At 40.6% G+C, this 124561-nt stretch overlaps 1 protein-coding gene across 2 annotated transcripts; it reads right to left on the reverse strand.

The window, feature by feature from the left end:
• Positions 1–8968: 8968 nt before the first annotated feature.
• LOC122539346 (protocadherin-10-like) lies at positions 8969–65453 on the reverse strand. Of its 2 annotated transcripts, none has more exons than XM_043674089.1 (5): positions 60949–65453; positions 60149–60207; positions 59947–60053; positions 38920–39219; positions 8969–9590 (listed from the first exon to the last, which is right to left on the reverse strand). In XM_043674089.1, exons 1-5 carry the CDS (start codon positions 63418–63420, stop codon positions 9571–9573), a joined length of 2958 nt encoding a protein of 985 aa, XP_043530024.1. In that variant the 5' UTR covers positions 63421–65453; the 3' UTR covers positions 8969–9570. The 2 variants fall into 2 exon arrangements, with proteins under 2 accessions (XP_043530024.1, XP_043530025.1); XM_043674090.1 differs by lacking the exon at positions 8969–9590 and adding an exon at positions 48018–48142 and having other exon boundaries at positions 39132–39219.
• Positions 65454–124561: the final 59108 nt, after the last annotated feature.

Genomic DNA, 124561 nt, shown 5'->3' on the forward strand with positions numbered 1-124561 from the left:
AGATAAAAGGTAGGGAGGAGGGACTTGGAGGAGGGGCGTTGGAAATGTGATAGGTGGAAAGAGGTCAAGGTGAGGGTGATAGGTCAGACTGGGGTGGGGGCGGAGAGGTCGGGAAGAAGATCTCAGGTTAGGAAGGCGGTGCTGGATTTGATGGATTTGACTGAGACAGGCTGGGGGGAGGGGAAATGAGGAAACTGGTGAAATCTGAGTTCATCCCTTGTGGTTGGAGGGTTCCTAGGCGGATGATGAGGCGTTCTTCCTCCAACCGTTGTTTCGCTGTGGTCTGACGATGGAGGGGTCCAAAGACCTGCATATCCTTGGTGGAGTGGGAGGGGGAATTGAAATGTTGAGCTACGGGGTGGTTGGGTTGGTTGGTCCAGGTGTCCCAGAGGTGTTCTCTGAAACGCTCCGCAAGTAGGCGACCTGTCTCCCCAATATAGAGGAGGCCACATCGGGTGCATCGGAAACCAATGCATGGTTTCAATGATGATATAAACCGTTGAAAATGTTATGGAATGTTGAAAGGGGTGTACCTGAATTTAAACCAGTGTACAGTAAAATTACTATTCAATAGCTTTTCTGACTCTGTAAACTAATTTTATAACTCTGAAGTATCATTCCTTCCATTCCATAATTTTTTAAAAATCTGCACATTTGAAATAAAGTAATTTATCTTTATCTAAATAATCCTGCAGATTCTATTTCAATTCCACTGGTAAATCCCAATATTTATCAAGCTGTTTTTAAAATGGCTATAAAATGAAAGATTATCAGTGCTTTTAACTTTCTTCATTGCTCTCGATGGGAATTCATCAATCTAATTAGCAGCTCGGAATTCACAGTTGCTTCTCTATTCCTTCCCTATAGCTGTCACTAAAATGAAATCAGTATTTATAATAGAGGAAAATGTTGCCAGAGAACTCAGTAGATTTGTGCATGGAACTGTCTTCGTGGTCAATGGCATGCTGACTGTAAAATTAAGACCATGAATTTACGTTTGGTACTGGAGCTGAAAATAACCGAAATCTGGCTCTTCTCAGAAAATGAGAATGGAAAACAGGGCAATGTCCAGGACAACAAGTTGCCAGCATATTTCCTTGCTGTTGGTAAATAACTCTCAAACTGAATGGTTGTTGGCAAAATCTTCTTTTAGACCAAAGTTTATTTCCAGCAATAGTCAAATTAATGTAACAATGGAGCAAAATGTTGCAGGACAGTTTTCAGAATAATAAGACAACAAATAATGATTAACAACTGAAAGGAATGGCTACAATCAATGATTGTAGGTAGATTTAAGAAGTAAGCTCATAACATTCTGACTAAGATAAATGAAGAATCTGGAGAAAGGTGTAAATCGGATTTCTATTTCTCTGGAGACAAGAAAGCAATCCTCAAGTTCTAACGGGAGAAATCTATGAACATTGATGTATGTCGATTTATGAACATGAAATGGGCCTACATTGATATATGCTTTTAAGAGTTACCTCTTAGTCTCAGTAATTAAAGGAAGTAAAAAGAAGTATGAATAAACTAAACCCTTGTATGTTAGGATTTAACATTTTGAAAATGCAAATTGCTTTGTTGCTTGTGGAATCCTATTTTGTACAGCATGCTGAGAGAAATAAAATGCTTATAAATCAAATTTGTGCATATCAGAAATAAAACTAAACCAGTACTAAACTTGCCAGGAGCAAACTGGGACTTAAATGGTTTCAACAATACATGTGGAGAAGAATTATTGTACAGGGAAAAAGATATTTCACTAGAATACATTCACTGCCTGCTGATTCTACTATAACTTCATGGCAATGCTGGAATTTTGCAACTCCCATTCTCTCCCATCATGTGATCCAAATCACCATGACAAGTGTGACACTCTAAGTTGTAGTAGCAATTCCAAAAAGCAAAACAAAACAAAAGTTGTAAATTTTAAATGCAAAAGATGAAAGACTGCACAATTTTACAATTGAAGTTTAAATAATTTCAAAGGCACTTTAACCTCGAGTACATAGATCACTTGTGTTTGGGCACTTAATTCATGCCAATCTGAAGGAGTAGTGTAAAATTGTAAGCCAGAATTGGGATTAACATTTCATGAGGTCTAATAACTGAATGAACACAATCAAATTAGATGACATGAAGTTGTAAGTCACAGTTATGGAATGTAAAGGACAATTTTAATGTAATAGCAGTGTTTCAATCAATGATCAATTATTATGGAAATTCTAGACTACTTTCAAACTGAGCACTGTTTTGAGAAACTCTGTTGAACTTTCACAGAATACATATAACAAAGTTACATAAAAAAGTGTGCATAACCAAACTGCTTCGACCTATCACAATGGCACTTAACTCAATCATTGTTTACTACCAAGCTGGTATGTCCACATTCTCATTAGTTCTTATAAGATCATAAGAAATAGGAACAGGAGTAAGCCATTTGGCCCCTCGAGCTTGCTCTGTCATTTAATAGGATCATGATTGTTCAAATTCCTTACATCCAAGTTCCTGTCCTTTCCCAATAGTCCTCAATTCCTCTACTATCAAGAAGGTATCTATTTCAGCCTTAACTTTACATGAGGAATCTGACACACAGCTCCCTGTACCAAGAAGTTCCAAAGTCTCACAGTCCTCCAAGAGAAGAAATATCCTCTTCATCTCTGTCTTAAATTAGCACCCCTTTATTCTGAGACTATGCCCTCCATTTCAAGAATCTCCGATGATTGGAAACATCCTCTCCTCTGCCAAGCTCCTTAAGAATCATTCTTTGTTTCAACCATTGATTCCATGAGGTCACCTTTCATTGCACACTGAGAATCAAATGTCCTTCTGAAAGTGACATAATTTAGATAATACCTAATGAATTCCTAGATTTCAATGTTCACAGGAAGGCAGGTGAATAAGAGTGGGGAATTCAATGTAAAAAATGGAACAGCAAGAAAGAATTAAAAATAGAGAAAGAATTTTAAAAAGTAAAAAGGCTCATGAAGAAAAATTAAGAAAACTTTTTTAAAAAATGCTACAGTTATAAAATCTCGTAGAACCATTCAAAATATGAAAAAATGAGATCTTACACTTATAATTGTACATTTTCTGGGAGATATTGATGACAGTTATTTACAATTATCAAATAAAAGCAAAACACTGCAGATGCTGGAAGTCTTAAACACACACAGGGAATGCTAGAGAAACTCAACAGGTCTGGCAGCTTCTGTGAAACAAGGACAAAGAACTGGAGGAGATTCTGAAGAAATCATACCAGATACAAAGCTTTAACTGTTTTTCTCTCTCCACAGATGTTGCCAGACCTGCTGAAGTTCCCCAGGATTCTCTATGTTTGATTAAGAATTGTCATATTATTAAAATGGTGCCCTATTAATTCACCCAAAGGATGTGGGCATCATTGGCTGGCCAGCATTTGTTGCCTCTCTCTAGTTGCCTTTGAGAAGGTACTTGTGAGCTGTCTTCTTGAACCTGTAGTCCATATGTCCTAGGTAGACCCACAAAGCTGTTAGGGAGGGAATTCCAAGTTCTTGCCCTAGCAACAGTGAAGGAACAACAATATATTTCCAAGTTGGAATGTTGAGTGGACTGGAGGGGAACTTGCAGATGGTGGTATTCCCAAGTATCTGCTACCCTTGTCCTTCTGGATAGAAGTGGTTGTGGCTTTGGGAGGTCATAAAATCTTCAATGAATTTCTGCAGTGCATCCTGTAGATAATATACACTGATGCTACTGAGCACCAGTAGTGAAGTGACTGTGGATATGCTGTCAATTAAACTTTGTCCTGGATGGTGTCAAGTTTCAAGCATTGTTGGAGTTGCACTCAAACAGGCAAGTTGAGAGTTTTCCATAACACTCCTGACTTGTGCCTTGCAGATGGTGGACAAGTGAGTTATTCACTGCAATATTCCTAGCCTCTAACTTGCTCTTATAGTTATTGATTTTATATGGTGAGTCCAGTTGAATTTCTCTTCATGGTAACCCCCAGGATGTTGATAATTAGGTATTCAGTGATGGTAACATGTTACAAGAAGCAGGGGCTAGATTGTATTTTATTGGAGGTGCTCATTGCCTGGCATTAGTCTGCCACAAACATTACTTGTCATTTTTTCTGCCAAAGCTTGGATATTATTCAAGTATGTTTGGATTTGAACATGGACATCTTCAGTGTCTGAGAAACTACATTGTGCAAACATTGGTGCGTAATCTCACTTCTGACCTTATGGTGGCGAGAATTCATTCATGAAGCAGCTGCAAAAGAGACACTTAGGACACTTCCCTGAGAACCTCCTGCTGAGACATTTCGGCTCTGTGATGAACTGACCTCCAACAACCATGTTCTTATATACCAGATATAACTCCAATCAGTGGGGTGTTTTCCCCATTCCCATTGAATCCAATTTTGCTAGAGTTCCTTGATGCCACACTCGATCAATTGCAAGGTGTCAAGGACTGTGACTCCCACCTCACTAATGGAATTCAGCTGTATCCTCCATGTTTGAACCAAGGCCTTTAATGAGGTAAGGAACCGAGTAGCCTTGGGGGGGATTGGAACTGGGCATCAGTGAACAGGTTATTGTTGAGTACATGCTCCTAGATAGCACGGTTGAAGACAACTTCCATCACTTTATTAATAAGCTTAATAATCAAGAATAGACTAATGGGATAATAATTTTTGGATTGGATTTGTCCTGATTTTTGTGTACAGAATGTACCTGGCCAGTTTTCCACATCGTTGGGTAAATGCCCATGTTGAAGCTGTACTGAAACAGCTTTGTTTACCATAATAAGAACTAGAGTTAGTTTTCTATATATCTTTAATAAACTTGTTCAAATATGACACACCTCCAGATCAGCTGGGACTTCTTTTTTATTCATTCGTGGGATATAAGTAATCTGGCTAGACCAGTATTTATTGCCCAACCCAAATTGCCCGGAAAGCAGTTTAGAGTCAATCTCATTGCTGTGGGTATGAATTCACATGTGGGCCAGTCCAGTAAGGATGGTAGATGCTCTTCGCTCAGGGACATTAGTGAACCATGTAAATATTTACAACAATCAACAGTGGTTAGATGGTCACCATTCGACTAGCTTTTTATTGAATTCAAATTTCACCATCTGCCACAGTAGGATTCAAACTGATGTTCCCAGATCATGAGTCTGAAGTGGATTACTAGCCGAGTGACATTAGCACAATGCCACCATCTCCCCAAGCCCAGGTCTTGTGGTCCCACTATGCTACAAGACTCCCAATAGATTTAACTTTTCGTTGTGAGTATAATGAGTAATTCATGTATGATTTTAGCAATCTCATGAAAATCACAGGCCGCTTAAGAACAAGATACAAATTTCGCAAAGGTAACAGTGAAGTCGTGAGGGCCTTGTGGTGCAGTGGTAGTGTTTCCATCTCTGAGTCAGAAGACCACAAGTCCCACCTTCCCCAGACATGTGACCTTAACATGCCTGAGCAGATTGATTAAAAACATCAACAACAAAGCAGTACAATTGACCAGTGACTTGCAATTCACAAGAAAATTCTTGCTCCAGGTTATTGGCCTCTTTGCACTTAATTATAGGTTTAGATGCAATTCTCTTTTAAGGAGAATCCAACAGAAATATTACTGGAGCTATGCAGTGGTATGGGTGAGAATGGAAACTCGTAAGATTATTTCCAATCAGTAAAAAAGATTGTAAAACCCTGGTTTGTGCCAGATGCAATCTGTGCTTGAAGTTTTGCACCAGTTTGATCAATTAGCATTCAATTCTCTGTAAAAATCTCTGCAATCTAATTGACATTTTAGGCTTTTTGTTTAATTGCCAAATATTAATCTCTTAAATAGAAGATTTGATTCACTTAAGTTTGATCATCAAATGTCAAAGACTGTAGCTGAAAGAAAAAATTTAGAAGAATCAATAATTATTCTCTTCACCATGAAAGTTTCTAGCAGTAACGTCAGAGTAAAAAACTCAAAACATGTAATGGCTTTAAACTAAAATGATCAAAGGTGAGAGAAAACCTGAAAGAATTTAGGAAGATAAACTTTATTCTTTCAGAATTTCAATGATGGTAATCCCAGCTGGAATTTTCAAAGGGTTGGCAACAGGTATGGCAGAGCTTTGAAGTTCAGTCACAGAGATCCAGTCAGATCCTAATGCCTCTGAAACAGCCTAGACATTTCAATGGGCTGTTGTGTGTGGGCAGAAGTGGGTATTGCAGATGCTGGAGATTAGAATCAAAATTAGAGTGGTGCTGGAAAAGCACAGCAGGTCAGGCAGCATCCAAGAAGCAGGAAAATTAATGCTTTGGGCAAAGGCCCTTCATCAGGAATGTTGTGTGTGGGAGCAGGCAGTGGGGAAGACACTCGCTTCTACTTGATAGCCCCTTACTTTGCTGTCATCAATAGAATGATTTGAGAAGAAGTTTCCAAGTGAGCCCAATTTATTCTATCCACATGAATGCACAGTTGCTGAGTTCACCAAATGGATCATATTACTTATGACACAAACTTTTAAATGTAATCTGTGTGACCATTATGAACACTATACCTACCTGTCTCAACATTGGTCACAAACAATTGTGTTCCACTTCTGGGGAACTTTGTAATCTTCTTTGCAAAGCAGCACAATCCGAACATAGCTGTTATCTGCCTTTGTCGCTAATGCCTGGCAGGCAGCTCCCATCTACTGGAGGTACTTGGTGCCTCTAACTGAATGCTGACATAGTCTTCTGCCCAATTAGTCTACTTGCATTTGAAAATCAATTTGCAAACATGCCTCGGTTCAGTTGCATATCTGGACCCGAAACTTATGTGGGTGTTAAGTTTCTGATTCCACATTAGAAACTGTGCTCCTCAATATTAAAATCCTTAGCAATTGTTCTAAATACTTCAACTTCTTGCAATACTTTATGCAGCACATCTTCATTATGTAATGCTAGTCATATAGCACAAATAATTTGTAACCCAGTCATTCCGGCATCATGCAAACTTAAACATAGTTATCCCAAAATCATCTAGTCTTGAATACAGCAGCATCATCCAGAGTACAACTTCATCTAATCTTTAGCCATTAATCGTACACATTGTACAATCTTCACATAACCATTAAAACATCTTCATGTAGTCACTCCAAAATTATATATTCTTAATAGCTAGATCAATATTATATAATCCTTAACATAGTCCCACCAATAATTACAGAAACATAAGATATGATTACATAGACTGTATGTTGTATTCCTGACAAAGGAATGTAACCCACCCCCCCCATATATTCTTCTTTTTTTATTAGATTACATTACATTACAGTGTGGAAACAGGCCCTTCGGCCCAACAAGTCCACGCCATCCCGCCAAAGCGCAATCCACCTATACCCCTACATTTACCCCTTACCTAACACTACAGGCAATTTAGCATGGCCAATTCACCTTACCTGCACATGTTTGGACTGTGGGAGGAAACCAGAGCACCCGGAGGAAACCCACACAGACACGGGGAGAACGTGCAAAGTCCACACAGTCAGTCACCTGAGGCGCTGTGAGGCAGCAGTGCTAACCACTGTGCCACCGTGCCGCCCACTATCTTCTCTTGCATCCTTTTCAGAATCATTTTTTCTAATGATGTTGTATTCCTTTTGATGCCCTAAAGGTAAGAGAGTAAACACCTACAATCTGAAACTGGTTCGTTCTTTACCAGAAGCTACAAACCAATGACAAATCTTTAGTCCTCACTTTTATGGTAATGATTTCAGTTCTTCGAATACCAGTTTGTTGAAACAATGAACTTCAGCCGATGAAGGAAACAATATATCTCTATGGTTGGCAACACAAAGTTGCAAAGACATTAATAGTCATTTCAACAGCAAACTATACTTAACGCAAAGACTGCAGCATTAGACTAACATTATTACAGAGACATAAAAGGTGTTCACAGAACTTTTAATGAATAGCACTTTAAATCCATGATTGTAAACAATTGCATCATTATTCTGTACTGCTTGTTGAATTAACCCAAATGACTGCTGTGTAGCATTATATTTATTTCATGTTTCAAAGTTTTGCTGACTATTTTAAGCACGTATAAACTACTACAGTGTGGATAGAATAATGTATTACAGTTTTTATTGACAATAAACTGTTTCAACAATGTGAGAAAAATACAACATCCATTTGTTCATAATATCTTATCTTTAAAAAAGTCAAGTTTCCCCAAATTTTCAGCTTAATCTGATGTTTCTTTTAATCTAAAAAAGTTAAATTTGGTAGCTTAAAATAAGGGTCGGTTTAAATAGTTTATCTGACCAAAAACCAAAAGAAAAAGTGATCCTGTATATTATAAAAGAGTGGACTAACAGAAGAATCTCCATTCAAAGATGTGAAATGCTCTTGGGGTTCAAATGGTGTGATTAACCTTGGGAACATAGTTCTATAGTTTGCTGAATACCTAAGAGATCATATCAATATGTTATGGCTCTTAAATATACTCCTACTTCTCACTCATTGTATTTCAGACATACCAGGAAGTTCTAAAAACTTATATCATATTTACAGGAAGTGGGTTTGCTGGGGGTAACTTTATTCCTAAAAGGATTCTTCTCCTTGAGTGAAAGTGAAAAAAGACATCACAAGAGAAAGATCCATAGATTATACGCATGAGATAAAGGAAAGTGATCTTTTCTGCTGTCTACCAATGGAATTGTTGGTTCCTTGTGGAACCTAGAACAATTACTCATGAGAAAGTACCCAAAAAAGTAGTTCAAAATGATTTGTCGTCTAGCAAAGAGAAAAATCTTTTGTGTTTAAATTTACTTTTAACTTTAAGTGTTATCATGGATCAGCTTTCTAAATTTCTCTTTTGGTGTGGCTTTAATCAGTTGTGGAAATGAAGGATGGGATTATTGATAAATAGAATTATTGATATTGAGAGTTGCTAAATTGTCCCCTTACCGAATACCATCACTTCATAAAAAAAGCAGTACACCTTTTTATTTAGAATTTCTGAAAGAGTACAGTAAACACATTTGCAAATAACACTGTGTATAAACTACAGAACGTTGTTGAACTGAGGAGCTCTGATAATTGTGGATCATCACTAAAAAGACCTAGGAGTGTGTGTGAAGGACACAGTCACAGTCTTGAAAACTTGTTGCTATTTGGGAACACTCGTCACAAAAAAAATAGAAAAAACAGTCACATCTAAAACAGTGATATTGCATTTGTAATGCACATCTGATTGGTTTCTGTACAGTTGGCTTCTTTTGGTGCCGATCTGTGGCGGTCAGTAATTAAAGAAAGAGTTAGGAGCTCAGTAAAAGTTTTTGAGTGCTGTAAACAGGCACACACTGGTCATGAAAGTGACCAGACCAGTCACATCCAAAGAGTCTCCAAATCGCATCATTCTCAGACCTGCTGAGAGCATTTGATTCCACTATTAGCACGATTGTCTCCAATAACATAGGAATCGACTACATTATGCACAACTCAATGGCCAGGATGACGGACTGGAAAGCTGTTTCTTTTTCTTTTAAGTCGTTGGCTTGTGCAAAATCATGCTGCAACAACAGAAGGGACTAGCAAATTCTCTTCCGTGCTGTGGAGAGAAACAGACAGATAGCAACAGGTTAGTGATACAGCTGATAAATATCAACATTTCATTTCTGTCACTGCCAAAGTGTATATCACCCTTAATGATTTAATGTCTTACTGTTTCCCCTCAGTCACTGCAGCATTTCTAATCTGTGCTTTCGCCTTCTCAGAGTCTCTTCATTTCAAACTTGCCTAAGCTTCAGCTAAGGTAACATTAGCAGTCAATGCCCTTTCCTGCACAAATGTCCATATAACCATCACTGCTTTTCTTGTCAAGCTGCATGTGCCTGACTGAATCAACTTCAACGTGCTTATCTTCAAATTTCACAACAATCTCCTTCACCCTGTCAACCGTATTTCATCCCGTCATGACCAATGACAGCTGTGGAGTGCCTGTCGCCACAGCACCATTCGAGGCACGTTTTTTGGAATTTCACTGTCTCCACAACATTAAAAGCCTCCAAAGAAAACTGTTTCTAAAGTTTACCACACTCCAAATGTATCCTGATAGCAGCCTAAAGATGTTTACTTTCACATGAGGAGCTCTGTTTAAATTATCATATAAATTATTTGTGTTGTTTTCAAAGAACATAGGATTGAATGAAAAATGAGAAAAGACATATTAACTCTGTTCTTCTCTCTCCATTGATGCTGCCTGACTTACTGAGTTTCTCCAATCTTCTTTGTGTTTATTAATTATTATTATCATTGTTTTCATCATTCCTCTACACTACCTAGCATTTTCTCAATTGAAGAGGACCTGTTCCATGGCCTTTTCTCAGATCTCCCTTGAGCTCAAAAGCAGTGTGAGTTAAGATGTCCTGCAAGTGTCCTTCACTGAAAGAAGGTGTCTCTTAAAAACTCTGGCCTCGATTAGGGAATTCAAATCTTGGCAGAAATGAAATTTTGGAAATTATGCTGTGACATACAAATATATAACAAGTGGCACTGTGTTAGTAGATTGCTTTGTAATCCTTTATCAGTCTACCAATTCCAGTAAAATACAAAGAAAATACATTACAGAGAGACATATCATTAGCTCATAACAATCAGAGCAAAAATAAATTCTGTGATATGCTTGGTGAATCCGAAAAAAGAATTTACTATACAACACAAACACCAGCTTAATTTAAGTGCATTTTAACAAGTCCTTATTTTTCTTTTAGTATCAAGTTACAAGGTACTTTTTACTAATATGGATAATTTCAAAACTAATTTAATTTTCCATGTTGAAATTAGATTGAATTGATCTGAATAGCATTCTTCTATTTCTATCAATTCCATTAGAGCTTGTTCTTTTAAATCAACATAAATATTTTAAGCTTGTTAGGATTTAATTTTGTTCAATATTGGGGCAAGAAAATATTCTTTAAAGTATGTAACTAAGTGTCATATATCATGGTATTCTGATCTCATTACGTTCAGATTTCTTTAGAGTAGCAGGGTTATTATAAACTACAAAAATGCCAGCATATATATTGAAGGGAGAATTTGAAGCATGCTGAATATTTGAATACACTACATTGAATACACTGAGACATAAATGTGAAAATTTACACAAACATTTGCAGTTTGTGCCAGGCTTTCTGACTGAACAGAATTCCAATGCATCAAAATGCTCTTGTTCACTCGCATAAAATGTCAAAATGTCAAACAATTTTCATTCATTCCATTGTATCTAATAATTTCCCATACACTTCTACAATATAGATTTCAAATGAATGAAACCACTTTTCATTTTTCTCACCGATTTTTCTTTTCTAGTCTTTATCATTTTTCCCTGAAGGGCAAGGAGAGTTACAAGTATCACCAAGATGCAGTAAGTAATGTAAAATAGAGCACACTGGATGTTAGGGATTGTTTGTGATTTTAATTGTGTAAGATTGGTGGCGATGTGTTACTAGCCCATTTTATCTTTCTCCCAATTAGTATTTCCAGTGGTATGGAAGTGCCAGTGTTGGACTGGGGTGGACAAGGTCAGGAGTCACACAACATCAGGTTATAGACAACTGGTTTATTTGAAATTATAAACTTTCAGAGCGTTACTCCTTTGTCAGGTGAAGGAACAGGACTCCGAAAGCTTATGATTTCAAATAAACCTATTCAACTATAACCTGGGCGTCATGTGACTTTTGATATTTCCATTGACATCAGTGGGAAGAAAAATTAGGAGATGGAAAATGAACTATCATCTTGCCAACACTGGTGTGACAATGTTGCACAGAACTAAAACTGGCCTAGTTTTCTAAAGGAATGTGCATCATTTTCATTTCATTTTAAGAATGGAAAATTCAAGAGGGTTCTTTACAAGTGTGCACTCTAACCAGCCTGAATGTTTGATATTTCCCAGAGGCAGGTTAAGGAAATTTTTCTTTCTTAAGTCCTCTCTGCAGAACATCCTTCAATGCTATGCCTAAGCGATCACTATGAATGTTTAGAACTCAGTGGTGACTGTCAAAGGTCACTCAACCATGAAGGATTTCCTTTGCTAAGTGGGATCCTTCCCTTAAGGCGATTTGACAGTAGCAATCAGATAATGATTGTAAGTGAGACCACCAATTTATCTTCCTAATCTGGGTTTCTAGAATAGACTGTAGTATTGCTCGGCTGAGATGAGCTACTTCAATATAGAATCAAGATCAAACATTACCTGTTACAGTACTTCTATTAAATATTACCAGACTATTGCCAGTACTAATTTTAACCTGGAGTTCTCAAAATATTTCACAGGTATAGTTACTTTTGTGTAAAGTATAACTTTTGTTAATATTTACTGCTTTGCTCTCAAATGATTTTTTTTAGAGTGACTGATTAATTAGGCTTTCTGTTTGGATTTGCTGATTAATTATATTCATTGGCAATTTAGTGAAACCCTAGTTCAAGTAATATAACTTCTTGACAAAATATATTTCTGTGCTTATTCTGTTCAATTATAAATGCTAGCTGGTAAATGAATTGTTAAATTATTTGGATACAATTTATTGGTTACAATTTAAGGCAACTATTCGCCCTCTCTGAATTATGATGTGAGCAAACCTAATGGGGACCTATTAATTTAGAAAGCAAAATTATAAAAATGGGTGCATTAGAGATTTGGCTTTATTTATGATATAATCAGGACCGTAAGTGCCTGAACCATAAGCTCTTAATTGTAGATGATGAAATTTGGATTCAATGTAAAAATCTGGAATTAAAAGCTCATCTGAGAGAAATCATATAACCATGGTTGACAGATAAAAACATTCTTCACCAATGTCCTTTAGGGCAGAAAATGTGTGATCCTTACTTGGTCTAGCTACATGTGAGGAGAAAGTGAGGACTGCAGATGCCGGAGATCAGCGTCGAAGAGTGTGGTGCTGGAAAAGCACAGTCAGTCAAGCAGCATCCAAGGAACAGGAGAGTCGACATTTCAAGCATAAGCCCTTCATCAGGAACCCTTCAGTTTGGGGGCAGACCATTCAGCCCATCAAGTCCACAGCGAACCCTCGAAGAGCACCCCACTCTGACCCACAAATATCCCTGCATTTCCCCTGGCCAATCCAACTAACCTGCACATCTTTGGATTGTGGGAGAAAGCGGAAACACCCAGAGATAACCCACACAGACACAAGGAGAATGTGCAAACTCCATGCAGACAGTCACTCGAGGATGGCAATCAATCCCAGGTCCCTGGCGCTGTGAAGCAGCAGAGCTAACCACTGAGCCATCATGCTTCCTAAGTTGTGAGATTTATAACTTGGAGTAACTGCATGCTAAATCAGGGAAAGGCAGATTATGGAGTTATATATCAATTCTCTCTAGATAAAGGTCCAAATCACATTTAGCAGTTGCAGGACATACCAGCATGAAAATAACTATTTTATGTACAGAACATTAGGGTATCTAAACAAAAACAATAATTCCAAAGGGATTCTTCCTTAATGGAATGTGTTTTTGAAACCTCTCGGTGTTTGATAAAAAGGTATAATTTCTATCCTGATATGATTATGTGCAAGTGAAGCTATGAAATCTTTCAACATGGTTACTTAATTGCACTGTGTTTTGGTACACAAGTGGAAAAAGATTGCCTGATTTTTTTTAAACACAGAGGAAGCATTTTTCAAATGTGAATGATAGAGCAAACAAAGTTTGAAATCAATCATGCTGAGTGCAATCAATCTATTTTTATTGCAGAGTGCACCGTCTTAATTCAGTTTGGCAGGGTGAGAGAGAAACAGGAAATAAATGCCAGACACTGGAGAAGAGAATGGGAAGAGCACATAATGAAGAAGAGAGCATAGCTGATAAAAATAAACAAGGAAAGAGAAATATTGTAACACTGAGAACAAGATTGGGAACAAAGGATTCTAAATATCATGCAACATCCAGACAAGAATATAACCACCAGTTCAGAAAGGTACATTTCAGTGAATGCATTTAGAATTATAGAAAACACACAACAGAGTACATAATTCACTCCATCTCTCCCAATGCTACATACACAAGGTTTCTCTAATGCTGTTTTGAAGAAAGGGTCACTCTACCCAAAATGTTAACTATACTTTCTTGTCACAGAAACTGCCAGACCTGCTGAGGTCTTCTGGCAATTTTTGATTTTGTTTCTGATTTCCAGCATCTGCAGTTCCTTTCTTTTTGTTTCTCTAATACTACTTTTTCCCATTATTTCTGTATTCCTTTTACAAGTTTCCTTTCATTTTCAACTAATTCTCCTTTTAGGAATGTGTTCAGAGTGACATACATAAATGAATTTAATTTCATTCTTCCAGAATGCTAACACTACACTCTCCTCAACATTTAGTTGGTATCATCCTAACAACCCTCTAGTGTAAGGAAATACTTCCTGACATCTGTCCTAAACCTGTCCTCACAACCTTGAATTAATGTCCTCTTGTCCTGTTATCACAGTTTATCGAAAGATATTGTTTCATGTTTACAGTCTCTACTCCATTAGGTGTCTTAAATAGCTCTACAAGGTAACTCTGGATGTCTCTTTTTCAAAATTACCTTGGTTATTCTAAATATTTCTCACAGCTTTGTTAGACCAGATTTTGAATATTAAATGCTGTTCAGCTCACCATATCACAAAAAAAGGATAATGAGGTACTGAAAAAAGGGCAAAGAGAAGACTTAAATGTTAATATCAAAAATGCATGGGCATACATATCAGGAAAGAATCAATATACTGGGTTTCTACTCTCCTGATAAAAGAATAAGGGGTGACTTAGATTATGATTGAGTGTACATAAAGAGCATGCTGCCTCTTTTGGAGAAAGTGATTACTGGAGGTGACCAATATAAGACAATTATCAGGGAATTCAAAAGCAACTTCATTCTTAAAACATTGAGGACATAGAAGTCACTACCGTAAGGAGTGATTGAAGTACATTATATAGATGCATTTAATAGGAAGCTGGTGAAGCATCTGAGTAAGAAGGAAATAGATTGATGGCTACAATGAAAGATTGAAGTGTGAAAAGATGGGAGGAGGCCTGAGTGGAATAACCACCTGCTTTAACTGGTTGAGCTAAATAGTCTGTTTCAGTGTTATATATCCTATGGGAAGTTATCCATCTAATACCAAAAGATTTGCTTTTTCCTTCTGCACAATATCCTTCGCGTCTCACTGGTTATCTTACATTGCACCAACAAGAACTGTAATATTTCACTGCAGATGCAGCCTTGACAGTGGAATATAGCCCCTACAAGAATCTTCTTGATTTGGTAATACAGTCCTTTATTCTGCTTTCTTTGCTTATTGCTACATCAGTTTGGACTTGGTGAGAAACAAATTAAATATTGCAGCAAGATTGATTTTATTTCTTTGCAGGCAAGCTTTCCTCAACTGGTGAACTGCATAATTCTCCTAATACATAGCATTTGACTCTATAGAACATCATTTGCCACTGATCAGCCAGATGCACACCTGAGATAATTTTAAATGTCAGCACATTGTGTGGGGTGTCCTGCTCGCTGGCAACGCATGCTTGGAAATCAGTCACACATTGCACATAATTTCCCAAAAAATAACAACTGCAAACCTACTGATTTGAAAATTGTAGGCTTTACATAGTGAGCTCATGTTTTTTCAATATATGCTATGAGGGGCAATTCCGACTTGTAGAACTTTTTAAAAATCTTTTAAAGATCTTAACTGTCCACTCTGAGTGCCCGATTTCTTTTCATTTGATGTTATCTTCAAATTTTACTGTCTTGAATAGTCAGTGCTTACATAGATTGTTTCTGTATTACAGAAATGGAAGCAATCCCAACACAGATCCCATGGTATCCACTTCAATACTGATCTCCTACAACTCTGCTTTCTCTGCCTCGACCAGTTACTGATCTGTATCTATATCTTGTTCCAGATAATTGTTTATCCAGTCTCTCATGTAGTATTTCATCACAAAAGCCATTAGGAAACAGAAGTGCAGTTTGTCATATGTATTTCATCATCATTGTTGGATATGTTGGCCTCCTGAAAGTTTCTGGAAGATTGGTTAGGAACACAACTCCCTTGGGAGCCATATTGGCTAGTATTTATTAGGCAATTTTCATACAAGCACACTTACATTTGTTCCTAATTATTGATTTCATTTGTGTTTTTATACTGATTATAGATTGCAGGCTAATGGATGCTCAGTTGCTAAGCATGAATGTTGTCATCTTCTTAAAATGTTGGAATAGAATTGTCTGCTTTCAGTCTGTTAACCTTGCCCTTACATTCCACTTGCTCAGTATTACCTTCAACACGAATCTGAAATATAGTCCATTCATCCAAGAGAGTATATTGTGCTTTCAACTCAATGCAGGTCCCTTAACATTTGTCAATAGTGTTAAATGCACAATATCAGTTCAGACAATTCTTACAGACAGTTCCTGATTTTCATTATCATCATCTAAAGTAAAAATTATTCCCTTTCAGTCTCTTTGGGATTTTTGCTTCAGATCAAGTCCTAAAGCATGACATACAATGTGTGCTTAATATATCCAGAGACAAGATATTTCTTTCTTTCCTATTTGTTTTTGTATGTGTACAACACTGGCAAAGCCAGGATGGGTTGTTCATCCCAAATTGTATGCTTATCATATTATAATCATTCTCATAAACAGTTTCATTAGGTTTGAACTTACTTGTTAATTTTCCTCTGGTTGCTACAGGAATTGAAAGAATGGTTCCAGGTCTCTTTTGCCCTTTCAGTAACTTATAATTCTGCTTCTCATATCATTACGCATGTACTTGGTGCAACCATCAACAATTTTTTGTAATTCTTTCTATTCTTTCCTTAATCGCTCTTTTAATTATGTAGATCATATGCTTTAGTTTGTATTTTTAATTATGTCTCCACTGTATTCAAACATTTTAACATTTTAAATGCAAACCTGAACGAAAAGAGTGGAGATGCAACCAATGTTTACAGATCATGGCTAGAATCCAGCTTATATTCATAATGCAAAGTGTTTTAAGGATTGTTATCAATGTACATCTTAAGATTGCATTGGCCAGAAGATGCAGTTAGTTTGGACTTCAAGCTAATAAACTAGGCCTTCAAAATCTCGTGAACAATGGCTACAAGCCAAAAATAATTCAAGTGGATTTTTTAAAAAGTGATATAATGGTTCTCTAGGTTAGGCTTTTAAACAGGTGAGCTCAGGGCAAATGAGTTTGCTGCATTGAATATTTGTTTTACGTGGAATTACTTTAACATTATGCAACATAAAAAGATTGGTCAGCACAAGTTTGCCTTGCTGCTTTTCTCCTTCCCACTGCCTTGGGAAAACAGCTAACAGAGTCAAAGACCCCTTCCGCCCAAGTTTTACTCTCTTCCATCCTCTTCCATCAGGCAGCAAATACAAACATTTGAAAACACGTACTTGCAGATTTAAGAACAACATTTTCCCTGCTGTTATCAGACTTATGAACGGACTTCTCATATATTAGAGCTATCTTTCTCTATACCCTCTCTGTAGTTGTAACACCATATTCTGCATTCTGTTCTATTACTCTGATGTTGTTATGTAAAGTATGACTTGTCTAGATAGCATGGAAAACAATACTTTTCACCCAGTACATGTAACAATAATAAATCAAATCAAAAAATCCCACCTGTTTGCTCTGTTCCCATATTCCTTTATCCTTTTTACTTCCAAATTCACTAACCTGATCTTGATAGGTCTCTGTTTTAGTCATTAATTTTGGTTATACATTTTACATACTCACAGCACTCTGTGTAAAAGATTTCTCCTACTCTCGGTCCTAACCCCTTATGTTTTATCTTGTGCTGGTGTCACCTCATTCTCATTCCCCCGTCACTGTAAAGAATCTGTTTCCATACACTCTGTCCCAATACAAAGTAGTAGCAGTTAATGATAACTGGAAGAAGGTCTTACTGGAGATTAGAATTTTTTGGACTTCCACGGACATATATCCTTCCATTAATACAATTAATTAATAACAAGGAGAATAGTATGCAGTTTTAACTTTGTGGGAAATTAATGGTAACAACATCCATTTAGATAGCACCTTTAAAGTTGTAAAATGCTCCAAAGAATTGCACAAGAGTTATGAGTTATGGATGAGCATATGAATAGGAAGGGTTTAGAGAGATATGGGCCAAGTGTTGGTAAATGAGACTAGATTAGTTAAATATCTGATCGGCATGGACAAGTTGGACCAAAGGGTCTGTTTACGTGCTGTACATCTCTATGACTCTATGACTAAGAGTTATCACAAGCAGCATCTCACACAGCATTCAAAGGAATTCAACAGATCAGCTCAGAAATAACAGATATGTTTTAATTACAACGATAATGAAGACAGCCGCATCCAAACAATGTGATGTTATTGTTGATCAGTATTAATTCAGTCATAGAGTCATAGAGTCATAGAGATGTACAGCATGGAAACACACCCTTCGGTCCAACCTGTCCATGCCGACCAGATATCCCAACCCAATCTAGTCCCACCTCCCAGCACCTGGCCCATATCCCTCCAAACCCTTCCTATTCATATACTCATCCAAATGCCTCTTAAATGTTGCAATTGTACCAGCCTCCACCACATCCTCTGGCAGCTCATTCCATACACGTACCACCCTCTGCGTGAAAAAGTTGCCCCTTACCTCTCTTTTATATCTTTCCCCTCTCACCCTAAACCGATACCCTCTAGTCCTGGACTCCCCAACCCCAGGGAAAAGACTTTGTCTATTTATCCTATCCACGCCCCTCATAATTTTGTAAACCTCTATAAGGTCACCCCTCAGCCTTCAAGACGTATATGCCAAATTCCATATAAGTCCTTGCTAAGAGTACACTATGTTGAATGAGTTAATAGCTCTGAAAGGGTTAATGTTGGAGATGGCACTAAGCTCCATCTAATCTGATCATAAGGATTTGCATGGGCAAAGGAAGAACGGTTTATGTTCTCAAAGAGGACAGACTTGCTATCCTAGGTCTCCTCACAGTCTGAGTAACCATGTCACAGTTCCAATGCCACCTGGATTTGATTGCTATCATGTAATATATTACAACGTGTTAAAGGCAATAGCCTCTTCTTGTTAAGCATCATTCCTGGTTTCCCATTGCCACAGTGTAACAGTGACTTCTTAGAGCTGAAAATGTGTTGCTGGAAAAGCGTAGCAGGTCAGGCAGCATCCAATCAGCAGAAGAGTCGACGTTTTGGGCATGAGCCCTTCTTCAGGAATTAAGTGATAATACAGCAAAATACTCCAAACAAAACCTGGTCGAGCAGATACGATACACTGTATGTTGTTTTGGATGTATCATCAAGGAAATAATGATACCTTGAAAAGTTCAATAAACAACAAGGCAGATTGTTAAATTTGTTTCGGACAGAGAAAAGAACATTGAGGGAATAATGTAATTCAGTCTAAATTTATACAAAATAAAAATTGTGTAGACGTGAGCAAGTTATATGCAGTAAATTGTGGTCACACCAGAAAACATGTGCTCAATATTAGCAAACTTCAAATGAAATGAGATTTAAGATTAGTTTTCAGCATCAACACCAGACATTTGGAATAAATACCTGGAAAAAACAGTTATGGCTGCATTTAATAACTCTTCAAAAGAGTAAGACAGACATCTGGCTAACAAATTGAATTGGAAATTATCAGCATATGTATAGGCATAGATGATTCACAATGTTGTAGAACATAATGGTCCCTTTGTTATTAATGACCCATTTGAAAAGGAAGAGGACAGAATTGAATAGTACAAATTGTAAGAATGGATTTATATATTAAATTTGATTTGATTTACCATCTAGAGCTAAGAGAAATTACAAGTTTTGGTTGCCATCCCCAGGGGAATACGGACAGTATTTTCAACTCTTGGTCCCAGCCAAAACAGCTTGACCTTTGGTGGGTTGGGAATTCTTTGAGAGCTGCAACAAATTTGGCCATGACTGGTTAGCTGAGCCACATTATTAATATACTGCATCAGGTTACCTCAGCAATTAGCAAGTGTGGGTGGGATAATGCATTGGATTTGCCAAAGAAAGGAATTCTCATGGATGGGATACAGTGGCTGAGCAGAACAGAAGTATTTGACATGATGGAAGCCACTAGAATTGATAGTACATCTGCAAAGTTGTCTGTGACCTCCAATTCCCTCATTCTTACTTGGAGATCCAACTGTTGGAGGTGATCACTTCTAAGGTGGTGAGGAAGTGGCCATCTTTCTAATTAAACCGGAATGCATGGAAGAGGCCAAGGAGGTCAGCAACAGGAGGGTCTGTCATGACGTCAATTCCTGCAAAGTATCCAAGGCCTCAGGAAGGTGGGAAAAATGAGTGGCATAACATTTTCAAATGCCAAACCCGCCCTGAAGATATTGCCAGTATTGTCTTACATAACATTCTGCAATAAAACACACTTGCAGCTGCATTTTTGTGTCCATGCAACTCATAATCATCAAGACAACCAACACTCAATGTTATCCTATTGCCCTCTCACACCCATGCTGCACAGTCACCTTCCACAACTATTCCTCCTCACCACACAAGCCATTTCTACCCTGCATAGCTGCCTTTTTTGTCTCCTTGCTGGAGTAGAACGCACACGATTTTGTTAAGAGATAAAGATCTGAAGAGGCTGTGTGGGTGGAGAATGGTGATGGTTTGATTTTTTCGAGTGATAGCTATCTTGACAGCCACTGACAATGTATAACCACATGGTCACTGGGAACTTGCCTTGTTCTAGAAGTCAGCAGTGACCTGCCATGGCAGCACAAGATTTCTGAAGTCCTGGCATTCTAATATGTCAATAGAACTGATCATTTGCATGTGAACACTTCATTTGTAGTTTTCACTCCTCAGAGCCACAGCTCAGCAACCATCTGCCAGCCCCATTCACCTCTCCATTCTCCCCGCAAACTCTGTGGCTGAGAATGCAACCAGTGTTGCTGCTGGAATTGCTTAGGCTGCTGAAGGTACTGTTTATGTTGTTAGTTATTGAGTATAAGATTTGGAAAGTCATATTGCGGTTGTACAGGACATCGGTTAGGCCCCTTTTTGAATACTGCATTCAATTCTGACCTGCGTGCTATAGGAAAGATGTTGTGAAATTTGAAAGGGTTCAGAAAAGATTTACCATGATGTTGCCAGGGTTGGAGGGTTTGAACAATAGGGAGAGGCTGAATAGGCTGGAGCTATTATCACTGGAGTGTCAGAGGCTGAAGGGTAACCTTATAGAGGTCTTAAAAATCAAGAGGGGCATGGATAGGATAAATACACAATGTCATTTCCCTGCGGTGGGGAGTCCAAAACTAGATGGCATTGGTTTAAGGTGAGAGGGGAAAGATTTAAAAGCGAGCTGGGGGCAACATTTTCACACAGAGAGTGATGCAAGTAAGGAATGAGTTGCTAGAGGAAGTAGTGGAGGATGGTACAATTACAACATTTAAAAGGTGTCCAGATGGGTATATGAATAGGAAAAGCTTAGAGAGATATGGGCCAAATGCTGGCAAATTTGATTAGATTAGGATATCTGGTCGGCATGAATGAGTTGGATCGAAGGGTCTGTTTCTGTGCTGGACAGCTCTATGAATCTATGACTCTGTGTCGGATTTGCATAGCGATAAAGATTGTTCCCAACCATGGTGAAGGCAGCTAAGAAGTACAGCTGAAGATGAGCATAGTCCCAGGCAGATGAGCTGACTTCCAGGAATTTAGCAACAACTTGTCAAGCAGCATGAGTACAATCTGATAAGAAATGCTGTGACAACTATTCACACACCTTCCCATGGCTAGGACTCTTTGTTTTCATTGTTAGAAAACTTCCAAGACCGTAATGACCTCCTCAGGAGACAGACACTTGCTGCAACCAACAGGGTACCCTTTGTTATTCAGTACTTCCCAGGAGCTGAAAAACTACGCCATGTTCTTCGTGACCTGCAACACATCATCAATGAGGATAAGCACCTCATCAAGACCTTCCCCACACCTCCACTGCTTGCCTTTAAATAACCGCCAAACCTCAAACAGATCGTTGTTTGTAGCAAGCTGCCCGGCTCTCGGGACAACTCCATATAACCCTGTCACAGTAGGCGCTGCAAGACATGTCAGAGTGTGGACATAGATATCACCATTACACGTGGGAACACCTCCCACCTTGTACATGGCAGGTACTCATGTGACTCAGATGGGATCATCACCCCCTGCAAGTTCCCCTCCAGGCCACTCCCCATCCTGACTTGGAAATATATCGCCGTTCCTTCAGGGTCACTGGGTCAAAATCCTGGAATTCCCTCCCTAAGGGCATTGTGGGTCAACCCACAGCAGGTGGACTGCAGCGGGTCAAGAAGGCAGCTCACCCCCACCTTCTCAAGGGGCAACTAGGGACGGGCAATAAATACTGGGCTCAACCAGCGACATCCCACAAAGTGAATACATTTTTAAAAAGCAAAGAACAAGAACAAATAACAACGAACATTACAGCACAGGAACAGACCCTTCAGCCCATCAAGCCTGGACTGACACCATGATACCTTTCTACATAAAAGCCCCTTGCCTCTGTGCAGTCCATAAAGATCTATGCCCTGCCTGTTCATGTATCTGTAGAGATCCATCTTCAATGTTGCTGTTATATCTGCTCCACCACTTCCTCTGGCAGCACATTTCAGGCATTACCACCCTCTGTGTAAAAGCCCTGCCTCACATCTCCTTTCAACTTTCCCCCAGTTTCCTGAAACCTGTGTGCCCCCAGTAATTGACATTTCTATGCTGGGACAAAGATTCCGACTCTCCATTCTATCCACGCCTCTCATTATCTGTCAAGTCGCCCCCCCCCTCTGCCTCGGATGTTCTCATGAAAACAAATCAAGTTTGTCCAATTTCTCCTCATAGCGAATACCTTCCAAATGAGGCAACATCCTGGTCGACCATTCCTGTCCCCTCTCCAAAGCCTCCACATTTAGGATTGAGCCCTCCACTACCACCTGATGAAGGAGCGATGCTCCGAAAGCTAGTGTACTTCCAATTAAACCTGTTGGACTATAACCTGGTGTTGTGTGATTTTTAACTTTATACACCCCAGTCCAATACAGGCATCTCCAAATTCAAGACCATCGGTTTTCTTGAAGAAGTAATCCCCACTATTCATTTGGTGTCTTGCTGACCTTCGCAAGTTGCTGACAATTCGAGTAAGTGATGTATTGTTTGTTTAATACCAGAAAGATCACTTAAAACTGCAGCTAATAAATATTTGTAAGTTCTAATACCTTTCCAAAGGAGGTTCCCACTTACCTGGAAATACCCCCAGGTACATTCCAGAAGGAGGTGGAATGAAATCTGATCCAATGTAACAATTGTAGGGGTTTATCATCTTGCATATGCGCAAACTCACCCTACCTGCTCATAAAAATTCCCAAAGAAGTATACTGCTTAAATTTCATTGATCTTCAGAGCGAACAGGATTAAGCATTGAATGCTTATTCCACACTTTTCTTACACATTGTGGAGGTACTTTGATTATGGATGGGATTGTGAAGTGGTGATATTGATTCAATTGTCTGTTATATGTAGTTCCCAATTTTTGTTTCCACTGGAAGTCGGAATTTTCCCTTTCTGTCCACACCAGCACTGATTACAATCCAAAGGAATACAGGGTCACAATGTTTAAGAAGCAGTTTGGAAATGGAATTCATTACTCATTTAACTGTTATTTCACCTCTGATGGCAGACTTTAAAAATTACCTTTCTGTTGATTTACCTTTTCTTTGAAGGAGGTTAACTTCAAATTAGTTGCCAACCTGGGTAATCGTGAGGAAAAAGATCAGTCTGAGACTGGTACAGTTGGGAGAAGGAGCAAGTCAAACAATCAGGGCAGACAGGAACAAAGCAGTGAACAAGGTAGGACTGAAAACTGCATTTATTTCAATGCAAGAGGCTTATCAGAGCAGGAAGATAAGCTCAGGACATGATTAGGAACATGAGGCTGGGATATCATAGCAATTACAGAGATGTGGCTCAGGAATGGACAGGACTGGCAGCTTAATTTTCCAGGTAACAAATGCTGCAGGAATGACAGAAAGGGGGGTAAGACAGGAGGGGGAATGGCATTTTTGGCAAGGAATAACACTACGGCTGTACTTAGGGAGGATATTTCTGGGAAAACATCCAGGGAAGTTATTTGGTTGAAACTGAGAAATACACAAGGGATGATCACCTTATTGGAATTGTACCATTGACCTCCCAACTCAGTGGAAAGTTGAGAAACAAATTTGTAAGGAGACCTCAGTTACCTGTGAAAATAATAAGGTGGTTATGGTAGGGGATTTCAACTTTCCAACCATAGACTGGGATTGCCATACTGTTAAGGGTTTAAATGGAGAGGGGTTTGTTAGGTGTGTATAAGAAAATTTTCTGATTCAATATGTGGATGTACCTACTAGAGAAGGTCCAAAACTTAACCTACTTTTAGATTAGATTACATTACAATGTGGATACAGGCCCTTCGGCCCAACAAGTCCACACCGACCCGCCGAAGCGCAACCCACCCATACCCCTACATTTACCCCTTACCTAACACTACGGGCAATTTAGCATGGCCAATTCACCTTACCTGCACATCTTTGGACTGTGGGAGGAAACCGGAGCACCCAGAGGAAACCCACGCAGACACGGGGAGAACGTGCAAATTCCACACAGTCAGTCGCCTGAGGCGGGAAATGAACCCGCGTCTCTGGCGCTATGAGGCAGCAGTGCTAACCACTGTGCCAGTATGCCGCCCACTACTCTTTGGAAATAAGGCAGGGCGGGTGACTGAGGTGTCAGTGGGGGAGCACTTTGGGCCAGTAACCATAATTTAATTAGATTTAAAATAGTGATGGAAAAGGATAGACTGGATCCACAAGTTAACGTTCTAATTGCAGGAAGGCCAATTTTGACGGTATTAGGCAAGAACTTTCAAATGTTGATTGGGGCGGATGTTCACAGGTAAAGGGATGGCTGGAAAAAGGGAAACCTTCAGAAATTAGATAACAAGAGTTCAAAGACAGTATAATCCTGTTAGGGTGAAACACAAGGCTAGCAGGTGTAGGGGATACTAAATGAAATTGGGGCTTTGGTCAAGAAAAAGAAGGAAGCATACACCAGGTATAGACAGCAGTGATCGAATGAATCCTTATGCGAATATAAAGACAGTAGTAGTATACTTAAGAGGGAAATCAGGAGGGCAAAAAGGGGACATGAGATAGTTTTGGCAAATAAGGTTAATGAGAATCCAATGGGATTTTATAAATACATTAAGGACAAAAGAATAATGAGGGAGACAATAGGGCCCCTCAAAGTTCAGTAAGGTAGCCTATATGTGGAACCACAGGTGATGGGGGAGATACTATACGAGTATGTTGCATCACTGTTTACTGTGGAGAAGGGCATAGAAGATAAAGAATTTGGGGAAATAGATGACAGCATCTTGAAAAATGTCCGCATTACAGAGGAGGAGGTGCTGGACATCTTAAAACACATAAAGATGGATAAATCCCCTTGACCTGATCAGGTGTACTCTAGAACTCTATGTGAAGCTTGGGAAGCGATTACTGGGTCCCTTGCTGAGATATTTACATCATCGATAGTCACAGGTGAGGTGCCGGAAGACCTGAGGTTGGGTAATGTGGTGCTACTATTTAAGCAACGTGGTAAGGAAAAACCAGCGAACTATATCTGGTCAGACTGACATCAGTGATGGGCAGGTTGTTGGAGGAAATTGTGAGGGACATGATTTACATGCATTTGGAAAGGCAAGAACTGATTAGGGATAGTCAGTATGACTTTGTGCGTGGGAAATCATGTCTCACTAACTTGATTGAGCTTTTTGAAGAAGTAACAAAGAAGATTGATGATGGCAGAGTGGTGAACGTGATCTATAGGGACTTGAGTAAGGCGTTCGACAAGGTTCTTCATGCTAGACTGGTTATCCAGGTTCGATCAAATAGAATACAGGGAGAACTAGCCAGATGGTTACAGAACTGTCTCGAAGATAGAAGACAGAGGGTGGTGGCAGAGTGCTGCCTTTCATAAAGGAGGCCTATGAGCAGTGGTTTGCCACAAGGATCAGTGCTGGGTCCACTGTTTTTTTATCATTTGTATAAATGATTTGGATGTGAATATCAGAGTTATAGTTAGTAAGTTTGCAGAGGTGTGGTGGACAGCGAAGAAGGTTACCTCAGAGTACAACTGGATCTTGATCATATGGGCCAATGGACTGAGGAGTGGCAGACGGAGTTTAATTTAGATAAATGTGAAATGGTGCATTTTGGAAAGGCAATCAGGGCAGCACTTATGCACTAAATGGTAAGGTCTGAGGAGTATTGCTGAACATAGAGAACTTGGAGTGCAGGTTCATAGTTCCTTCAAAGTGAAGTCACACCTTGATAAGATAGTGAAGAAGGCATTTGGTATGCTTTGCTTTGCTGGTCAGAGCATTGGGTATCAAAGTTGCAAGGTCATATTGCAGCTGTACAGGAGATTGGTTAGGCAACTTTTGGAATATTGTGTGCAATTCTGGTTTCCCTCCTATCAGAACGATGTTGTGAAATATGAAAGGGCTCAGAAAATATCTACAAGGATGTTGCCAGGTTTGATGGGGTTTGAGCTACAGGGAGAAGCTGAATAGTCTGTCTTCCCTGGGGAGGTTGGAGGCTGAGGGGTAACTTTATAGAAGTCTATAACATCATGAGGGGCATGGATAGGGTAAATAGACAAAATCTTTACCATGGTTTGGGAGAGTCCAGAACTAGAGGGCATTGGTTTTGGGTGAGAGGGGAAAATTTGAAAGGGACCGAAGGGGCAACTTATTTGCGCAGAGGGTGGTCTGTGTATGGAATGAGTTGCCAGATGAAGTGGAGAAGGCTGGTACAATTACAACATTTGAAAGGTACCTGGATGTTTGTATGAATAGGAAGGGATAAGAGGGATGTGGGCCTAGTGCTGGAAAATGGGACTAGATTACTTTAGGTTATCTTATTGTCATGGATGAGTTGGACCAAAGGGTCTGTTTTCTCATTGACTCTATGACTGTAAGTCTCAACTTAGTCCCTAGGAGGATTATACCCAGTGCACAAAGATATCTAAGATTGAACTAGCCCTTGCTCAGAAACGAAAGGCATGGAATTTGAAAGTTTTACATTATTGCACTTTGTTGTGTTTATTGGCATTAAGCAAAACAATCTTGACTTAAGCTATGTTATTTCTGTCACTGGAGTTCTTCATGCTGGCATTTGGTTGCCAAAGTGAACAGTTATATTATTTACCAATATTAAAGCCTTACTCCACTGACCTGAAGGAAAGAAGAAGAGGGGGAAGGGAGAGAGGAAAGTTAGAGGAATCATAATTATTTAGGAACAAAAAGGGATCCTGATGAAAATATATTTACTTTTACCTATAGCCACTTTAAGAATGGAAGCTGTGGTTGGAAAACACTCTTTTATTTCCTTATTTCCACACCTCTAATAAGCATTTGCTGTATTACTAAACAACAAATTTGCAACTGACTGGGCTATGTCCAATTTCTCCAAGCAAAATCATTTCTGGAAACAGACATGAAAACACTCAACAGAACTGAAACACAAGAAAACCAATTTAGACAGGAACCAATAAGTCATATGGTGTGAGAGGTCAGTGCTGACTGGTTTGACTATGATCGACATGGACATGCACAAGCAGTGTTAACTGTCTTAAATAAGTGAGTAAATTCAAACCAGGTAAGGCAACTCTAAATGTTTGGGCTAATGAAATGGACATGGAACACAACCCTCCATGATTCTTTTCTTCATATGTAAAGGTGCAATATCTGGACAATTTTGAATTTCTGCCTAAAAATAAGAGGATATTTATTTTGTGTGAATAAATATGCTTTGAGTAAGTTCAAATGAATCACTCTGCAAGTGTGGCTCATAATCTTGAATTGGTTTCTGGTGTAACTGTTCGTGCAGTCTGGATTAGTGAGAAAATGTTATCCAATAGCAGAATAACAACTAATGTTCAACATTATGGTTGAAATTTTCCACTCCCTTGATCAGTGTAGGCAATGGTGAGAAATGTAAGAAAACACAGTTTAAGCAAAAACATCAGAATCATGACATTGAGAAAAGACTTCCTATCTTTTCCTGTAAGATTTAAAGTGTGAGTTCAGAATCTTCCTAGACAGCATGACTACTCTAATTCATGCAATTGCACTTCATTATTAGCCTAACTCATCTAATTTCTATGCAGCTTCGAATTCTCTATTCGTTCCATGATAAACTAGGCAGCACCAAATCTTGACATTAAAGTCAGAGCAATGATCTGCCATCAGCAACTTGATTCTGTTTACATCACAACATCCCTGCATGCTCCATAGACACTATTCTCACACACACACACCTCATGCAATATATCTTATGGCTCTTAGCTTCAGTTCTAAGTGCTCACTTGGAGACTGCCAGCCTCTGTGGTTTGCATTACCTTTTAATGCATAAGAAGAGGTGGCAACTTGTCACTGAGCACTGAATGGTCAAAGGGGTGGACATTCATTTGGCACCGTGTTATGATAATGTCGCACCAACAGCAGCTAATACAGAAAATGTGCTGCGTGCGCTTCAACCAAATGTCATGTGTAAAAGTCAAAGTGGTCCAGTGCACAGTGAGGTCAAGGGGAACTGGTTATCAAGGGACTCATCCCATTTCAATTCAGAACCTTTCCATAGCCAGTCAGGTATTTGGGCCTGCCAGAGTCTGGGAATTTGTGTCCATGGATTGGTACACAAAGTGTTAACAGGACAAAAACAAGCAGACTAGGGATTCAAGGTAGATTAGTCAGGGTGCTGTGGAGACCTCAACTTTGCAGGTGAGCCAGTTTTCCTGCAACGGGACAAACAGAGGGACTGAGCATGATGACAGTGGATGGAAGAGTAATTAATGTTGGTCAGGAGAGATGATAACGTATTCTAGTTCCCAACAGTTGAGTAGGAACACAGAGATCAAGACGGTCATTTGTTTGGGAGGATGAGTTGGATGTAAGTGTTTTTGTTTTCACAACACATACACTAACTAGAGTTGTCGTCCATGGGCTTCTGTGAGAGGCATGTTCTGTGACAAATTTAAAGTGAATGGTGATCCTGTGAGGATGAGGTAGTAGAGAAAAGATGATAGAAGTTATATTTACAGAGTGCAGGAGATCATTCATCCTCTTCTTTCACTACTGTGTATTGCATTTCACTCAAAACATTGCACTAACCAGGTCCACCATCTCATTACAGACTGGCTCAGTCTAGATTAGATTATTTACAGCGTGGAAACAGGCCCTTCGGCCCAACAAGTCCACACCGACCCGCCACCCACCCAGACCCATTCCCCTGCATTTATCCCTTACCTAACACTACAGGCAATTTAGCATGGCCAATTCATCTAACCTGCGCATTTTTGGACTGTGGGAGGAAACTGGAGCACCCGGAGGAAATCCACACAGACACGGGGAGAATGTGCAAACTCCACACAGTCAGTCGCCTGAGGCGGGAATTGAACACGGGTCTCTGGCGCTGTGAGGCAGCAGTGCTAACTACTGTGCCACCATGCCATCCTTTAGTGGTGTAGCCTCCTTTGCCAGTCACCAGGATATCATAGAATCATTGAATCTCTACAATGTGGAAGCAAGCAATTTGGCCCATCAAGTTCACACCAATCCTCTGAGGGTCAGATCTTCCAGACACCTCCCCCGCCCCATCCCTGTAATCCTGCATTTCACATGTTAATTCACCAAGTCTGCACATCCCTAGACACTATGGGCAATTTAGCATGGCAAATCCACCTACCCATGCTAAAAGAACCCATACAGACACGGGGAGAATACGCAAACTCCCCACAGTCACCCAAGGCTAGAATCAAACCCAGGTCCATGGAGATGTGGGGCAGCAGTGGTAACTAGTGAGCCACAATACTACCCAACTAAGGAGCAGTGCCTTCCTTTCTAATATTGTCCACCAGCACATCCAAATCCAGCAAACTGAGAGATAACTTGCCTTTCTCAGCTATTTTCTTGGGGATAACAGTTTGGGATCACAGTATGAAGGGAAGCTACCGGTTTGCAGCATCTGGGGTACAATGAAGTTGTGTTTAGCTATGGTGCATTATTGGTGCAAAGCATTGGGTACTTCTGCCATGCCTCCCATATGATTTCTGATGAAGGGCTTTTGCCCAAAACATTGATTTTCCTGCTCTTCGGATGCTTCCTGACCTGCTGTGCTTTTCCAGCACCATTCCAATCTTGACTCTGATCACCAGCATCTGCAGTCCTCACTTTCGCCTGTCATATGATTCCACTAAACAGCTGCTAAAGAGGCTGGTTGCATAACTAACAAGGTGAAGAGTGAATGATTGTCTGAGCAAAATTGTCGCTGATTATGTCAGACTGGGTGCTATGTCATCTGAGAAAACTCTGCCAAAAACAAGGACAATTCAGCCATAACTTTATGTTTTATAGGCATGCATAGTCAGCATGCAATGTATTACAGATAGTTAAATGTTCTTTGATGCAGTCTGTCAGTTGTTCAGATGTTTGACCTACATTCCTGGCATCAGAATGGCACTGAAACCACATTATTCATTTGTGCACCTTAAAATTAGAGCTGGTCATTTAGCAGTGAAGTCAGAAAGATGTTTTCACAGCACGTGTGATGCAAAAATGGAATACTTACCATGAAATGGCTGTGGAGGCTAAGATTCATGCATTTTTTTTTATTAGACAAGGCTATCAAAGGACAAAAGGAGCTGAGTGTTTGATCAACCTTGTCTAAGTGATGGGCAGAACAGAGTTAAGAGGCTGATTGGCTGACATCTGTTTCTGTCTTCCTACACTCCTACTGAGAAATGCCTTACAAACTCAAGGAAGGGCCGAAGGCCTAATCACCTTTGGCTCTAAAATTTGCCCAATCTACATCAGATTAATCTGGAAGGTGGAAGTGTCTGAAAGATTTGAGCTGCAGGGAAAGCTAGTTTTCTCATGCTGCTACAGCATAGTAAATGTACAAATGATGTTCTCCATTAACAGTTTGTTGCTGTCAAGTCAAAACATGATAGGGCCTATCACACAAATGAATTTCAGTGCCAGTGTGATGCTAGGCATGTAGATCATATATCCCAAAGATGGCCAGTTTGTATCTGAAGGCATGTCCTACTGGCAGCTTGCAACCAGGCAACATACTAACTATATCTAATCAGGCAGAATTCTAAACATATTATTCAACATTAGGTATGATCCTACTATTGGATGACATTTTTTTCAATTAATCCTGACTGCACTCACAATTTTGCTGTCAGCTAATTTAAGGTTGTCAGTTGAGTTCACATTATTGTGGTACACTTGTGCATATTATAATCTACATATATTGGGATACAGGGACCTGCACTTTGCAGACAGAAAAAACATGTACACACACTGCACCTGTTCCAAGTGATAGCTATTCCATGGTTCATTCCTCAGAGCAATGCCATGACAAATTAGAATCAATCAGCCTGTTTTAAATTTAAACAAAACTGGCAGTTAACTGTTAGTTATCTTCTAGCTGATGCATTCTCCATGACAACACCTCTACCAATCTGATAACCAGAATATTCTTCTCATACAGTATTGAAAATGTTATTCTCTTGTTTCTTGCAAATTGACCTGATGAGTGCAAGGTTAAAAGCTTTGATAAAATCTGTCTTTTTTGGCAATATCGAATGTTGCTTAAAACAATGAGTAAAGTTTGGTTTGAATTGATTGGGAAAGCTATATTTTATTTGCTGTGTTTCTCAAATAAATATGTCTCAGGCTTAAGCACAATGTTAATATATGACAGCAGCCCACATATATATTCCATATATTTTTAAAGGTAAAAACATTGATAAGGATTAGATTAGATTACTTTACAGTGTGGAAACAGGCCCTTCGGCCCAACAAGTCCACACCGACCCGCCGAAGCGCAACCCACCCATACCCCTACATTTACCCCTCTACAATGTGGAAGCAAGCAATTTGGCCCATCAAGTTCACACCAATCCTCTGAGGGTCAGATCTTCCAGACACCTCCCCCGCCCCATCCCTGTAATCCTGCATTTCACATGTTAATTCACCAAGTCTGCACATCCCTAGACACTATGGGCAATTTAGCATGGCAAATCCACCTACCCTGCACCCAAAAGAACCCATACAGACACGGGGAGAATATGCAAACTCCCCACCGTGCCGCCCCAAGGAGTTGGGATAAGTCTTCTGATCTATTGAATTTAATGGCTTCGGTGCAGTTGGTGCTCAAGAACAAAGAACGCATTTTATTTTCATATTGACAGATGTAAAATACTCTATCACTACTTCACCATGGCAATTAATCTATTCAAACACTGGTTTCAAACCTGCACAATCCTGGTGTTTTTACAAGTATCCCATTTGCTTGGAAATTTTAATTCTGCAATCAGCTTAACATCTTCATCTGCTCCATTTTATTCAGACTTAATTACCCACATTGCAGATCCAGATGCCTGTAATCGAAGAACACTTGGCACTTTACAGAGGATATAATTCTTAACACATTCATCGATTTAGTTTTCTCCTCACTGAAGATAACAGACTATTTGTCAGCCACTGTTCAGCTTTTTTTCTCCAATATCTGCCTACAATTGTTCAATCTCCTCTTGTTTACTGGTGGCAAATTAATGACTCTGTGAAGGGTGGTGTCATCTGCAAAATGTTTGTCGCATTTGATATCATTTCCCCAGGTAATTGATCAGAATTAAGAATGGAAAAAGATCCTGTGGTAGTCATGCGCAAATGCTCTATTATCAGTGAGGAAGTTGCACACCCAGTTTAATAGTGACCGAATAAGTCAACTTTCCTTTCCCAAAAGTGAAATTAACAATACAATACTACTGTCTACATTCCTGGATATGTGCATGTCATCAACTATAATATGTAGTCAATATGTCTTCAGCTATTGCTAATATCTAAGTTTTAACATCAACGTTTATTAAATGTATCCATTTTCATTTTACCACCCTTCTGTTCTTTTTGTTCTTCCATATTTGTACATTAGATGTGGTACTGAAAGTGCAATGTTAAATTCAGTTTGAACTCTGTGAAAGATACCTATTCCGAGAAAAGGACTACTTTCCATTTCACTTGAATAGTTTCAATACGCTTCAGGGCAGGGATGGCACAATCAGAAGCAATGCAGGATAGGCTTTACCTGCCTTAATAGTGTCTCTCAACTTTAATCTCAGAGAGATGCCAGCGTTTCTTTTTTTTTAGTTACCCACAACAAACATCCTGTAGGAGGCTTCTATGAAAGTGGCTGCTAAATTGGTTCCTGGTTCGGGGTTGTTTTGTGCGTGGACATAATACCCAAATGAAACAGAAACAAAGAGGCAGAAAACATAAGAAACGTTCATCTTATCACTCTCATTTCAGTTGCAAACCAAATAGAGTCATTGAGTCATAGAGATGTACAGCATGAAAACAGACCCTTCAGTTCAATTCACATAACCTGAATTAATTGAGTCCCATTTGCCAGCATTTAGCCGATATTCCTCTATACCCTTCCTGTTCATATACTCATCCACATGCCTTTTAAATGTTGTAATTGTATCAGTCTCCACCATTTTCTCTCATTCCATACATGCACCACCCTCTATGTGAAAACATTGTCCCTTAGATCCCTTTTTAAATATTCCCCCTCTCCCTTATGCCTATGTCCTCTAATTTTGGATGCCAGGAAGAAAAGACCATTGACTATTGTATTGTGCAATCATCTCTCCAATGTAGGCAAATTTTAATTAATACACATGTTTCAACAATAAGCACTTTCAATGAAACTGGTTCTTTGTTCAATATACATAGAAGATTAATTCTAGACTGTGATGCTCACACCTTAAATCACCCTAAATAAGGTTCACCTAAGCCTAACTCAATATCGTCGATATATGTCGATCTATACTGAATCCTAGTGAAGCAATTACTTGATTTGAAAACTTGCAGTCTTGTTTTCAAGTATGTTCATGGCCTCACCCCTCCTTATCTTTGTAATCTTCTCCTACCCCAAACAAAACAGCACAAGTCTGTGCTGATCATCATGCCCTAACAAAACTGAAGAAACAAACCATCTCCCCTCATTCAGTACGTATCCCTTTATTTCCTCCCTTGTCTTGTAATCATCTAGATGCCTCATAAATGTTGCCAATGTGCCTGTTTCCTCCAACTCTTCTAGCATTGTGTTCCAGGTTCCTGTGTGAAAACCTTCCCTCACACATCTCCCTTAAATATTCCCCCTCTCACCTTGAACCTGCACCCTCTTGTAATTGAAACTTCACCCCTGGGAAAAAAGCCTCTGACTATTCACTCTATCTATGCTTGTCATAATTTTGTAGACCTCTATCAGGTGCCCTCTCAGCTGCCATCTTTCCAGTGAAAACAATCCTGGTCATTTTAAGCTTTCTGCATAGCCAATGCTCTCAAGACCAGGAAACATCCTGGTGAACCTTCTCTGCACTCTCGCCAAAGCTTCCACATCCTTCTGGTAGTGTATTAAACTGCACACAATACTCCATAACAAGGGTTTTATGTAGCTGCAACATGATTTTCCAACTCTTGTACTCTATGCCCTGATCAATGAAGGGAAGCATGTCATATGCCTCCTTAATCACCTTGGCCACCTGTGTTGCCACTTTTAGGGAACTGTGCCCACCCAGTTCTGTCTATATGTTAATGTTCTGAAGGATTCTTCCATTTACAATATAATTCACAACTTAATTTGACTCTCCAAAATGCATCATCTCACATTTGTCTGGATTAAACTCCAACTGCCATTTCTGTGTCCAAGTCGCCAACCTATCTATATCCTGTTGTATCCTTTCACAATCTATGACACTATCAGCAACTCTGCCAATCTTCATGTCATCTGCAAGTTTACTAATCAGACCACCCACATTTTCCTCCAGATCATTTAGATATACTACAAACAACAGAAGAGCTAAGATTGATCCCTGTGGAACACTACTAGTTACCAGTCTCCATTCTGAAAAACACCCTCCACCGCTACACTCTGTCTGCTATGACCTAGCCAATTTTGTTGGCACCTAGCCAGTCCACCCCGAATTCCATGTGATTTTCATCTTTGTACCAATCTGCCATGTGGGACTTTATCAAATGCCTTACTAAAACCTATATAAACTGCATCCACAGCCCTTCCCTCATCAATTATCTTTATCACATCTTCAAAAAATTCAATCAAGTTGGTGAGACATGACTTTCCCTGTACAAAACTATGCTGTCTGTTACTAACTAGTCAATTTTCTTACAAATGTGCATAAATCTTGTTCCTTAGTATCTTCTCCAAGAGTTTCCCTACCACCGACGTCAAGCTCATGGGCCTATAATTCATTGTATTATCCCTGCTTTCTTTCTTAAACAAGGGAACAACATTGACTAATCTCCAGTCCTCTGGGACCTCACCTGTGGCCAAAGAGGATGTAAAGATATCTGCTAATGCCCCAGCTATTTCTTTCCATGCCTCTCACAGCAATCTGGGATAGATCCATCTGACCCTGGGGACTTGTGAGATACCTGTGTTCCTCGAGTTTATCACCATCCCTGGATATTTATTACTTCATCACTGATGGTGACACATTGAACTACCTCGACCCTCAGCTCCGGCACTCCCTCGCCTCACACCTCTACCTTTCTTGCCTAATTTAGGACAGTTCTTAAAATCTAACTTTTTAACTAAGCATTTGGTCATCTGACCTAACATTTCTTTATACAGCTCAATGTCATATTTTATTTGATAACACTGTGTATACTGCCTTAGAATGATTTACTAGATTAAAAATGCCATATAAATACAATTTGTACTTGTAAAAGTTTTTGTATTTTTTCATTTTAGGGCAATCATTTATATTTTTGGACCATGACAATGGTATTTTTTTCTCCCCTATATAACAGATAAATACCAGCCTCTTTAGTATGGAGGCTTAGATAAGGACAAAAACAGTTGCACCTCTGAACCTAGTTACCGTGAGGTGCTGGTGATAAATGGATTTAACAAATGACTAGCAACTGTATTACCAAATTTAAAAAGACCTATACGATTGAAACAAGAATCAGCATTGAGGTACAGTTGGTGTTAGACTCAAAATTATTTTAAAATGGAATTGTTAAATATATATTGTGGAAATGCTTTGCAATATGTACAATTTCAAGACACTTCAACACAACAGTCATTTTAATGCAATTAACTCCGTAGAAGAAAACATTTGCAAAATCAGAGATCTCACAGGTCTAAGAGGAATACCAAATTGAAGGCTCATTAGTGAAGAAGGAGCTGAATGCATAGGGAAGTGCAAACATATATGATGCACCAATGGAGACAGGGCAGAAGTAAACTGGAGATTTTCAAAATTAAAATCACATGTCGCCCTTCAACATTTTTAACACTTCATACACACATTTAAAATGCACATTATATGCTAATTAGGAAGATAGAAGAGCAAATACACTTTTTTTAAAACAGCAAATGGCAAGCATGTAAATTGTCTATAAGCAGTACTATTACTGAGAAAAACTATGGCATGCCCTGTTTTGTTTGCTGACCAAATAATACAAATTGACAATCTAATTCCATCAAAATAGAGCAATACTTTTATTGAAGGTGATGCTTCATTGTCTAAGCTCTACCAATGGAACAAATTCAAATTTGACTTTTTTCTTTACTCGTCATTATACATGCTCATGGGACACAAGACTCTAAAGCAGGAGCAGTTAAGATGAAATTCTCAACTCCTTCCTTTTTCAAAGTACAATTATGAAGGATAATGTGCAACATTAAAAGGCATTAATGGGTTGGGCTCTCCTGCAACAGAAAATATGCAATATAACTGAAGCTAAACTTGGCATAAACATAGATCTGAAAACTAGAAAAACTAACATTTATGTAATGCCATTCATACCCACAGGAAATTTCAAAGTGCTTTACAGTCAACTAAGTACTTTCAAAGAGTTATTGGTGCAATGTATGATTGCCAATTTGTACACAAGGCCCCACAAATACCAATATGACAATGACTTTTTTTGAGCTGTACATTGAGTGCTAAATATTGAACAAGATGCAGGGATGATTTCCTTGTTGGTTTTCAATATAAAGCTACGAAAAGTGTTACCACTGTTTCTGTTTAAAATCGCATCAGAAAGGCAGCACCTCAGACAGTGCAGTATTCCAACAGCACTGGATCTGAGTGCCATTATTACCTTTGCAATTAAGTCTTAGAGTGGAATTGAAGTCATAACATTTTGATTCAGAAGACTATCAACTAAGCACAGCTGACAAGAGCACCAAATCATCTCCATGTGAAAAGTTCATACAACTTTAACTTCACTTCAACTTCACTTGGTAGTTGCAAGCATTATAAAGTGAATTTTCATCTTTTAACGGGAAAACTGTTCCCTATTGGTCCATCGACCTGTCTTGCAGTTCTATCTTTTTCAATTCAGATTATTTCTCCTTCCCATTTTTCCTGCTGGTATTGATTTCTTGATTAGAATGGTTGTGTGGATACCTTGTGATAACTTGCCTAAGTTTTCATTATTCCTGTCTGGCCCCTCAGAGGTGATATGGTGATTTGATCATGGAATGTACCAACTCAGGGTAGTCCAAACTACATAAGCATTTCTCTGCCAGAAATTGTTCGAAAATGATTTGCTGTGAAAGCCCTGATTTATTTCTCTTAAGGGTGCGATACCTCATTGTACCTCATTGACTACTCGACAGAGATCATCTCTATCCGGACAGACCAGAAACTAAATCTGGGACATTAGTTGTTCATACAATTCAGTTACATAGTGCCTTTATAAACAGAGAGATCCCCAAATCCAAATTTCAATTTCTCACATTGACAAAAATCGAAGAGGACCCTCAGCTCTGAGTTAAACTTAACTATTTCAACGTAATTTCGACAACAATCAACAGATTACTCAAGTGTGCACTTACAATGTACTGTCTGAAACTGATTACAGAAGTGTGACACTAGCAGCATAACTTAATACTGCCAATTTCACAGCAGTGGAACAAGTTCTATGTGAGACTGTAAAACAACAATAACAAACAACCTATTCATGGAAAGCTTGTAAAATTTATGATAAATACAAATAACTTGAATATTTCCACTTTAAAGTGGAATTGTTCATTCTTAAAAGCCATTAAATACAGATGAACACAAGCAACATGAAACAGGTGAGAAAATATCTTATGTCCTTGCATTGATCTCTTCCTGACCAGCATAAACAAAGACAAAACATGAAAAAAATTCAGTAACGTCGCAATACAACTCCAAAGCAGTGACTTAGCCTGATTCTAAGACATAGCTATGACAACTTCTCTGGAGAAGAGAGTCACAGTTTATTTAGATTTGACAACACAGAGGACAATTCCAATGTTACATCAAATCTGATTTGAGAAGTGCCCAAAGAACCTTTGTATCTCTTGTGTATGCTTTAAATATATCCAAAGTTGAGTCAAGTGCATGGAAACGTCTATTTCAACTTTCAATACATTTAACAATTTGGCATCAACTCAACTATTGAAATCCAGGTGGATTCAAGTATCTGGTTCAGTTTCATAATTAACCCCATATTACACTTCACTAAAACAAGTCAGCCTGTTGAAAATAATAGAATTTTCACAGCCAGGTTACTCTCCAGATGTATTGTATATAAAATTATTAATCTGACTTCAATTTCACAAAAGGAAATGATTTCATTCAAAGCACAAGAAAAGTTCATAATCAAAAATATTTTGATTTGATAAATACTCACTTAAATATGGCGGCTTGTAAGGCGCACGTGTGTTGGGCAGAAGTGCATCATATTCTTTCTTTTCTAAATTAGATGGATGTGACTTTTCTTTTCCAAATGTAGAGAAGGATTTCTCTCCTGTCTGCTCTGGAGCTTCATAGACCTCGGTGTCAGGCACAGAGTCCATGCCAGGAACATGCAGATTGCTGCGGTAATCAGGTCCTTGACGGCCATCCGTGGGTACAAATGTGGGCATCCAACAACGATCTGAGTGTCCCAGTGCTTTACACTCTTCTGTGCAATTGGAAAAGAGGTCAGCTCCTACAAATGTAAGTCAAAACAAACAGTATTAGGGACATTAACCTTCTACTGAGGACTGCAGGATGCCACTTCAATATTTGGAAAGAAAGTTCTAAGAGGTCGTTGGTTATGTATCAATATTTCACTGGAGTCTCCAATATATTTGCTCCCACCCACGAAACTCCTTCAGTACAAATTTTCACAATTTTACTTTAATTCTGTTCTGTACACTGAGATAAACACCAAACAGCAATTGACCACAGAGTGATTTATCCTCCAGCTTTCACCCCATGAAATAATGAACAAAGATCTTCCAAACACAGCGCTACTCTGAGACAGGAAGTGCCAAGGACACATTAAAATTCAAATGAGCCTTCTCTCTGGACAATAGCACTTACAGATTTACCTACTGTGAATTTAAACATACACTTTTTAAAGGAAATGTTAATGCAGACAAATAGAAAGATCAAGTTTGTGTCCTACTCACTTGTCATGCTGATGAAAGAATGCTTTTGCACTCCTTTTCATATTATATATAAAGAATGACAACTATCATATCCAGAGTGACTATGCTGCAGGCACTACTTACAATACAGACAATGATATAGTTCTAATTACAGATAAGGATTGCACATTAACATAGTTTGATGAAGGGCTTTTTCCCAAAACGTTGACTCTCCTGCTCCACAGATGCTGCCTGATCTGCTTGCTTTTCCAGCACCACACTCTCAGAACTATGTCATGCACCAGTAAAAATGCCTCATTAAGTTATCTATTACAAGATATGGTGTGCAACAGATTCTAAAGTCACTTTGGACACTGATTTACTGCATTGTGTTCTGCATGGTCAGAATGTTAGATATGCTGCTTGCCAGGATAGTTAATGTCAGTTGTAAGAACAATTCCACTTTAAATGATAGGCAGACTATCTTCTATTTAGGTAGCTAAATTCTTTTTTTCAGAAGAGTGCAAAAGTAATCCTGTGATCTTAGGTAAGCTGCATCTTAAAGCTTTGCACCCTCTCTGAAATGAATATATTAATTTTAGCAATTTTCAAGCAGGTTATTACATGATAGGGCTGGGATTTATTCTTTGCTGAGACCAAAACTGACATAGCAGATTGGTTCCTGTTGTGCACCATGCCTAATTTCCAATTCTATTGCAGTATGAAATAGCCAGTCACTCCCCTAATGCCAGATTTGATCCAATGCCGAAGTTAGATTTCATCTTCTGTAGCCTCAACCTTTGCAATGTTTTCTGCGTTACTCAACGATACTCAATAAAGCAGCAGATTAATTCATAATTCAGGGCGACTGAACTTATTGCTAAATTTACACTAATTTTCCTTGAAATGTAATGCTTGTTTGACTGTATAACAATGCCAGCAATAATGAGATTGTGAATTGAACAATTATCTTGCACTGTAAATTCCCACCCAAGATGAAATTTTTTCAGATTGTCCAAATTTGTTTCATGGATACATTATTTCAAATATTCAACTGGCAAAGAGTTGATACTAAGCAGAATTGAACTTTTTTTAATGTTGTGGATATGAAGGGTATTATGTAATTGTGGAACAAAAATAAAAGGATATTTGGAATGCAAAGTGACTGTGTTTAAGTTCCTTTCTTTTAATTCCTCCAGTACACTGAAATTTTTGGTAGTAACCATGCAGGAAATTTTATTCAGATGAACAACTAGGTAATAATGGCATGAAGACGATTGTCACAATTTAAGTTTGCTGCCTGTAGAAAATCAAGGGTTACAGAAGAAATTTGTGACAATAATTTTGAAAAACCCTGCAACGATAGCTCTACATTTTTCAAAAATGCTGAGTTTTCTGCCTGAGATCTTTAACACTATTCATTTTTGTTTCCTCCAGTTGAACACACGGGCATTTTTTTAATCAAACAAAAATTATGCTGAAGCACTCTTTCAATTAATACAAATGAAATTTGATCTCTTTGCATGGGGAATATCCAATCCAAGTAGTCATAATCTATCAGATTGGAATGAAAATTGGGGCAATGATCATTTTTAAGTCGAAATGCCACAATACTCAACCAGATAATAACTGATTACATGACTTGAAGTCAAATTTTGATGATCGTACAAAACCTTCACTTATATTCCATCATAAATTCAGGAAAATATCCCCCGCTGTCTCACAGATGTGTGAAGAAGAAAACATAAATATCAAAATTACTTACAGTTTCTGAGTTCTATAGTGGCTCAGTTGGTAAAAAGATCAAGAAGCTGTGCTTAGAAACTAAAAATATGCCTGCTCCAATTGCCAGATGAGTTCACCTGAACCAGTATAGCAGTACTACAACTGACCTCAGCATCATGCTCTACAAAGCTGAACAAATAACTACATCTTCCATTTCCATTATGATTCAACCACCCAGCTACTTGAAAAATGTGTCTATGTTATGCGTATGTGTTTGCTGAGACTAGGTGAAGTCAGGACTGAGCTTAATTGATTGTCAAATAGGCTACAAATAATGTCTAATTCATAACTGAAAAACAATTACTTGAGTGAGCTACCAGAAGATAGTACAAATTAAACCGGGGATATTTTCAGTATCTAATAAGAAATATCACCATAAGTATGGTCTCCCTTCATTTTTTTTTTGCTTTTCACATGAGGATCATAATTCTTATTGGAATATCATCTCCCAGGTATTGGAAGTTCTCTTGGAACTGACCTAACTAGACAATCCCCTAGATCAATTCCTCCTCACCTTTGCTGACATTGTTGTTCATGACAAAATCTGTCTCAACGGATGCCAGCAGCTCCTCTTTACCTCACAGAAGTGCTCAACCTCCATGAGAAATTAATATTTTATTCAACAATCACCCTCGGTCCGGAAGGAACGCTGTCTCGTTTTCACTGAAACAGTTGTAAATGGTATAAATGATAAATAAATTATTACTCTACTCTATCCATCCTGTCCTCTCCAAATGTTCACATATATATATTTTCATGATATTTCAACTCTTCATCACCCAGGACTACTAACCTAAATTGTATCACCTACACAACTAGTTCAGCTCAAAACAGCTGACTCATGCTGTCAAATGCTATAAACAAGTTAAATTATGAAGATTAATACATTTTACATTGAGGTCTGAAGCTCCAATAGTAAACCAATGTATGGCTTAGTACCATATTGGATGTATGTACACAGCCATCAACTTGTAAAATTCTAGGCAATTAAGTACTTTGAAATATCTCCGCTCTGACCATGGGTGAGAGCAACTAATGCAAAAGAACAATGCATTAAACTTGGATCAGTCTGGATCTATATGAATGAATGATACATCAAATTATGCTCTTACACATAAACTACCAAAAAAGTTCCAACTCCAAGAGTTTTGACTTTAGACAAGAAGTACTCCTATGAGAGACTGTAACCTTCGATGTCCATTTCAATTTTCTTCAAATTTTTCAGCATTTATTTCTTTTAAATAAACCTTTCAGAACACAGCACAGTAAACTTTAAAAGTAACACCAAACTTTATTAATTTAACAGGTTTGACTTGACAGACAGGAAAGATAATAAAGTGCAAGATTACCCTCAAACTTCAGGATGGACCGTTGCTAAACATCCATGAGGTATGTCGAACAATTTTGTTGCAAAGGAGGAATATATTTATGGATGGTTTGAAAAGATACATTCTTATCCCTTTGTATTGAACACAATTTTCCTTGCTTACTTTAAATATGCATTTTCCCCCTCCTACCTTATCATTAGGTTAATCTAGGCCATGTAACATGCCCCAGGCATGAGGGAATATAAGATTCTCCCAAAGCCTACTTGGACAGAAGATATATAATGACAATTAGCAGTGGCTCATTACCTTAAAGCAGCACCTTCTCAGACACCTAAATTTATTTGACAAATTTGTTTTGATTTGACAAATTCTTAATTTCATCATTGCTATTTTCTTTACACAAAGTCCTTGGTTTAAATTAACACTTCAAGTTACATAAGTGTACTATTGCAATTCATAAGTGCAGCAGAAATACTCTTAAAACATCAGGCAGACAGAAGGGGTCTTTACAGAGTATATCCACATGTCAGTACAGAAGTGAACATAATTGCTGAATATTAGGTGAACATCTCTAACAAAGTTTGTATGAAATGTTCTTTCGTTTCGGACTGTGTGAAGAACTAAGTGATTAGTTTGCAAACATATCAACTACATTCAAATAATTGGTAGCTAGTGGACATGGTCTACATTGAGATTACTGTTTTGATTCTTTTCACTGAAATGTCTTCCTTCCAAGATCCAAAGAAAAGTCTTCGACAAAAGTATTCAGCAGGAGAATAGAAAGCAAATCAAGAATAAATGTTTGGAATGCTTTAATGCCATGCCGTCAGGATCAAATGTCATGTTCTTTACTTAAAAGTATGCATGCCAACAATTACCTTTATCCTTAATCTTTAACCATGTAATCCTACAATTACTTCCTTCTGTGGAGGCCTAGCGTCTATAGGGTATTTTGTACTAACTCAACACTTACCATATCCTTTCTATAATGAACACTAAAAACATCTAACCCTAATTAATTTTTCTCTCCGCAATTTACTATTAATACCAGTTAATTTCACTTGTACACAGTAAAGAAAGATTAAGTGTAGTTTCCCAGATGGAGCACGATTAGATGCTAGTGATATAGGACATCATTCAGTACCCAATTCAGTTATTCTCTTACTACACATTCCCATAAATATATAATCTATTATTAATGAAAACTGACTGTGAAAATTAGCCATGTTTTAATCATACACTTTCACTGTCTTCACAGGATAAGAAATGGAATGATAAGAATGATTTCAGACCAGGAGGTTATTCCCATCAGGAAAGGCTGAACAGCTTCAGGATCTTCTCTGTACAAAAAAAAAAGGTCTGATAGACATCTTTGATACTAATTGTTAAGGGGTCAGAAACTTAAGATATTCACAAGTCAATCCAAGGAGGAATTCACGAGAAACTACTTTATTCAGAGGTGATTAGAATCTGAATCACCACAAGTTCAGATGAATAGCACAGAAACATTTTACCCAAAGTTAAATATTGCTTGTATATTACCACAAACTCTCTGATGTACCTGCTATAACTCACTATATCTCAGTGTAGATTGCCTATTACATAGCCTTCCCTGTTGTACCTAATATATAAATTTCCATTCCCCACTGTAATGGCCCCTCCCATGTATGCCTGTTACATCAATGCCTTTTCCATAGTGTAACTGGAATATCTCTCCCCTCCTCTGATGAACCTGCTATATTTCCTTCCTCTGCTAGTGTACCTCATATATCGGGCCTATGTTTCCGAATCTGTCCGGTGTATATATTCCCCCTTGTCCTCCCAGAGTACATTATTCATCATATCCTTCCCTTGTGTACAGAGCATACTGTATCACAGAGGGATTACAGGAAGAGTGTGCAAATGTCATTTGTTCAAAGCTGGGCATGAAAATAAACCCAGCAACTGCAGATCAATCACCTTAACCTCAGTGATGGGAAAGCTTTCAGAACTGATCATGCAGGACAAAATGAAGTTCGTTGAGCAAATGCAAGTGAATTGAGAAAAGACAGCATGGATTTATTAAGAGCAAATAATTGTTAACTAATTTGCTTGAGTTTTTGTTGAGCTATCAGGGAGGACTGATGAGGTTAATCCTATTGAGGTGTCATGAATGGACTAAAAAAAGGCATTTAATAAATTGCCACACAACAGACTTATAAGCAAATGAATAAAAGGGGTGGTGGCAACATGGGTACCAAACTTGGTTGAGTAACAGGAAATGAACAGTAGTGATGAATGTGTGTTATTCAAATTGCAGGGGGGTTTATTGCAGAGTTTCCCATGGATTTGTATGAGACACCTGCTTTTTTTGATAAATATTACTGACCTAGACATTGATGTCAGGGCACAACTTGAAAATGTGGAGATGATACAAAACTTTGAAGTATTGTGAAACATGATAATACTGGCGGAGAATTCCAAAAGACAGAATGGTGGAACGGGTGGATAAGTAGCAGAGACAATATAAAACTAAAGAGTACATTCTTAAGGGGCACATAAACAGAGGGACCTGAGTGTACTTATACATAGATCATTGACAGTACAGGTGTAGAAGTGGTTATTAAAGCCTACAACATTCTCAGCTTTCCCCAATAAGAACACAAAGAATGAAAGAAAGGACATCATGTCAAAGCTATAAAGAATGCTAGTTGGAGTATATCCTTCACTTTTGGTCACCACTTCTCAGAAACACAGGAAGGCATAATGATGGTGCAGAAAAGATCACAGGAATGGCTAAAGAGATTAGAAACTTCAGTTACGTAGGAAGTTTGTAGAGGTTAAGATAGCTCTCCTTGGAGAAAAGGTGGATGAGCAGAGACGTACCAGAGGTATTTCAAATGGTAAGGGTTCTGGGCAGAGTAGAAAGGAGGTAACTGTACCCACTGGGGAAGGATTGACAAACAGAGGCACAAATTCAAGTTATTGGGCAAAAAGAAGCAATGGCGACACAAGAGAAATGTTTTACATGGCTAGATGTAATGCACTGCTTTTAAGTGTAGTGCATACAGGGTCAATTGGGATTTTTAAAAGGGAACTGGGTCATTATTTGAAAAGTAAAATGAGTCAGACTATGAAGCAAAGGCAGGGATGTTACAATAGGTGAATTGGTCCTTCAAAAGTCCAGCTCAGACTTGACTTGCTGATTAGTCTCCTGTGCTGTTAGGGAAGAAAGAAAATAATTTGGTCTATGGGGTTAAATTAAGGAGGATAGGAATATGTTTGTAAGGAGCATAATCACTGACAGAGATCTTCTGGGTTGTAAGTACTTTGTAAAACATCATAAAAAGATTATATATCCAACTTCTATTGTAAATACAAACATAAAAATTTTATGTAGGAAAGGAACTGTGCACTGGTAAGATCATTCATATTTTATAGATTCAAGTGAATGTTTCTCATCTCTTTCAAATTCTTTACATTGGAAGTCTTTAATCAAGCATTTTCATTTATCACAAATTCAATCCAAGAGAATTGCATATGCTAACCTTCCAAATAAATGGACCTTCTTCTCAAGTTACAACTGTCTATATTTAAAAATAGATAGCTTTCACCATTTGATACATTATTGCAGAAATTACATAAATTCACCATCAAAAACTAACTCAATGTAAATGACAGAAAATATGATCCTTACATTCCATGAAGGATCTACACTGTAACGTAATATTTTCACTTTGTCGATGATGATTTTCTTAGCTAAATATGAATGGCAAAGTACGCATTGGTTATCATTTTCATTTTGTGTTAAGTATTGCAGATTTGAGCATTAGGCTATATTCTAGAAATGTATTGAAGAGGGATTTCAGTACATTCATTGTTTGATGATCATAGTTTTACCTCCTAATGGATGTCTGCAATATCCTTTAAAAATATTATATAATACTGTAGTTAACAGCTTCTAATTACAGAGATTGTATGGCACTAATATTTTACTTTAATACTCCAAAGAAATTGTCCAAGTTTGAATGCTACTAAAATAGGAGTTGATTCATTCCTGTGACATGTTTTCAATGTAGTTAACACTGTTCAATATTCATGCTGTAACTAATTGCAATTTCTATTTTACTTTATCAAAGGTTTTTTCCACATTGATAAATCAAGGTTTGTTTTTGTTGTCATTGAAGTTTTCAAATAATAAATCTTGCTGAATCTTGGAACACTTACTCAAAAACGTTTAGCAAAATGGCATATCTCACGAGATGTACAATCTAAATATTATCAGCACTTTAGCGTACTGTTAATGTGCAACAGTGGAACTTTTAGTTCACATCTAACTGTATTGACCTTGATTTCAGAGTTTTCAATTCCCAAGTACCAACTTGGCTTAATTGGATGAAGACTAAACGACCAAAAAAAAAGTCCCTGTTTGCCAACTTGCTAAATTTGCTGCTTGATACAAAACTGAGCCACAGTTTCAACTGGCACAGTTGGCCTCAGGAAGCTGAACTAAAATAAATAGCCAGTTTGCCTGTATCTTCCAAATACTCTAACATTATTGTGAGCTATGTTTGGAACTTAGTTGAGGTTATGATCAAGCTCAACAGCAGTGTTTCTCCCATGCTTCAATAGTTTCTGGTACTTCCAGTTGAAACTCACAAGCACAGATATCATATGACAACTGTGGTCCATACAACACAACAGTATAGGTCAATCAATGGACAATAATGAGATAGTTAAGAGGTAATACCATAAAGATAAAAAAAAGAAGTAAGATGCAATTGTTGGCAACTTAATTCACCACCTCAATATTAATAATGTTTGATGTTGTTATGTTTACAAAGCAAAATCGTAAGGTGACAATGTTCTTTTAAAGCTTCATTTTAGGTGCTGGCAATAGGATTGCCACAACAGAACATATTCTGCAATCTCAGGTTAATAGGTCCTTTTGAAATTTTCTTCCCATTTAAATTTTGACCTTAAGAGGGCTTCACTCTAAAGGGTAAGCAATCTTTCATTTTAATTAGGGTGATTTGTCCTTTAAAAACACCAAGGACAAGTGAGCAGCTCAGGAAGTTTGATGCTTCATTCCCAGCCAGAAATACACATATTCCAGTCCCAGGGCTCCCTACCACTCAAACTCAGATGCCTCAGTTGGTTGAACTTCATCAGTTCCCGACCAGACCCCTAGAAGAAGTGCTATATGGAAGCAAGAAGTTCCATTCCCGGGGAGGGAGTATGGAGGAAGGGAAAAGAGAGAGAAGTGTCATTGTCCAACGCACCCTGCTCAAATCGCACCTCCTGCCAGCCGCTCACAGAGCTGCATTGACGGCAGTCGTAGAGAAGTCTGAATCCTGGACCGTCCTGCTCTCCCCCAGCTGGAGGAGGATGCACCTCGGTGAACGGCCTGCAAGGGGAGAAGACAGGAAAAAATGGAAAGAACATTTTAAATAACTGGGGGCACCTTATTAGTGGGAACACTTTACAAGTCAAAATCACAGTGGAATTCACTAATCAATGTCCATTAAGGTCAAATTTTAATGTGCATGACAATGGAACACTGACATACAAAAGAAAATGTCAGTTGTGAAGTTCACTGTCAAAGCACTTTCAAAACGACAGTTGAAAAGATTATAAATGAAACTGATTATTTTTTCCAATGACTTTTGCACAATTCTAATTTGTTTTTACATTTAGATTTAAAAGGTCCCTGCTGATGGCATTGTTGGTGGAACCTTACAAGAGGAATTGCCGTATCTTTTGGAAGGATGAGCAGTTCTACTGTAAATATGTATTGATATGCTGATTACACTAAGAGAGGTATAAGAATCGAGAGACCCAAGGCCCAATTAAGAAATTTCCTGCATTGTTGGAAATACCATTCTCACTCACTTCATGTTATTAAGTAGGAACTCTCCATTTATAAAATGATTAAAAAAGAAGTACAACAGCAAAACAAAAATCCACTTCGAGTCATAGAGAAGTACAGCATGGAAACAGACCCTTAGGTCCAACTCTTCCATATGAACCAAATATCCTAATCTAGTCCCATTTGCCAGCATTTGGCCCATATCCCTCTAAATCCTTCCTGTGCATATACCCATCCAGATGCCTTTTAAATATTGTAATTCTACCAGCCTCACAACTTCCTCTGGCATCTCATTCCATACACGCACCACTCTCTGTATGAAAAAGTTGCCCCTTAGGTCCCTTTTAAATCTTACCCCCTCACCCTAAATCTATGCCCTCTAGCTCTGGACTCACCCACCCTAGGGAAAAGACCTTACCTATTTACCCCATCAATGCCCCTCATGATTTTATAAACCCCTATAAGATTACCCCTCTGCCTCTGACACTCCAGGGAAAACAGCTCCAGCATATTCAGCCTTTCCCTATAGCTCAAACTCTCCAACCATCCCATGAGCTTTCTTAACTACTTTATCTACCTTGCACACCAAGGTCCCTATGATCTTCGGTGCTTCCCGGGGTCCTACTGTTTACCATAAAACATAGAACAGGACAGCATAGTAACATGACACTTAGATGATTGACAGGCCTTGGGGAGTCAGGAGGTGAGTTATTCACAGCAGTTTTCCTTGCCTCTGACTTACTCATGTAGACACTGTATTTATACGACTAGTCCAGTTCTGTTTCGAGTCAATGGTAACCGAAATGAATGTTGACTTTCACAATGGACTGTTATAGAATGTCAAGAGGCAATGATTAAATTCTCTCTTGTTGGGGATGGTCATATTCTGGTATATGTTTTTAAATTCACTTTTGGAACATGGGCATCACTGACTCGGCCAGCAATTATTGCCTACACCTAATTGTCCCTTGAGAACTGTCTTCATGAATTGTGGCAGTCCATATGTTGCAGGTTGACCCGCAGTTCCGTTAAGGAGGCAATTCCAGGATTTCAGTAATACTGAAGGAATGGTGAAATGTTTCCAAGTCATATTTCCAATTGGCATGAACATCATTTGCTACTTGGATTTTTTTTTACAATATTTGGACATGGGCTGCTAGAGCACTGACACTTCAGTTTCTTTTTTTTTCATGAGCCTTTGGTTCCAGTCCTCCTAGTCCGGATTTGTTCTTGCCCACTTGATGTCAGTTCTCTGTCAGTTGATTACTCTCACTCTGGATTGACTAATATTGTTTTCCATGGTTTCAGTAATCTTGTAATGGTGTGATCGCTGTAGTTTAAATGATCCCCTACTGTCATTGATCTACTTGGCCCATCTGATGCTTAATTTGAATAATTTGTTAATCCCAAAAACTTTTCTTTGAATGATTTCAGAGGTTTCCTGACCTCATGAATATAAACTAATTCAAAAGGACTAAACCCAGTTGACTCGCTCAGTGGCAAACAGCAGAAGCTTAGTTCCTTCTGACAACTGTGAGGGTATGAAAGACATTATTGCTTTGCAGTTTTGATGGAACCTTTCTAAAGCACCTTGGGTCTGCTGGTGTTATGCAGATGAATATAACTGTAATGTACACACAGTACTCATAACTTTCTGAACAGTTTCAGACATGTAATTGGAACCTTTATATGACTGTATCTCCAGCAAGAATTTATATTGAATGAAGACTGGATTAGTTTCTCATTTTGAATATACTGTTCTATGTTTTACATTAGTGGCAGAAATTAAAGTCTGATGGAAATTCAGCTTGCTAAATGCCCTGTAGCATTTTAACCACTAGTGGAAGATGAAATGAGTATAACAATGAAGATATTTGAGGTTGAAAGATGTGAAGGCAGTAAGTATGTCCTCAAAAGCAATCTTCCCGTTCCTTATCAGCACTTGTTATTTAGAGATATTTGCACCCCCCCCCCCCCCCCTCAAAAAATTAAATTGAACAGGGAGTCTCCATTTTCTGAAATGAAATTTCCTAAGAAGATTCATTTACCTAAAAATGTTTTGCCTTAAATCAAAAATGCTCTCATCTCGGATGTTCATAAAACTGATCCACTTTATCGTCAAATTGCGAGTTAGTACAAGCATAGGAAATGAACAGATGTATGTAATATAATTTCATACTAGCTTAAATAGCTCTGTCACCAACCTACCAGTGCTCATGCTACTGAAGTGCCTACAGCCATGTAATTAAACCTCGCTCTCTATTTACAACCTGCCTCTTCTCTCCTCTGGGACCTCCACTGAGGAGATTTATCAAGCACAATAAAAAATAAACTCTGTGCCGACAGAAACAGGTAAAACACTTACTCCTCTTACAAGCTTGTTTCAGATATCACACGCCTGTCACCAAAAAACTGTGATGACACTGAGAAAAAGCATTGACATCGAAATTAAGACATGAAAACTAAACCTCGCCACCATATGGCTGATGAGCACAAGGTGAAAAAGACAAGAGATGACAGCAGGCATTTCTGCACAAATATAAGAGCTTTTGTTGTTAGTCCGAGCCCTCTCAAAGATAAATTTAACACTTTTGATGTGACTTATATGTTGTTTATCAAGGAGAGACATAAGGGTCACATATCTGTGTGACAGAAGGGAAATTGGCTTTGTAAATAGCTGTTGTATATGCTTCAAGGAAGGGGTTGAAAGTGTAACCATATAGCTTTCGTAAAATATAATCATGGAATGGTAAGGGTTTTACACAAAACTCATCATCCAGCGTTTCTTTTGTGTGGAGTCGATCATGCCAAACCCACAACAACCCATTTAAGAAGATATCTCTAAGCATTTAAAAAATTACTGATACATTAATAATGATTCAACTCTAGGAGGCTTTTGGAGAATAATTCTGCTTTTGGAGAAGTAGTTACCTAAAATGACCCAATTAGAAGTATTTTGCATGTCATTTTAGCAATGCCATAACTTTGCCTAATTTGGATTTGCCTTAAGGGGCAGCTGTCCTCTTAAAAATCACGCACATGTTCAGAGGAAAAGCATTCCCTACAATCCTGTATTTAGCCACACTGCACATCCTCCTGTGTTTATACTTCAGTAGAAGTGGGCAGTATGTCAATGACTTCCTTATTTGTTTATGGCAAAAAAATGTGCTGTACTGTGCATGTGGCAATCTAATGTTACGAATCCATATCTGATGCCTAATCGTTCAATAGGAGAGTAGCAGACATATTCTATAAATAGTATTTCTTTTTTGTTTCTCACAGTGTAAGGTAGATCCTACCTGATCCAAGAAATGAAGCTTAAAATAACAGCATGCAGTGGATTCATGAATGGCTGAACTGTAACATTTAACCAAAACACATTCAAAACTCAACTAAATCCAGGGCTTGAAGGAAAATGTGTATCATCACTATTGCTATTGCAGTGGATTTTGTCCATTGCATCCTCCTTTCTATAACTAAAACTTATAACTTCTACTACCTCATTCGCATGGATATAATTTATTCACCTGACAAATCGGGCAGCATCCAAGGACCAGGAGAGTCGATGTTTCGGGCATGAGCCCTTCTTCTTCCTGAAGAAGGGCTCATGCCCGAAACATTGATTCTCCTGCTCCTTGGATGCTGCCTGACCTGCTGCGCTTTTTCAGCTCGGATCTCCAGCATCTGCAGTCCTCACTTTCTCCTGACAAATCACCATGATTTTAAATTACTGTTTGACAAAATTTGACTAAAAAGCAAGCAAAATTATGATTGTCAAAAACACGCCCATTTTCTTATCTTGCATTGTGCGTTCACATCTTTAATAAGAAAAGATTTTTGTATGCAATCAGTATACCAATCAAATTCAAAGCGAGATTCAGTCTGGCATCATTAGCTCAGCAAGATGGATTGGGCGATTAGAACATTTATTTAGCTACATGGAATGGACTGGTATGATATTATCAATTTAGCAATAATGAATGAGATTGTGGTACAATTTGTCTTAGCAAGCAGGCAGGGCTCACTGTACACTGCCACTAGAACAGCTTGCTTGTTTCAAAGCATATTTGTTCACTAAGCTTGCCATATGTAACCAAGTGCCTCCACTTCAGAAAAGAAAAATTAAGGCAGGGGAACAAGGAAACAATGATCAAAGAGAGTTAAAACAGAAACAAAGCAAAGAGGACAAAAGAGGTTAAAATGGCAGTCGCAGTGTTGGCAGGGAAATAATTCTACAAAACCTGGTTTAATTATTACTGAACTCCCCTGGCTATTAAAACTATTGAGAGCTGCTTTTATTTAAGGAACATGTATTCAAGTAAACCAGTAGCTAGAGTGTTTTAATGAGAAATAAATAGGCATATAAATCTACACTCCAGCAACAAAACATGGACTTTTAAAATCAATTGAAATCACAATGGTTTCATATATTAAAATTAAGAAAACATTTCGATGTATGAAATACCATATTCTTAACAAAGTTAACCAACACTTTCCAATTATCTTCACATCACACATTCATAATGACTATTGATAATAACAGGGATCAAACAAATTATGAAACTAGAAGTTTATGATGTGGCAAATAATGCTGAGTAGAATTTTATGTACCAGTCTCACTGCACTGATTTCTTATTGAATATTTTACACAAGATCAACTTCTTGAAAACTATTAGAAAACAACTTGCTCACAGCTGTTTGCTGGTCTGGCTATCACCTCCTGCAATTACATCAAAAACCTCTGTCCTGCCTGAATGTATTACAGTTTAATTCCAAATCATATGAAAGGCAACAGCTCTCTGTGACAGGTGATTCCCCCTAGAATAAAGCTATTATATAGTTCTGAAAAAAATCTTAAATAAACTCATAAAATCAGTCAACATGCACTGCAGATGGGGCACACAACGGGATTAGATGGTTTATGGAAAAATAAATCACAAGTGATTAGAGTTTACTCCTCCTTTGGGTTCTTGAGGCAAATACTTGACATCACTGCTTTTCACTTCAGGCATTCTGTCCACTCAAAGTCATTTGCTTCAGTCAACTCATCAAAACATCAAACCTGAGTGGTAGGGCAAAAGCTGACCACTATTATTACTATTGTCAGCTATTACAAATAGAATGGGAACACGACCGTTTTAAGTATTCTCAATCTGAGGAACGGTGTGGTTAATTGATTTAATTTGTATGGAGAAACACTCCATGCTTCTGTTTGACACGGAGGCAGATGCTATTGACATGCGCTTGTTATTGCATGTTCTATTGGCAACGCTTGTCTATGCAAACATGAAAGTGCTTTCTTACATGCAGTTGGCAGTCCAGTGGGTTTTGCACTGACAACGAAAGACTCGATTGACACGAGCTTTGTTGGTAACCAAACTCTTGCCAGGAACAGTGGAGCTGCAACCCATGTTTAAAAAAAGACAATAAACCTGAAGTTGCATCAGGTACAATTAAGAAGGTAGCACCTCTCCTTCAGCTTTTTCATGTCACCTGCCCCTTCAATCTGATTGGAGGGGATGTCCGACAAGTGTTTCAACAGTTAGGCCCGGAACAAGAAAACGGGTGCCACCATGAGATACACAAACAAAGCGACAGCAAAACACTCAAACCAAATTTGTATTGTACCACTGTAACCAGTTTAGGAGATAAACAGTTTATTTAGTCAACATGGCGTGCTACTATTGGAGCAGCTCCATGAGGGAGGGGATGCTTGGGTAGCCGCACAGTGCAGTAGTCAGTATGAAAGCTGGTGTTAGCAATGCAACTCTGATCCTTAGGGTGCTCACAGCGTCACGACTCTTTTCATCTGATCGGCGCCGCGCCAGGCAGCGAACTTGAGGAGCTACAAGTGGGAGTGGACAGTTCAACAAGGCGGCGAGGGAGGGAGGCGATGCTCGTTTATCATGCACTCATCTCTCTTCAAAATTGTTTTTATGTATAATCAGGTTAAATTAAAGAAGCTCCTGCAATGCAAATACAAGGTTTCCGTCTTAGTCCCACACCGGTAATTGCTATGCAGAAGTCTGAAAGTAAATGACTGATCAGTGAGCTGTTGCAGACTGCGGACGTGAACTGGGAACGGGATCGCCAGCATCGTGTCTTTTTAACCTAAAAAAAGAAGCCAACTATAAAGAGCACGTGTAGAGTCTTCCCGGCTGCGATTGGGGGATGTCTTGCCGTTAGATTCTGACTTTGCAACTGTTATTCAAATAGTATATTGCATTTTAACAGCGGTCTGATACTGAAAATGCAATCACACGAGTAGGAGGTCATGTCCTAAAATTCTTTCAAGTTGCCTAATGTTAATGCTGCAAAAGCCTACTGCTACTGGATCGCCGCGGTGTAGCTCTATTTCCTCCGAAGATCGCTCCTTTAGTATGGCTGACAAACGCCCACTGTTTGCTAAAATCAACAAACACTTCTTTTGTTCTGAAACCCAATCGCAGCGGGGCGAAGGTCTTTGGGGACTGCCCTGATCAACCAAGACAGAAGTCGATAGGACTTGTGGGGATGCCTCTGAGCTGTACAGCTTTGAACGGGCAGCACGTTCGGCTGTCGGTTCCGTGGTTTGTTTCTTCGATCTCCTTCTTGCTCCCTGCTGTAAAGTGGGCTTTGTGTATTTTCAAGTTGCGATAAACATACGCATTTAATAAACATCCCTGACTATTTCCCTAAATTATCAGGAAATTCCACCTTAGGGGTTTAATGTTCTCGACATCAAAACAATTCTTGCTTTTCATACCTAATGAAGCGAAACTTGTAAACTGACAAATCTTCCCTCCTTTATTTTTCAGGCCGCAGCTGATGTAAGTCACTTTCTGTTTATCCCTCGAGACTAACCTCCTGTTGTTTTGCAATATTTAAGTTTGCAATCCTCATGTCTTTCCTTCCAAATCTAGGCAGATTTTATTCTTGTTGGGTTAACCCTTACTTGATTCAAATGCTTTTGAACGTCTTTCATGTTGAACTTTTGAATCGGATTAAAACTAAACACATTCGAGACAACCAAGAACACGGAGCAAAGAAGGGACAAGTCCGGAACTTCCTCAACTTTTCCCAACTATCCCAAATCATAGAGTATCTGTGGCTTGTCTCTTCCATTATGCTTCCTACAACATATGATGTCCCCCTATATTTCAAGGAGTTAATATCACAACTAAGACAACACTGGGGGAAGGAAAACATTGTAAGTGGCATTCGAAATACAAGTATCAAATATACCTTCTACTTTAACATCCTTAAAAGCATTCAGTGGCTTGTCAATGCATGAGATACACAGAAAATATAATTATGAGTCACTTGATGCTTTCCATAGTATGCTGGTATTATATTCCAACTACATTGAAACAATGCCGCCTTTTACACTGCCTATTCATGAATTTCAAGAAAGGGAAAAACATGGGGGATGTTCAATATTAGCATCTTCACGCATATTGATAACAAAATGCTAGTAATACATTTTCTAAGGTTTCACCTGGGATAATAATGGGTTCTGCTATATTTCATGCTGTTTACCTTTGAACTTACTTCTACTTCCACCCAGTCACCCTTTCAGTCTGTAAGACCTTGAGATATAGGAGCAGAAGTAGATCATTCAGTCCTTCACGTTTGCTCAATTCAATGAGATCATGGCTGATCTGATAATCTTCAACTTCACTTTCCTGCCTTTTTCCTAATAAACATTGATTCCTTTACTGATTAGAAAGCTGTCTGAACAGCCTTGAACATACTTGACAACCCAGCCTCAAGAGCCCTCTGGGGTAAAGAATTCCACAGATATACTACCCTCTAACAGAATAAATTTCTCTTCATCTATGTTTTAAATATAAACCCCATTTATTCTGAGTTATTACCCACTGATGCTAGACCCTCCCACAAAGGGAAACAAATTATCTCCATCGGCCCTGCTAAGTCCTTTCAGAATCATGTATGTTTTAATAAGGTTGCCTCTCATTCTTTGAAATTCCAATGATACAGGCTCAACCTACTCATCTTCTCCTCATATAACAGTCTCTCTGTATCATGTACACAGTCATATCCTCTGATGCTGAGATATCTCACACTGCATATGATCTTTCTGAAAAAAACTCCTGGTTACCTGTGGTATCAGGCTAGTGAACTTTCACTGAACTGCCTCCCATGCTGGTAAATCTTTCTTCAGATAAGAATTCCTAGACTGTTCACAATATTCCAGCTGTGGTCTGACTACTGCCTTGTATAGTTTAAGCAACACTTCCCCACTTTCATACTCTACTCCATTTAAAATAAAGGCCGACATTCAATTGCCTTTCCTAATAGCTGCTGAACTTTGATGCAAACTTTCCCAAAAGATCAAACACAATCTGAGCTCTTGGGTGGGTAAAAGATATGCATTCAGGATTTCCAAACTGTAACTTTCCATCAGTACAAAAGAGGCAGGTGCTTTCTCCACTATTTTACCTTTCTCCCCACCAATATTCTTTAAATCTATGGATGAATGGTGTAAAATAATCAAGTGTGAATTTCCTGGATTCCTGAACTGTCATTTAAGTACTTCCTTTCTTAAAGAGGAGATAGTCTATCAACTTTAAGTTGTGAAGACACATCAGATAATTGATGGTCAAGGGTTTGCTTTGGATTATCTAGCTGCTCCTTCTTTCCATAAAGAGATTATTTTGGAAATTCACAATTTTCCATTTTGTCACATATTAATTGGACCATATTCTTATATGGCAATTTTTCCACACAATATAAGACAGTCCAACATCAGAGGCTATAACTTTGTGCATGTTTCTTTCATATATGAGCTATTCCTGAGGATTTCTATTGTAGAACATGTAAGTAGTACAGATTTAAATGGAGATCCATACTTATTGAGAGCTAAGCGGAGAACACCAAAATTCATTTGACTTATTCTTCCATTATAGTTTACTTTACAGGCTTGTTTGGTTTCCAGCATTCCCACAAACTGCTTTTGGGAATGGTATTTCTACCTGTTTAGTGTGTGCAATGGTCACCTGGTTTGCGGTATAGACTATCATAAGCAGTGTGGGTTCAATTCCCACACAGGCTGAGATTGCAATGAAAAAACCTCCTTCCATTATCTCCCCTTGCCTGAGGCATGGTGACCCTCAGATTAAACCACCACCAGGCATCTCTCTCTAGTGAGCTAGAAGCCCTTTGGTCTGCAAAGACTTTGGTGTCTTTGCCTTTATGCAACTAGAACCCATATGGCACACTTTTTTTTTCATTTATCTGCCCCTCCCATCCCTTCCTCTGTCCAGAAGTCTGGCAAAGCTGTCAACTGGGAAGCCCCAATTCCCTGGAATTGTCTCTTTAAACCATTCTGGCCTCTCTAACCTCCCCCACCCCCCCCAACCTTCTTAAGAACACAAACCACATCACTATTCTTCCCATCATTTTGTCCCATCTTTCATTGTCAAGCTTTGACATAATTCTAATCTGTCTTAATTCCATCTTTGTTCATGTGTATATTTCAAATTCTAACAGTTGTTGTCCCTCAGTTAAGGGCTAGCACCAACTCCAACAGAAACAAACATACCTAAAATGATCGAGGTGGCTGTTGTCACCTTCTGTGTTTCTATGAGCTGATCTCAGATTACAGTTCTAAGAATAAGAGTAATTAAGGGACATGGATTGTTATAGATCTTTGTTGAAGTATTTATTTTAATCCAGACAAACACACTAGCACCCAACTGGAGGGAGTGCATTATTTCAAACACATTCCATTAAATTAGTTGGAGCTTTTGTGCCAAAGTAACAGACTATCTTAATGTTCAGGGGAACATATTGGGCAATGGCTGACAGAGAAAAAAGATACCAAGCTGTTGCAGTCAAACTAGTTACCTAGTACTGCATATACTCGGACAATGAAATTTTCTGGTCCATTTATATTGGTTGCCTGCTTGGTGTTGTAAGTGTGCTCAAGTTGTTTAACATTACATAGTATATAAAGTGTTTATACAGACACACAGATAAGCCATTTCAAAACGCAGCATTAAAATGATTACCAGCTTTACATTGCACGACCCTAAACTTCTCCCGTTAAGATAATACAGTTCTCTCCCTTAAACCGGTTGAAACCAACGTTGATCTGATTTCCAGAATTACTTGATAATCAACGGTTTCACTGGCAGTGTTTTAAGATTGCTCAGTCAATGGTAAACACAGACTTGTGGTTCATTGAACAAGTGAACAGCTATTGTACTTTTCCTTATCTGTTGTTGGTTTGACCTCTATTTCAGACAGGCCAAAAAAAAAGCCATCCTATATATTTGAGTGTTTTTTTGTCATCCAGACTAATAATTTTCCATTTCGGGAAGGTAATGCAAAAAGGCTCTGCAGAGCCAGATAAGTTTTGCATTACTGCCATCTTCTGTGTTATGGGTGTATTTAATATCCCGACATTTTGAGAGAGAGCAGCATGCTAACCACATGCTAACCACAAATGAAACGACCCTCTCAGATTCAGTCGCCGGGTGTGGGGAATGTGCAATGGGTTTAAGAATTTTATGAAGCTCTGGGGAATTAGTTAATCCTCCCCACCATCCCCTCCCCCAGTGAGAGCTGACTGGGGACATCTGGCACAGGCCCATTGCTTTGTGTCCTTCTCAACTCCCTGACCCTGCCACTGTCGCTTCTTTCCAAATTCCATCACGTTCAACAACAAGTCAGGAATGATGGAGACGAATGCCAGTCCTGGAGGACTCGTTTCAGATTGCACATTCATTAAAGGCGGAAAAAAAATAAAGAGGCCATTGAGCGGCCGTTAGCATCAAACGTGTTTTCCATAATAAGCAGTAGTAGTCGGGTTGGATAAAAGCAACCAAGGAAACCAAAGGGGAAAGGGGAAATTAGACTGAGAATAGTTTCTTCTCGGACAGCTTGTGCTCAGTATATATATCACAAAGGAACTGGATTCGGCGCGGCGCGATGAGCAGTAAATAACACGCCACTTCCTCCATCTCGCTCAACAGAACATCACACAATGATTTTAAAGTCCGTGACTCAACCGTAATACGCATGGAATACACACCAGGGGTGAAATTTGAGCTGCTGAGTTAACTACACGTTGTTCTTAATTCAATATTCACACATCAGCATGCTGTGCTGGAATGTCCATTCCTTCACACACACGAGCACTTGGGTGGACTACTGAGAATTCCAACACAGACAGGACAGCGCGAATTCAATCATGCAGCCCCCTACTCCGAGCCTGGAGGGGGTTGCTTGTTCTATTCTCTGTTACACCGCGCAAAAAATGCATGTGTCTCTTCCCCCACCCACCTCCACTGCAGAGTCCGGGGGAGCACTTTCGAGACGCCACTAAGCACACTCACCAGAGTTCTGAGCTCGGTTCGTAGCATCGTGATCACTGTCCCCTTGTTCGCTGTCCCCGTGGCCACTGTCCTTCGAACTCACTATATCCGCCTCCTGGAAAGCCGAACTGGAAGAGAAACAAGAACCGCCAGTGTTAGTACCCGAATTCAAACGGGGCAACAGTGAAAACTGCATGACGTTCCGGATCGAGTAGGTGCTCACCTGTTAACTCGACGGGGCCTGTCCACTAGAAAGCTGAGTTCCGTCCGCTGGTGTTTAATCTGTAAAGCAGGAATCACCAAATCAATAATCGTTACTTATTAAGTTGACAACCTGAACCGACATTAACACGAGGAAAGAATCCGGCCGAGTTGTGCTCAAAGCTATAACCACGATGAGGAAATTTAGTTATTAATATGACACTCGGACCTGTTAATGACTGGACAAATACTTCGGAGCTGCATTTGGCACGGCCTCAAGACTGGATAACATTTTACAACGGACGAGGGTAAGGGTTTTTATTTTGCAGGTCAAATGTTGGAACACCCTTTAGGACTGATTTTACTGGGGAATGTTGATAGTAAGTTCTCCTGGTCCTGAGAATCACCGTTGGAGAATGTGACCTGTGTGCAGTGTGTGGGAGCCACTGTCAGAGCTGAAGTGGCTAATGAGCAACAACTTCAGGACAGTCGGTGTCTGTGGACCCTCTCTGGTCCATGGGACGGAGCGTCAGACCGTTTTCCGTTCAGGCGAGAAGACCAGAAGACTTTCGTTTCCCCCTTCAAACAGGGCGAGAAGTCACTGGATGTTGGCTCCAAATCACGGGAATCAACTGGTGTGACTTTAATCGCCTTTGACAACATTTCAGGTGAAGACAGCCCCACAGGGAGGTGCAAACGGAGGATTTCAGCAACGAGGTGGACTTGTAAAGGAGAGGATGTGGAAGGAGTTACGGTTGCAAGGTGAGGGGAGACGAGCAGAATGGGAGAAAGTTGGATTTGAGACCGGGTGTAACCACCTACCTCGTTGGATAATATACTCCCATTGGAAATGATGTCGGGCTGCTGGTCCGTGTAGCCAGCGATGATAGCGCCACAGGAGTTGTGCTCAGCGTCCGTGCTCCTGGACGGGCTGCAGGGCTTCAGGAACATGAGGTCCGTCTTGGCCGACTCCGGGGTCAGGCAGACCTGGTAGCAGTAGTTCTGGCTGTGGTGGCCGAAGCCACCTTCCTCCACCGAGACCTGGGCGGCGTTGGCGTTGCTGGTCTGCACTAGCATGATGTCTGACTTGCTGAGCTTCTTCTTACGGTTCCTGGCCTGGCGGCAGCATGCACAGCCCTCTCCGGCCAGGCAGCTGGACAGGTTCAGCTTCTTGTCCTTCTGACAGCGGACGGCCAACATGATCATGGCCAGCAGGAAGACGAAGGAGACCGAGCCCAGCGCGATGATCAGGATGAGGGTCAGGTCCAGCGCGTTGTCCTTGGGGCTGCCGGCTCGGTTGCCCCTCTCCCCGGGCCGCTCGACCGCGCTGTCCACCGCCAACACCAAGACGCTGGCGGTGGCGGAGAGCGGCGGCTGCCCGTGGTCCCTCACCTCGATCAGGAGCTCGTACGGGGCGGCGCTGGCGGCGGGGAAGCGCCGGGCGGTCTTCAGCTCGCCGCTCCGCCAGTCCATGCGGAAGAGGCCGAGCTCGTTGCCGCGGGCGATGTAGAAGGTCAGCCGGGCGTTCTCGCCGTCGTCCGCGTCCACCGCCACCAGGCGGACCACCAGGTAACCGGGCTCGGCGGAGCGGGGCACCAGCTCCCGGGAGCTGCCGTTGCGGGCCACCGGGGAGACGATGGACGGCGCGTTGTCGTTCTGGTCCACGATGAGGATGTTGACGGTGGCGTTGGAGCCCAGCGCCGGGCTGCCCGAGTCCAGGGCTTGCACGGTGAAGCGGAACTCCTTGAGCTGCTCATAGTCGAAGGAGCGCAGCGCGTACAGGTAGCCGTTCTCCGAGTTGATGGAGACGTAGGTGAACACCGACATGCCCTGGATGTCACACTCCAGGATGGAGTAGGAGATGTAGGCGTTCTGGCCCAGGTCCGGGTCAGCGGCGCTCACCGCGTAGATGTACGCCCCGGGCACGTTATTCTCGCTCACATACACGTCGTAGGAAGCCTCGGAGAACCGCGGCGCGTTGTCGTTCTCGTCGCCCACCTGCACCCTGATGGACTTGCTGGAGGCCAGCGGGGGCGAGCCGCGGTCCCGCGCCAGCACCGTGATGGTGTACGAGTCGCCGTGCTCCCGGTCCAGCGGCCCGTCCGTCACCACCGTGTAGTAGTTCTTGAAGGAGGACTTGAGCTGGAAGGGCACCTGGCCCAGGATCTCGCAGTGCAGCTGCCCGTTGTCCCCCGAGTCCCGGTCGGTGACGCTGAGCAGAGCCACCACGGTGCCCGGAGCCGCCGCCTCGCTCACCGCCTCGGACACGGTGCTGAAGCTGATCTCCGGTGCGTTGTCGTTCACGTCGGTGACCCGCACCAGCACCTTGCAGTGAGCCGGTACCGCGTTGGGGCCCAGGTCCTTGGCTTGCACGTACAGCTGGTGCAAACTGCTCTCCTCGTAATCCACGTCCCCCTTCACCTCCAACCAGCCGGTGCGGGGATCCAGGCTGAACAGCTCCTTGACCCGGGCCGAGACGTGGCTGCTGAACGAGTAGACCACCTCGCCGTTCTTCCCCTCGTCCCGATCGGTGGCGTTGAGCTGCAGCAGCAGCGTGCCGGGAGGCGAGTTCTCCTCCAGGCTGACGGTGTACACCGGCTGGCCGAACACCGGCACGTTATCGTTGGAGTCCAGCACCCTGACGGTGAGCAGGGCGGTCCCGGTCCGCTGGGGCAAGCCGCCGTCTACTGCGGTCAGCACATACCGGTGCAGCGCCTGCTGCTCCCGGTCCAGCGGCTTCTCCAGCACCAGCTCGGCGAACTTGTTCCCGTCCCCTTGGGTCTGCACGTCCAGCTCGAAGTAGCCGTTCGGGGTGATCTGGTAGGTCCGCAGCGAGTTGCTGCCCACGTCCGGGTCGAAGGCGCTCTCCAGCGGCAGGCGGGTGCCGGCCGACGCGCTCTCGGAGATCTCCACCGTCAGGTCGGCCTCCGGGAAGGCGGGGGCGTTGTCGTTGATGTCCACGATCTCGATCTCGACGCGGAAGAGCTCCAGCGGGTTCTCCAGGAAGACCTCGAGGTGCAGCAGGCAGCTCGGGCTCTGCTTGCACAGCTCCTCCCGGTCGATCTTCTCGTTGACGAACAGGACGCCGTTCTCCAGGTTCACCTCCAGGTGAGGGGACCGGGAGCTGGCCACCGTCTGGAAGCGGCGCGCCGCCAACTTGGTCACGTCCAGACCCAAGTCCTCGGCGATGTTGCCCACGAAGGTGCCATGCTCCTGCTCCTCGGGCACCGAGTAGCGGATCTGAGAGGCGACCGAGTCCCACCAGATGCAAACCAGGAGACACCACACTAACATGTCCACAGCCCGCCCTGCGCCTCTTCAACTTCTTTGGTTCTTGGATCTTCTTTCGGCGATTAAATATATAGCTGATTTTTTATTTAAATCCCTCTAGTGATTGACCTGGCGCGCTGTCCAGCTTTGGTTTCTCTCTCTCTCATTTTGTTCTTGCCGCTCGCAAAAAAGCCAAGAAGGCGCATCGCATCGGAAAGCTAAACTTCTGTCTCCTCTTCCTGAGCTGCTCCTCTCGATCTCACTCTATTCAGCAGTGGCCTGGATGAAGAGATTCCCGAGGGCGGGTTGGCTTCTTATCAAATCCTTTGACATAGCGGCCGGTCATCTCTTCGGCGTAAACACGGCGATCGAGTCCAGAGTTTCTCATCAAACACTTTGTGAAGTTCCCCTCGCCAATCTGAATCTCACTGGGGTTTTTTTTTCTCCCCTGCCCTCCCCCCCTTCCCTTTCTCCCTTGTTTCTCTCCTTCCCTCACAACCCTGTTTCAGTTCTCTAGCTGCCCGTGTGTCCTCCCCACCCCCCCGCCCCGGGTTGCAGTGGTTCAATTCCTGCTCTTTCTCTCCTCTCTCTCTCTCTCCTGACAGATTGCAGCTCCCCGGCCTCAGCGCTCTCTGCTTTTGCATAGCGCCCTCTGGGCACCAGCCAATGGCTGCCGGAGACGCTCAGCGGCTGGCTGCGATTGGCTGGCGATGGGCCGTGCGTCAGGTGCCTGCCGCCCAATGGGTGGTGAGGTGGGCGGGGTCACCCCATTCCCTCCTCCTCCGTCTCCTCTCCACCTCCTCCTTCCCCCACCCCCCCCACCCCACAAACGCCACCACTGTCGGGCAAAGGAGGTGCCAGTCTATCGGTTTGCCCAGAGTTGCAGTGGGCTGCACTCATACAGGTGCCCATACCAGTCAGATCAGATCAAAGCGCAAGGACAGTGCTTGCTGCTCCGAGTCTAACCCCCGTCTCTGCGCTAACTGCACTTTTTTTTCTGCACTGACCATTGTGGGGGCGATTTTTTTCTGCAGCTGTACGGGGGTGGGGGGAGCCACTCAAAATCCTGCAAGTATTCAGGATTAATCAATACACCATTGAAGCAAACTGGAACAGTGACACGTTCCACACTTTCACCGGAGATGTGGCGCCGGGATTTTTGTTTGCATGTGTAACATATATCCCATGAAGAATCCCTCCCCAGGTCACGATTTAACACATACAGTATCAAAACATCGCCGTGCCCCATCAGAAAGAGCCCCATCGCTTTAATTGCAACATTTTTGCGTAACGCCAGACATGTATCCAAACGCAATCTAAAGATTTTTCCCCCTTTTATTGCTCCAACGCACCCCGACTGACATCTTGCGGAGTGCCGCTGAGTTCCTCGGGGTTTCCGGCCGGGTGAGACGTACCTATCAATGAATGAGGAATGGGGCTTCGTTAACGGGGCTACAGTCGGTGTTAACACCGGTGAATCTCTGGGTGCCGCTTACAATTGTAAGATTTTATTTCTCATTGTGATTGCGATGGAAGGGGGTGGATGAGATTCATCTTCACAGTTTTGTGCGGCGCGTCGACTGGCTAATGAGCTGGAATGTTATGACTGAGGGAGCAGAGGGTTTAATATTGACACCAACATTCCCCGCAATGAGATATTTCGCTGCGAGAGAGACGAAGGGAGGATATTCCGAAAGCACTCGGCACTCCACTTGGCACCGGATTTGCGCTCCGGGAGAATGAATGTTTTTGTTTGCTTTTGTAAAAACACATCTCGCTGAAACAGCTCCAGCGTCAACTGCAGAGCCGGAATGCCCGGAGTTGAGCTGGGCGCTGGGGTTTCAGTGTGCAATACTCAAAGCTCACCCGGGCGACAGCAGAGGAGACTTTGGCGTGTCCGGAACGATGCCGGGCTCTGCCCAAGAGCAGGTCGCCTTGAGGATCTATTCAATCGCCGCAGTTTCTTATTGAGCGAGGGCCAGGGTAACATTTTTTTTAAAATTTGCACGCCACGGTTCATATGACAAATGGAAATTCATAAATAAAATCAAATGATGATGCTGTCTGTGTGATTTGCCTTGATTTTTTTTTCTTTCGTGACATGGACATTCCCCTTATTTCTGCTGCGGGTAGAGACCGATTTTTTTGTAGATATTTAATCCGGCGTCTAGTAACGCCTTGGAGAGGTTGGGGTGGTTTCGGGGGGTTGGGGAGGGGTGGGGGGTGTGGGGGTGGGGGGTGAGGGGAAAGAGATGAGGGCTCCATGGACTCAGAGAACCTCAATTCATTTCAGTCTCCCATATGAGATGCAAAGAGCTCGGACAGTTTATAAAAGAATGGTTTGATCAATAAAAAGTAGATTATGGTCTATCAGAATATTAATGTACACGTCTAATCGATACGTGCCTCCTGGCTCCTTTTACAGGCGCAGTCGGAAATAGAGTCTGAATTTCTTGATCAGAGAATTAATCTTCCTTTATTTGCGTCTGTGTATATACATAAAGCAACTACAATGGCTCTGTAGCTGACATTCTTTTTGAATGAATATTTACTAATTGACCTTTATTCTCCGACTACATCAAAACCCCTCCCATAATGAGTTCTTGTCAACTATCTTTTATAGAATTAGTTGAAATCGTTCATTGGAGAAGATAGTGCTGGAATCAGCATGTCCTCACTGGGGCAGAGACAGACACACGGTGGAATGTCTGACTGTGCCGCGATCTGCTGGGTATTCATGCCTCCTATCTGCCAGTTCAGTAATAGCACGTACTCTTTTTGTGTGTGTGCATGTGTGAACTGCGGGACACTGGAAAGACACATAGATGTATCCCGTGCATAATTTGGATTGACTTTTCAAGATGATTTTAATAGCGAGCCAAAACTGCCCAAAACAGAAATGTTCATTCTCGCACTGACGCCCGCGATTCAGACTCCATTTGTGACCAGAATCGACGAAATTTTGCTACTGATTACAGATCCTGGTGGTGCCAAGCTTGAAGCTTCCCTCCTTTGTGCATTCGCTGCATTCTACAACTGGCGTGTTCAGAATCAAAATAATGCACAAGAGGAAGAGTGTTGTCAGGACCAGTGTTCATATTCAGACGGCTCTTTTCAGCATCTTCCAGCTGAGGTTGGCAAGTGTAGTGGTGGGCATTGCCACTAGAACATTGCAAAAGCATCACGGCAAGAATTGTAAGGATTCCCCTTCGTTAGCTGAGCAGAAATGATGGCCGATTGACGATTATTAACGGTCCCCTAGTTCTGATGTGACCTGTTCTCACTATTCGTTAATTTCACGCGTAGTCCATCTACAGAGAGGCATGCATTTGAAGAAATCCTGTCATATCTTGCAGCCAGAATTTCCAGGTCTTGTTAATGTGTTGCCAAATTACAAATTTTGGTTCACAGCGTGCATGAAAAGTCTGATCCCGCCGATTGGCATCAGGTAGGAGGTAGAAGTGCAGTTGATTTTTGTGAGAAAGTGTGCAAGTGCCAAGGTGGCACAATTTTCTTGGATCCTGATATCAAAAACATGACTGCAAATCCCGACTAATAGTTCATTTATCATCTGTTAGAAGTTAAATTTGTTTGTCTTAGAATAAATTCCAGTATTCTTTTTCATTTAAATCTACAAGAATTCCTGAAACACAACATGAATCATTCGAAAAACAGTACACTGCCATCAAGAAGGTAGCTCTAGTTCAGCACAGGTGAAAAAAGATGCACACTTCCTTTTTGTTTCCGCAATTTACAAAGACTAAATTGGAGAACTAAAACATTAACAATTTTGCTCCCAATTCTAAATAGACATTAGTCAATTGCACCGACTTGATCATAGGGTATGATTATTGTTAAGTTGCCAAATCCAAACATACAGTAGGACTGTTGTGGGAGACCAGAAAAAGTAACTTAATATGGGATATTCTATAACACAATCCATCTTTGGTCTACAAAATATTTGGATCCTTATTATAAAGGTTGTGCGTGGGGTATTTGGCAAAATCTTATGTAACAGGGTGTTTGGCAAAGAATCAATCTTAATTTTAGCATAGATATCTTTCAGTACTTGGAAGGGCAGGATATAAAAGCAATTTGAAGGGACAGAGTGAATATACTTTGGGAAAAAGAATTTGGGAGGAGGGACTAAAGGCAGCAATCAGCGTGCTGTGATTTAGAGGGTGGGAAGCACAAAAATACACTGGCAAATGAATAAAAGGGAATAAACCAAAGAAGCTGTGCCTTTGAAAACAATGACACAATGAAGAGGGTAAAATAAGTTTAATTGTGAAAATGTTGTTGCCCATGTGAAAAGTCCTATGATTTGTAAAATAATAAAAAGGCCACAGAACAGGCACAGCATCAAACCATCAAGGATAAATAACCAGTGATAAATTAACACATGATAGAAATGTATACAATTTTGAGTTTCATAGTATTCATTTAAAAGTACACTTTATGATCAACATGTGAAAATCATCAACTCTCAAGAACTCCACTGTGAATTACTAAAATAGAGGAACAAATAGTTACTTTCAGCACTGACAGTGACTGTCTGAAATTTGAATTGAAACAGTATAAAGTCACCAAAGAAAATGAAGCATTATGACACAATGGAATGGTTTCAAGGCAATAATCTAATTGAGGTTTGAAGCAATGGTGCTAGACTGCTTGGGCTTCATGCGAGCTGTTTGATTAGTTTACTGCATTGTGACCATTTCCCAATATGCATTATTCAACATAATCTAGCATGTGGTAGACAGATCTATGAACTATTATGAGAAAGTGCAAACAAATACTAGCACATACTGATGTTGCCAGTAATTCCTAGATCATATATCATGCAGGGGAAAAAGGTCCACATCAGTAAAAGTGAAGAATTAATGCTGTAGCTACCATACTCAATTCTATGGCTACTTACATATTGTTGTGTGCTTAGAATCACTTTGCACCAGCAAGAGAAAAATAGCAGTACTCATTTTGCTTTGAGCCACAACATTCCATTGGAATACTATATGGCAATCTTCCATAAAGTTAGAGGTAAGAAGCAATTCTCCATTAGAGAAAAACAGTTGGCTGAGAGCATGTTTAGGTGATGGTGCAGGCCTCCATAAACCACCATAGTCAGTTTAGGGACTGAACTCATGCTGTTGGCTTTAAGATGAACCACTCTCTCATTAGCTAGCTAACTGAGCTAATCAATTAAATCTAATATTTTAATTAAGAGCTTGAGAAAACATCCAAGCACAGATTAATTTTTGTTTTCATATGGGAATTATCATATACTTGTCATATTTTGATGAAAAATAAACCTATTAACTCATGAATGTCTGTTACGTTGCATTCTATAAATCTCCAAGTCCCTTGTACAAGTAGTTTTCCTTTCCAGTTAAAAGCCCTGATGCCAATAGTAAGGAAGATTTTTAAATTGCATATTTATCGAATTATCAAGTGTCAGATGATTTATCTTCTCTTTCAAAGATGTTTAACTTTACAAAGTCCACATTTAGCCACAATTTCCAAACTATTTCAGTAGTTGAAACTCTTTCAGTAGTTCTGACATATAGTCTCCTGTCAGTAAAGAAACTAGCCATTACTTTTCTAGACATTAGTCATTTTCTAAGCTCAACCCACATTGCATTGATCTTGGGATTCACTTCTTTCATGTTTCTTCCACACTCTGTGCAATGTGTGAAATATGTTGTTCTCTTGGTATCTTTTCAGCCTACGACACTTTAAACTCATGCTTGGCCTCACATAACTACCTCTTGATTTGTTTAACTTCCTCTCTTATTCCATTTTAATCTTGGCAGTTGCACTGCACAAATCTTGGTTTATCATTTTCTACCACAATAATAAATGACCGATTGAGCTATCAAGATGATCTGATGTACTATTTGCCAATGCTTAAGCTTGATACATATAGTACACAATTGAGTTGGTCTTGAAACTCATCATTACTTTTCTGGTACTTTATTATGTATATCAGTCATCACTCCATTAACATCTTTAAAAAATGTAGAGACATTCTAGCATTTTTACATTGTATATTGTTTTACAAATAAATATACATTTATAGGTGTTGTAAAAGATTGCTTTATTTTACCACAAACTTCAGTCTAAAGTAATGAAACTCTGCAACAAAGTAAATATGAGGAAAAATAAATTATTAAGAACTATACATTGCTCATTTACACCAAATATTAAATTACAGTGAGTGAATTAAATGAAAAATTGTAAGCTCAAGGATTCCCATGATTGATATAATTTATTTAAATTAATCTCCTTGTATGATTTATGATGTCACCTAAATTAGGGTATGCTATTCAATTCCATTCCAAAATTATATAGCACATGGTTGATCTATTTTGACATTTGGTATTACTGTAAATAATGTATTCTATAACAATCTAGCATTACAGTACTGTTTTCAGATCAATGCCAAGAGGCCTCAGATGCTCAATGAAGCAAAAGTGATATTTTATCTTCTGCTTTGATTGGAATTGCACTTTTTTTTAGCATTTATGTGCAATATGTTTAATGTTATTGGGAAAGGAATACTTTAGCTGTCTTTGCATAAAGAAAAAACTAGCATCCGGAAGAACCAGATCTCCTTTGTCAATTACCTGGCTGCACCTCGATGGATGTGTACAGCTAGTAAATGATTTGAGCAACAGCTCATCACGTTTCACAGCTGTTAGTCTGCTGTTGGTATTTGCAGTTCAATTGCAGCCAAAAAACTTGAATCTCAGGTGATTTATTTTATATTACTTAAATGTTGTTTTCTGCAATGAGTTTGCAAATTATTTGTCATTTTTAGTAGATGGCTTTAAGAAAACTCCATGTCATAAAATGTTTGTCAGAAGCTCATCTTGAAGGGAAACTTCTTGTGCCAGTTAAGAATGCCACCAAATTAAAATATAAGAAAAGTGATTTCATATTTGAACATCAATGTCAAACCATTTTTAACATGACAATTAGCTGTCTAGATGAAAATCTCAGTGTATAACTATATGCTTAAGGTGTTCTATTCTTGAGATAAATCCATGATAGTTCTATTAAGTGTTTCTAAGATCTATTCTCTTCGGAGTCCCTTTGATGAGAGATGGTGGATTTGTACTAATTGCATTGAACTTTCTAATGCTCTGAATACATGGATTCAAATTCCACTACTGCAGCTGATGGAGTTCAAATTCAGCAAATAAATCTGGAACATAATGTTCTAGAGGTGAGGACAAGCACCTGGCTCACTTGTGCCCTCTTTAGGAAGGTAAATCTGCCATTCCTGCTTGCTCGGCCAAACCCAGAGTGATGCGCTTGATGCTTACCTCCATCTCAGTTTCAGGGCATTAGGGATGGGGAAGAAATGCTCTCAACCCTGAAGGATTAAAACAAAACATAACGTCTTGTCCCAATACTGCTTCCAATGTGCCTTTTATAAGCTCCTGGTGCAACATAGCAAGAGCAATGTCTAGTCATGAAAGCAGTCATTGAACTGTTACTGTTTACAGATTTTTACAGTTGAATGATTAAGTTAAAACACATACTGACCATGGATTATATTAATGGCTTGGAATTTACAGTTAAACAATCACAAATTAGTGGGATTTTGAAACTCTGAGGGAACTACACCTCATTTCCACCTGTCTTAATATGAAAGAAAGAGAAATGTTCTCTTCACACAAAGACACACACGTATGTCCTTAAGATTTTGGAACTCAAATTTACACAATATTTTGAAATAAACTTGGCAAATGCATGCACCATTGTAGAAAAAGAAACTAGCATTACTGTTACCATGATGTTAGTTTACTTTCATGCAGAGCTTTGATCACAATAGACTAAATTCAATGAATTTAATTTTCTTTATAAAGCTCATCTCCAAAAATGACTGTGCAACTGCTATCAACTACTGTGAAAATCCAGTCGCTTCATTAATGTCCTTCAGGGATGGTAATCTGTTATCGTTATCTGGTCTGGTCTGCAAGTGACTCGAATTTCCTAGTAATATGGTTGGCTCTAAACTGGCTTCTGAAATGATCTAAGATGTCTCTCAGTTGAGGAGTGGAGGGATGAGCAACAAAAACTGGCAATAAATACTGGTGAAGCCCATACCCACAATCCTTTAAATAATCCCCAGGCCTTCAAAAGGAGATTATAAAACAAATTTGATGCACAGTCAAGCAAGAAGATGTTAAGCCAAGTGAGCAACAGTTGGCTTTTAAAGGCGACTAACAGTGAAAAGGGGGAATACCAGCCCCAGTCAGCTGGACAGGGAAGACATAGCGAGTAAGAAAGTACGGAGCAGTGTAAGAAAGTAGATTGGGGGAGTGCAGAGTTCTCGGAGGACTGTAGACCTGATGAAAATTTCACAGATATGGAAAGTGATGCCATGAGAAAATTCGAGGGAGGAAAAGGATGGCATTTTAAAAGCAAGATGCCGCCTATGCTGGCAATCTGAAATTTTTAAAAATGCTGGATATACTTAGCAGGTTGAGCAGCATCTGTGAAGACAACAGTCAAGAAATATTAGTTCCTTTTCTGCCTTTGCAGATGTCACCCAGTCATGCTGAGTACTTCTGGCATTTTCTGCCTGCACTATTTGGATCCATACCCTATCACCCAGAGGGTGGTACGTGTATGGAGTGAGCTGCCAGAGGAATTGATGGAGGCTGGTACAATTGCAACATTTAAGAAGTATTTGGATAGGTGTATGAAAAGGAAGGGTTTGGAGGGATATGGGCCGGGTGCTGGTAGGTGGGACTAGATTGGGTTGGGATATCTGGTCGGGTTGGACGGATTGGACCGATGCTGTACATCTCTATGACTCTATAAAACGGAATGATCAACAGCGGACATAATCACATTTGTTTGAAATGTGTTAAATTTGAAGCCCCGATTCTTGAGTGTGTGGACAGCCAGATCTATGAGCAGGATCGAATGGAAAAAAGAACCGGGCCGAACTTCAAATTGCTCAGACCTTAAAAAAAATGCACTGTGATAAATATTTCAAAGAGTAATCGTGTAACTATCTGTAAAGTGTGGCGTGCAGCAGAATACCTTCCATTGGAATTTCTCGCAAATCTCTAGGTATTTAAAAATGTGGTAAACAGCAAAACTGAGATGATTTATTACCGTCGCTGTCCTGTGCATGATAGGAAAGCGGCTGATATCATTTTTACAAGGTGGCGTCCAAGAAATCAATCAAGCTGTGTTAAGCAACATCTCCCACAGGATGCCACACGTCCTCCAATTAAGTCCGTGGGAAGTGCACAGTTATTGGACACACGCTATTGCGGCACAGATTTTGGTGTTGCTTTTGCAAACAGCTTGTCTCAGTTTCAAGCCGTCACAGTTTAACTGAGGGGGGGGGGGGGAGAGGGGTTTAAAACAATCCGACACTTTCCAAAGTTAATCGATGCCACGGGTCTGCCCTATGGGGCACAGAAAAGGGCTCTAATACACTGTCATTGCTGTTTCAATGCCAGCTTTGCAGAATTGAAACTGCTCCACGTTTGGCTCCTATCTGACTCCGAAGCGCCACCATGAGTCTCCCCGCGGAGAAATGTCTTCCGTTTGACTCAAATTCAGCGCCCGATAGGCTGGGCATTCTGCATTCTATACAGTAGGCAGAGCTGGGATTTTTGCTTTTTGCGTCAATATTCGGAAGGATACCTTAGCGGTATTATTGACAAGTGACAGGAGGAGAAGCCTACAGAGGTCTGTCCGCCTGGTTGCGGTGAATTTCCGTGGAGATTCGTCGCTTCTCCGCCGTTATTTCAAAAGGCCTAGCCCATGGCAAAACTCTTATTACCTCTTTCCGTAAAGTTTAAATTCCTAACTTCTGTCAAAACCGCGCACTATATTCGCCAACCCTAACCCAAAAGCTAACGGCAAGGCGGTTGTTATTTCCATATTTTGCCTGAATCCTGAGCCGAATCACCAGTCAGACTTATTTTAGCTTTTACCTTATCCTAAACGGCAATGCCAGCATCAACTCAGCGAGAGGGCACCCCTCTCCCGCCAATGCTAATCCTTATACAGTATTAGCTGCGTTCAGAATAACAACACTGTTGAAGGCTCTGAGGAAGTTCTCAGTTCTGAGGAAGGGTCACCAGATCCGAAACCTTAACTCTGATTTCTCTCCACAGATGCTGCCAGACCCGCTGATCTTTTCCAGCAATTTCAGTTTTTTTTTATTTCCGCAGTTCTTTCAGTTTTTAACATTTTTTTTTCACCTGAGCCGTGACGAGGGGAGAGGGGCTGATGGAGAGCTGCGCCACGATTCGGCAATGAATTGGAATCATACCGAGGTGGTTATTGAACCTTCTTGACGCCGGGCCACCGATGGATGGCAGTGGCTGCTTGGAAGCAAGTCCGAATTACAGGCGCTTGTGCCAAACATTACAACATCTTACATTTACAAAGCACTGTTGATTAAATATGTAGTACATTGTGCTTCACTCCACAAGTGCGGGGCAAATGATGTTCGCTTCAAAATCCTTTTTCATTCAGGGCTAATGGCCAACCTTTATTGTACATCCGTAATTGCTCTCGAGGAAGTCTTAGAACCATAGAGACATAAAGATGTACAGCTGAGAAACAAACTTTTCGGTCCAACCGGTCCATGCGAACCAGCTATCTTAAATTAATCTAGTCCCACTTACTTGCACTTGGCCCATATCCCTCTAAACTATTCCTATTCATATATCCATCCAGATGACTGCTGGAGTCCCAAGTGGTGTGAAGACATCTGCAATTCTGTTATGGAGGAAGTTCTAAGATTTTGACCCAATAACAGTGTAGGAACAGTTTCAATTCTAGACCTTCTGTGACAAGGAAGGGGATCTTGGAGGTCATGGTGCTTTCATGAATCTGCTGCTCTTGTCCTGCTCAGTGGTAGAGATAGCAGATTTGGAAGGAGTCTTGGTGAGATGTTGCAATGCATCTTGTAGACGGTACATTGCTGCCATTTTGCATCAAGCGAATGTTGAACTTTATAGTTGGTGTGCCATTCAAACTGTTTGCATTGTGCCAGATAGTTTGCATTTCTTGAGTGATGGTAAATCTGCACTGACCCCAGCAAATGGAGAATATTGCACCACATTCCTGACTTGTGCCTTGTAGATAGTGGACAGGATGTAAGAAGTTAGGAAGCGAGGTAATTGCCACAGAATTCCTGGCTATGCCTTTATTTTTTTAAAAAAGGCAAGGTATTTATATGTTTGTCTATTCCAATTTCTGGTCAATGGTAATCCTCAGAATGTTGGGTGCCACATTTGGTAAGATGTTGTCCAGGGCAGTCACCCGAAGTTAAGATTTCGAGTTCAGATTTTAGAGCAACTTTTGGACCAGGCTTGTATAAAGGCCAAGAGCTGATTGTGGGACTTGTGGAACACAAATTGGGCATCAATGAGCACATTTTTGTTGAGTACATCCAACTTGATAGCAATAGTCAAGCTGGTTTGATCCTGCTCTTTATGGGCAGGGCATACCTTGCAATTTCCCATATTGGTAGGTAAATGTCAGTGTTATCAATGTATTGGAACAATACACTGTGAAGGGCAGGATTTACATCTATTTCGAAAGACAAATTCTTACTAGGATCGCCAACACATCTTTGTGCATGGGAAATCATGTCTCACTAACTTGATTAAGCTTTTTTAAAAAAATGACAAAAGATTGATGAAGGCAGAATGGTGGATATTGTTTATATGGACTTCAGCAAACTGTTAGACAAATCTTGCATGGTAGACTCGATGGCAAGGTTAGATCACATGGAATTGGGAGAGAAAGAGAGAGATAGGCATTTGGATACAAAATTAACTTGAAGGTAGGAGACAGAGGGTCATGTTGGAAGCTTGCTTCCCAGTGACCAGCAATGTATAGCGACAATCAGCTTTGGATCCATTGTTTTTTGTCATTTATTATAAATGATTTAGGTGTGAACATAGAAGGTATGGTTAGTAAGTTTGCAGATGACACCAGTGGATAGCCAAGAATGTTATCTCAGAGTACAATGGGATCTTGATCAGATGGGCCAATGGGCTGAGGAGTGGCAGATGCATTTTGTTAAGGCAAGTCAGGACAGGACTAATATACTTATGGTGAGGCCCTGGGGAATGTTGCTGAATAAAGAGACCTTGGGGTATAGATCCATAGATCCTTGAAACTGGAGTTGCAGGTAGACAGGTTAGTGAAGAAGGCATTTGGTTTTTTTTAGTATATATTTGGTTTATTCACCAGGACACTGAATGTAGTAGTTGGGAGGTCATGTTGTTGCTGTAGACGGTATTGGTTAGGCCACTTTCAGAATACTACATTCAATTCTGGTCTCCCTGCTATACAAAAGATGTCATAAAACTTGAAACAGTTAAGAAAAGATTTTCAAGGATGTTGCCAGGGTTGGAGGATGCAAGCTATATGGAGAGGCTGAACAGACTGGGCCCATTTTCCCTGAAGCATGGGAGACTAAGGGTGACCAAATAAAGGTTTATAAAATCACGAGGAGCATGGATAGAGTGAATAGCCAAGTTATTTTTCCCAGGGTAGGAGTGTTCAAAACTAGAGGGCATGGGTTTATAGTGAGAAGGGAACAGTTGAAAAGGGACCTAAGGGACAATGTTTTCATACGGAGGGTGATGCATGCATGGAATGAGCTGCCAGGGGAGGTGGCAGAGGCTGGTACAATTACAACATTATAAGATATCTAGATAGGAATAAGAATAGGAAGAATTTAGAGGGATTTGTGCCAAATGCTGGCAAATGAAACTAGATTAATTTAGGATATCTGTTTGGCATGGACTAGTTGGATTGAAGCATCTGTTTCTGTGCTGTACATCTCTATGACTCTATATGCAATTAGTTCTGGAGCATAACTGTTAATCAGGATTGCTGGAACGTCATCTGGGCCCATAGTCTTTGCTATATCTAACAGCTTCAACCATTTATTGATCTCACATGGAGTGAATTAAATTGGCAGTGAGATGTATGCCAGGCTATGAGTTTATAGATTTTGGTGACTGCCGCTCCGCTGTTGCTAATAACCTATGGCACCTCATGGATACTAAGTTTTCAGTTGCAAAATTTGTTTGAAATCAACCCCATTCAATACATCGCTGTTCCTGGAATAGATAGAAGGTATCCTCAACGTGAAGGCAGCACTTCGTCACCACAAGGAATGGATTTGGCTGTTATTATCATGGATAACTTCACCTATTGAGTTCGTAGACTAATGGGAATAAGTTCAAGTACATGTTTCCCCTTTACCTCCCTCAGAAACTGCTGCAGCCCCAATTTAGCAGCTACTTAATTTAGGATTCGGCCAGCACAGTTGGCTGTGGTGCTACAGAGAGAGTCTTGGCAATGAGCATTGAAGTATCCCGCCCAGAATAAATTCTCTATCATTGTCACCATTAGTGCTTCGTCCAATTGGTGTTTAGCATGGAAGAGTACATCCGGTGATAGTGGAGAGGACAGGCAGGAGTGCAGTAGGAGATAACCAGCAGGATGTTTCTTTGCCATGAGACGTTATAGGGTCTACAGTCACTGTTGAGACCTCACGCCATCCTCTCGCTCCCGCCTCGACTGTAGTCAAAATCTGAGTTGCTGAAATAGATTTTGAGGATGGAGTGAGGTGCAGAAATGAGAAGATCAGAAAGCGTATTTTTAGGAATGAGCTGTAGTCAACTGGACGTTCCATGATATATGCTACAGTAAAGGGGACAGAGGTGATTGCACAGATAGATGGGATAAGATGGGAAAATAGAGTTCCTATAGAAATTTCAAGAGACAATGTGAGACAAGGCCATGGAGATACAATTGGGGGAAGACAGACAATTTGCACATTCACGGAGAAACCTGTGAAAACCAATGAGGATATGCATCAAATGACAGGCGGAGCATTCACGGGGGCATTAGGCATGTCATCAAGCGTTCCCATGAAAAGGTTAGAGCATTCTGGTAATCCAAGTCCAACCCCATTTTCTGATTAAAAAAAAACAGTTCCAGCCTCCTTACATTCAGAATAACAAACTGTTATTACTGCTGACGCTTCTCCGACTGATGCTGCAGAATAATGTACTGAGATTCAGTTGAAACCGCAACATTGGAAAATGGGAATTCTGACAGAATAGGACTATAGTAACAGCTTCTAAATGCATTGAATAGCCCAGCACAATAATCTCGGCCATGGAAAGACGTCTGCGCTGTTGGCAAATAAGAGGAATCTCAGGAGGTGATCTTACAACTACCAATGGCTGTAAAAGTTGATCTGGTCATCACTATTTTCATTGTAATGGTAGGACACTGATCTCATTGTTTCAATTCTTGCGAGACCAAGATAGCATGGGAGTTAAGTGCTTGGTCTCGTCTTCTGGATTCAGACGCGGGTCCTCTGAAATGGTGTTTCACACTTGCAACCATTGCCAAATTCCCTCTGGGCCGCAGCAGAATGACGACAACCGAATAATAACTAACAAATGTTCCAGTCATTATTCACAAGTGCCGTTTAAATTAATTTTCAAAGGAGCGTTTAAGGTCAAACCCCAGCTAACAGATTCGCTCACCGTCTATTAGCATTGACGATAGAGTAGCCAGCTTTTATATGCTAGACAGTGAGGCGTTTCACCTGTTTCCCTGCCACAAAACGCTCCCATTCTTTGTCTGAGAGCTATGTCATTCTATAATGCGTCGATTAAAGATCAACAATACCTTCATTTATGTAGCGCTTTTAATGCAGCAAAACGTGCCAAGGTGTTTATCCCAACATAATCAGACAAAACTAAAGTGATAGACGGTCATCCTAAAAATCGTAGATTTATGTTTAAACATTGTTTTCTTCGTTCATTCACGTTTTACTTTTTAATATTGGCGACCTCCTCAGCAAAGCAGACCTTCACTAAAATACTTACTCCACTTGAGACAGACAGGGGTTTAGCAGTGAATGCCAACACTGATTTGAATGATGTGCGGCTGGCGTGATGACTTGAAATTTTACTTGCTGGTAGAATTGATGAGAGGTTTGGCGAATTTCTTTCCTGAAGTTCCCACTCGACTGCAGCAGGACGTAAACTGCACAAAGGAAAGTCCATGTCAGAGAGATCCATTAATCTTTATGAGCAACATTCTTCAAAGTCTGAATGTCACTGTTTTGCTGCTGACCACAAAGTCTAAGTCTGGATCACATGCATATTTGTGAAAGCTTACTGTGCAAAATACGGTTTTGTGCTGTGTTTGCAAAATTATGACTGTGAATACGCTACAGTAATATTTAATTAGCTATAAAGCAACTTGGGACATCACAAGGTCGTGAAGGTGCTATGCAAACGGAAATTCTTTCTCTATAATTTCATTATTGGCGAGAGCATGGACATTGCTCTGTAAATGATGATTGTTCTCATGTGCTCCAAGAGTGCAGGGAGACTGGTGAATTATGGGACAACACAATCCCACTCCATTGGGTTTTTAACCATACAATTGGGTTTTACATAGCCAGTAGTTAGACGACGAATTCCATGAAAAGCCATTTTAGTTTTGAGCTTCCTAGTAGTGAGTCCAATTGGAGCTCCTTCACAATTGATAAGGCAGTTGGTCAGGTAACGTTTACATTCTTCCGTTCACATTGTTCTCTGGGCTTCCTCTGGCCTACCTTTACTGTCCTTCAATTTTGCCTCTTCCGTACCCCCGATTTCCACCATGTCACCATTGGCAGCTGTGCTTTCTGTTAGGGACCAGGCCAGACCACCTCAAGACATTTCAAGAAGGTAGCCCAGTCCCTAACTATTCTGGTTGTTTTAAGCAGATATAAGGTGAATATTCCAGCAGCTAGTCAAACCACTTGGTTTTAAACAAAACAGAATTTATTTACACAGGAGTGAAAGAAAACTGAATTTAGAATAACATAACTATTTGAAAACCCAACCGACACGAAAACGCAGCTTAACTAAGAGCTGTTCTGATTTCCTGCAATATCTTATAAACACACCCCTTGGTAAAAAAAAAGGTAAATTCAAACACAGGTTCTTACAGGAGTCAGATGTCAGAGATAGAGAAAGAGAGAGGATCAGAATGGAGCTGTTTCTTTGGGTCCTCAGCTAAAACTAACCCAAAACTAGAAAAAAAACCCTGAACTGGGAGACCTGGCCACTCCCCTGTCATTGCACAAGTTTTTAAAAATATACAGAAAGCCTTTTCTGATCTTAGTCTGCATCTGTTAGCCATTTGTAAAGTACCCAGTTCAGACATTTCTGTACCTCTCCCTTAACACCCTTCTCCAAAACAAACCAAGGACAGATAAGGAGCAGCAGCATCACACTTCAGATGGGGAGGTGTTGAATTCTGGAGTTTAGAGGTAGTAGACCCCGAGTAACCATCTGCCTATCTCTCTTCCTTAACATCAGCCACTTTGACTAAGCGTTTGGTTAATTGATATCTATCTGCCGAAATTGTAAATCTTATTTGTTATATCTCACATCAAACACGTGGGTAAGTTTTGAAATTGAGTAAAATTAGAAGTAAGGAGAACCTGTGCACTATTTTACTCTGAACTAAAAGCCCTGCGTTAAAGTCTAACTTCAGTACTTGATGACCACGGTAGATATATTCATAATGGGGTCAAAATTATTTGATTATCCGCTGCAAGATCCTTTCAAAAAGCCAACTGGAGGTGCGAAAAGCAGAAGTGTCTCTTGGTCAGTCATGCTTGACTTGGAGTGGCGCCGCTGAAGATATAGCAGCTGGTGATCTGTTCCAGGAAAGAACACGCCGGCATAACCCACCCAAGAACGTGCTTTGACTGCCTCGCACATCATTTGGGAGCTGAATGTCTCTCAATCTCAAGGGTGACGCCCAAGTTGTGGCTCTGCAACACAATATTTCATCTTTAATGAGACACTCCACAGCCTTCTAAGTTCAACATTGTCTTCACCAATTTCAAATCATGTACACTGCTTCTCTCGGAAACCTGTTGCTGCTACTGATTTTAATTATTGCATTTATTAATTGGCACCATTATCGCTTTGTCCTTTCATCACTGATGCCTTTCAAAGACCTCTCCTTTATTCTTTCTTCCCTCTTCACTATCTTTGTGAAGTTTTGATGAATGACAATTAATCTGAATGGTTAACTCAGTTTCTTCCTCCACAGACTTGCTGAGCATTTCCAACCTGTTAGGTTTGATTTCAGATTTCCAACGTCCAGAGTATTTTTGTTACACTCTTTGAGATACGCTGCTGGGCTCGGCGCACTCCCTGCTGAATTCATTGCAGACCAGAGACGGGACTTTAAAGTTGATGCCTTTGTCTCACACGACGCAGTTTGGCTGCTCGGTCAAACTTTTGATTAACTTAGCACATTGCTGTTAAGCGAACAGTAAAACGATTGATTAGCGTGCGCCGCGCTGCCAGAGTAGCGCGTTGAGTAATTGGAAAGTTAGGCGGGAGAGCAGTTTATGCTTTGATCGGAATTTTTCTGAATGGGAATGAAATGCAATTTCTTTGTAACAACCACAGTTTGTGCGAGTTCACCTGTGACCCTTCCAAGCCACACTTCATTGAATCTGCTTCAGACTTCCTTTGGTTTTGACTGAGTAAAAGTGCTCTTAGTCATTCCGACTTTCAGAAAGAACTGACGTAGATAAACTCAATATTAACTAAAAGTTCACATTTTGTTTACTCCGCCTCACTAGAGTTCCAACTATTATCCGCATATCAGTGAAAACATCCAAAATGTGTTTGATTTAACCATATATTAGCGAGTTTGGGAAGATTTGTAGCTCAGGTTGAGGTTCTGGATGTAGTTTTGCTGGTTGAGCTGGAAGGTTCATTTTCCGACCATTTGTCTCCATACTAGGTAATATAATCAGTGAGCCTCTGGATGACACACTCCTGGTATGGCTCACTTTTTATTCATGTGTTTAACCAAAGTTTAAAAAGCAGGCCAGACCACCAGTGCTTCATCTAGAGACTCACTAATGATGTTAACTAGTATGGTGATGAAACATCTGAAACCAAAACTTCCAGCTCAGTGAGCAAGCCTACATCCTTAACTACATATGACCAGCTTTAGTCTGTGATTGAACATACAACATTTTTCTCCATTGTGACTTTACAGTCAAACAATGAGACTATAGAAATGGATGATTTCATACATCTTATGACATCTTATAGGTCATAAGATGTATGGGGCAGAATTAGGGCATTTGGCCCAAAAATAGGGCATGGATAGGGTAAATAGATAAAGTCTTTTTCATGAGGTGGGGAGTCCAGAGTGCATAGATTTAGGGTGAGAGAAAAAGCATTTAAACGGACCTAAGGTCAACTTTTTCACACAGAGGGTGGTGCATGTATGGAATGAGCTGCCAGAGGAAGTGGTGGAAGCTGGTACAATTGCAACATTTCAAAGGCATCTGGGTGGGTACATGAATAGGAAGGGTTTAGAGGGATATGGGCCAAGTGCTGGCAAATGGGATGACTAGATTAGGCTAGGATATCCAGTCAGCATGGATGAGTTGGATCCAAGGGTCTGTTTGTGCTTTACAGTTCTATGACCCTAAGTCTGTTCTGCCATTCGATCATGGCTGATGTATTTCTTGATCCCACTCTCTTGTCTTCTCCCAATAACCACCAATCCTCCTAGTAATCACAAACATAAATATAGCTCTGCCTTAAAGACACCCAATGACTTGGCCTCCACAGCCTTCTGTGACAATGAGTTCCTCAGGCTGAAGAAATTTCTCCTCATCTCATTATAAAGGGACACATCTTCACTCTCAAGCTCTGCCCTCTGTTCTAGTTCCTTCGACAAGGTGCTGCAGAGGAGGCTCCTGAGTAAGATAAGGGTGCATGGTTTTTACAAGCAAGTTACAAGCATGGATAAAAGATTGGCTGTCTGGCAGAAAGCAGAGAGTAGAGATAAAAAGGTGTCAAGGTGTAGCCAGTGACTAGTGGTGTTCTGCAAAAATCAGTGTTGGGACCACAATCTTTCATTTTATGTATTAGTGATCTAGATGAAGGAATTGTGGTGAATTCTGCTGAAGGGCTTTTGCCCAAAATGTCAATTCTCCTGCTCCTCGGATGATGCCTGACCTGCCATGCTTTTCCAGCACCACACTCTCAACTAGGAAGAGGCATAGACTGTTTTCTAAATAGGGAGAAAATTCAGAAATCTGAAGTGCAAAAGTATTTAGGAATCATAGTCCAGGTTTCTCTTCAGGTACACTTGCAGGTTGAGTTGATAGTTAGGAAGGTAAATACAATGTTGACATTTATTTGAAAGTCATAGAGTCATAAAGATGTACAGCACAAAAACAGACCCTTCTGTCCAACCCGTCCATGCTGATCAGATATCCCAACCCAACCTAGTCCCATCTGCCAGCACTCGGCCAATACCCCCCAAACCTTTCCTATTCATATACCCATCCAAATGCCTTTTAAATGTTGCAATTGTACCAGCCTCCACCACTTCCTCTGGCACTCATTCCATACACGTACCATCCTCTGTGTGAAAAAGTTGCCTCTCAGGTGTCTTTTATATCTTTCCCCTCTCACCCTAAACCTATGTCCTATTGGTCTGGACTCACCGACCGCAGGGAAAAGACTTTGTCTATTTACTCTATCCATGCCCCTCATAATTTTGTAAACCTCTATAAGGTCACCAAGGCTTTATAAGGCTCTGGTCAGACCACATTTAGAGTATTGTGAGCAATTTTGAGCCCTATACCTCAGGAAGGGTATACTGGCTCTGGAGCGCATCCACAGGAAGTCCATCGGAATGATCCCAGGAATGAAAGGACTAAGGTATGAAGAACTTTGGGTCTATACTCAATGGAATTTAGAAGGATTCGGGGGATCTAATTGAAACTTACAGAATACTGAATTTCCTTGGACAAGTGGACATTGGGAAGAAGTTTCCATTAGCATGAGAAGCTAGGACCTGAGGGCACAGCTTTAGAGCAAGGGAACACCATTTAGAACAGAGATGAGGTGACACTTCTTCAGCCAGAGAGTGGAGAATCTATGGAATACATTGCCAATGAAAGTTGTGGAGACTAGGCCATAGAATATATTTAAGACAGCTATTGATAGATCCTTGATTGTGAAGGGGATCAAAGGTGAGAAAGTGGGACAGTGCGGTTGAAAAATGTATCAGCCATAATTGTATGGTGGAGCAGACTGGATAGGCTGAATGATCTAATTTCTGCTCCTATGTCTTATGGTCTTATATATTCTCTAATAGTTTTCTCCATGTCCCTTCTACTCAGGCATCTCAGTATTTTGTAAGTTTCAATGTTATCCTCCCTCATCCTTTTAAATTCCATTGAGTACTGACCCAGACTTCTCAACTGTTCCTCAATATGATCCCAGGATTATTCTTGCAAACCTTCCCCAGGCCCCCTCCAAGGCCAGTGCATCCTACCTTAGATACAGGACCCAAAGTTGCTCACCATATTGAAAAATATTTATTGATTTTTCTTTAACTTTTATTTATTTACCCTGTTTTAAACAATGTAAAAAAGTCAACTAATTGGTGGATGAACTGCCTATGTCATGAGGACTAAAATGTGTGGGCTACATTTTAAAGAGACAACCTTTGGTCTGTTCAATACTTTGCAGTAAACAAGGCCCACTGCAGACTAGAACTGATTTTGAAGTGGGTACTGCTCAAAATATATTAGTACCTGGTACGTAGAGCAAAACAGTGTGTGTACAATTATAAATATTTAAATCGAGTGAACAATTGGATGCACTTCGCATTGAATTTGCTATGAGAATTTTGGCCAGTTTTCGAGTGCAATTCAAGAATCAACAGAAAGTGACTTCTTTCACTGTGTTTTTGAAGGGGTGGAGAAGTGCTGCAACTGGTCGGGTCCAACTTGAATAGCTGCATTTTCCTCTGCAATTGTCTAAATAAGCTTAGCTGAAATATGCTTCCATGTCTGAAAAAAAACAGCATTGTGACTCCAGAACCGCGAAGCTTGCGATAGAAACCTTTAAATCCGGCTCAGTGACCTTCTATTGACTGTCTGCAAGTTTAAGTGGGCATACATTGGACGTAGGAGACAGCCTGGGTAGTATCAGAGTAAGAAACCCAGGTTGATCTGTCACCACTTAGAAACTCACCATGCACTGCACATTGTGATAAAAAATTCAGCTCTCGATGAGGCAGGTGGACTACAGTTGGCATATTTGGGATAGGATTTACGAGGTTATATCCAATTACTCAAGATCTCACGAGCCAGCCATCAGAGAGCAAAAAGAAATCTATTAATTGCGTTTGATTTATATTGACTGTGCTGTGGTTACAAAGCAAGTGTTTCACAAGGGAAGTGTTGTTCAAATGAAAACTGCAATGGAGGGCAATTCAAAGAAAAAGGCGATTGGCTATACAATGCTCGTGTTTACATTTAATCCGTACAGCAGCTCTGTGAAATCTTTCACCCGACCCCCTAAACCCCAGCCTTTGCCACCTCCTCACACAACACCAGGTTATAGTCCAACAGGTTTAATTGGAAGCACTAGCTTTCGGAGCGCTGAAACCTGATGAAGGAGCGGCGCTCCGAAAGCTAATGCTTCCAATTAAACTTGTTGGACTATAACCTGGTGTTGTGCGATTTTTAACTTTGTACAACCCCAGTCCAACACCGGCATCTCTGAATCATAACCACCATCAATAGTTGCTAAAAGATACACAGACGGGTTGCCTCCGGCCACCTCTCAGAATGAGGAAGTGCGTGCAGGATTCAAATCACTTTATATGCTCGAGTCTCCCATTTGACCTGAAGCGAGAGAGGGCTTCCAGCAGAACAATGCTGCACTGGGAAGAAAATAATCACAAAGGCTGGACTGACTATGCAATCCACATGTATCAGTGTGAGAGGAAAGACATAAACTATCTATGAAAATTGTTTGGGAATGTCTTTATTGATCTTCTTGAGCTAAAATTTTATCGTTATTTTAAGCACGATTAACCAGGTGAATTTCAAGGCAGGAATTGTAGTGGAAAATATGATTTATTTTTTTCCCTACTGCCTCATGAGTTTGAAATGAGGGAAAGAATAAACAATATCCCGCATGTGATGTGTGTCACCTACACTTTAATGGATGAGCAGCTGTATAATTGATCGGGACTTGGAGAGATTTAACCACAGTGTTTAATTTCAGTTTTTTTTAAAAAGAACTAATCCATTTGCTTTTCCAATGGTGTTTTGATTCTTCCGTTTGGCCAAGAGATCTGAAAGCCCAATGCGAGAGGATGTATCGGAAAACACCGAACAAGCGGACGGCAGGTAAAGTTGAGCTCATTTAGTTCAGATCAATGAAGATACACAATACTATAATTCTTTGGGAGGTGGCGTAAAATCCATAGTAAATCACTCTCCAGAATGAGCGAATTATCATCGTCTAACACAAGGGAATATGGCCTTGAACGCCAGCCTGCTGGAGACACCAATACGTTTTAAATAAAAGTAATCCCTTATTGCTTTGTTTAATCACGATTACTCTCCTAATAACTACGGCAAATATAGATCAAAAGTTGTTGGAATTATTTTCTCTTTTAAATAATGGATCATTTCTGCTCCTGTGGCTTCCGCTGATGAAATAAACATTTCGACATATTGAGTGATGTTTTCTAGCTTACCAGCATTCTCTTCTTGTTTCCCTGAGCGAATGCCTCCTGCTACTCATTCAAGAAATGAACGCCATCAATTTTCCATTACTTGTCCTCTTGAAACTTTTTTTCATAACATTAAACGAACCTTTATTCACTTTAATCACGCTTTGCTTACAACATGCATACCAAATCAGAAGGGCAACTGCAGTGTGTGCAGGGTCACTTGTGTTGAAAGATAATTATATTGCCAGTCTTTTGTCAGTACGAAAACAAATTTCATGTGTATATCAATGTAACAACAACCTGTGTATTAATATGAGTTCTGAAATACCTGCTCCAGTAGGCATCACTTCATTAGTTGAAGTCCAGCCAGGGCAATGTGTGCTGGTATATTTAAAATAAACTGTTCGGGTGTTATCGTATCTTCCAGGAACTTTATCACCTGTTATTCCAATGTTACATTAGAGAACCTCAATTTCTGCCTATACTCTACTAGTTTTATTTTGACTGTATGCAGCAAGCTTTGACTGCAAATTGTGTCATGTACTGAGTTCCTTTGACTCTCAGTCGAGTCTGAGATGCAGGATAACCAATGTTTGTATTGTAAGCATCTATTTACACAAACTGGCCATGCAAAAAGTAGATGCATAGTTCAACTTTTTGTGATTAAAGAATGGTGTGGAGCCAAAAGTAAACATAGTGTCTCTGTCTCATAGCAGTTTCCATATTGTACTAGTTTTAAGCCAGTCAGTGCAGTATAACTGCATCATTAAACTGGACATTTTCATGGAGCTCATTAACACTGTGAATAACCATGGTGCTCATTGACAGTGTCTGCTCATTAGTAACAAGATTAAGGATGTTGTTTCCCAATGTGCTGACATCTAGTTAATGAGACTTTCATAACACTACTTTTTTCATGTTCATGGTATAATTTAAAATAACTTTCATCAAGATGTTTGAATCAGAACTAGTTTTAGTTAATAAATATTTGAAAAACAATTGAATTTATACTGAATCCCAACCTTGTTGTCTTTACTAGAAGTATGGAATTCTTACAAAGACATTTAAAAATACTTAATCGTACCTTTTTTCAAATCACTGCACAAAATATTGGAAAGAATATCTTGACCATCTTTGCAATATTTTGTTTATCACATGAAACTTCATTATGTTATCCATCACTTGTTCCCTTTTATCAAAATATGTTGTCTTCCATGCAGTGTGTACTATAATTAGAGTTCAGGCCTTGGATATATGACAATTCTCAATTTCAATCAGTCTACAGTCTTTATAATGGGACTAGATTAGTTTTGGATATCTGGTTGGCATGGACGAGTTGGACTGAAGGGTCTTTTTTCATGCTGTATATCTCTATAACTCTATGACTCTATAAGATTGATACATTTGTATGTACTAATTATTCATCTAAACATTCCATGTCCATGACACTTCCTTTATTTAACAAAATTATTTTATGACATGGCAATACTTATAGATGTGGAAGACTTATATGAGATAACATGCTGACAACATTGTGCAGAGTAACAAACATGTTCTATATATCAACACACTTTCAAAATTTCTCTTTCTGGTTGACATTACAAGAATAAGGCTGTTGTTTCCATTTTCTCTTAACTTTCAAAATACTTGAAAATAAGCAACTAACTTTCCAAGAGTTCCAGTGGACCTTTTCAACATATGGTAAGGGATCTTAATACATCACCCCAAATGCACCATCCAATTATTTTGTAAATTACTGCAGAGCTTTTTACTTCCATTACCTATGCTGAGGTTTATTCAATACATTCACACATTTAATGTGAAAATAATCCCTGATATGCATCTTAAAATTACTTTTTATTGGGTTGAATCTATGTGGCATTGCTCTACAGCTACACTTTAATTGTAGGTAACAATCAAAGTTAACTCTGTCTATTTTATTACAATATTATATAGCTCTAGAAATATACCTCACACATATCAATTCTGTGCTGCCTTGTACAACCAGATTTTTTTATGATTAGTTATATTACAGATGTCGATTAGCAGTCTTTCATCATAACTTAAACTCTGTCATTAGGGATCAACTTGAATGTCTTTCTTGTTTCATGGTAACCAGAATTCAAGTCGCATTCAAAGGGAAATATGAACTAAGCACTATAAATTTTGATCCCTATCACCTCTGATGTGTATTTTGTTACTTTTGCCTTGTAGTTCAGGTCCCATTGTTTTGTTGACTACTGCTCTGTGCTTTTTCATGCTTAGCTGCTTTAACCTTGCTAAAGAAGTTGCATGTTATATTTTTAGGACTTTAGTATTTTCTGCATTAAATTTAATCTTTCACCATTCTGACTTGTATGTCCGACTGAATTCATTCTGCAAAATTTGGCACTTCACTCTGGTGTCTCTTTTTAATTTGGTAGCATTTCAAAGTTTGACCACATGGAATTCAATTTCTAAATTCAGGTCATTCAGGAATATTAAAAATAATGCAGCAAAACCTAAATTTGACATAATATAACTTAAAATATTCTGTTAAATATTTACAACAGTAAATATTTACTATACGTCAGCCTATTTCATATCCAAATGCATATTGTGTCATGAACTTCCACAATTTTGAGTTAAATTAGTAGCCTTTCATGTGGAACTTCATTAAATGCTTTTTGAAAGTCAAAGCACACTCAACCATAGGGCTGTTACAGTACAACTGGATTTTCACTTTCACAAAGAAGTTGATAGAATTGATTGGACAGAATCTTTCTTTCCTCAATCTGTGTTGACTGAATTTACTATACTACTGTTCTCTAGATGATTCTTGATGTTATTCCTAATATGAATTCCATTATTGTACATGCAATGGAATCTGTGGTTGACCTATTACCCCTTTGAAATATGTACATTTCAATAGCCTCCATCCAATACACTGTGATGCAGCTCCAGTCTCATTGACTCCTTGCTAATGATTTCCATTGCTTTAGAAAATTCTCTTCAGGGCTGTCTGATCTCTAGAATGAAACTATCTATCAATGATGATTTATTTGTTTTGAGTTCTTTGTGTTTTTTGAGGTCATCATTCTTGTGGATAATTGTAAGTTGTGGTGATGGCCCAAAATTAGGAAAATAAAATTGGTCACCCATTAAACACACACTCAATTTTACTTTCCATTGATTTTAATAGTATCAGGCAAGGTATAATAACTACTGGACCAATGTCAGCCACTACACAATTATTGGGAATTAAAATTACCCCATTGCTTTTGTTCATTATACCTTTGGGGAGATATGCAGTCCATGCAATATTTAGTAAAAAATTGAAGAAAGTACTAATTGAACACTTACTATGAAGTTCTGCTTTGAACTTATTTGACTCCTTTATGATTTACCCTTCTGCTTTGACTGCTTTCTTTCTGTTGGGATGGTGGAGTATTGTTTAATTATTATGCTACCTTCAGATGCAAAGTTCAATGCCATGTTGACGTCAAGAGTTCGAGTCCACACTGAGACCGGGAAAGTGAGTCAACTGTGAGGCCAGGAATTTGATTCCGTGCTGAGACTGGGAATTTGCGTCCACTCTGAGGCTGGGAGATTGAGTCCACACTAAAACTGAGAGTTTGAGTCCACACTGAGGCTGGGACTTTGAGTCCTACACTGAGGCTGGGAGTTTGGGTCCACGCTGAGGCTGGGAGATTTGAGTCCACACTAAGGCCGGGAATGTGAGTCCATGTTGAGACCTGGAGTTTGAGTCCACACTGAGGCTGGGAGTTTGAGTCCACACTGAGGCTGGGAGTTTGGGTCCACGCTGAGGCCTGGAGTTTGGGTCCACGCTGAGGCCTGGAGTTTGAGTCCACACTGAGGCTGGGAGTTTGGGTCCACACTGAGGCTAGGAGTCCATGATGGTATTTACCCCGGATATTGCAAATGCCACCAAAGGATGGAAAGTTAAAAGAAAAAGAGAAAAAACGTGAAAAGAGAGAGAGAAAAAAAGAGAAATAACAGGCAGTGTGGACGTGCTCCAGCTCAGGAGTATAACTCACCCAATCTAGCTGTTTTGTTGAATTAAATTTAGCTCCTCAATTTAAATTGATCATATAGTCATAGAGTCACACAGCACAGAACCAGGTCTTTTGACCAACTCATCCATGCTGACCAGGTTTTCTAGACTGAACTTGTCCCATTGGCCTGTATTTGGCAAATATCCTTCTAAACCTTTCTTATCCTTGTACCTATCCAAATGTCTTTTGAATGTTGTAAATTGTATCTGCCTCTATCACTTCCTCTTCGACCCTATGGAAAAGATTTTGGCTGTTCACCTTATTATGATTTTATAAATGTCTACAAGGTTTTTAATTCATGGGTCATGGTCCATTTCACCATTTGATTCTGGCTCCCCTCCAGATGGTGATACCATTTTTATTATTTGGGCCAGAGAGATTCCCTTTTACAGTGGTTAGCACTGCTGTCTCACAGCGCCAGGGACCTATTCTCAATTTCATTTTTGTGTAGAGTTTGCACATACTCCTTGTATCTGCGTGGGTTTCCTTCGGGTGCTCCAGTTTCCTCCCACAGTCCAAGGTAGATTGGCCATGCTAAACTGTCCAGGGATGTGCAGGCGAGGTGGATTAGTCACGGGAAATACAGGGTAGGGGGTTGGGTCTGGATGGGATTCTCTTCAGCTGGACGGTGTGGACACAGTGGGCTGAATGGCCTGCTCCACACTATGGCGATTCTCTGATTCTACGCTCAATGGCAGAGGAAGTTGCTGGTGCAGCTCCAGAATCCCTGGGCCAAGGTGAAGTGGTCATTGTCCCAGAGGGCTACTGTCTTGATATAAAGAGAGGACTGGTAGAGGTCTAACCTGAGGATCACCATGCCTCAGATCAGAGGAGAGATCATCAGGGTAACCTCAGCTGGCACTGGAATTGAAGCCACATAATGTTACGTTCGAATGACCGAGCAACCACTTAAGAGTTTCTCAAGTTTGTAGGGGGGAAATAATTTGTGTCCCAGTGTTTGTACACATAATGTGTATGTGCATGCATTCACACCTGAGAATGTGCAATTCTGGCTTAGTGTGGGCTCATTGTTTCTGTATGCATTTGCACCTCGGTTTCAGAACCCTGGGTCGGGGTCTCCCAGTGTTCCATCAGTATTGTATTCTATTCCCGTTTTGAATGTGATAATAGCTGCCGTCAGACAGCTGGAGCTGCGTATATTATTTAACACCCATCAACTGTGATTTGGAAGCGTGAACGCTTCGTGCGTGAGTACTATTTTTGCAGGATTGTAATGTGCATTACAATGCACAGCACGCCGTCTCTGCAAAACGACAAATAACCTATTGGCGCGCACTGCCTCACTTGGAAGGGGTCGACCGGATAATAAGTCACGTCCGTTTACCTCTCACGAACCCCTTTTTGCTGGAATCTTTTGCCCCTTTTGAGGGTGACCATTGTTGTGCGAAAATCAGACGCTCATCCAGCGGGGCCAGTCTGACAGGGTATAGACTGCGCATTCGGCACTGTGCATTTTATGTGCATTTTCGCCGAACCTGGGCTGAAAGCGAAGGAGAGACGGAACGCCATTAGGCAATAGTCTCACTAGATGCTGGTTCGGTTAATGTGTTCAAAGGTTGCCTGGAAAATGTTCCCTCCTCACTTTAGCTCCCTTTATTTGCAGCACTGGCTAGGGCACACCGGCGCTTAACAAATATTTAAAATGAAGAGCCAGTTTGCAAATTAAACACCGGGCATCAGAAACCGTATCACGTGTAATTTTTTTTACGGTCTCTCAATCTGATCTCCACTGACATGTACAGTCTGCTAGTAGTCATCAACCTGTAACTGATCGATTTGTCACTTTGTATATGCAGCACATCTGAAAAATGGCATTTCATCATATATAAAACCATAAGAACTAGGAACAGGAATAGGCGGTTCGGCCCGTTGAGAAAATGATCATGAATTCTCTTGCATTCCTCCCGTTCACTTTCATAACCCTTGATTCCCTTCCTGACAAGGAATCAATCTCAATCTCCAAGATACAAAGGACTCTGCCCCCACAGGTCTCTGTGGCAATGAGTCGCAAAGACTGACAGTCCTCTGAGGGAAGAAATTCCTCCTAGAATCAGTCTTAAATTGACACCTCTTTATTCTGACACTGTGCCCTTTGATCTTATGCTCTCCCATGCAGGGAAACATCCTCTCAACATTTAATCTGTCAAGCCCCTTAAGAATTCTATATGTTTCACTTCTCGTCCTTTTAAGTTCCAGTGAGTAGAGTGTCAACCTGTTTAGTCTTTGCCCATAAGACAATCTCTTCATACTGGGGATCAGCCTGATGAGCCTTCTCTGAAATGCCTGCAATGAAATAATGTCCTTCTTTAAATAAGGGGACCAAAATTGCTCATGTTACTCCATATGTGTTCTCACCAGCTCCTGTACAATTGTTGTAAAACTACTCTTATACTCCAACCCCCTTCCAAAAAGGGCCAACATTCGATTAGCCTTCCTGATGAAGAGCTGTATCCGCAAACTTCCTGTGCTTTATACGCAAGTATCCCAAGTTTCTTTGTGGGGAATTGCGACACAAGAAAATTACACATAACAGTCTGTAACCCCACAATGGTTAGGTCATGGCAGGATTCGTTGTTTGCAGATACCTTTTTGGAAGTGAAAATATATTTATATCGCGATTTGAATCATGTTTCTAAAGAAGAACATTACAACTTGAAAAATACTGAGCAATATTTGATTTGACCTGAGCCAGTTTCACCACTGGAGGATGTAGGAATGATGGATATGTCGTTTAAATACATGGATTTTATTTGCAGCATCCAGTTATGTACAGATAACCTTGATATCCAGAGATAATTCCACATATTTTTCATATAAGAAATAGTATTTGCGCTTTGTGTTTTCAGTTCAGGTGGAAAAAAAGACTTTGAGGGAATTTAGAATTATCCTTCCTTAGAGCTCTGCATGCCTTTGGCTCATTCCACTGTGGTCTGTTCACAGTAAAACCTTTGCACCAGCACATCCTTCCACTCTAGCATTCTCACTCTCAAATGCCTTTGGTAACTCCTAACCATATCCTCCAAACATTGTCTTTTCAAACACTCAGCTGGGCAGTTTAAGTCAGTTGGGGTTCAGCTGCTTGCATTCTTGGCCCTGAATCCAGAAGGTTGTGAGTTCAAATCTACCTCCAGAGCATGTACAAGAAGTTATGTCACAATCAAACATGCCTTTTCTCCCTTAACATTCCAGATAGATTGTTCCCTCAGACACATTTTGGTTTGTTCCTCAATCTCCACCATCTCAATCCCTTCCCTTAGTTTCTAACCATGAAAGTGGATCGATATCCTTTCACCTTAAATGTCCAAGCACTCAATACTTCTTCAAAATGAAAGAGCCATTTATGTGTGTGTTGTTCAGTTTAGTTCACTGTATCTGATGCTGCGACAACAGTATGATGAAAAGTGCTCAGCTCTACACTGGAATGGCCAAATGCAGATTAGGTCACAACTTTGCATAATGTTTCCATTCAGGTGTCAAGCATGACCCTGAGCTTCCAGTCACTTCTCATTTTAATTCAGCACCTCTCTCTCTCAAACCAAACTCCCTGATCTACTACAGCTTTCAAATGAAGCTTAAGAAAGGGCACACCATCTTTCAACAAGGCACTTTATGGCCTACTGGGTTCTCAACATCATGATCAACCATTTCCGGCCATGACATCTGCCTCCATTTGGTTAGTATTCCTTTGCACTCATTGATTTTGACTCACTGTCTCCTTTTTCCCTCTTCCAGATGGCAGCTGCCATTATTGTACCATTCACACCTCCTCTGGACACATCTTTCATTTCTTTGGTTTCTTTGGCTCTGTGGCATCAACCCTTTTGTCAATGAATCCCACCTGTCATCCACATCTTCCTTTTGCTCTTTTCCTCACACTTCCCTCTTACAGTTCCTTAAAACAGATGACATTTTTAATTTCCCATTTCCATTGAGAAAATCAATGATTTAACACCATAACTCAGTATTTATCTCCAGCAAGACTCCTTGACCTGCCTTGTGTTTCCAACATTTGTTGCTTTGCTTTCAGATTTGCAGGAAAAATAATGTACTTTATATTTTTGCTTGTGTGCAGAAATGTCTATCCCTTGTTACTATGATGAATAACAGAATATTTTACATCTACTGACTAAAATCAAGACCAGCACTATTTCATATTCTGTCAGCTCTACAACACAGTAAAATTTATTACTGAATCTTTTGCTCGATATTTGTTTCAGTGATATTCATCACTCAGATTAGTGATAGGACTAGTAAAATAAAAATTGCACTGCAACCTTTGATTATATCTGGAAGAAAATCAAAGTAATAGGTAGTTTTGCTTTTTATTTAATAATTGCTATTTTTTTAATTAAAAAAAAAACATTTTATTTGCTATGCACTGTATAATGTAAATTACAGAGAGAAGCCATCGGATGTAGGTCATAAGGAGATAATGCATGTTGCACACGTAATTCTGGTTTAAACATATACCTGCAAGTACCATTTCTAGTCACTCGCATAGACAGTACAATATTCCCAATCAAGACAGATTTTCAATCGTGGAAGAATGAAATTTCTTTGCTAATTTGTTTACCAGACACAGATGGATGTTGTAATTCTTTCAGCTGTCACAAGAGTTTGATTCTAAAGGGGATATTGGCATTATATTTTGGAATTGCCACAGATGCCAGGGCAAGTTAAATGTTAAGACCCAGATTGATATTAAAACGAAAGGAGGACTCTTCTGCAGAACGCCCCGATTTTCCCTGTTCTCGTCGAGATCGGATTGAATCCCGATTGCATTTACAACCGAGAGCTGCAGTGTCAATGGGGCTTCGCCACAATTGTCATCCAAGTGCACCTTATGCTGCTTTTCGGCAGACCTCGGCAAACGCATATCACTTCTAGTCATAGTGATCCTACCCACCACTTCTGTTAGTACTGCTCTTAAATCTATGACATACAAACACGAATAAAAAACCGCCGGAAAGCCACATCTTATGGTTAAAGAGATGAGAGACTGCCTAGCAATGATAAAATAGCTTGCACACAATGCTTACTTATACTGCATGTTTATTACTTGTAGCTCTGCGCTCTGCAAGCAAGCCATTCCTTCATATTGAAACGCAAACGGGCTTAGGGTTAGGAGCAAGATGCAAGTATCATGCATTTGCAGGACTCCAACAGGTGCTCGCCAGCATGATCTGTGTTTCTGATCCCGTTAGCTCTAAACTGTGCGACAGACAATGTCCACGGCGGTGTGATTCAACAGGAGTGCCCTGGTGCCGAGACAGAAGCATTTATTGAGGAGACTCTCCAGGACAGATAACATTGGATGGTAAGGAGGCGCCGTGAAGATCGCGACGCAAAAACCTATGCTCGATCCTTTGATTTGAAGTGGACATTTGATTGGAAATGCCAATGAATTTAAAGATTTGTGAAAGGGGTAGCAAAGACCGCCTATGCGGTGGGAGGGGATGAGTCACTACGTTCAGCAAAAATGTAAATCGAAGGAAAACTGGCACGTATGAAGATTAAAATAGGCATCAAATACCTTCACGCACAGGGGATGCACGAGTCTTCGCAGTCATGATGGATAGGGCTGCTTTTCCCAAAGCCAACTTGGTGCATCAGAAATGGATCAATACTGCCACCTAGTGTCGTAACTGGATTTGGTAGCTTGAGAACTCGAACAGTTTATGATCGAATACGGTAAGGTGTTTTTTTTTGAAAACTCATCCCCTCCCCCAAGGTTAAAAATATTGAAAGAAAAACAAAAGCTTAAAACCGTATTTAACTTCCTAACAACGCAGAGTCTTCTTCAGCACCACCTGGAAATGCCCGCCCTGACCGTCTTGGTTAAGCAGGACTCCCGGGCTGAGCTGCCTGTTAAGCTGTGCACTGAATTAAAAACACATGCATTGATCGTGGGCAACTCTTTTATTCGCCTGAAGCAATAGATTTAAAATCGCTGCAGCGTGCTGAGCTTACTACGCACCGTCTGTAATGCCTGGGAGTGGGCGCTGGAGAAGACCAGTGCTCACGGTACATTTACAGTGTTAAAGGGAGTAACATGAGACGGAGGTGACAGTGAGCAGTTGAAGGAGCCACTCAGATAACTTTAAGTCAAATTCAGACAGATTGCAGTCACTGACTGCACGTAACTACGAAATTACCAAATTTGGGGGATTTAGCAAACCAATTCTGGTTCTCCCGAAAACAAACACCGCAGCCTGACAGTGACCACAATTGACAGGTATTCCCAGTGACTAAGGCATCCATCGGACATCTCCTGCTTATTTTCTCCTACACCATTCTGCGGACCAACTTCACAGTCAGTGGACATTGACAGAGCTAATTGTAACTAAATATCTTGGTTAATGGCTTTCTGCTGCGGCAGTCTGTCTAGTTTGGCATCAGCTGAAGTCAGCTCTCCCACGTCTCCTGTTCCTGTGGGCAAACAGTGCATTCTCCCCTACGGCTTGAACACCCCGGGTTCACATTCCGGGGACAATTTGGCTGCAGACATGAGATCCTTGTCGAATATATGGGTCCTGAATGGTGATAATAGCCAGATGTAGCCTGGTCCACAGCACTCACCTGCCCTATTGTTTTCGACAGCAGAGGGGTTAATTGCCCTACTGAAAGACACAGAACTGAACGACTATGGCCAGGGTGCCTTGGCGTCAAACGCATTGAAGAAAAACAACGCATTAACCTGGTGCAGCATCAGAGGGCTCCAGGACCATGATGGGTCAAGGACTGGCATTCCTTCCAGTTCATAGATGTGGGTGCAAGATTGTCACTTGCTAGTCTGGTAGCTATTTTCCTAATTAACCTGTACAGTGATGTTGTTGTACACCCATGGAACAAGATTAGATTAGATTAGATTCCCGATAGTGTGGAAACAGGGCCCTTAGGCCCAACCAGTCCACACCAACCCTCCAAACAGTAACCCACCCAGACCCATTTCCCTCTGACTAATGCACCAAACACAATGGGCAATTTAACATGGCCAATTCACCTGACCTGCATATCTTTGGACTGAGACTTGAAGTCTCCTAGTTCAGTGGTAGGGACACTACCTTTGCACCCCAGGGGTCCATTTTGGCAGCCTGCTATCACCAATGGTCCCCTAAACTGTCAGGCTCCTGGCTAACTGGAAATATGCTCAGTCCTCTCCATCACTTTTCCATCAGAAATGGGAAACCTTCGACTGAGGCAAACAAGCCTGGAGTGAGTTGTTTAATGGACATGTGTATGGACAATTGAGTTATCTAATAGATACTGCTGGCAGTATCTTGAAAATATCTAGTAGCAAAAAGCATGCTGGTAGCAGAGTAGAACACAGCTCATGCTGAAGTATAGACACTGGAGGCAGATCTGTATTAACATACCCCAGTAACTGTCTTGCTTATATAACTCCTGAGTCAGCTATGTGTGGATGGCAAAAGGCTCCCTTGGTAGTTCAACAGGTTTTTCCTCTTCTAACTCATTGACTAAGCCTGGTGGCATGCTCAGCATTAGTACTGTCTGCAGTTTCAGGGGCACACTGAGGACAATAGGAATGACACTGTGTAGCAGAGCAAGGAGAGCCAGACTGAAGAAAAACAGCAAAAGGGTGTCAGAATATTTTTTGAAAAAGCAGTTCTCATTGCAACTGGGTGTCCAGCAAATTAAGACCTGTGTTGCAGAAGGGCATGAATGACAGGGCATGGAAATAATTTAAGCTTGTCAGCTTTTGAGTTATTATGAAAGTCGTTCCAAGTTCAGCATGCATTTGCCAGAACTGGCAGTAAAATGATCCAAATGGATGAAAATAACAATTAAGGCTTCTTCCCCGGTTGCTCCACCAACCTACTGCTGCTCAATTCCATCGAGTCCAGATGCTGGACTGACAGAGTACCGTACTGTACTATCGGAGGTGCTGTCTCTCAGCTGTAATGTTAAACCAAGGTCACATCTGCCCACTTGAATGGATGTGAATGTTTTATTAGTATTACTTTAAGAAGAAAAAGAGAGTTCTTCATAGTGTCATGATCAAAATTTATCTTTCAACAGATTTCATTAAAAATACCCAAATTATCAGGTAAGCATTATATCACTGTGGTCCTTGCTTTCTATAGCTGCAATTTTGTTTACATTACAATTTGTGACTGTACTTCAAAAGAACGTAGTTGCTATAAAGTGCTTTGGGACATTGGGAGATTGTGAAAGACACAGCATTAATGCTGGGTTTTCATTTTAAAATCTTCCTCAGAAGACTTTTGCTGGAGGATTTTGGCTAGGGACCAGTTTTCATGCACCTGGCATATTCCAAATAGCTATCCTATGGAGCCAGTCTTGAGTGTTGCAGCATCTAACACTTGGTGGCCAATGTTTGTTAAATCTGTGAACAGTACGTGTTCAACATATATATCATGCTAATTAATTAGACATGGTTGCTAAACATGCCAGTGGCATAAATGCTTTTAAATCTGCAGTAAATCTTATTTTCCCATCATTCCTGTACTTGTTAATATACAATAGGTGCTCATTCCTGAACATTTTCAAATGAAATTTCGGGTCTTTGTTCCCCAATGGGTCACCCACACTATCTTTGATACCTCCTCCCATATTTATTCAACCTGGAAACCCATTCTCCTAAATCAAGATTATTTCGAAAACATGCCGGTCTTGACTCTAATTCTCCCTTTATCCAGCTTGTTTTCTGTATTCTCTGCACAGTTACGTGAATCACCTCGTTTATGTCCATTGTCAAGAGCCAACTGTAGCAGAGCTGAACTCATGTCATCGATGAGAACATGGGACTGGGATATCATAGCTATGACAGAAACATGGCTGAGAGAGGGACAGGACTGGCTGCTTAATATTCCAGGATATAGCTGTTACAGGAAGGATAGAATGTGAGGCAAGGGAAGAGGGGAGTGGCATTTTTGTTTAGGGAAAACATTATGATTGTACTGGGAGAGATCATTCCTGGAGAGTTGTCCAGTGAGGCTGAATGGGTGGGTCTGAGAAATAAGAAAGGAGTAATCACCCTGATAGAATTGTCTCTAGGCACCCAATATATCAGTGGGACATTGAGGAGAAAAGATGTAGGAAGATCTCAGGTATCTGACATTATAACAAGGTTATAGTATGTAGGGGACTTTAATTTTCCAAACATTCACTGGGACTGTCAAGTGTGAAGAGCTTGGATGGGGAGTAATTTGTTAAGTGTGTTTAAGAAAATTTTCTTATTCAATAACTTGATACCCCTACCAGAGAAGGAGCAAAACTCAACTTCCTCTTAGGAAATAAGGTAGGACAAGTCACTGAAATGTTTGTGAGGGGGGCACTTTGGGACCAGTGATCATAATTCTCTTAATTTTAAAATAGTTATGGAGAAAGGATAGGCCTGATCTAAAAGTTAAATTGTAAATTGGAGCAAGGCCAATTTTGACAATATTAGGCAGAAATTTTCAAAAGTTACTTGGGGAAGGCTGTTCACAGGTAAAAGGATAACTGGCAAGTGGGAGGCTTTCATAAATGAGATAATGAGAGTCCAGGACAGTATGTTCCTTTTAGTTTGAAGGGCTGGGCTAGTAGGTGTAGTGTACAATGGATTACTAGAAATTTTGCGGCTCTGGTCAAGAAAATGAGGGAGGCATATGTTGGGTACAGAAAGCTGGAATACCGGAGAGTAGGAGTACAATTAAGCAGGAAATCAGGGAAGCAAAAAGGGAAAAAGCTTTGGCAAATAAGGTTAAGGAGAATCCAAAGAGATTCTGCAAGTACATAAAGGGCAAAAGAGTAACAAGAGAGAGTAAGGCCAATTTTGACAATATTAGGCAGAAATTTTCAAAAGTTACTTGGGGAAGGCTGTTCACAGGTAAAAGGATAACTGGCAAGTGGGAGGCTTTCATAAATGAGATAATGAGAGTTCAGGACAGTATGTTCCTTTTAGTTTGAAGGGCTGGGCTAGTAGGTGTAGTGTACAATGGATGACTAGAAATTTTGCGGCTCTGGTCAAGAAAATGAGGGAGGCATATGTCAGGTACAGAAAGCTGGAATACGGGAGAGTAGGAGTACAATTAAGCAGGAAATCAGGGAAGCAAAAAGGGAAAAAGCTTTGGCAAATAAGGTTAAGGAGAATCCAAAGAGATTCTGCAAGTACATAAAGGGCAAAAGAGTAACAAGAGAGAGAATAAGGCCCCTTAAAGATAATTGAGGCTGAGGAATCATAGGAGATGGTGAAATATTAAACAAATATTTCACGTCAGTATTTACTATGGAGAAAGACATGGAGGCTAGGCACCTTGGACAAATAAATAATGATGTTTTGAGACGAGTCCACATTACAGAAGAAGAGGTGCTGGAGACCTTAAAACTCATAAAGGTAGGTAAATCCCTGGGACCTGATCAGATGTATTCCAGAACGTTGTGGGAAGCTAGGGAAGAGATTGCAAGGCCCCTTGCTGAGATATTTGTATCATTGACAACCAAGGTTGAGGTGCTGGAAGACTGGAGGATGGATAATGTTGTGCCATTATTTAATAAAGGCTGCAAGGAGAGGCCAAGGAACTTTAGACCGGTGAGCCTGATGTTAGTGGTGGATAAGTGGTTAAGGGTTATTCTGAGGGACAAGATTTACATGCATTTGGAAAAACAAGGACTGATTATGGACGGCTTTGTGCGTGGGAAATCATGTCTCACAAACTTAATTAAATTATTTGAAGAGGTGACCAACGAGATAGATGAAGGCAGATTTGAAGGCATTGTCGACATGGACCTTCAACGTGGTTCTGCATGGTAGACTGGTCAGTAAGGTTAGATCACATGGGATCCAGAGAGAGCTGGACAACTGGATACAAAATTGGCTTGATAGTAGGAGACAGAGTCTGGTAGTAGAGGGTTGTATTCAGCCTGAAGGCTTATGACCAGCAGTGTGCAGCAAAGATTGATTCTCGGTCCACTATTGTTCATCATTTATACAAACAAATTGGGTGAAAATATAGGATGCATGATTCGTATATTTATGGATGATGCCAAAGTTTGTGGTATAATGGACAGTGAAGAAATTATTTAAGAGTACAATGAGATCTTGATCAGCTGGGTCAGAGGTCCGAAGAGCGGCAGATGGAGTTTAATTTAGATACATTAGAGATGTTGCATTTTGGTAAGACAAACCAGGGCAGGTCTTATACAATTAATGATAGGTCCCTGGGGAATGTTGTCAAACAAAAAGATCTAGGGATGCAGGTACACAGTTTCTTGAAAGTGGTGATGCAGGTAGACAGGGTGGTGAAGAAGGCATTTAGCACACTTACTTTCAATGGTCAGGGCATTGAGAAAAGGAGTTGGGATGTCATTTTGTGGCTGCATTAGACATTGGTGAGGCCACTTTTGGAATAGTGCACACAGTTCTAGTCACCCTGCTATAGGAAAGATGTTATTAAACAGGAAAGAGTGCAGGAAAGATTTACAAGGATGTTGCCATGATTAGAAGATTTGAGTTATAAGGAGAAGCTTGATAGTCTGGAACTTTTATCCTTGGGGCATCCGAGGCTAAGGGGTAACTCTCAGGTTTATAAAATCATGAGGGGCATAGAGAAGGTGACTAACTAAGGACTTTTCATCAGGATAGGGGAGTCCAAAATTAGAGGGCTTGGTTCAAGGTGAGAGGGGAAAGATTTAAAAAGAACCCGAAGGACAATTTTTCACACAGAGGGTAGTGCATGCATGGAACAAACTGCCAGAGAAAGTGGTCAAGGTAGGTACAATTGCAACACTTGAAAGGCATTTTGGACATTTTGGATGAGGTTTGGAAGGATATGGGCTAAACACAGGCAAATGGGATTAGTTCAGTTTAGGATACCTGGTGAACGGGTTGAACCCGAAAGGTCTGTGTCTGTGCTGTATGATTGTGTGATATTTTTTGCAAGGCACAAATGTATCCTTCATTATAAACATTATACAGAAAAATCAATTTTAATTTTCAATTTCTATTTTTTTCAACAAATTATTGGCAAGTAGATAAGAAGAGTAACTACACAAATAAGTAAATTCCTGAGAGCAAAAGTGAGAATTTAATTAGCATGAATCTGATTTTGAAATGAAAAACATCATAGTTTTCCCATTTTTGTCTTTGCCTTTTTTCTATTCATTCCTATTTCAGTCCTTCAGCTTCTTGATGTATACAGATTTTGAAGTCTGTTGTTTGTTGCCAGTTCATCCTCTTGGGTGCAACTGTTCCTTTTTCTTGAATTAAAAAGTCATTTGCAACACTTTGCTGTTAACAGTTTTGTGCAGAACTTGCTTTGATTTGTGCTGGTCCAAACAGATAAGATATTTTCTCCTCAGAAAGTTTGAACTTGCATCCACTTCAATCTGCACATTTGTTAAAATGTGCCAGTGTAACATAATTCAAGGAAGTGTTGTTGTCCCACACATCAACACTAGCACATTTCATCAGTATTAAATTCAAGGTACCTCTATATTCATTAATATGCTACACACAGACTTTTTGCTGTAAATTGTCAGAGATATTAATTAGATGAGTTGAATTATATTGGATTTACTGAGATGCTATTGGTGAACTATGATCCAAATGGAGCCTGATGCAATAGTCAATGTAACTTATTGAAATTTGTAATAAGATTTAATTTAATTGTTGCTGACCTCACCCTTATGTACACGCATGTTCAGTAATGCTTTTAGTTCATGGGAAAAAATAAACCTGCCATGTTTAAGATAGGTCAGAATTTAGCTTAAGATATGTTTTTATTTTCCTGTTTGCATTGCAACCTGGAGTCAACAGAGCCTGAGATCATTTTTACAATGCTTTCCATGGAAGTGTGCTGCCAAAGTCTTCCACATTTCTCTGACGGAATTTTTTTATCAGAAAAGTGCTCGCATTTTGTGTATATATCACTCGTACGTATACATAAATACAGTTTTTAAAATTTACAAATGATCATGCCACCCTTTGAGTTTTGTGTAGATTGTTAGAAATGCTCACTGAAAGACAGACTGGAACTAGCAGCCTCCTTGTTAACTGTATGAACTTAAATCTGTCGCCCCCTATCAGATGAAGCAGCCTTTACAGTTAATTTCTCAACAAATTCGTCACCTTTAAAGAAAAAAGCTTCCTTCCAGTCTTGAAAGTGCTGATATGTTGTCACAGGCAATGAAATTCCTCCAGTGACTTAATTTATGTGCAAATTGTGGCACAGTCGCAGCATTCTTGCCTCTGGGTCAGAAAAGCTATGGGCCAAAAGCTCAGTCTAGTGAATTGAATGCAAAGTACAGGCTAATATCCCTGTGTTGTATTGGCTGACTACCCTTTTGTATAGATCTCTGACTCTAATTATCAAAATTACAGGGGATTTGCATTGGAATTCTGACTATTATTTATAACTCAATCAATATGCCTAACATAGATAATCTGGTTATTAACTTAATGTTGATTGTAGGACCTGCAAATTGGTTGCCATGACTTCCACATTTCAACGGTGACTGTACATCATTGACAGCAAAGTGCTTTAGAGTGGCTTCAGGTCATGAAATAAGTCACATAAATCCAAGTCTGTCTTTTTCTTTGTTCAGTTGTAAGCCTAACACCAAAGAAACAAGTCTTACAGCTGAGACTGATCTGGTACTCCACCACAGTTCACCTGTTTTTCCTTTCGGCAAATTTGAATAGGTAGTGATCACAAGCAATATCCTCAGTCAATTTTCTCCTCCATAATCTAGTAGCAGTGAAGTCAAATTGCAACAGCCTACATTGCTGTGATCAGCTAGTTCAGCACAAAGCGGGAATTGAATGTGGGACGCTTTTGCTTAATAATACTCTGCACTGCTTTGTAACACACCACGTGGTGCACTTAACTGTTTTCCCATCAGAGGACCAGAGGGCTGATGGCTTTTTCTTCTACCTTCATCAATTGTGAGACATCCTTCCAATAACTATCTGTGCAGGGATGTTAAAGTAAATTCCCGCTTACCGGTTTGCCTTTATTAAGTACTATCATTTTGAGTTGTAATGCATACCTTCTCCATAATTGCAATGAAAACAATATTATAGAATCAGAAAATGGTACAGCACTGAATGAGATCATTCAGCCCAACATGGTCATGCTGGCTCTCTTCAAGAGAAACTCTGTCACTTTCCTAACTTATTTCTCTCTTTATTCATTGTTAAAAAATCTATAATTTCTTCACTTTTACTAGAGCTTTGTCAGTATTTTCAGCCATGATAAAGACAGGTGAAAAATGTGATCTTTGTCCCTCTGACTTATCATCCAACTCCATGTCCAGATCTTTCTTTTGGTCAGAAATGTTACTCACTTCTCAATTTATTGTTGTTTCACTCATTTTATACATTTTGAATTCCCATTTATTTTAGAAGTCAGTATTTCTCATCCACTCTCTTTTCCTCTCTGATTTTCATTTACCATTTTCTCCTGAAACTTTTATTTTCAGTTTTGTTCGATTGAGTATCGTCAGTGTTTTTCTGCTTCGTCTTATAGTCTATTGCTTTCATCAGCCAGGGAGATCTAGCTTTGGTTACCCTATCTTGTTCTTCCTGAGAAAATAACTCAATTGCACTATTGTCTTTCAAAGGGCAACCCATTGTTTTGTTAGATTTTCCCTGCCAAACTTTGATTCCAATTTACCTGGGCAGGTCTGTTTTGTCCCACTGAAATTTACCCTCTTCTAATTTAGTATTTTTTTTTAAATTGCTCATTGTTCAAAGGAATTCTGTGAACTTATGAATCCTCTCTTTTCCATTGGGAATCAAAATCTTATGATAAATTGACTGCAGTTCCCTAAATGTTCCTTGACTGACATTTGATCAATCTGACTCACCTCATTTCAGAAAGTGAGATTCAGAAATGCGTCCTTCCACATTGTCCTGAAGCATAATGATGAAAAAAATTATTCCCCTAAACACACTTTTGTAAATCTTGCTCCCCTCAGCTCTTTGCTGTGCAACTATCATAGTTCATACCGGTATTGTTAACATCCTCATTGTAAATATTCTATAGATTTTGCAACCTTAAAAATATTTCAGAGTTCTCTGTGTGAGTTTGGAGTGCAAAACAAACAAATACACAGAGTTAAAAAGTAAATAGATATGAGGGATAAGGGATTGGACATCTACCTGATTGGTTGGCAAGAAAATAAGCTTTGAAAAAGGTTTGATTTGTAGAAGGAGAAACAGAAGTTGAAAGAGTTTTATATAATAAACTGCACAGGGTAATGCTAAGGCAGTTGAAGAAAAGGGAGATAAATATTTGGAATGAAATGAGTAACAGGAAAGGGTTGTGTAATCCTCTTGGAGGTTTCAGACATATAGTGAGATAAGGAAGTAGAGGAATTCAAAAAAAAGAATGAGGCAATTGAATTGAATCTGTTGAAATTGGAGGCAATATAGATCAGTGATGACAAAGGATAATGAACATATAGGACAATTAAATGCAACAGATATTTATATAAGTAGAAGTTCATGGAGAACAAGAGCCCATCTACAAGTTATTTGGAAAGGTCTAGGCTAAAGGTTGCAGTGTGAGCAGAGCAGTGTTGCTGAGGTGGATCCAAATGTAAGTGATGTTTCAAAAGGGAAACATCACAATGAAGACTCACAACACCTGGGAATGCTACAAAATTAATGTTTTATGATTGAACCTAATAGTATTTGACCCAGAGACAGTGAAGGAATGATGATATATTTCAGGATGGTGAATGGCTTGGTATTCCCTCGTATCTGCTGCCCTGGTCCATCTAAATGGAAATGATTGTGGGTTTGGAAGGTGTTGTCTAAGGATCTTTGGGGCACTTCTGAGGTGCGTTTGTAGGTAGTACACGGTGCTGCTACTGAGTAATATGTTTTATACCTGTACATTATGTCAAGCAAAAAATTAAAACTTTAAATCAACAATACTGAATTAAGTACAGGCTTAAGCTATGGTTTGATACGCAGAATAAATAGCGGTATTGCACTAAACTGGAAAGTCAGGAGACAATTTTAATTGATTGAAATTGGCATGATTAGAGCAGGAACAACTTCAAAATAGGAATGCTTAACCACTGATGTGTAAAGTGTTGTCTACTTTTATGTGAATATTAATTACTAAATGTATGTATGGAGTTAGATCATGATGATATCACAATACATAGAATTGGGACTTGAATGTGCAGGGATCCAAAGATCTCTTTCCAATATATAGTTTATACTTAACAAAGCTTGTTGGTGTTTGCTGACAATGGTGTGGATTATCTTCTATCAGTTCAGTGGCCACTTATTTATGAATATCTGACTTAAAAATGCTCGTATTTACGAACACAATCTCATAAAGGGGTGTAATTGTAAAGACCAAACATATGAATATTTCCTGTACTTATAGATGGCTCCTTTATATTATTCTGCATTGTTTCCCAATTAGAATACAAATAAGTTGCAAACAGACTCCAGATTGGAACCCATTCGCAACACAGGCACTGTCTGGAATTCAGGAAGTTCTTACTGCACAATGATTGGCTAATGGGCAATTATCTAGGGGAAAGCCAAAATACCAGCCTCCTTCAGACAACTCACCTCTTTAAATGTACAAATACAGATCTTGTGATATGCAATACACCACAATTGCCATTTTAGATGAGAACTGGTCAGTGCGTGGTCTGTACTCCCTCCAAGCGTTTTACTGGTTGCATAACCAAGATGATTAAGAGAATGTTGATTGTTTATTGTTGATGTAGAGCAAGGAGAGGTATCAGTGCTCCACTAATGATGCTACTGTCCTGGGCTGCTTCTGTCTTTGATTACAAAACTGCTACCCTCCCTATAAGATTTATCTCCTTGCTATTCCTGTTGCCTCTGGGCTGTCCAATATTGAATCAACCTGAATCCAGCAATCTGTACCATAAAACTTGTTTAGCAACTGAAACTTTCTGGTTGCACTGAAATGCAGCTTAGATTTCAAGATGGTTCTGATTTCTTCACTCTATAAATGGGTGGGATGCTGGAGGAAAAAACAGATAAAATCAACATTGCTCCCATCTGCTGTCTAAAATAAGTAATGAAGTCTGTTTTTAAAATAGCAAAGAATTGGGAGAATAGATTGTTCTCAGTCTGAGTGTAATACAAAAATAAGGCCACCATCCTAATATAGTATGTAAATAGGAAGAATTGGCAGTTGTGGATTGCTGCCTGATTTACACCTCCTCCTATTTTCTTGTCTATTGATTTCAATGCAAAGAAATATTAGGTAGCAGACATGATGAGCAACCAGTCTGCTTTCACTGACTTTCTATCAGGGCTGCAAATAGAACATAGAACGTAGAACAGTACAGCACAGAACAGGCCCTTCAGCCCACGATGTTGTGCCGACCACTGATCCTCATGTATGCACCCTCAAATTTCTGTGACCATATGTATGTCGAGGAGTCTCTTAAATGTCCCCAATGACCCTGCCTCCACAACTGCTGCTGGCAACGCAATCCATGCTTTCACAACTCTCTGTGTAAAGAACCCGCCTCTGACATCCCCTCTATACTTTCCTCCAACCAGCTTAAAACTATGACCCCTCATGTTAGTCATTTCTGCCCTGGGAAATAGTCTCTAGCTATCGACTCTATCTATGCCTCTCATTACCTTGTATACCTCAATTAGTTCTCCTCTTCTCCTCCTTTTCTCCAATGAAAAAAGTCCGAGCTCAGTCAACCTTTCCTTATAAGATAAGCCCTCCAGCCCTCCTCTGAACCTGCTCTAAAGCATCCACATCTTTCTTATAATAGGGCGACCAGAACAGTCTTATAGGGAGGGTGGCAGTTTTGTAATCAAAGACAGAAGCAGCCCAGGACAGTAGCATCATTAGTGGAGCACTGATACCTCTCCTTGCTCTACATCAAAAACAGTCTTTCAGTTCTTCCAACTCTGCTTTCTTGGGCATTCCCATCTCGCTTCATGTGATCATTGGTTGCTAAGATTTTAGCTTCACAAATGCAGTGTTCTTGAACAAAGAACAAGGAAAATTACAGCACAGGAACAGGCCCTTCGGCCCTCCAAGTCTGCACCAATACACATCATCTACCTCAACCTATTGCCTATTTTCTAAGGATCTGTGTCCCTCTGCTCCCTGCCCATTCATGTATCTGTCTTGATACATCTTAAATGATGCTATCGTGCCCCACTCAGACCACCTTTCCCTTAGCATTCATCATCTGCTCCCTGCCTCTCTTCCCCTTAGTCATGATAACTTCATTGTCTAGTTACTTACAGACTTTAGTTACTACCTCCTTTCTGTCCACTAACCTCCTCATTTGGTTCCCATCCCTCTGCCACATTAGTTTAAACTCTCCCTAACAGCGTTAGCAAAAGCACTCCCAAGGACATTAGTTCCATTCTGGCCCAGGTGTAGACCATCCAATTTGTAACAGTCTCACCTCCCCCAGAACTGGTCCCAATGTCTCAAACATCTGAACCTCTCCCTCCTGCACAGTCTCTCAAACCACGCATTCATCCTGCCTATTCTTTCATTTCTACTCTGGCTAGCACATGGCACTGGTAGCAATCCTGAGAATACAGAGGAACCTCGATTATCCAAAGGAGGTGGGCAGGCACTATTTCGTTCAGATAATTGATTATTCAGTTAATTGATTCAATGTCTTTCCTCTGGGGCTCGGAGTTTTCTGTCAAGTCCGCTTCCCTTCAGGAGACGCACATCATACCCCGACCACCTCCAACCCCATCCAACACTGCCCCCCACCCCGACCCACTAACTCCCCACCCACCCCTGAACCCCTGACCTCTCCTGGGCGGCCGAACTGGACACCAACAAGACTGCTGCTGCTGCTGCCTTTTGGGGGTGAGTCTCTACATCACGCGCACACATACCTTTTTGCTCTAACTTTTTGACAGGTTCCACCTTTGCCATGTACAGGACAATGTTGGAGAGATTATCTAGGGAAGGCGGGTTTAGGGTACACCCCTCTGTAGAACTCCAGGAAAGGTGTGAGGAGAGAGAGAGGGGGTGAGGTCAGTCATCTGGAGACGGTACCTGGGCTCCCATCAGTCCCGGATTGTTCTCGGCAGCATTTCAGTAAATGGAGTTCACTTTAAATCACTGTAAACAAAAGCCGCGATCAGTGTTGGAAACACATCTTTGATGTAATGCTTCTATCAGGGCCTCGAGATCTCCTTCCGATAATCCAATATTCGGAAAATTGATATTCGGATAATCAAGATTCCTCTGTACTACCTCTGAGGTCCTACTGTTTAACTTGGCTCCTAACTCCTTAAATTCTGCTTGTAGGACCTCCTTCCCTAACCTCGTCCCCCTCCCTTTTCTTTAAAGTCATCCATACAGTATACCATTTTGATTAAACTGTTGATAACTTCTTTACAAATTTCCTTATTTTACCTGGATTATTGCTCTGTGCAATACTGACTCACAGAATCATTGAATTGTTATAGTGCAGAAGAAAAATGCATCAGTTCTGTTACTTGGTCCCATTCTCCTGCATTTCCTCCATATCCTTGCACACCAGTATTATCCAAGTAATCATCATGAATGCTTCATATTGAACCTGGCTCCATTATATTTCCAAGCAGTGCACTCCATCCCCTAACAACTCACTGTGTGAAAATCACATCACCCTTGCTTCATTTGAGATGTTCCTAGTGCTCTGTAAGCACAATCTGTTGATGTTTGAAGTAGGAGCACAGATGAAGCAAAAAACAAATTAAACAGAAATACAATCCAAAAATACATCAATACATATTCGTTTTGTGGTGCACATTTGATGAAACTTAGTTTCAATCTGACATTGAGCAAATACGAATTCATGTAACTAATTATTGTTTCTGAGCTTGAATTCAATGAGGAATACATTAGGACAACATCAACATCAATTACTAATTGTTTTAATAAATAATTGCCTTCCATGATTGTCTATATTTCTGCTTGTTACATATAAACTGCACACAGCACCTGTAATATTTTAAAATTGCAGATTTTATGAATTAATGATGAATTAAGGAGAATTGATCTACTGACCAAATTCTTTGTATGTGCTTTTAAACATTTCAATCTTTGGGCATGGTGTTAACAAGGCTAACATTTATTGCCAGTCTCTATTTACACTTCAGAATATGGTATTAGGTTATCTTCTTAAAGGACTGCAGGCTGTGAGTGTTCCCACTGTGTTCATAGATATTTGGACCAAAGGATAATAAAGGAATGATCATGCATGGCCATGTCAGGATGGTGTGTGAGATAGGAAAGAAGTTAGAGATGCACTGTTCCCACATACCTGCAGCTCCTTTTGCCATATGAAGTTTTGCTTTGAGATTGCAAATTTCTAAAATTTGCATATTATCAGTATGATAGAAAATAAAAGATAAGCTGTTATTTCATGCTGTTTTCTTCTGTGTTGCAGCCAAATATGTGAAACTACCTTCCAAACTGCAAATTCCCTCATCTCACAGCTTTTAACTCTGTTTAATCTCAGGCTGAGCTTCCTTAAAGCAACCATACCTCGTGACCTTAGTACTGTTTAAATACCACTGCACCTCAAATAACACAGTGAGCTGATATTCCTCAACCGTTGTAGCACATCCCCACCACAACTCTGGCAAGCATGTTCCAAAAGTGCTGGAGATGAAGTCACTTTTCTAGCTTGAACCCAGCTTTTATATGGATGGCTCCATGTAGCTTTATAAAACCAATGATAAGTAAGGAGTGGGAAATCAACTTTTCTGGGAGATTTTATTTTCATCTTCCCAGCCCATGAAAGAGTTGATTATGGGCTAGATCTGCAAAGAAGAATAATGCTGATTAAAAATAATGAATAGAGAATGTATGAGTACGTCTGCCTTTGTCTGGAGGAGGGAAAACTGACAATTCCCAATGTGACCACATATTCCAGCTTCTGGAAAGAGATCAGCACATGAGATGAATCCATCTTGGAGACACAATGCTGCAAATTTGGGAATAGTTCCTGTCCCTGGAAAGTTTGCTGGAATCACTAATGGATGTTCGTACAGGAGGATATGTTTTGCTTGGATCATATGCTTATGGATTTCCAGGGTAATTATGTGTTTCCTTGTACAATGCTACTATCATTAATCATTTTGCAATGAGCAATACCACTGGAAACCTATGAGTGTTGTGGAGGATCTCCCATGTCATTGTTCATGGGAACCAAGCGGCTATATTGCTGTAGGGGGGACTGCGGAGAATGGAGCAGATGTGACAAACCTCGTCCTGAAAGAATTTTGTAAACTGTTTTTTTGAATGTGTTTGGAAGCAAGGATGTATAAAGATCTTCTGATAGGCTTTTTAAAAAATAAGTTGTTCTCCTATGCACATTCACTCACATACCACAGTTACAAAATAAATAAACCTGAAATCTCTCTTGGGAAGTGACAGTTATTGATCTCGTCTGTCAAATGGGTACACTTGCCCATTTGTTTAGTGATATTTTTTCTTATATAGTTGGCAAAATATCTCTGTAACAATATTTCACACTATAAAAGATACCACTTAAACCTGTCTCCAAACTTAAATAAGGGTAATCATCACAGAATTTATTTATCTATCCTCAGAGATTGTTTTCCCCCATTGCCTTGTGTAAAATACAATCACAAATGAATTCTAGAATGCACCAGAGAAGATAAATGAGGTTTTAAATTGAACATGTTAATCAGTTATGCAAAAAACAGCTTTTTAAAAAATTTAACCCCCACACTACCGCCTAACTGCGGTAGTGCTTATTTTTTCCCCAGCACCCATGGTATGTGTGTGCAGGTGTGAGACACAGTGAAAGACACAAAGTGCACAAATCTTTATTCAATTTCCACCACCAGGAAGATAGGAAAAGCAGTGACAAGCAGTGCCCTTCACATCAAAGGGCGATGCTGTGTGATCAAAATAGTGAAGGGGAGGATAGGGACTAAATCAAAATAGAGTTGGAAGGGGAAATAATGCACTCCGCTCCCTGCGGCGCCCACCTTTCCCTGAACAACTCCAGGGTGTTGGTGTTGGTGGACACCGCGTGCTCCTTCTCCAAGGACACCCGGGCCCTAACATAACCGCGGAAGAGGGGCAGGCAGTCGGCCCTAATGACCCCCTCCACGGCTCACTGCCTGGACCTGTTTATGGCCAGTTTGGCCAGGCCCAGGAGCAAACCCACGAGGAGGTCTTCAGACCTGCCCTCCCTCCTCCGTACCAGGTGCCCGAAGATCAGGAGTGTAGGACTGAAGTGCGACCAAAAGCAGAGGAGGAGGTTTTTAAGAAAATCAAAAAAGGAGTACAAACGCCCACACCCAATGTACACGTGGTCCACGGACTCCACAGCACCACAGAACAAGCAGTTGGGCTGGGAGTCCGTGAACCACCGCAATCTGCGGTTGCAGGGGACTGCTGCGTGCAGCACCCTCCATTCCAGATCCCCGAGAGAAAGGGGAGGCCTCCCGCGTAGAGATCCCTCCACTGGAGATCCCCACCGCCCGGTGGCAAATGGGCACGCCAAGGCGTGTCCGGACGGTGGATGAGGGAGAAGAGGTGGACGGTGTGCAGCAGCAGTCTATACATGGCCCGCCTTTTTACCCCCTGGAAGGGAACAAAATTAAAATTCCGGAGGCGGCTCAGGTTGTGGGGCACAGGCTCCCACGAGAAGTATGGGACCTTGGGGCCAATGTGAAATTCTGTGTTGGCTGGGGTGAGCGCAGACGGGATCCCACCGCACACCTGAGCATCCTCCAACTGGTGCACTACGTCAGGTCCGAGCACTGCCGTTTTAAGGCGTCGGATGGCGGTGGCCACGTACCGGACGTCTACCGCTGCCCTGCTCGCTATGTCCTGCTGCAGCGTCCAGCCCAGGCCCCCGGCACCCAGCACATCCCTGACCCTGGTCGCCCTCGCTGCCACGGCCCTCCCCTCCGACAGCCACTCGAACCCGCAAGTACGGAGGTGCGGATTCCTGAGCAACGGCTCCCTGACAAACAGCCGCTACTCCAGCCGGAGGGTAGGCGCAGCACGATTCGACCATGTTCCAGACAGTGATCAGGTCCTGGTAAAAGACAGGCAGCCAGACCTCCAAAACGTCACGGTCGACGAACAGGAGCTGCGTGTCGTAGTTGAAATTACGCCCCTGGCGGAAAAAATACGTCGCTAGGGCGCACCACCTAGGAGGAGGCTCGACATAAAGGTATCGCTGCAAGGTCTGAAGGCGGAACATCACGACCTGGGTGCGGATGCACACCAGTGACAGACTGCCCTCCTCAATAGGGAGACTCAGAACCTGCGCAGCGACCCAGTGCATCTTTTTGTCCCAGAAGAAGTCGACCTACGTTCTCTGGATGTCAGCGACAAAGCCAGGAGGAGGGACCAAAGTGACCAGCCGGTACCACAGCATGGCGGCCACCAGCTGGTTTATGACCAGCACTCGACTCCTGTAAGATAGCACTCGGAGCAGTCCTGTCCAGCAGCCTAGGCGAGCCGAGACTTTGGCCTCCAGCTCCTGCCAATTGGCCGGCCAGGATTCCTCGGCCGGGCTGAGGTAGACCCCCAGGTAGAGGAGATGGGTGGTACTCCAGCTGAACCCCCGTAACTCCTCCGGCAGAGAGTCCACCCATCACAGACCGACCAGTAGTCCGGAACATTTGGCCCAGTTGATCCTGGCGGAAGACACTGCCGAGTACATGGCCTAGCACTCGCGCATCCTCCCCAGGTCAGCCGGGTCAGTGGAAGTGAGGAGCACGTCGTCGGCGTAGGCCGAGAGGACCACCCTCATGCCCGCGCCGCGCAGGACCAGCCCCGACAACCTCTTCCGCATGAGGCGCAGGAAAGGCTCCACGCACAGGGAAAAAAACTGCTTTATTTGCTCAATTCAGAACTTTGACATTGGCCCCAATAACGGCAAAGATGGATGAGCAATTAAACCTGGAAATCAAGAAGTTGCTGATGGAATTGGGCCATTCTGTTGTTAGTTTCATGAGGCTAGCATCTTTGTACCTGACTCCCCAGTCAAATGCATGGGCAGCATAAAGGTCCCATACTTACACTGTGTTTAAATGAACTCACAACAAAAAGTTAAGTCATTTAAAGCATAAGTACCAGTTTAACAATGTAATAAGTGCTCATTACTGCCAGTCAACCTCCCTGCACTGCAAGTTAGCTATTATAAGTATGGAGTCTGATTTCTTCAGGTTTAATTGTGATTGGAGATATTTTTAAAAATTAAAGTGATGATGTTTAACATTGTACTTCTACTTTTTTCCCTCTCTCTTGTTAATTCAAACTTTTTTTGTGTGTCTGATTTGATGTGGATTCAGTCACTTTAGCTTGTACTCCCATATTCATACAGGTGGTCATTTTGTAATCCTTCCAACTGATTCATTAATTGGGTATGCATTTGCTTAGCTTTCCTCACTCAGCTATCGCTTGTAGGCACATTGCACTTTCTATCTTGCAGTTTCGCAACATGCTATATGAATTATCATGGTGATTAAAAAATCAAATGCAGAAGCAATAAATGACAGCTGCTTATAAATACAGAAAATGTTAGAAATACTCAGCAAGTCAGGTAACATCTGTGGAGAGAAAAAATGATCTTTTGCCCCAAATATGCTACTGACTTGCTGAATATTTCCAGCATTTTTTGTTTTTTTTTATTTCAGACTTCCAGAGTGTGCAGTATTTTGCTGTAGTATTCATGGTAGGTGATGCTTGTTGATTGATAGCAGGAAGCGTAGACCACTGTCCTTATTTCAGTAGCTGAAATTATTGAAGACTTTATCAATTTTCCTTTTTTGATGTTTATACAAAATAATGTTTACTAAAATATCACATTCAAAATCATCCCAATGTTTAGCAATTCTGCATTGTTGGAAGGACAGGATAGGTTTACAAACAACAGGTTTACATAGAACATAGATCAATACAGCGCAGGACAGGCCCTTCGGCCCTCGATGTTGCGCCGACCTGTGAACTATTCTCAGCTCGTCCCCCTACACTATCCCAAAATCATCCATGTACTTATCCAAGGATTGTTTAAATCTCCCTAATGACTTGACTACATTAGCAGGTAGTGCATTCCATGCCCTTACCACTCTCTGCGTAAAAAACCTGCCTCTGACATCTGTCTTAAATCTATCACCCTTCTTCAAAATCCTAAATCAGATAAAAGACGAATCTGGACGATATATTCTGATTAAAGCCCTTATAAATGGAGAGGAATATGGGATTTTAAATTTGTACTGCCCCACGGCACCCCTTTAAATTTATAATGGAAGCCTTCTCAAAATTGATGGCTCTTGGTGCCCGTCATACACGGGGGAGACTTTAAGGTTTGATACAATCTAAGGAAAGACAGTGTTGTATTTAACCGTTGAAGAAATAAAAAGTAGCCAATCTCATAAAGTATAAGTTTGATCATTTTTTTATTTGTTTGCAATGGTTTTGCATGGTTTCATCAATCCAAGCCTCAGACATCTCAGAAAGATAGATATGGTTACTGTAACGTTCCGTCCACCAGAACATTCGGGATGCTTTGGGTAGATTTGCCACTGACAAACATTTGAACAGCTGTTAGTCTGGAATACTGATACCATATGGGGAAAGATGCCCACAAAACATTTTAGATAAAAAAGGCTTTTTTTAAAACAATAAATCAGTCTTATACCATATTACGTAATAGTTAGTTACATTACGTTTAAAATGTACAACTGTCTTTGGACAAATGAAACTTAAGACTAAATAAAAATTGCTACTCCAGCTACATGCTGTTCACACTAAGGATAACACCTTGAGAACTGGTTAGGACACACGGACAGCTGGTTAGTTACTACCAGCAACATTCTTTATTGGTGGAGCTTATGTTGTGGTTTCTGTTAACCCTTTCAGGACCTTATTTATACAACAGAAGTCTTCATTCAAAAATGTTGATGGAGTTAATTTAAAGAAGATGCTATTGTATAAATCTTTTTAACTGGTGTTTTGTACATTTTGCATTTTTTTCAAAAATTTCTTTGTTCAACCTCAACTCAATAGAGAAAGCAAGGTGGTAACTAAAATGATTTTCAATTTTGCAAATGTAGAGCATTCTTGTCTTCCTTTCGCTCTTTAGTGGTGACAGTGATTTGCTGATATCTATCCTTTGATCATAAACATTTTGAAATTTATGATTGATTCGTTTCTGTTGTTGGTTAATGTTTTGTGCATTTTCTTGGTTGGGCATAAAGCTATACAGCATTCAAACAGTTCCTCCTATATCTCTATGTCTATAATGATCAACAAACAGCAAACTACACTAACCCAATTTACCTGAACTTGATGCAGAGCCAACTATACCTTGGCATTTCAAGTATTCATACAGATGCTTCTTGTGAGAGTATCTGCTTTGCCCACTCTCTCAGAAACCACTTTCTCCTCACCTTAAACTTATGCCCTCTGCTCTGAGACATGTTACCATGGGGAAGAGCTGCTCATGATCTACTCTGTCTGTACCTCTCAATCATTTTGTACACCTCAATCAGATCCCCCCTCAGCTTCTGCTCCAAGAAAACCAAACCCAGCCTATCCAGTTTAAAATAGCTCCACAGAAGCCAGTATTCCATCACCAAGTCACCCTTTATTTACATGTGGAAAGACTTTGACTCTGGCACTGCTTCATCAGAGTCAGCACGCTTTGATGCTCCTCTTTTTATCTGTCAGCCAGGGCTCCCTGATGGAACCGTGTTAACAGCCCCAATAAGGGAACTCATATTATATAGGTCCACCTGACTGACTTCATTAACAGTACTACATCCCTACCCGTTAAATCTGAGGACATAGGCCAGCCTTTTATTCTTGGAGAGACTCCTGGGGCATTTTAGCACTGGATCAGAATCCTCTGACTCACCATCTGATACAGATGGTGTATAACACAGGGGACCTCACCTTTTGTGCCAGGAGTGCCTCAGTAGAAATTCATTTTCTTCTTCTGCTGGCAAAGGCATCAATGCGGCTATAACCATCATGTCCACCTCAGATTCAGAAGTCTCATCAATGCCTGATGGATAGGGTGAATCTACGGGTTCTAGCAGCCTTTCTGACTGCTCTGAGGAGTAGGGAACATTTTGCTCTGATATCGTTTGTGTGTTCACGGCTTTCAAATGGTCCACATGCTTGTTCAGAGTCATTGCACAGACCCGAACATTATATGTCACTGATCCTGACCTTCCATCAACCATGCCTCCTACCTGTGGATGGCCATTTCTGTGGTTCTTATGCTGAACCTCATCCACAGTAGTAAACTGGTTAATGGAGTCTTTAGTTCAATACTGGCATTCCTCATTCCATTTCACCCTCTTCCCCACATCTGGGCGGATCAGATTTAACCTGATGTGGAGTCTTCCTCTCAATAGCAACTCTACTGATGCTACCCCTATAGTTGCATTTGGGATGGTCCTATAATCAAAGAAGAACTGGGGGACAGCTTGGTATCCAGCTTGGTTTGAACTGCTGTTTCTGCCCGGCCATTGGATGATGCATGGTATGGAGTTGTCCTTATTTGATGAATCCCAATGGACTTTAGAAAATACTCAGATTCCCTGCTGATAAACAATGGTTCATTATCTGTGACCAAAACTTCTGGGAGTTTGTGTTAAAAAAGATGCATACAGTTTTTCTATTGTGTTTGACTCATTAACTCTATGCACATCCAACCACTTTCAGTGGGAGTCTACAATAGTCAACATGCAACCCAGTTGAAGGTTTGTCTGGCTTTTGTCAGGATCTGGGGCACTGCTCGTATTAATGTTTGGCCTTATTGGCATTATGGGCACTACCCCACCTGTGCAGTTATGACTGCAACCAAGCCTGGCCATCAGATCTAACCTCTCACCAGCATCTTCATTTTGGAGACTTGGATGATCCTGATGGGGTTCAGCTAGCTCTGTTGGCAACCTTTGGTCAGGACAATCTGTCATGCCCTGGATAATAATATGCTGTGCTCTACTGGGAGCTGGTGCCTCTGGATCCAAAAAAGGTTTCCATTCTGGTTGTGACGGCCCTTCGGATTTACCCATCACAACCAATTGTTTCACTTTTGACAGGACCAGATCTTTCTCTGTCCAAAGTCTGATATCATCAGCTGACAGTAAATGTGTTCAGAAAATTTAAAACCATTACAGATTCTTCCACTGGGGGTAATATTGGTGGTGTGTCTGCCAGTGGGTAGTTCTATGCATCCACATTTGCTACTTAGCCTGCCAGACAGTGTTCCAAATTATACTGAGTATTAGAGCCCACCACTGAATTCAACCTGAAGCTATGGATGGCACTGCCTTGTTCTCTTTAAGTTGATCTGGTCTGGGTTTGTGGTCCACATGAGTATTTGTGGAACTTCCTGAGTCCAAATATGACTGTCAATCCTCGTTTCTCTGTCTAGGGGTATTTATACTTTGCATTAGGCAAAGTCTAGGATGCATATGCCACTGAGCGTTCCTTTCCATTGAGCTACATATGAGCTAATACCACCCCAATGTCTTATGGGGAGGCATTACAGATCTCACTTGGGAGACGTCGAGAACTGTTTTTTCACTTCACTGAAAGCTTTGGCTTAGCAATGAAATCATTTCCAAGGCTAAAACTTTTTAAAGGACTTGTTGCAAAAGTCCCTGAATGGAGGCCAGCTTGTGTATGAACTTTCTGTAATAATTTACCAGCCCAAGAAATGACCCAAGCGCCTCTGGATGTCATTTAACTAAATGGCAGCCTGAGGTAGACCATAAAAAATGTTCTCCATCATCCACTGAAAAAGTGAACAGGCTGATAATATCCCAAATGCAAGTCCCATGGCTTACCTCTGGGAATCCTCATCGAAATGCAATTGCATGTAGGCTTGGTTCATGTCCAACTTTATGAAAGATAGCACTCCCCCCACTCCCCAACCCCAACCCCCACCAGCTTTGCATATAATTCCTTTATCTGAGGGATTGGATTCTTATCCAGCTGCAAAAAGCAATTTTTTGTTTGTTTAAAATACCCACAAAGGTGAACTGACCAAATGACAAGTGATGCCTATCCCGCAAACTGGACTTTTCTCCTGATTTCTTCACTTTCCAGCCCTCTAATTTCTTCCTCTGCATTTGCCTGCGGGCCTTGCAGAGTCATGGAATTGCTTCCTGGTCAAATGCAAGGTGGCCTTGACTCCTCTGATAGTCTCTAGGCTGGAAGACGTCTGGGTTGTTCATTAGGGCTTCATTCAGGCATCCCTTTTCTAATTGAAAAATATTAAGTAAATTGAGGTGAATCTTTCTCAATCAATTATACTACATCAAGCTTGGACCGGAGTCTTTTACTCCAATCAGTGCTAAATGAACCAACTGATTTTCATAAGAGACTGGAACTGAAGTTATACCTTTAATCTGTAAAGATTTCCCAAAATAGATTCTCAGTTTTGCTAAGATCTTGTGAAAACTTAAGAGCTGGAGTTCAGAGTGAATCTTGTTAAAGATTGGTTCTGCAATCACTGATATGACCATGCCGGTATTGGCCTCCATTAAAACTGGGTGACCATTTAACCAGACACTTATTTTGATTGGTTATGATTTGGTAAGCAATGTAACTGTTCCAAATCCCAGATGTAAGTGGACTTTCCAGGGTGTGCCGGCCTATGTTATCTCACAGTTTAGGTCGAGTAGGACTCTTGAATCCGTATACTGGCAGCAACTACAATCACTTGCTGGCCCAGATCCTGAAGAAAATTTTAAGCATTTGGCCAAGGCTTGGCTTTGTTTTTGGGTTTTACTGTGGGCCAACCTAGGGTCACTCTGTTTAGGATATGTCATGAATGATGCCATGGCATTAGTGGTTCTGCACTCAAGTGGTGCTCCCCAAGCTCAGTCAGACTGGCGAGGGTGGCAACTTCCATTGGAATATCCTGCAACTTATATGCTCCACTTGCCACATCTTCTAATGACAAAGCCAGTTGTAGTGCCTATTTGAAGTCCAATTGAGATTCAGCTAGTAGCTGCCTTTGCATGGTTACATCCATAATCTCACATACTGACCGGTATCTAAGCATCTCATTACGGGATAAACCAAGGTCATATGCATCTGCCAGTCATCTTAACCGAGTCAAATATCCTGACACGGATTCACCTGGTTCTTGATTTGCTGAGTAAAAAAGAAAGTGTGTCGAAAAGTGGAGGCTTAGGGTCATAATATTGCTTAACTAAGTCCATCAACTCTTGAAAGGTTTTTGAACTTCCTCTTCCACCCTCCACTAGCGTGGCAATCAGAATTGCACCCTGTATTACATCTGAAGCCTAACCAATTTTTCAACATGTTGTAACAAGACATCCTAACTCTTATATTGAATGTCCTGCCTAATGAAGGAAAATATTGCATTTGCCTTCTTCACCACCCTGTTTACCTGTGCTGACACCTTCAGGGATCTATGGACAGATATACAAAGGTTGCTTTGTTACTCAGTGAACCCTTGGGCCATACCATTCATTGTGTATATCCTTCTCCTATTACACCTCACAAATTGCATCACTTTTAACATATTGGGATTAACTTCCACCTGTCATTGCTATGTCTAACTAATCAGCTGATCAAAATCAGACAGTAGCCTGAGACTGTTCTCCTCAATAACACCACCACCACCAATTTTTGTGTCATCTCCAAACTTACTAATTAAACATTCTGCGTTCACATCCAAGTCATTCACTTAAATAACAAAAAGCAGGAATCCCAGCATTTATCCCAATGGTACACCACTGATCATAGGTTTCCATTTACAAAAAAATGACCCTCCACCATGTCCACCATCACTCTTTGTCTCCTGTTTGTAAGTGACTTTTGGATCCAGCCTGACAACTTGCCTTGGATGCTCTGGGCTCTAATGTTTGTGACCAGCCTTCTGTGTGGGACCTTGTCTGAAGCCAATGTAAACCACATCAAGTGCATTGCCCTCATCAATATATTTATACACCTTTTCAAAAACTCAATTAAATTAGTCAGACAAGGTCCCCCTAGTCACAGATCCATGCTGAGTATTCTTAATTTATCTATGCCTTTCTAAGTATTCATTAATCCAGTCTTTCAGAATTTTTTCTAATAATTTCCCTACTACTGATGCCAGACTAATTGGTCTGTAATTACCTGGCCTATCCCTGTTGCTCTTCTTGAATAAAGTGAACAGGCCGATAATATCCCAAATGCAAGTCTCATGGCTCACTTCTGGCTATTGTTCAGTCATCTGGCACTTCATCTGTGGCCAGCAAGGTATTAAATATATTCACCAGGACAGCAATCTCATCCCTTGCATCCCATAGAAGTCTGGTATACATTTCATCAGGTCGCAGGGATTTGTGCACCTGTATGCATGTTAAAATACCTAATACCTCTTCCTTGTTTATCTTAACATGTCCTACAGCCTCAACATCCCCAGTTACAATGTTCTTCTCCTCTGTGAATACATATTCGATCTTATTAACACCTACTGGTTCCACACGCAGATTGTCCCTTTGATATCTCTTAAGCCCCACTTCTTCTATGCTAAGTTTCTTTCTTTTAATATACTTTTAAAAGAGCCTTGGTGTTTTCTCTTGATCCCGTTTTACATTGAAATTTCATGGCCCCTCCTTGTTCTCAGAATTTCCTTTTTAAGCAACCTTGTACACTCTTCATACTTTAGAACTGCAATCCCCTGTTTTTGATGCACTGCACCTGACATTTCTTCTTCATCTTTACCGAACTCTCAATATCCCTTGATATCCAGGGTTACCTAGACCTGTTATCCTTGCCCTTCACTCTTACAGGGACACACTGGCTATGCATTCTCACTATGTTACTTTTAAAAAACTCTGTCTTTCCAAATGTAAATTTACCAATAAGTAGCAGCTCCCACTTTTTGTTTGCCAAATCCTGTCTAATGATATTCAAATCGGCCTTCCCCCAATTTGGACACTTAACTCCTGCTGTGTTCTTATCCCTTTTCTATGAGTTATGATCACTATCCCCAAAATGCTCGCCCACTGACATTTCAAACACTTGACTGGCTTCATTCCATAGGATTAGATCTAGCACTGTCCTATCTACTTATTGACACAAAAAGGTCTCCGCGATGTACTTTAAAAATCCACCTGTCTAATCCTTTCACACGAAGGTGATCCCAGTTAATGTGAGGAAAGTTGAAGTTCTCTACAACTATAGGCTTGTTTCTCTCACAGCTTTCCATGATTTTACTTCCATATGTGCTTCTCTATCTCTCTTTTACTGTTGGAAGGAAGAAATGAATGCAAGCTTTTAATGGATCAAACCTATTCCTGTCACTTGTTTACATAATCCGAGCTAGCACATCAAAGCACTATTGAAGCAAGGTTGCACGGTTTATAATTATGTTTTGATATGATTTTAATCAGCTCTCTTTGCCCTCCCAGATGGACACAAAAGATACTGTGCCATTATTCGAACAAGTGCAGGGGAATTCTGGTATTCAAGCCAAAATGTCTACCTCAGTCTGCACTCACTAAGACAGATTCTCGGTTCATAATGTGTAATATTTGTAACTTATGTGTAAATTGGGTGCCACATTTGCCTACGTTGAGACCTTGAGGAACCCTCAACAGTACTTCACTGCTGTTGCGGTTCTGTTCGCCGAGCTGGGAATTTGTGTTGCAGACATTTCATCCCCTGTCCAAGTGACATCCTCAGTGCTTGGGAACCTCCAGTGAAGCTCTTCTGTGATGCTTCCTCTGGCATTTACAGTGGTTTGTCTCTGCCGCTTCCGGTTGTCAGTTCCAGCTATCCGCTGCAGTGGCCGGTATATTGGGTCCAGATCGATGTGTTTGTTGATAGAATCTGTGGATGAATGCCATGCCTCTAGGAATTCCCTGGCTGTTCTGTTTGGCTTGTCCTATAATAGTAGTGTTTGGGTTATGGCATGTCCTCATTCCATTGTCTTTCCCTTAGGCATCTGTTGATGAAATTGCGGGGGCATCCATTTTTGGCAAACACATTGTAGAGGTGTTCTTCTTCCTCTTTTTGCAGTTCTGGTGTGCTGCAGTGTGTTGTGGCCCTTTTGAACAGTGTCTTGATGCAACTTCTTTTGTGTGTGTTGGGGTGGTTGCTTTCGTAGTTTAGGACTTGGTCTGGTGTGTGTGGCTTTCCTGTATACCTTTGTGGTGAATTCTCCGTTCGGTGTTCTCTGTACCATGATGCCTAGAAATGGGAGTTGGTTGTCCTTTTCTTCTCTCTAGCACTAGAATGCACACTCAGAAACAATGGACTGACAGAAGAGACACAACAAACAGTGAGACACAGTATCGTACGCCATACAACAAGGAAAAGACAAACACACAACCTCAACACCAAGGAGAGGGAAGCACTAAAAACACTAAGAAATGATAAGAACATAAGACAAAGGCAGAATGACGGTCATCCTGGACAAAGCAGAGTACATCCAGAAAGCGCAACAACTCCTTGCAGATACCAACACCTATCAAAAGAGGGAGTTTGACCCCACCCCACAGGTCACCAATAGGTAAGTGGAGTTGAAACACCCATCAGCCATGACTGAATGGCGGAATGGACTCGATGGGCCAAATGGCCTTACTACCACTCCTATGTCATATGGTCTTATAAACAACACACTGAGGAACCTGCAAAAAAACGGACAGATAACCAGGTTTGACCTACAGAGAATGAAGCTTAAAAATGTGTTGCTGGAAAAGCGCAGCAGGTCAGGCAGCATCAAAGGAGAAGGAGAATCGACGTTTTGGGCATAAGCCCTTCTTCCTCATTCCTGAAGGGCTTATGCCCGAAACGCGATTCTCCTTCTCCTTTGATGCTGCCTGACTTGCTACGCTTTTCCAGCAACACATTTTTAAGCTCTGATCCCCAGCATCTGCAGTCCTCACTTTCTTCTACAGAGAATGAAACCTGAAAGCAACACTACCCTAGATTCTATGGACTACCTAAAGTGCACAAACCAGACATCCCACTCAGACCCATCGTACCGCTACCAGGAACACCATCACACAAACTGGCTAAACAGAAACTGAAACTCCTGATCAGCGGATCCAGACACTCTATACAGTCAACACAGGAATTCTTGGACATCATCAGAAATATACATATAGACAAGGAAGAAACTATGGTCTCATTCGATGTAACGGCACTGTTCACCTCTAACAACAAAACCCTACCCAGAGAAACAATAGCCAACTTGCTGGACATACAGAACAGATTACAAAACGGGGAACCTATCAACAAAGACTGCATACACAAACGACTGGACCTGTGCCTCACAACACACTTCACATTCAACAACCAAATATATGAACAAATCAACGGCACACCCATGGGCTCACCCATCTCTGGACTCATAGCAGAGGCAGTTATGCAAAGATTAGAACAAACAGTCTTACCGCAAATTCAACCCAAACTCTGGGTCAGATATGTAGATGACATCTTTGTAATCATTAAAAACACAGAAACAGAGAACACACACCG

The sequence above is a fragment of the Chiloscyllium plagiosum genome, chromosome 32, assembly GCF_004010195.1.
Source record: "Chiloscyllium plagiosum isolate BGI_BamShark_2017 chromosome 32, ASM401019v2, whole genome shotgun sequence".
NCBI lineage: Eukaryota > Metazoa > Chordata > Chondrichthyes > Orectolobiformes > Hemiscylliidae > Chiloscyllium > Chiloscyllium plagiosum.

Bases quoted from the DNA above. Each gene is read 5' to 3' on its own strand.
- LOC122539346 (XM_043674089.1), bottom strand. From the start codon at position 63,420: ATGTTAGTGTGGTGTCTCCTGGTTTGCATCTGGTGGGACTCGGTCGCC. The intron at 60,208-60,948 runs GTAGGTGGTTAC...CCTGCTTTACAG, and splicing joins GGAGTATATTATCCAACGAG to ATTAAACACCAGCGGACGGA. The intron at 60,054-60,148 runs GTGAGCACCTAC...TTTCTCTTCCAG, and splicing joins AGGCCCCGTCGAGTTAACAG to TTCGGCTTTCCAGGAGGCGG.